Here is a 144179-nt window from a genome sequence, read left to right on the forward strand (position 1 = left end):
GTAGACAGTGTAGATAGCTGTTCCTACTGTAGACAGTGTAGATAGCTGTTCCCACTGTAGACGGTGTCGGTTGTTCCTACTGTAGACAGTGTAGATAGCTGTTCCCACTGTAGACGGTGTCGGTTGTTCCTACTGTAGACAGTGTAGATAGCTGTTCCCACTGTAGACCGTGTCGGTTGTTCCTACTGTAGACAGTGTAGATAGCTGTTCCTACTGTAGACAGTGTAGATAGCTGTTCCCACTGTAGACGGTGTCGGTTGTTCCTACTGTAGACAGTGTAGATAGCTGTTCCCACTGTAGACCGTGTCGGTTGTTCCTACTGTAGACAGTGTAGATAGCTGTTCCCACTGTAGACCGTGTCGGCTGTTCCTACTGTAGACAGTGTAGATAGCTGTTCCCACAGTAGACGGTATCGGTTGTTCCTACTGTAGACAGTGTAGATAGCTGTTCCTACTAGCACTGTAGTGTAGATAGCTATTCCTACTGTAGACAGAACAGTATAGATAGTTGTTCTAACCGTAGACAGTGTAGATCACTGTTCAGTCCGACGGAAAGCTATCGAAAGGTGAGTCATCGGGGCTGGGGCCCGTTTCTCGAAAGACCCGGGTAACTTCCGGGCCCGATAAGTATAATGTTTTTTCGCCGATTACTCAATGATTACAGACATGGTACTTCGCCAATGTTTTCATAGAATTATAAGATTATAAAATTTAGTATTCAAAGCTAACAAAAATTGACTTCTGTTGAGAAACATTTGTTACCAAATTACTTAACGGGCCCGGTAAGTTAGACCCCGTCCACACGTATCCGGATTTTTTGAATCCCCAACTTTTTCTTTCCGGATACGGCTATCTTCCACACGCATCCGGCGAATTCGCAAGCAAATCCGGAAATTTTTGACCGCGCTTTCAACTGCTGCATTCGATCGCTTGAGCTTTTCAAGCTTTGCTTTCCTGTCACTTCTCTCTGGGTCAGGGTCGTAAACTCTATCCCTGTAGTGAGGGATCGAGATAAAGGCTTTTACTCTGAAAGAACAACAACAACAACAACAACAAACAAAAAAAACATTGGAAACATAATATATTGCAACGTGCGGCGCCCGCTTGCAAAACTGAGTAAAATTACTGTACTACGGTGGCCCATATAGGACATCGATATAAATTTTTTCAAGTCAAATTTTAGATTTTTAATGTCTTTGCGAATTGTATGTATTTTGTATTTTTTTTAGATCCTTTTTGAAAACCATATTTTATATGAAAAAGTCATCTCAATAAAGATTATTATTATTATTATTATTATTATTATTATTATTATTATTATTATTATTATTATTATTATTATTATTAAATCTACAACTCCGAGCAAAAATCCGATTTGTAAAACTCGTGCAAGTTACAACCCGGATTTTCACTACAAAAATTCGAGTGGTATAATTTCAAATTTTACAACTTCGAGTTGTAAATTCCACGAGATTTACAACTCGGCCGAGTTGTAAATCGCACGAGGTTTCGTTTTTTTTTTTTGTTTTCCTCATCGCCGTCTGGGTCTTAAAACGCATGCGCAGGTAATCTTGTCGCTGCATGGGTTTGCATGGGTCGGCCATTTTTTAGTCGACGATTTTCGCGTCAGTTCCGAAGGAAAACACAACTTTTCGAAATGGTACATCGAAAGAAGAACTACTTAGGAATACTAACTAGGGAATACCCCCCCCCCCCCCACTCCAAAAGTGACCCTGGAACGAGTGGATACGTGGCTACGCAGATACAAAATGGTCAATACCCGCCTGAATACCATAGGGGCTACGTGGCTACGTGGCTACCCACAAAGAACGAGGCATAGTCGTACAGTCATGTACTTCTACGTGGCTACGTGGCTACGCAACTACGTGGTATCCCCCCCCCCCCCCCCCCCCGATAGCGGAAATCCGAGAAATAACGGCGAAGAAACTGTGCTTCAAATACAAATTGTTGTTTTATCCAAGCGACGAGTTAGCGGAGCGCGGACATCTCAAATCCTTATTCAGGCCACGGACTTTCTACAAAATTTTTTAGTACGTTCTGGGAATTCAACGGCTGAAAAATTACAGGTTTGATCGTGAATTTGTACTGAAATACTATTCGAATTGACCGTTTCTTTGTATTCTGAACAGTTTTAGCGAAAATTTGAAAAACGTGCCATGCTCGGGTTGATAAATTCGCTTCGAAATGGACTGATAGTTCCTTCAAATCGCTTTCGCGTCTCTCGTCTCGCTTTTAGAATTATAAGCGTTTCTTTCTTAGGCGTAAACAAAGACTTTTCTGAGTAAATGTTTCCTTTAGGAAAGCATTCTGTCTGTTTTTCTCTCTATTTTAATTGCCAAAACGTGACAACTGCGTAATCTTGCGTAAACAAACGCATGCACTAGAGACGGATCAAATTTCGCTCATGTGACGCGAGGACAAATTTCATCGATTAATGGGTTAAAGATACTGACATACAGAAATTTCCACGAAACACCAATCAGAATTCCCTTATTTCAAAAAACGAAAACTTTTGCGAGGGGGGATGAAACCAACACAAGATATCCCTGTCCACTTTGCTAAATCCTGTTGGCCAGATAGATGCACACATAGGTTGAAAGCTCGAATTTTACCGTCAGAACCTTTATTAGACCCTTATTAGATTTTAAAATTTATTACTTAATCGGTCAGTGTAAAACGCAGGCTACAGACCGGGCGTAAAAAACGGACAGAGGGTACAATTTAGACCAGGAATATACACTGCTTACAATATACTTGCTTGTACTATGCTGTAAAACAATCGACAAATGACAACTGAGATTTTATCATGTCAACTTTCTGGCGTTTACAGCTGGATATGCCAGGAAAGAAGCCCAAGTTCACGCACATATGCGTCTTGTTGTGATAAAAATCCGAGTTGTACAATTTGAAATTATAGAACTCGGATTTCTGCGGTAAAAATCTGAGTTGTGCAATTTGAAAATTATACAACTCGGATTTTTGTAGTGTAGATTTGAATTGAAAAAAGTTACATTGATGTCCCATATGGGCCACCGGTACAAAGCTTACTTTTCGACGCGGTCTTTCTTTAATCCTGGCTGGTTTAGCCTTCTACATTTGAGCCAGAATTTTAGCTGTGGTTTCGTCCATTTGCTGATATTATCCACATTTCCAACAGATGAACATGGGATGTCGTCTGGTGTAAGGTTTAAATCTATCTCTTGTAAAGCTCTTTCGTCCATGTTTGTTGATTTGAGATTCGCGCGTTCGACGGCCCTTAGGCCTCGCTCTCATGCAACTTCCGGTTTCAGTTCGTCTTTCCCGATCCCCCAGAGGCATATGAACGCCTTAATTTATACAGATCCTGTAGATCAAGATGGCAGGACATATAGCAAATGAAACCGATACAAAAAATGCTGCAGAGGAATACCAGAAAAGTGCGCTTTCCTTGGAAGGGGAAAGCGGAAAAAGATTCATCCAAACAGAGGTGAACCAGTCCTCAACCAGGGGACGCCATCTTGGATTTAGGCTGCGGTACAGGAGAGCTGTCTGCTTTCCTAGCTGGCCTGGTAGGGCCCGAGGGAAAGGTTATCGGTGTTGATTCTGATAAGGAGCGAATTAAAGTGGCCCGACAATCCTACAGTAAAATCAAGAATCTGTCATTTGTGGATGCGAACGCGTTTGATTTCCCAGGGATGGGCTGTGGGTCGTACGATCTCATTTTCAGTAATCATGTCATTCACTAGATCGATGGGAAGCCTTACAATTGGAGGGAAGATAGCCATTCAGTACGTGGATCATCTTGTACCGTTCGTATTAACCGCTTTCAAAGTACTGAATCCTGAGCATGCAGAATACATCAGTGAGACCATGTACCAGTGCGAGGAGAAGACAATGATCGAGCAGTACTGTTCACGCGCGGGTTTTAAAATCATCAATAGCTACGAAGCGATAAGCCCAGAGATGGTGTTTGAAAGTCTCGAAATCCTTCTCAAATGGCTTTGGTCAACTACACATGGTGTGTTTGATCCTAGCGTTGTTACTGAAGAGCGTTTGCAAAGGTACTACCCATACTCTAGCCGAAACGGTAAACCCCCTTTTGATTTTCGCAGTAGCAGAGAAGAATCAGTTGTTTGTCGACTGATAGCCGTGAAGCAAGCAAATGACTTGGCATAAACGTTTTACTCAAGTTAAAAATACAGTCAAACCTGTTTGAGCAGACACCCTCGGGACCCTTGCTAGTGTCTGCTTATTTAAAAAAATTTGAAGGGTCAAATACCATTCCCGATCCCGTGAGCGGAAAGGTGTTTGGCATACCGAAAACAAGATCGACTTATATGTAATTAGAAAAACAAATGTCATTAAAAAAAATAATAACAAATAATAATAATAATAATAATAATAATAATAATAATAATAATAATAATAATAATAATAATAATAATAATAATAATAATAATTTTTATTAAAAACTAATAATCTCTTCATTAATGTATTCTAAGCAAATTGCTATTGCTGGTTTCATATTGTAGTGCATGGGCTTCATACAGAAATGCTCACCTGTGCACAACAATGATACAATGCAATGCAATGATACAATTAATTGGAATTTTTTCAGTACCCTTAATCCCATAGTTCCAGAAAGCCTATAGTTTATAAGTCCCCAGCTTCTATATAGGCTTCCTTGCCTCTACCACATTTGCTCTGGTAAAAAATTTAGTAGGAGTATTGTATGTTATCTTTAATGTATTTCTGTATGCTGTTGTTGTATTTCTGGTTAATGGCAAATAAATGAATGAATGAATTGTGGAGCTCTACTTTTAGGCTAGCCTAAATATATATATTAACCTGAAACGCATGCCTTATTGCGAGGCCAAAAATTGCACACTTATTGTTTAGTATGATTTTTAATGCTGAAAACATTTTGCTATCTAAAGAAAACCCATCTTTGATTTATTATTTTCTTTCTTACTCTGTACCGCTACACTTTTCACTCAACTGAATGAGCATTATGACTCTCTCCTAAGACTACATGACACTACTCAAACAGAATTAATCTGAATAATATCACCCCGACTAGATCAGATTATCAGCCACTCAATCTTTTTTTCAATTTTATTTCATTTGTCACATAAAGAAAACAAAAATGACAATAACAGACACTAGGGTAATACAAATTAAGTTACCATGAAGAAAGACAATATGTATAAACACAATGTTAATAATGATAATAATAATAATAGTAATGGTGATGATGATGATGATGATGATGATGATGATGATGATGATGATGATGATGATGATGATGATGATGATGATGATGATGATGATGATGATGATAATAATAATAATAATAATACCTATCAGGCAAGATAATGTTATCGATTTGATGATGAAAATTACAGGTAGAATCATATTTAAGACAACGTTTCGGTGTCCCTATGACACCATCATCAGGTCAAAATATAATATTCAACAGATAAGGGACTAAGAACTTGAACTTGATCAACAAAATAAGCCTAATACTAGATTGATTAATTAATTACATAAAAATATTACCTTAGCAGCTAAAATTAGGCAAATAGAAACAAGTTTATTTGATTTTTTACATCTATTCATTCTTCTGATGAAACTTTGTATAACATTTTGGAACAGATCACTTAACAATTCCCGTTTACCTACAGACATAATAAATTTATAGCCATCTTCTCTGTCTGTAAACTGGTATTATCTGTCAGCAGTCTGGGGTAGCGTCATTAAAATTGAACTTTTGTCACTTCTGAGTGATGATTTACTAACGATCATACGTGATTATGTTGGGTGGTTGCTTACCGGAAGAATATGTGTAATTTCTGGCCTAAAAAGTGGGTGCGGTCCCTTAAGAAATTTAAGTGGTGGTCGCTTATGAGATATCCTGCGTTGCAGCCGGACTTGTCGCTCAAGACCTATAGAGAACTCGATATATACCAGGGATTGTATAGACTGTCTGCGACGCAGGCTATTATGAGAGAGCTCTTGAAACAGTATTTAACTGAGAAACAAAACGGTTGTTTACGAAGTGGTCACTTATGGGAGGTGGTCGCTTACGAGAAGTGGTCGCTATGAGAGAGTTGACTGTATTATTATTATTATTATTATTATTATTATTATTATTATTATTATTATTATTATTATAGCTTATGCATGATTACGCCTCCCCAATTAAGCTAAGTTACCTAGATTATATCATACTTATATTAGTAACATTATGGTGGAAAGTCAATAACAAAACAAAAGATGACCGCAAAGAACCTGCTACAAGATAGATTTTGTAACTCATGGTGTTAAATTTAAGGACATGCCACGCTCCTTGGATAGTCACGCAATGCATCTGTCCAGGTCGGTGGGGACGAGCGTTGTGTGATAACAGGATGAAGAAGAAGCGTGACAACAGACATAATAACAAATGTGAAGGAAATTTAATGTACTGTTCCTACGAAATAGATTCTTCATCCCATGGTGTTAATGTTTTGAGAAAAGACACACTCGTTGGACCTCTCAGAGCTACACTCCTTCGTGTCGCTGTTTGCGTTCTCTGCGTGTGTCAGTGGAGAAGAGCATTTAATGAAAAATATTGCGTGACAACCCACTTAACGACTGCGCAAGAGACTGTATTGCACAGATGCTACAAGATAGACTCTTCATCTCCTCTTGGTGTTAGTTTGTAGAACGTGTCACGCTGTCTGGGTCTCTGTAACGGATGAGCAAGTAACGCAGCCATGTGATCAAACAGACGAGTTGTGCTGCGTGACACCTCCAACATATAGCCTTCTTCCTCTTCATCCATGTCACAGAAGTTATCATAGATTTCCTACAAATCAAGAAAATTATGCGTCCTTAACTAAATAGCGGATGTCACGTTTTGGTTATACTTAATTCGCTTGGTCAAAACAAGTTGGCAAGGACGTAACAGAAACAGGTGACTTTCAAAGTTTAAAAAAAAATGTCACTATTATAAATATAAGAGGTTGCTAAAGTCAAACCTCCCATAAGCGACCACCCAAAATGTCAAGCCAAGGTGGTCTCTTACAGGAGGTGGTCGCTTATGAGAGGTCAGACCACAAGGGGTCTAAATTTTGAACTCATGAGCATAAGGTCACTCCAGGGCCCAGTTGCTCGAAGCATGGTTAGCGCTAACCCGGGTTAAATACCATGACAACCTATGGGTTTTAATACCTCTTACAGTCAACCCAGGTCACGCGTGAACGATATTTTTGAAATTTGAACGGAGTTTTGAAATTTACATGTCAGTTTTGAAAATCGCCAACGAGATTTCAGAGTTCCCGTATAAATTTTCCTAGCTTATTGACAGTATAAAGCTATGAATTTTTCTTTACATTGCAAAATTGAATATTTCAAGAATAATAATTGTTTCCCAAGTATTTTGAATCGTTTTTTCAGTTAATGTGTCTTTTTCGGAACGATTTCCAGAGAAATGTCCAACATTCCATTCACACGTCGGACATTACAAAGAGAAATTCGAATGTTCATTTCATTCTTGGAAATACTGTTCACGCGTGACCTGGGTTGACTGTAACCAATGGTTAGTGCTAACCATTGGTTAACCATCCTTCGAGCAACTCAGCCCAGAGGTTTAGTAGCCACAAAAACGTTTTTAAACTTATCAAAATTATATTCCCAAAGAATTTCAGTATCCAAGTTGATGGTTTGCCAATGATAAAATATCTAATAAGGCGAATGGGACAAGTATATTTCGGGACACCTGGTACCTCCGATTCTGACAATCATGTTACAAAGGCAAATTGTCCAACTTTCGATAGGGGATAGATATGAGAATGTAATATGTGACAAGTGGTCGCTTACGGGAGATTAAAGACAAAATAAAATTGCAAACTGTCATCCCTAAAAGTGGTTGCGGTCGCCTATGAGAGGTAGTCGCTTACGAGAGGTTTTAACTATAGTGACTTGACTAGGAAAATTTTGGTATTTTGGAAAACTGGTCGCTCAAGAGAGGTGGTCGCAAGGGGAGGCTCGACTGTATCTAGTTTTCGCCGCACATATCCGTTTTCATTTTTAAATGCAACTCTTTATTTGCGAACTGATCAATTGGCCCTCCGTCTGAACGTACAATTTATCTGGTGAAGACAGAACTTTGCAAAAACGAAAACGTTACGAGGTTGAATCCAAGGGCCATCGTTTTCAATTACCGTTTTCATCGGATACGAGTGGACGGCAGGCAAAAACCTTAAAAAATGTTTTGTGTTTTCAAAAGAGAACGGATACGTGCGGACGGGCAAATACGATTCAAAAACGCTACGTGTGAAGATAATTTTTTAAAAAACAAAAAACTTACGTTTGAAAGCAGATGCGTGTAGACGAACATGATTTAGTACTGAGTAGTGTAACCGTAAATAGTGTAAAAGATAGAGTATGACAAATCCTCACCGAGGTGGAACTTACTTTCTAGCAACTTTTATGCCAGTGTTAACAACACAGGTAAACCTTTGTAATTTAGTAATAGGGACTTTAACCAACCACAACGGCAACGCTAATACCCTGCTAGCAGAGAGTTACTTTCTGACAAGTCTTTTAGCATATACAAAGTCGTTTGCGTCTCCAGTATTTCGCGTAGTTGGCTTGTCTACTTCTTAGGGGCACGCTAAACAAGCCAAATCCGCTTAATACCAGAGATATGAAAATAAAATAATATGAAAACTTTATCAAGGACGGTGCCTACTTGTTACTTCGCATACGTTCTGCGCATCTCGAGATACTCGGGTTTCCTATAGGTAATGCCTACTAATACAGGGATATTTTTGGGTGGGTTGAAACTATGCGAAGAAAGCAGAACTTAGCAAGTGCTCTTGGTATCCAAAAAGAAAATTGGAGGTAGCCATGCATGCATTTTTCAGAGATAATAAAGCTTCAATTTGGGAAAAAATGCCATACATTGCTTTGTGTTTCAGCGCCTTTTAAAATTATTGCTGCTTATCTCCAAAAATGCGTGGTTACCCCCAATTTTCTTTTTCGATTCCAATAGCCTTTACTAAGATCTGCTTTTCCCGCATAGTCATAAACTGCACAAAAATACCTCTGTATTAGTACGCACCGTCCTTAATGTGTCGTAGCTTCTAGTGTACTAGAATGAACGCTAATTAGGGGACACCTAACTACTTTACATTATAAAATATACATACCACTATACAATGTGTTAAAAGGCACCTTACTAATTAAGTATACATCAATACTACTTATAAAACTTATAAAAACTTACAAGAAACACAACAACTTCGCACATGCTAAAAAATAATTCGCACATGATAAAAAAATCTTGCAAGAAAGAAACGCTCTGTTAGCTGAGGACAACGCCAACAAAACGTCGCTTAAAATATAAGTTCACATTTCTTGAACTGCTCCGCTATTATTCTAACTCGTTCAACTTGTACAATGAGGCTGAACTATTCGGGAATAGAATTGTTAGAAGGGCGTTCAAGTTAAGACAGAGAATAAAAATTCACCGTCGTGTGCGAACGTTCTCCACAAAATCTTGAATTTGTTTTTTTCATGGCGAACGGAGAAGAAATTAACCAAAATTTATAGCGCACGTGCAGGGCCGTTGTTTTTCCCACTAAATTCCATTGTTTTGACATTCTCATTGCCGTCGCCGTAGTAGCTGCTTTTAACCCTTTAATCCCTAACACTGATCAGCTTCAAATTTCTCCTTGTAACATCAATGGTTATTCAACCCCTGAGGTCACGAGAATTAAGGATATGATCACCCAAGGTGAATTTTCTTGATATTTTAATAACTTCTCCTCAGTACTTTTAGAAGAAAAGTAAAGGCACAAGATAGGAGAATTTGTTCTTTGATATTAGCGGGGGTAGAATTTCCCCCCTTGCGCTTTATCAAAACAGTGAAATTTGGAAATGTTACCACTCGGACCCTGTGCGGTGTACAAAGTCATTCCTCCCCAGAAATTGTCTCTAAAATCCATTTTACTTACTTTACAAAGATTCAGCTCCGACGGCAGCTCATGGGCATACAAGACATCGAGGAAGAAATATGGAGACTCTAGCAGTGAAGAGAGTATCTACAAACAACAGTAATCGAATTACCTTATTATAGGAAATTCAAAAATTCATTAATAATTCATAAGCCCATTGACCTATCAAATGGTCGATAAAACATCACGTGCAGTGGTTTCAAAACCCGAGAAAACCTCCTCCTTATTAGTATGCGGTGTTTAATGTTTTTCTCGTATGCTAATTTCCAACGTCACAAAAGCATCATTGTTAGGAACTCTCTTGACACACGCTTTTCCAGCAATGTTTTTGAAGCCGTTCAAAAAACTGGCAGCGCCTCGTGGTTTTAAATCCCAATAAAACATTGCTGCTCGTGTTTTAAACATTACTTACGTAATGATTGTGTTTATCTGAGGAGCCATCCACTCTAACGCGTTTTCAAAAGTATCCGTTATCATCGCGGCGAAAACGAAGCAAAATATTTTCATCCACACTTAGCGTTTTTGTATTTGTCTCCGTTTTTACCTGTCCACACTAGAAACGGATCGTTTTCAAAACGATTTCCTTTTTCAAAAGTCTCCACTTTTGAAACAGTTTTCGAAAGTCTCCGTTTTCATCGACGATTTCGAGAGTTTTAGTGTGGATGATGGGCAAAAACGCATCAAAAAGTATGCGTTTTGAAAAGAAAACGCATTAGCGTGGATGACACCTGAAATTAATGCGAATTGAGGGCAAATCTATTTCCAAATAAAGGAAATTAACGCGAAAAAGAGTGTAAAATTTTAAATTGAGGGAAACGAACTTGTTTAATTAACACAAGGTACCAAATTTACCGGAGAAGTTATTTCAGTGAAGCCGAAAAGATCCTCGCTAATTCAAGGAGGCTTTGAAATGTGAATGATTCAAGAAGTCTGGAAATTTTAAGAAGGTCTCGTTTTCAGTGGAGAATGGTTATGTTGACGACTCAATATCTAGGGAGCTTAAGCAACGACGACGGCGACGGCGACGACAACGACAACGACAACGCCGCAAAACAATAGGTTTAATGAGCAAACACAATCGCTCTGCACGTGCGTTTTTCATTTTGGTACATTTCTTTGTCGTCCTCTGCAAAACAACAACGTGAAATGACCACATTCAAGGTTTTGTCGAGAACGTGAACGCACGGCGGTGAATTTTTCATTTTCTTTCTTAACTTGTACGCCACTCCTACCAATTTGGTTCCTGGTTAGTTCGCCATTCTTGTAAAAGTTGAGCGAGTTGAAATAATCGCGAAGTAACACAAATGAAATGAAGTGATATTTCCAGGTGACGTTTTCAATGCCGTTGCCGTCGTCGCTGCTTAAGCTCCCTTCTATCTCGGCGGAAACTCATGAGGCAGATTTTGAGATTTCTACCTCTGAGAGTGACCATTCTAGGTGTTAAGAATGTCTGCGTTGGATACAGAATTTGAGATTAAAATGATGGAAATTAAAGGGGCTCTGTCACGGAGATTTAGCTGTATTTTGACCAAAGCTACTCAAATATTTAACACAGAGCCTTTAATTTTCTCTAACATAAAATTGTTTGTAGGACACCGGAAGGAAAAAAATTAACTCATTATTTCAACGAAGAACATTTACTATAAATCAATTTTTTTCAAATTTTCGAAAATACACAGGAAGAAGTTGAAAAAACTGGCCAAATTTTTCAATACTAGATTATGTATACTTGTATGGTAATTGTTGACAATACTGAACCAAAATTTTAATATTTCCATCAATACAAACATGTTTTTGCTACTCAAAGGCACAGCAAAAATCGATGAAACTCAATTAATATGAATACATGAAACATTATATATTGAACTGCGGATGAAAGATTAAGCAGTTGCGAAAAGAAAGCCTGAAAAAAACATTCAGGCTTGAACGGGATTCCAACCCATGACCTCTGCGATGCCGGTGAAGTGCTCTACCAGATGAGCTATCAAGCCAACTGGGAGCAGGTCATTTTGTGAATCCGTAATATACCCGCGAAGGATAAATAAATTAATATGAATATATGAAATATCATATATTGCTCCTCAATACATTTGAAAACAAAGTTTTGGTCTTGGAAGTACGTACAGAGAGTGAAAGAAAATAAACAAACCTGCTTGGCCTCTGGAGACATTTGAGGCATACATTGTGAGCGTCCATACACTAAAATAAGTCGGACAACAAACGGAGGAGGCAGCAAGATATCTTCAACTTCTGGTAATGTTATGTTTTCCTTTCTGCAACAAGTGAGAAAAAAAAAAAACTAAGGTTAAAATTGCCACAAATACAATCAGGTTCTGAATGTGAGCTATTGAGCTGCAGAGCTAAGTTTTGGGGAAGGTTTGGTTTTCTTGGCGGGATCCAAGCCTATGAAATTTCTGTTCAAAATTGGTTCAGCTCAAAACAGCCTTTTAAAAATAGTTAGCTAACACAATTCAGGTTTACATTCTGGAGGCTTTATTTTCAGAAGGGTGTTTGCTTCGGAGAGTTAAGGGCACTTGATCTTGGGAAAGGGGGGGGGGGGGGGGGGGGGCTTCCATTCAGAATTTTAAGGTAGTTAGCCAATGGATATTAATATCTTTTTTCATAAATTGCAGCCAATAAATTAATTTTATCCAGTTGAATTTCACGAAAATCAACCATATCAGTATGTGCAAAATTTTTAAATATAAAGGTTTCTAAATATATCAGCAATTAAAAATTAATGCAAAATTGAACGATGTTTCAGAATCGTCATTTTGAACGTGAAAATAGTGTCATGACAACTCCGAAACGTCGTTCAATTTTGTCATTAATTTTACTTGCTTACGTAAAATTGATTGCCATTTTTCAAGAAGGTCTATTATTTGACAATTCAAGAAGTTAACACTTACACTGCCTCAAAAAGGTCGCACATTTCTAAGATCAAAGTCAAGGTGTAATCAACATGTATCTTACATTTACTGACACCAATACCCTAAATTACAATATGATAACTTAACACCTACAGTAAACCATGTCTAGATCCATGTCTGGAACCATGCCTAGATCAGCCCCAGCAAGGCCTTTGTTCCAAACAATTTGACCAGGATTGTAAGATAAATAATTATTAATAGCCTGGCTTCTGTAAGAAGGCAGTTTACAAGTAGGAGAAATGAGATGAAAATTAAGTTCACAAATTTGCATAATATTAACATATTTTTGTATCAGAAGGAAGTGCAAAGGCAGCTCTAAGCTAACTAGGAAAGCAAGAAAATTAGGAAAAATTATGGGTAATGAATATCTCAAAGGATACGGAATTCATCTTGCGATAGAAGTTTTTCCTCAGGACTAAGGCGATTCAGAGTACTGCAGATAACTTCCACATCACTTGTAAAATGCTTGTACTAACAGAAGAATAATAATGATATAGATGTACCTGTGTGGAAATGCAGTGCAGAGATAGAGATACAGGGAGGGGTACCAGGGAGTTTGGACCTTCCTTTTCTCAAAGAATTAACTAAAGGCTTAGGGGGACAGAAAATCCCGAATTTTGTCTGCGATGTTTAATGTAGAACAGAAATCTCACTGATGTTTGAATCAGGACTTAAATAAAGGGGCACTGTCATGGAGATGTTGCCGTATTTTGATCAAAGCAAGTCAAATATTTAACATAGGATCTTTGGATCCCCTAACATGAAATTGTTTAGAGAGCACCGGAAGGAAAATATTAACTATTTCTCTCACAAAGAACAAACTATAAATCAGTTTTGAGCAATACCGTAATCATTTCAGATCTCCAAACAACATGTAAGAGCTTGAAAAAATTGGCAAAGTTTTTCAAGTTGTTACAAAGTTTCCATCCAAGCCATCCCCAGAAAAAAAAGGAACAATAAATTGCTTTAATACTAGCTTATGTATACTCATAGGGTAATAATAATTGCTAACATTTACTGAGCCATTATTTTAAAAGTGATTTTCATCGATACTGTATGTTTTTTTCGCTATTCAAAGGCACACAGAAAATTGGTGACACTGTCCCTTAAAGGCGGTCATATTCGCTTACCCATGATGCTTTGTCATCCAAAACCAAGATGGCAAACTGGTGATTGGGGTTCATTTTAGACTTGGTTTTTACAAAGATTTCTACTGATCTTTGAACAAGTTGAAATATTGTCCTGAAAAAAAAAAAGCCACAGAAAATTAATTTAAGTGCCTTAAGTATGCAGTATACGGAGGCACTTCAAATAGTATTCACCATTTTTTAGACCACTGCTATAAACGCAAGTATTTTTTATAGAAAGTAGATATCAGGGAACTTGAAAAAGAGGACATTGATTCAGATTTTTAGAAAGGCCTCTTAAAAGAACTCTCCGTTACAAGGAATTTTACTGAATGTGAAGCACACAAACTACAGCTGTACTCCTTGAGGAGAGATACTTTTATATACTTAGGGTAAACACAGGAAGCTTCAAACTATCATTTGTTAATAGAGTCGCGTGCGCATTTCAGTATGTCTTTGAGCACTCGTAAAAATAATAGATGAGGTAGATGGGCTTCGGATATTTATACATTTTATATATTTTGATCTATTTTTGTTGTTATTATTAAATTATTTTGTAACTTAAGATAAGTATTTTTATCTTTTGAAGATCATTAAAGACTTATTATTGTTATTATTTATTACAGGGCCTTTCAAAGGGAACAAGAATGGTATTTTCTTTAATTGTATATTTTTTCTCATTTTAGCGATATTCATGACAAGTTTTTGTTCAAAAATTGATGACGTCACAAATCGTCTCAGTGCAAAGATAAATCACAAAATCAAGAATATCTCCAGAAATACTGGTCAGGAGTCATTCTCATTCTCTTCGAAAGGCCTTTCAGAAAGGCATACTGGTGAATTATTGTTCACTTCACAGGCTGATACACTGTACACAGAAGCAACATTTTTGTGCAACTTATTGCTTAACAAAAGTTCCATAGATTGCAAGTTGCAATATTGTTTTTTGCCCATATTACCACCTCAAAGCACAAAACATTTTCCTTTGTGTCAATTTCCTTTGTGTGAATTAAAACCAAGAACTTATAGCAAAGGACACACAAAATGTTGAGTTGTGGGAGGCGGCGTGGCCTAGAGGTTACGGGCGCCGGACGTGTAATCTGAAGGCCCCAGGTTCAAGTTCCGCTCCAAGGCCACGCTTTGTAAATAGCCAACTGATTTGCCTCCCGCCAGCTGGGATCTTTAACAAAATGTTATTTTCAGTTTGCATATTTATTTCACTGGTTTATAGTGTCCCCAATTAGCACTACAGCGCTAAATACTTCATTAAATACTTTATTAAATGTTGTTGTTGATTTGCTACATGTGTGTACTTGCTATGGTAGGAGTAGGCAACGTGCAATGACAAGAGTTGGGTACAATTTTTTGTATGACACAAGCTGTGCGTGCTACAGAAAACTAAAAGTTTTGGCAACTAGTGTATTTTTTTCATAAGTAATTTTAACTATTTTAGACCAAAGGGGTGTTCCCTTTTTTTACCACGTAAGTTGTGTATTTTTACTGCACATGGGGTTGTTTATTACCACTTTGCAAATTCAGTGAATGTTTGGAAAACCTCTGGTAATGGTTGGTGATCAAAGGGTTTTAAGACAGTCATAAGTTAACATTGCATAGTCTAAATTGGACCTTACATTCTAATCCATTCAATACCATCACAATCAAACCTCACACGCTAAAACTATGATCCCAGCTTGAAGGTTATTAATTAAAAATTGTTTTGGCTCAGCATTATCTAGCAAATGGGAAAAGACACCAAAAATTTCCATACCTCTCTGGCACACTCTTGCACTGAAAGGACATGGCTTTCATTTCTGGGGATAAATCCAAACACATGATCTACAAAGAGGTGCAGAATATACATGTAATGTTAGCAGGTGAGTTTTTGCAAAATTGTCAATTATTCTACGAGCAACACATTGGGCATGTGCCTGTATGCTTCATGGTAAGGTAAGGTGACTATATGGAGCGTTAGGGTTAGGGTTATGTGGGTGACTATATGGTACCTTACCATGAATTACTTGCCACACATTGCATATGTGATGGAAGAAAGCCAAGGAGGCACGTACAGTGTAGCACCCAGTTGGTTAATTAATTACCTCATACACAACAAGCATGAGTAGAATAATTGTTTTTTTAAAGAAAAAAATCAAGAAATATATCATTATATATTTTTTAATCAACTTTATTTCACAACAACCATCTACACGCAATCCAACATTTACTTCTTGTTACATACATTTCTAATAATGGAATGCATGCGGAGTAGGACATGTTCAATAGATAAAAAGCATTCTTTAAGGTGAGTATTTAGGATCTGAAGTTTGTTAAAAAGCTTTCTATTTGCTATTTGAGAGTGATATCGTTTTTGAACCCTTTAAGAGTCATTGCTTGAGAATGTAGCTTATCAGTGTAAATATAATATTGCATGAATAAAAGGAAAGGAATATTGCTAGATCTCGCTGACTTCGCTATACAAAGAACAACCAGAAGACAATAATAGTGCTCACTGTCTTACTATTTCTTGGGCATGGTACAATGGCTCATACACCACGACTGCTTAGCCAATTAAATCCCTGGAATTGCATTATACAACGAATTCAACGAATTTAGAATTCTCTCCTTTGCTCAAACACTAAAATGTAACCATACCACCAAATACAGCACTAACTTTTTTACATTAACCAGCCACCATGCCAAATATAGAGCTTTCATGTATTTGAGCAATTTCCACTTTCAGGCAAAAAAGTCACTTACACACTTGATTTGTAAAACCCAGGTTCAATTAAACAAAATTATACAGGACTAAGTTACAACTTATCAAACATACATGTAATCTTATCACTAGCTACTTACAATATGTTCTGGACAGTTAACTCGTGGCACTCTGCTTCTCAAACGTTCATTCTCAGAACCGTCGGAGCTTAGTGATAAACTGTCTCCAACACCAGTTGGCTGCGTAGGCAAGCTGTTACCATCTTTTCTATCCTCACCGCCATCTGCACTACCACCACTACCGCCATCTTCAACATCAACGGTCATCAAACTGTCATTGTTGTCAAGTTTATCTCTGGTAGACTCATCATCATGTGGTACACTTTCCTTGTCGTCTTCCATTTAGAAAAAATGTCCAGTCTAGGCTCTAAAAAAATAAATAACGATGTGTAATGACCACATTAAAGGTTTTATGAAGAACATGAACATACAACAGTAAATACTCCTTTCTCTTTTCTATTTTGAGCTTGAATGCTACCCTATGTAACTATCAAAATATAACTTAGCTCTTTGAGCTCTATGTATAGTTTGTCTTATATCCAGTTTATGATGATAATAATAAAATTGTACATACAGGGTCTCCTAGCCTTAAGCCTATACTAAAAAAGCCAATTCAGACCTAGAGCATGCTTTCTCTTGGTTATATGCCAGTACAACAGTGACCTGTACTCATGACCTGTGGAATGTGACCTGTAAAAAAGACCTGACCATGCTCTACCACTGAGCTACATGTACAGGAGTCTCATGTGAGCTCAAGGCCATTAAATTTATAATAGTTTAAGAAAAAGCGAGGGGTTCACATTTCAGCGCATGCGTATGAATCTAAATGCCTTTTTAACTCATTCATTGCGGAGCTTGCGAAGCAATGGATGAGTTTTTGCAGAGATGGGCAAAACGGCGTTAGCAAAATCTGCGTAGACGGATGTGACGTCGTTAGCGAAAATAGCAGAAGTGACGTAAAACTTGGTTGGATTTGAGCAACCGCTGACCAATAAGTCAACTTGCCACGAATAGCAAACAAAACAAGTCTAATTAAAGATTGCAAAACACCGTGATTAAATGATTGCAAAACACCGTGAGGGAATTTATATTTTTAAGGTGGGTATTCAGTAAATAAAATTAGTCCAAGACATTCTTTTTACTCCGAAAATGAGCCCGCGTACGTACCGTCCCCTACAGGGGCTGTTTTTGTCCATTGGGTCTCATCGCCTCGTGTTCCGTGCCAGAGAAGGAAGCCATTTTTGGTAGGAATATTTGACTCTCTTTCACACGTCATTTCGGTAAGTAAATTCTCTCTGTTGACGATTATTTCATTTGCTTTAAAACTTACAACACATACATAAAAAGTGAAGCGACCTACAATCTGGCTAAATCTGTTTTTACAGCGCAAATTTCGATCAGGTTCCACGGTCGCGCGTACATGTGTTATACAGATTGCCGTACAAGGCCCTGCGATACAATTGCCGTACAGAGGCTGAGCTGGCCCAGTAACCGAGATCTCAGTTTTTGCAGCCCACATCACGGTAACCAGGATGAAAATTTTCCCATATGAACACTCCAGCCCAGTGACAATGATGAAAGTTTTTAAACAAAATAGCTTCGCTCTCAAAACATAGCGGCCAACAAAGTGGCATAGTTTTGATCTTGGAAGTATTTCCACTTTACAAGTATGTGAATTAGCTTTATTAGTAAAGTTACAAGGGTAGAGAAAACTTTGAAAGTTGCAAACAATACAAATTTATGTTCCACAATTTTGATTGTCTTTCTTGAATTCATCCCGGTAAACCGGGCTGAAAATTCCCATATGAACACACCCCAGAATTCGTCCCGGTTACCGAGCTAATATCAAGAGGCCCTTAGAATGTTACTATAGTTGCAAAGTTTCCCTATCAAAGCACATGTCACAAAACTAAATACAAGCAAGATATGTGCAACACTTCTACCCATAAAGAAGATAAAATTTGCCACAGAAAAATTAACACTTCCTTGATTGTTGTTAAGAAATGCTGTGTTCTTGTTACTTACAATTAAATAACAACCTCAATCTTGTAGTGGTAGGAACTGTATAGAGGTTGCATTTCCTTTTGTCGATTTCCACTATCTGTTGCAGATTACTGCTAGCATTTAGTTTCAGTTCTATGTAAGATTTGATCAGGTATATCTGAAAGTATGTATAATTGCATATTTTCCTATTTAAGAGAGAATGTCTGTGAAGACCGCGTGATATCAGTAAAATGTGGCACATGCTTCAAAAATTCAAAATCTTCATATTTCGCTCAGAGATACCCTATGATAAGCCAACAAACGTGATATATTTTTTTTGTTCAAAGCTGGCTGTATTTTCAAGAAAATTCTCAAAAACTGTGACGGGCGCCGACCGTCACAAAATGGCGGAAATTAGTGCGTCGAGTAACAACACAAGAACTTCGCTCGTGTAAAGGGCAGAAGGAAGCACGGTTTTTTCAAATTGGTATATTTGTGTAAGAGACATTGGCAAATGATTCAAGTCTAAAACCAGGATTGTTTACCTAACTGGGAATGCACGGCAAGAGTTTAAAAATCACCAATATTTCATTGTTTAAAAATCTCATTTTGGACCAGTTTTTCAATAAACGTTTTTCCCATGCGGTATAACTCAGAAGCGCTTGAAATTAAGGCTGTGATTAGTGGAAATAGTCTTCTTTTCAAGGATATAAAAATTAGTCTGGGGCTCTTAACTTCTGCACGGAAAAAACACGCTCTCGGGCGAGAAAAATCACAAACTCCACTTGTCAACAAACACAAATAATCGAATTAGAGTCTGTTATCGAAGCCAATATTCCAAGCAAATCTTAGTGCTTAGCACCGTATTTGATTTGAAAGTCAACATTACAAGTTTACCTTGAAAAACTTGTGGCTGTAGATTGCTTTTCATCGCCACTCTCCCTTCAAAATTGTTATCTTCCCTTCGACCATGTTTACCAAAGCACAAGTAATCAACAACCATACGTATGACTCCTGCATGAAACATTACAGTTCCTGACAGATTCAACCATATTTGAGTCTCCACACAGCTATGGCAAATAAGGTAACTCAATTGTACGATTAAGAACGATGATGCGATTATCTATAGTCGCAGAAGAAGAAATTTTGCAGCCCGAAGACGCACACAAGAGGAATCGTCTGTAGAATGAGACGATCATGTTTGTCACGCAATGAGACCGAGCGCGCAGGACACCCAACAAAATTAACAACCAGATTATAATTTTTCCGCGGCAGTTTGTCTGCGTCCGACTTCAAGCTTAAAATCCCCTACCTGACATGGTACTAAATCTGTTACCAGCTTTTTATCTTTTAGGATGGGATTTTTTAGTACAAATGTTTTACAAGCAGATGCTTTGTACATCGTGCACGTGCAGTGGACAGAATGGTACCACTGGGGGGGGGGGGGGGGGGTTGCCTAACTTTATCGACGAGCCTGACTTTATCGACGAGACTAAAACAACAAAAGAGAACCGCATCTAAAGGCAATTACAATTACTTCTTTACGATAAGAAAGTTCGCGCTTTATGTAAGCTACGCTCAAATAAATCAACCATTTATTAAAATCATCTTTTACATTATTCAGATGTACACTTCCCGCGTTTAGCGAAAGCTATTCAAGGCGGGTAGTGTAACACGGGCCGGTGGTGTAAGTGTCGCCTGAAGGTTAGCCTAACAGTGGTATAAATGCCACCAATGCTTTTAGCACTCAGCTTGTAAGGCCAATGAAGAACATACTTAAAGCAAAAAGCAGATAAGAGCCCGGAAAACGAATCTTATTGCTGGCAGATGCAGCCTAGACAAAGTGACTGAATCTTTTTCATGTAAGGCTGTTTGCGATGAACGGATGTGTCAGTGACATGCTAAAAGACAAACAAATGTCCTTTAGAAGGACAACATTTTCAATGCCCTTTGTAACATCAGCTAGGCTTAGCTTGAGCTACACAGTTCCATATGGCCGATGAATCCGGATTAATTGCAATTTACAGCCACGGCATATTCCTACCCAAAGCAACGATAATTATTAGGATAACTGTGCTCCTGAAAATAAAAAAAAAACAAAAACAAAAAGTTTCTAGAATAATATTAAGCACCGCAGGGTTCTAACCACGGCCGCACCCATACTCATGGTCAGAAATATTTAGAGGAGAAGGTTAGACCCTCAAATGGTTCGGATGGCCACGTTGAAATTTTTATGGCGGCCCCGTCTCCAACTTGGAGATGTAAAATAACCACTGTAATGAGCCCTGGATATGACCACTCTCAGTACCAGCGATTAGTCTGAAGGGCTTCTGAGGGAATATAATGAGACTACAAAATTGTGTAACTGTCAGAGTTCAGTTTATTTGAGAGAACTTAACGGAGTTCTTCACAGATTAGTAGCTACGGCTATAAAAAGTATCCATAATAATAATAATAATAATAATAATAATAATAATAATAATAATAATAATAATAATAATAATAATAATAATAATAGCATAAGCGTTGCATTTATAGTTGGGTTTCCAGGAAAATAAGCATGTTGGTTTCATTTACGGAAAAAAATTTAAGTTCGTGATAAACATTGTAATTAAATTATCGCACACCAAAAACAGGCTAGTTATTAAAAATGCGAGCTTCTTGTTGCAAGTATATGTTAATTTTTTTCCAACTTACGGCTTTTCGCTCAGTTTGAAAATAAGACACAACTTTTAAATTTCATATTGACCTTCCCCTAACATGAATTAGCAAAACTACGTTGCCTTACGGGAAAATTTGTACCTGTTGCCTCTGGTACGTCTTAGATAGTCTCCGAAAGCGCCTTCTTAATACCGCGGTCAGCCTTGCGCGATTTCCCTTTGGCGTAGCTCGATAAGGTATCGTTGGGAACCTCTCCACCAGGAGGGATGAACTGGACAGATGGTCATGCCCGAAATGTCACAAGGTGCAGTGAAAATTGAAGCCCGTGCTAAAATTAAGTTGATCTCCGACTCAACATCACTTACGCCGACAGACTGTGTGTGTGCTGAGATGCTTTTTCCGCATGAAAGCAACGGGAGGATAAGGGCACTTTTTTTCGTTTGCTCGTCTTCGTTTATCTTGGGAGCACTGTCCCCCAGCTAACCTCAGAAAAGAGCAATTGATATCCATTTCATGTGTTATCCGGAAGGACAACGTGGCTGCGCGATCATCTGTTTGTTTAAAAATTTTGAATGACGCGATGGTCATTATATCATTAGGATTGGTTCACCTTATTAAATTTGGTTTTCTTTAGTGTTGAGCGCTCCCGCTTTTCCCTTTCCATTATTTTATTACTACTTTCCTTCTTCTAAATTTTACATTTGTTTATTTCCTTCATTTCTTCCTTTGTTTGCTTACAAGTTCGTTTTTTTTCTTTCTTTTTTTCTTTCTATCGTTCGGGCTGCTTGTCTGTCGGTCGATCGGTGTTCTTTCTTCCTTAACCTATCTCGCTCTTTTTGGCGTTTTTTCCATTTGTTTTACGAATTTTAGATCACAGAGTGTCTTTTTTAACAAACCAAAATTATTTCCTTATCCGCAAAACTTGTGTAACACCTGAAGGAATATTGGTAACCAAGCCTTCCTTGTAAGGAGTGTGATATGTCATTGCGTGACATACAAATGATATGCATGGATTGAAGAAGTCAAAACGACAGTGTCGCTCAGTGAAAAAATCTCGCTCAATGGTCATTTTTTTACGATGAAACAAGCTCAGTTGTACGTTAGAGAAAGATAGCAGATATGGTGTATTGAAACTGCGAAGAAAAGCGCCCATGTTTGTACAAGAGCCACCCAGGTATCGTTCAGATAGTTGTTGATTTCGTAAACTCGCTGTCAGAGGGAAGATGGTAATTTTGAAGAGAAAGTAGGAATGAAAACCAATCTACAGCCACTGTTTTAGCAAGGTAAACTTGTAATGTTGACCTTCTAATCAAATAGGTGCTAAGCACTAAGATTTGCTTGGAATATTGGCTCCGATAACAGAGACTAATTCGATTATTTGTGTTTGTTGACAAGTGGAGTTTGTGATTTTCTCGACATAGAGCATGGTTTTTTCGTGCAGAAGTTAAGAGCCCCAGACTAATTTTTATATCCTTGAAAAGAAGACTATTTCCACTAATCACAGCCTTAATTTCAAGCGCTTCTGAGTTATACCGCATGGGAAAAATGTTTATTGAAAAACTGCTCCAAAATGAGATTTTTAAACAGTGAAATATTGGTAATTTTCAAACTCGTGCCGTGCATTCCCAGTTTAGTAAACAATCCTGGTTTTAGACTTGAATCGTTTGCCAATGACTCTTACACAAATATACCAATTTGAAAAAACCGTGCTTCCTTTTGCGCTTTACACGAGCGAAGTTCTTGTGTTGTTACTCGACGCACTAATTTCCGCCATTTTGTGACGGTCGGCGCCCGTTACAGTTATTGGTAATTTTCTGGAAAACAAAAGTAGAGCTGAACATAAGAAATACACCACGTTTATTGACTCATCATAGAGTATGTCTGAGCAAAATATGAGGGTAGTCAATTTTTGAACCCTGTGCCATCACTCACTCGGCCATGAAAAAAAGGCGCTCTTAATCACTGCATCTGAGTGTTAACTATGTTAATAAATAAAGTTAAAGAGCAACTTTCAAACATTTTGTAGATTAAGCTTGTTAACATTAAGTATTGTTCAATTTGAGGAAAATAAAGTTAGATGTTGTGTTAGGATATAGCATTCTACTTGCTTGAACAGGTTTTGCAGTGAATACTCTGTTTTGTGTCTCCTTCCTCAAACTCCCATTCATGGGACAAAAATAGCAAAACATTTTCTATCTCGTAAAACCCCAATATCAATTAATCAACCCAACAACAAACTTTTTTGTAATTACAGCTAGAGACCTTAATGTTAATCTCGATTTTGGTTGCATGGGATAAGAAGTGTAGCTTCAACATCTCCAACAACTGATCACATTTTCACCACAATTTTGGTTATATGGATGAATGAGTTAGCTCTTAGGAGCCTTTGATTCTCTTTCTTATCAACTTTATGGCCTTAAAAACCCCACTCACATGTACTTCAGTAATCACATTCTAATTATTAGTCCAAGCAAAATCACTGATGACCAAAATTCACAGAAAATGCTAGTGGATTGTACTCAATATTGTTGATATTGAATTTAGCATTGACCCATAGGATTTATTCCATGGTTGATGTGTTTACAGTTATTTGCATGCGAAATTATAATCGTATGAAAAAAATTACCACCCGAGTTACCTAATATTCCCTTCAAAAGGTTCATATTAAACAACAAATTAAATTAAACAGGCTTGGGTCATAGTGAGCAAAGGCGAAAAAGAATTTTGATTCATGGACATACACAGAACCGTGAACCTCTCCCTTTAAGTGGTGTTTTGCTGGCATTCCCATCCCCATTGCCTATTACTTCCCTAACAAGTGAAAAGAGGGAAGGAGACAAGGGCAATGGCTTAACCCTTTAAACCCTGATATCAACATACATTTTCTCCTTCAGGTGTTTTCTCTACATTTCTTATGGTAAAAGTTAGGAGAATTGTTTAAAAGTCAATATTAATTATTTACTCCTTGTTGATCACTTTCTCTATTCTTATAACCTTTGTGTTTGATCAAGCAGTGATATGGTAAGGAGAAATTGGTCTCTGGTCACTATTGGGGCTTAAAGGGTGAAAGTAGCTCAGTATCTGTCTAGTGGTGTGGTAACATAACTATAACATAGGTAATCTTTATTTATCCACAGTCAGATTCAATCAGGTTACAAAATATACAATCCAGGGTGCAAAGAAAGTCAGCTTTACAGCTTGCCCTTCGGGCAAGCTGTGGCTAGCATGTACTAGCCCGAAAGTCATTTTAACTAGCCTGGAAAAAAATCACAAGTAGTATTAATTTATTCACTACGTGTTTTAATTAGGTGATTATTAATTACATGACTAGTTAATTAGTTAGGTGCTTTATTAATAATTGATAATCCACCATAATTTATCGAAACCTTTAATCAACGGTAAAAGTGTGAACTATCAGTTGGACTGGTAAGAAACTTAACACATTGGTATTAACTGTTAATCTTTGGTAGTGAATGCCTTTGTCTTTCTTTTATTATACATGTAGATGTCAACTGGTAATAAAATGATGGAGTAAAGAATCAAGTTGAAACAAGCAGGAAGAAGTTTCAAAAAACTTGCAATTGTTTTTCCTGAACACAATAGTGATGACTAGTTAACTTCTTGTGAAAATTTCTACATGTACATTAACTAGCAGAAGCCGTAATTCCTACGTGTTCAAAGACTCATTACATTTTGTAATCATTAAAAAATACATGTACCAGATACTAAAAGTAAGGTCTCATGAAGAAACAAGTGATGTATATGTATGAATCTCAGCACGTGCAACTTGCGGATGACTAACATACATCTTGCAATTTGGAAATAATCTACGCACATCTTCTGAGAAAAACTAGTTTGAAATCTACGCACATCTTCTGAGAAAAACTAATTTGAAAAGTAAACAAATTCCCACTAGACACGCTAACGCAACAATGAGGAAAGCTGCCGGCAACAGCGCAGTCAGAACTTGATCGTGCATTTTGCTGCCAAAAATGTTTTCCCCCTGTCTTCAGCTGAAAGGAGCAATTTTATTAACTGAGAAGTTCACTGCTAATCATAAGTTTTTGCACACATGAAAACTTGGGTAAAAGTGAAGAACAGCTCACCTCCACCGACTGTCGGTCGACTGTTGGCCGACAGACTACCGACAGACTACCAACAGCTTACCGACAGGTTACCAACAGTCGGTAACCTGAAAAAAATTGACCAAAACACTAGATTACCAACAGTCGGCCTGCAGTCCGCAAAACGAGAAGCGAATTTAGCACGTTCACCTAAAATTTGAATCGCCCTATAATTCATTGCGAGCTAGCATTTTATAGTATGTCATGTATGTCGACACAATGTTGAACTTTACTAACGTTCTTTCTTTCTATTTCAGTAAGTAAGAAAAGAAAGATTCTCGTTTGATCAAGAGGCAATATTTATTTCGTGAAACAAAGGGAATAAACGTAAACTTTTTGAATCAATGTATTCGTTATGTTCCTTGATGAAATTCCTTGGCAGAAATCGAAAATTCCTATACAATGATAAGGGTCGAAATTTCAAGAAGTTTTCCCTAATCTTTCCTGGTTGGTTCATCTAAAAAATGCAGACCTCATAGGAAACATTCAGTTGCAGGAGGACTTTTCTCATTGGTGGATTTTGGTCCAAAATCTGCAGACACAAAATCTGGAACATTGATCCATCACAAACTTTCAAATCTTGCATTAAGATGAAAATATAATATTGGATGTATCATAAGAAAAAATTATCTTTTCGTCTGATAAGTAAGATGGTCTTTCATCTTATCATAAGATGAGAGTACTTAATCAACTTCTTTATTCGATAATTGATTTTTCCCTTGTTCTTGTATTCTTTACAAACTTTTTTACGTGATACTCGATTTTCTGCGTGTTCGTGTATTCTACGCGATAATTGATTTTTCCCTTGCTCTTGTATTCTTTACGAACTTTTTAAGGCGATACTCGATTTTGCGCTTGTTCGTGTATTCTACGCGATAATTGACTTTGCGCTTGCTTTTGTATTCTTAACGAACTTTTTGCACGTGCTCGAATAGAGTCATCACTAGACTCCTAAAACAAAACGGCTCCTTTAGGAGCCACCAAATTTGAAAAAGTTAATAACCAATAATAAAGATGAAATTGCACACTTTACGTTATAACAGTGGGATAATGAGAGAGGGGTTGGGGCACAGTTATACTCAAAAATGCAAAATGGCGGACGGGGAACGAGAGAAACGTCGCCGTGGAATTTATATTAAAGAAACTAGAAGGTGTCTGTGATTTGGATTTATTTATATGGAAAAATCCACAACAATTTCTACCGACAGTTCACCAACAACTTACCGACAGATTACCAACAGTCGGCCGACATATTACCGACAGTTGGCCGTCTGTCGGTTGACAGATCGTTACCGCTATGAAAATAACTGTAGGCCGACAGTCGGCCGACAGTTGGCCAACTGTCGGCCAACTGTCGCCTGACTGTTGGCCAACTGTCGGCCAACTGTCGCCCGACTGTCGGAACAGTCGGTGGAGGTGAGCTGTTCTTCACAATTACCAAAACTTGACATCTTTCATCATATTTTTGCTTCTCATACAAAAGCATTACATCAACTAGATTAGTTTTCTGAAAAAAAAGTCGTTTGGCTGTCAGTTTTCACGTGAAAGAGGAAAGTGCCATGTCACACATCAGTGCCATGGTAAACAAAATTATGTAAATTTCTGGTGAAACTTGCCAGCTTTCATAAAGGTTTCAAAGGAAAAAAAACTGTTTCATTTTTTCAATTTACATCTGATAATTTATGGAAAAGCAATAGGACTTGATCAATAAATTTTCATAAACTGTTAAATAATACATACCGTGTAGAATTTATTGAAACACACGTGCCAATGCAAAAGCCATGAACGCAACTGAATGAATTTCTTACCGAAGTACAGGATCAAAACCTTTTTCATTGGTACCTTCATTGAAGGATGAAGCATAATACAGATACACCCTGTAACTAGCTTTCTCTGAAATAATTCTTATTTAGCAATGGTTAGTCATATTTCAAAATATTTTTACTTTGAATTTGAATAGCGTGGACTAGACTATAAAGGAAAAATTTCACGCATTATGTCGGGCATGAAATGTACATGTAATGCGATATTTTTTTCAAAAGATTTCCCTTTGTGAGATCAGCTTAAAAGACGGCTTTTGGTTCACAGTCATTTTGTAATTTTAATTCCCCCCTAAAAAAACTTCACTTGCCCGTCGGGCAAGTGATGGTCAGTATCCACTAGCCCGATCGCAAAATTCACTAGCCCCGGGCTATCGGACACGACTTTCTTTGCACGCTGCAATCCAATGAAAAAATAACCTCAGGGTTGTCGTGTTTTAATAATTATTTGTAGCATGGGATGTGCCTCGCATGGGTCCTCACGTCCCTTTCGCACCTGCCCTTTTGAACTTATCACTTTACATCACTTTGCATGTATATTTCATTTCTTTCTGGCTGTTTAATTTGCTGTATGTAACATGTGTAATGGTCAATAAAGCTGTTAAAAAAAACCAAAAAAAAAAAGCGTTGGCAACCGGCGATATCGCCAGCTCCTTTCTTAGTTTCGCCGGGTATGATTTGCTGGTAAAAGGAGAAAAAAAAGGCAAATAATTGTGTTGTTACCCCCTGTTGCCCCCCGTCTACTTTCCTGGATTCTCGTTCTACTTAAAATCTTTTGGACAACCCTGATTCTAAAAATCTAATCGCTATTATAACATATCATGTCAATCACCAATAAAACACCTGATTTCCACGAATGCCATGCCTTTAGTTATTAACATTAACAGAAATTGTATAAAAGTCTCTTAAATAGACCCAGAGATCCTGCTTGCCTCACATTGTGAGGCAGACTATTCCACAGAGTAGCACCAACAAAGCAAAAACTATTACGAAGATAATTAGAATGTGGTAATGGAATACATATAGTTTATTTACAGAATCTTGTAAAGTGTATGGAGTAGTGTGAGATTGATTTAAATTTTAGAACTTAAATACTCAGGAGTGAGGCGATTTAGGGATTTACAAACCATTACGGCCTTTTGAATGTCATGCTGAGGTCTGAGATTTTTCCAGGTCATGTAATCATGAACTGAGATGAGGTGTTAATTATTGAACTTAAACAGTTAGGCTGCCCTCTGCTTAAGAATGAATGTTGTGCTGCTAGCACTAAGGACAAAAATGATGGACCAGAGAATTATATCAGTCTACAGTATGTATGAAAGTGCTAATTTTCCCACTGAGCGTTAGCCCTGGTAACAACATTTGAGAAAAAAAGCCAAGTTTAACTTTTTGGTGAATAAATAGAGGACAACAGTTGAGTTAAGTTTCGAGATTGATTTGATTACAGCTTGCGCAAATGACTCATACTGTCCAATTTATGTATCAGTCAATTCCAAGCGCGATCATTCCCCCCCCCGGGCAACCCCTGGGCATTTGACCCCTGTTCGGCTCCATATAGTGGGGCATTTGACGCGAATAGAAACCCGACCCATCGGGCATTTGACCCATCAAAAAAATGCTGGTCAGCGGTCGCATTTAAATGATTTGTACTACATGTAACATGTCACAACTCCTCGTGGTTTTCGACAAAATTTATGTTGATATATGCAAGCTCCAGCGTATTACAATATTCAGAAATATGCCATTATACAAGGTTTGGAATTTACAGAAGGATGTGAGGAAAGCTGTTTTAGCATCAACATTCGAAGAATTTGTATCAAAAGGTAAGCTGTGAAGCCTTTCTTTAGCTAATCTTTAGTAATCTAAAGCGTACTCTTAAAATTATTGCGGCGTATAATTATCGGGAGCAAGCACACTACACTAATGAAGCGTTCAGCACAAAAATGCATTAGCCATGCACTGAGAGTCTAGTCGAATCCTTCGAAACTATAAAATAGAAAAGCGAGTATCGGTACATATATCGTTAAACTCTCCGTTAGTTGAGTTTCATACGTGATGTTATGCATTATCTTTAATAATAAATTGTTTTAAATTTATGAATGTATCAATTTCGTTGATTTTTATATAAATAGAGCTGGCGAATACAAAACAAAAAAAAAACCAACACGATGACTTTTCAGCCCCAACCAGTGGAGCATTTGACCTAGAAAGCGGCCCATATAGCGGAGAAATTGATCAGGCATTTTTAAAAAAAGTCAAATGCCCGGGGGTTTGCCCGGGTGGGGGGGGGGGGGCGGGATGATCGCTTTTGGAATTGACCCAGACATAAATAAATACATCTAGCATGATGCATAAACTGTCCAATTAATGCTCAAATAGGGCCTGTTGATAACCAATCAGATTTGAGAGTTTTGTTTTAGTTATGATTATGACCACGGTAATCACCCAAGCATACGACTTGCTCCCGTCATGAAGAGTTAATTCTCTGATATCATTTGTACATGTACCCTCTGCTTATTTATAACTAATTAAGGACTGTTAAGAAGTTAAGAACATTCTCGGTAGCACTTGGGTCGAGATTTCCGTACAGCCCCATACATTAATGCATGTATAATTAAGGGCTGGGGCTGTGAGGAAATCTTTCCAAACACTTCATCACACAAGCTTACAAACTAAAACTGTTAAGCTTACTGGAAATTATGATGGCCGGATACCCCTTGAAAAATTTCACAGACATAAAATCAAACAAATTGTACCCCTTCTTACACATGAACGAGAAGCCCAAGACTCTGGAAGCTTCTGAGAGTGAAAGAGTTCGTATAAGCAGTAAACAACTTACCATATAATAGCGCGCAGCACCGTAATCTCACCGATCTCACCACTTTTCATCCGCCATATTGAATTCTTTTATGGAAACTGGAAACGAAGCACCAGAGAAAAATGGGGAGGAGCTGGGTACAAGAAGACGTCATCCTTGCGCACGTGCGCAGTGGAGTAGTTAGTCAGCAGTACAGAAGAGAAAGATTTTTTAGCCGGATTCAGTTCATTTCTATACCAAAAAGTCATGGCACATCAGTAAGTATTCATTTCTAGATTCCTTTTAATACTTTGTTTGTATTTTCTAAGGTATGTTGTTGCGTTTTTAAGGCAGCATTTCCTAGAATATGCCCTCGAAATCTTATATACCGCAGGTCGAGTTGACATGTAGATTTCATTGTGATGCGATGAATCACTAGAAGTTTAGGCTAGTATTGTCTCTTTCAGCTTGCGGTTTTTATCGCTGTAATAACATTTTTACTGCTGGAATGATGTCTAATGTATTACACTACGGATAAACATGGACTATTTCAAATTTTCATTCTTCCTTTTGTGTGCTTGATTTCATTTTCGTGCCGGTGAAAAACTGAATGGTAACGTGGACTTGTCCCAACTTCCTGTTAAACTCTTTTCCACAGAGACGAACTAGCGACGGCTATTTTGAAGAACAAGTCACGTCCAAACCGTTTGTTGGTTGAAGAGGCCATCAACGATGACAATTCAGTTGTTTCCATGTCGCAGGTTCGTATAGTACTCGTTTTAGTTTCTTTTGATGTTCTTTGAATTTTTGTCGTCAAATAATTTTTACCGGCTTGTCATTGTATTTTCACTTTCTGTTTCACATTGCGTTCACAGACCAAAATGGAAGAATTACAACTCTTCCGTGGCGATACAGTACTTATTAAGGGCAAAAAGAGACGGGATACTGTAAGTTGACAATGATTCAGCATATTAATCGCGAATTGAACAGTTGATCTAAATGCAAACAGTGTTAAAAACCAGAGAAGAAAATCTGCAGGGTTAAAACTTAGGCTTACGTAACCTACTAAATATAAAGCGATTATTGGAGGCTCCATTTCAAGGTCTTGCCATTTAATATCTACTATTCCTGAAGGTTGAAACACAGGACTCTGTTGTTTGTTGAGCTACAGAGAAAATTTCATTTGTTGTGGTCACTTGGAAAATTTTCTCTTCTCATTTGACAGTTATTATTTGGTGTCAAAGTCTGATTGGCTAAGCTCAAACATCAGTTACATTCATGAAAAAAAGTTGTTATCCCAATTTGAAAATTTCTGTCTTTGTTAGGAAAGAGAAGAAAATCTAGGTAGATTATTGAGCTAATCAAACCATTGAAAATATAAATTGTTGTCATTTTTTCTGAGCATAATTTACATCATTTTCGGCTGCCAAATGCTTATTTTTGTCTGTCTTTTTTAAATAGATTTTTCACTTTGTAATAGGAAGAGGTACCCCATGTTAAGAGCTGTACTAGCTATTTCAGAACTAGAAAATGGTGTTTGTGCTAACATATAATTTGAGACACTAGCTAGGTAGCTAGTTTGGGAGAAGGAAAACTTGATACAAACAAACAAGCTAAAGATTGAGTAGAAAATTTCTATGAATCTGAGCCTATACCAGAAGAGCCACTTGACCTTGCATATTGTTAATGTACCTGAAAAACAGTTATCTTACATGCTGATCACTAACTTTCACAAATTCATATTATTGTAAACATTCACAGAACCCATGATGTCTGTATTTTTGGCTTAGTTCATACCTCGCATTTCAGTCAAATATTATGCAGACGAAGTTAATACAAGAAATTAAATTCAATGGTAAAGCGATGTATGAAACCATTTGTGGAATTAAATTTGTCCAGATGTTTTTTCCATCTGGGGCAGGCGGATAAAATGTCTGAAATGCATGTGAGTTCAGACATCGTAGTTCAGATGCATTGAATTTAATGCATAAATTTGAAAATACACCAATTTGTGGTTTTCTTGAATCTGGAATTGCTGTAGGTTTTTCACACCAAGTCCCACCATCGTATGTTATTCAAGTCAACTGAATTTAATTCCTCGTCTACATCAAATCGTCTAATTTTCACTGAGTAAAATGGTCACAAAAAATCTTTCCCATTAACTGAAATTTTAAAATGGGTTAAATTGGGCGACTGCCTAATCTCTAAGGGGATCCTTTTCCAAAGAACAGATCCCCTATAGTATAGGCTCTCTTTTACAGACTCAGTTCTTGGTCTGGAGATATAACAGTTTGACTGGGAGTTCCTAAGATTGTAGGAATGTGTATTGTGTGGCCCTGTCATTGGTTTGTATTGAGGTTAATGCCTAAGTACTAATACAGAAGTACTTTTGCGCTGTTTATGACTATGCGGGAAAAGGAGATATTAGCAAGGGCTAGTGCAATCCAAAAAGGAAATTGGGAGTAACCATGCATTTTTTTAGAGGTTATTAAGCAACAATAATTTAAAAAGTGCTAAATTACAAAGCAATGTATGGCATTTTTTTCCTAAATTGAAACTTAATTATTTCTGAATAATGCATGGTTACCCCCAGTTTTTTTTTTTTTTTTTTTTTTTATACTAAGAACACTTGCAAAGTACTGCTTTCTACGCATAATTTTAAACTGCCAAAAATATCCCTGTGTTAGTAGGCACCACCCATAGGAAACCCGAGTATCTTGAGATGCCCAGAACGTATGTGCAGTAACAAAAGTAGGCACCCTCCTTAAGTCAGCAGTACATTCTATAAGAACAATAACAAGGTTCATTGCTATTAATTTTTTCAGGTCTGCATTGTGTTGTCTGATGATTCTATCACTGATGACAAAATACGTATGAACCGTGTGGTGAGGAGGAACCTGCGAGTGAGACTTGGTGACATTGTCAGGTATGTTGTATTTAAAGTATTTATACTGATTAATACTGACATTGTACGATTTTTAATCTTTTTGCATTGTTTGTTACTAGTACTTTGCATTAAACTTTCCAGATCTAGTTGAACGTTGAATCTTGTTAAATTTTTACTTTTCAGATAATAAAATTAATTACGTGGCTGTACAGGTGAAATTCTCAAGTGCAACCATTTGAATCAAAGCACAATCTCCTGCCAGTTAGAAATATGTTTGTGCAGGCTCACAGCTTTGGAAAATCAACTCGCGCATCTGCTCTAAATTTGAAAGGGAATTGCTATGTATTTTCTCTCAACTGATTGTGCATTTGCAAATAAGGTTATAAAATGTAAAGTTGCATTTCAAAGGTACAGTAGTATTAAGCCCCGTTTATATGGAGAAAAGCTGTCCTGGGAAAGAGGATCACCCTCCCAGCCAAGTCAACTGCAGCGAGCGTTTATATGAGAAAAAAGTTGACCCTTTTTCCCGAGCCAACAGCGCTTGCGCATGCTCTGATTGTCTTGCCTTGATGGAGTTGACCCAGCTGGGCGAGCCAAAGTGTTTATATGGAGAAAAGTTGGCCCCGCAAGGAGGGTGACCCTACCATCGAAAAAGGCTGACCCAGCTAGGTGGGTCACCCTTCAAGCCAAGCCAACGTTTTGTTTCTCATGTAAACGCTTTGCCAAGTTTTGTAAGAAAATGTAGGAAAAGTTGGCTCACCCAGAGTAGCTCGGGTAGGCGAGTGACCCCTCTACCTGGGACCACTTTTCTCCATATAAATGGGGCCTAAATGTAAGGTATTTGTGGATGATGTCCTTTAGTGATTACTGCAATGAAATCCTACTGAGCAGTACTTTCCTGTGTTACTGCTCATTGTGTTGTTCAAAGTGGTTCATACTTTGAACTCTGTGGAAGAAACCAAAAAGGTGTTCCTTGTCAAGTTAAAGCATTTCTAAGAAACGTTTGTCAACTACTCTCTGTTTACCAATCTGTCTGAAGCTGTACTTTTGATATCTACTTCACTTAAAAGTTATCTTGAGCTGTATACTTACTCTAGTCGATTTTGTTGCAGTGTGCAAGCATGTCCTGAGGTCAAGTATGGTAAAAGGATTCATGTCTTGCCAATTGATGACACTGTAGAAGGATTGACGGGGTTTGTATTAATTTCATTGCTTCATTATGTCACTTCACGGATACATCTGTAAATTAAAGTTAAATAGTTTCTTATTCTGTGCAAAACTAATGTTAAGGACGGTGCCCTCTAATTCCATGATATTTTTGCATGGTTTTTGAATCTGCAGGAAAAGGAGACCTTAGCAAGTATTTTTGAAATGTGAAGAGAAAATTGGGGGTGACCACGCATTTTTCAAAGAAAATTAATCAACATCTGAAAAATGCTATAATACATATTAACAATGTACATGTATGGAATTTTTCTCTGATTTTTAACATAATTATCCCTGAAAAATGCGTGGTTACCCCCAATTTTGATCTAAGATCTTCTTTTCCCACATATTCATAAACCGCACTAAAAATACCTTTCAATTAGTAGGCCCATCCTCAAGAAAACAGAGCCTCTCGGCCATCCTGAGATGCGCAGAATGTATGCGCAGTAGCAAAAGTTGGCACTGTCCTTAAGAATGTTGTCATTGCTAATGATTTCAATAATTTTATATGTCGACAGCAATCTGTTTGATGTGTTCTTGAAGCCATATTTCTTGGAGGCATACAGACCTATCAGGAAAGGTGAGATTTGCAGCCCCTTTTTTTGTGTGTGTGTTTTGTTGTTGTTGTTGTTGTTTTTTACCGTTACATGTAAGTCAGTATGTACATGTACTTCTTTGTCCCCAAGGTAGATCTCTGCTGGCTACCTAGATTTGACACTAGATACATGAAGGATGCTCTTGTATGTAGAGGTTCTTTCTTATGGAACACTGTTTGTTGTAATGAACATGGAGAACTAAACCATCAGTTAAGAATAAAAAATTATTTCAAAGATTTAAAATTTGACATTTTCTCTGCCTTAGATACATGTAGCAATTTTGTATATATTAATTTCGAACATATGTAGTAGGTGCAGTAGTACTTCTGCTTAAAATTCACGCTACAAACACAAGCCTGATGAAAAATAGATGTCATTCACATGTTTTCTTAAGGGATTGACGCCGGCCTTATAAACTTTCCCATGACCTGTTTTGTAAAGGGGTTTATTTTAAAGGGGAAGCATCACGCAAATGTACTGTCATTTCAAAACCCAGAAATGTTTGTCTGTCAGCAGAAACAATGAAATAATTGTCACGTGTGTTATAAATTATCACCCCAATGCAATAAAACTGTCGTTTTGTGCCTCTGGCCAGAGAAAGAGTAGGCTGGTATGGATTGAAACTTGAAAAATGTTAGGCTAATGTTTTTCAAGTTCTCGCATTTTTGTTTCCAAAATGTGCTAGAACAGATCACAAGTTGTTCCTTTCAAGAATTGAGTTGATTTCTTTCCTCTCATTCCGTTCAAAAGATATCAAAAGCCCCATAATACTTCCCCTTTAACCCATTGACTCCTACACCGGCCAAAACCGGCCGTCCCTCGCGCATGCTCCACGCGTGAAACTCGATACGTTCTCCCTCCCCTCCTGGGGTTTTTTTCGTCCTGAAAAGGTAACAATAGCTAGTAGAATGATAAACCAATCAGAGTCTGTCTTTTGCGCATATTTTAAGGCATTTTAGGGGGTAGGGGAAAGGATCCTTCTGAACCTACCGCATGGAGCTGAGCAAAATTACAAAATGGTGCTGCGCGTGAATCGGTCCTGAAGCTTCGAGACATGTTTTTTTTTCATCTTTTAAAGCAAGTACATCTTTTTTAAGCTCACAATGGAAAGGAATAACCGTGAACAATAATCTACCGTCAAAAAAGAGAACTTGGAGGCGTTAAAAAACGGCGAAAAACCGTTTCACGTTGTGATCTCTTCAATTTCCACGCCGCTATCGAAATATGCCTCAAAAGTTAAAACTGAACCGCGGGCTTCAAACGGAGTTTATAAGACCAGGACAATGGTGACAACACGGTAAATGATGTTTTCCGATGTTTATTTGCTTTTTACAAATAGTTTAAGTGATGATTTGAACCAGAATTCTGTAACTTCTGTAATTTTCATCGCAAACGTGCCCGAATTTACTGCGAGTGATCGTCTTGTACAAACAAATTTCTTCAAATTTTACATGTGTGTTTGCACGCACGCAAAAAAACTGAAAGTTTTTTGCCTCAAATAGCAAATATATTGTTTATTTAAATAAAAAGTTTCATTGGAAAAGCTTTTTGTTGATTTTTGTGTCTTTGTCAATTCATATATTCGTTTGAGAAGTGACAGATGCGTAATCAAGGACAATTTGCATAACCGGGTTGAAATTTGATATGCCAAAGGTCTTCATCAAGATGCCGTGAATTTTAGCAATTTTTGCGTTCAAGTGTGTTTTTCGGCAAATGATTAATCGGTAACCATATTATTTTACGTCGGAAAACATTTGTTTAATCATTCCAGTTTAATATGCAGTTAATTTTGGAAGCCAAGAATATTTATTTAGCTACTGGGCAATTAAAGAGTAAAAAACGCTCTAGGAAAAAGTTAATTTATGCGAAAACCATGGAAACACGACAGGAGTCAAAGGGTTAATGAAACTGTGGTGATGCTTTGGTGGCGGGGGGGGGGGGGGGGGGTGTAAACCAAAATTTGGTGTTGTCAGCCGAATAGATAAGGTAAGGTGGCCACCGTCACGACTTCGTTCTCTTAGTACTGTATATTCTACTCCCTTATTTCTTTAAGTGTCTCTTAAATATATCGTATATCTTCTTCTTGTCTTACTCTGCCCGCTTTGATTAGCCTCGCTACCCGCGGTCCTGTGTATTTAGTAAAAGAAGTTGGATTTCTCTGTATTTATACATTTAATTTATTTATAAATGTGATGTACACTTAATGATGAAATAAAGTATTATTAAGCAAGAGATTTGAGAGCTGTTGTTTTGAGCGTTAGGAACTATGATTCAAACATCAGCCCTTGGATCCATTTTTGGTAGCATTCTTTTGGGGCTATTCTAGCTATTCTTATTCTGGTTTAGGAATAACAGAATACATGGAATTTCAATTTCGAAAAAGAACGTTCCTAAAATCTGGAAAGGGAATACCCATGAGGGAGATGACCTAAGAACAACTATGTCTGCGCGAGTGAGTGGCCGCGTAGGATTTCCCGCCAAAAATTTCCCAAAAAAACGTGTATTCTGTCTATTCTGAGTAAACCTTATTCCTTCCATTCTGTTCATTCTGCTATCGGGAGCAGAATGATCAGAATCGTGATATTCCGTTCATTCCAAAAACAGAATAGCTCCCAAAAGAATATAAATACCATCTATTCCAAGTATTCCTATTCCAGAATAGTCCCAAAAGAACGTGCCCTAAGGGTGTGTTTTCATCATTTTCGTTACAGGTGACATGTTCCTTGTTCGTGGAGGCATGAGAGCTGTGGAGTTCAAAGTCATCGAGACTGATCCAACACCATACTGCATAGTGGCACCTGACACAGTAATTCACTGTGAAGGAGAGCCTGTTAAGAGAGAGGCTAGTTTGTTTTCCAGCTTATCATTGTTGAATGTGTAGGAAGTCTTCTTTGGTCAAATTTTCCCCAAACTGTTGCCATTTTGAAGTGTCAGCCCTTTTAAGGCCAATTTAGACGGTACAACTTTTGCTAACGACTGACGCATGTGATTTCTGAAGCATGCGCTGCTTGCGTCATGCAAAAATCGCACACAACTCTCTTCATTCAACATTGCCTGTAACTACGATTGTCGCAGCATTTTAAAATCCTACGACACTTTTTGTGACGTAGACGACAGTCGTAAGCGAGTTGTAGGTTTGATTTACACGAAACAATTCGTGTCGTAGGTCCGTCGTAAGCTTGTCGCATGCAACAAAGTTGTACTGTGTAAATCGCCCTTTACATCACTTTCAAAATGAGGGTTCCGTACTGAATCTTTTCTATCAAAGTGTTTTTCAAAGTTAATTTTAAAATTGGCACTTGTAAAAATCAAAATGTATTTTTTTTCATCAAGGCAGGTTCTTTACACTGACTAACATGTTTTCAAAATATAAATGTCACTTAGTTTCACTGAACTGTGAAGGAGAGCCTGTCAAGAGAGAACCTAGTTTGTTTTTCAGCTTGTTGTTGGATGTGTAGCTGTCTAGAAACTTTCTTTGGTCACATCTTCACCAAAAAACCATCCTCTTAGAATATTGCTGTTTAATGTCCTTTTACGCCAATTTCAAAATGAGGCTTACTTACTAAATCTTTCACATCAAAGTATTTTTCAAATTTTCAAGTTGGCACTTATAAAAATCAAAATGTCTTTTTTTTAATTGAGGCAGGTGCTTAATTCCCTAACTAACAGATGTTCAAGATATAAATGTCACTTAGTTTCACTTCAGTGCCATGTTTAGCTATGTATATTTCCAAACACATGTTTTAAGTATTGTTAATTTTACATTTCATCTCTGTTACAGGAAGAAGAGGAATCTCTAAATGAAGTGGGTTATGATGACATTGGAGGCTGCAGGAAACAGCTGGCCCAGATCAAAGAGGTTTGTTCATAATTATGTTATTTTAAATACAAATCAATTGATTGATCAGTCAATCAACTTACACTTAACAGTCTTTACGACTGACAAACCTGTGGCCCTCAGATTCCAGATTGAATTGGAATTTGAAAATGTTGGTTTTTGAGGAGAGGGGCAAACTTGAGAAACCAGTGAAAAACCATTTGGATGAAGGACGAGAGCCAGCAACAAACTCAACCCACATATGATGCGGTGTCCGGGAATCAAACCCGGGTCACATTGGTGAGAGACGAGTGTTCCGACCACTGCCAGACTTTAACTCTTTAAGCTCCAGTATCAACATATAGATTCTCCTTTCTGTTCTCCTTTTTTCCCTTATGGAACTAGTTTGGAGAATTTGTTCAAACATCAAGACCTTTGTATTTGGCGATCATTTCCTTTTTTCTCATAAGCTGAATGCTTGATCAGGATGTGGTATGGTGAGGAGAACTTGCGTGCTTATCTCTATTGGGGCTGAAGGTGGCTTACTACAGTTTTCTGGAGTGAAAGAAGGCCTTATATCAAACTTAAGAAAAACGCCAAGAGGAATTTCCTTGGACATTTTTTCTAGTACAGTAAATACAATAGAGATAATTTTGAGTCAGAAATTAAATTTCGAATGCTCAAAAAGAGTTAAATACAAAAGAATAAGTCGTAGTGGGGGCCTGGAAACTACACCTTTTAGAGTTGTCTGGCTTTAAATCTAGCCGTACGACCCCACTTCAAAATTTCAGGATTTGTAAAGTGCGCAAAAATGAGTATTCACAGGGAAGAACACGAAATTTTGTCAGGGAGAAATTTGGCAAATGACAAAATTGGGAAAATTTGCCTTATTTGAAAATTCCTAAAAACTATTCTGACAGATTTTCTTTAAAAAATGTTCACGTTTCCGTTTTAGTGTTTTCTGTCAACAGCAAAAATTTGAACATAGGTTGTACGGCTAGATTTGGAGAAATTAAGCGAGAAAAAATAATTATTGCGACCTACGGTGAGAAGACCATTGCGCATGCTTGCTCTGGAAAAACCCAGGTTCCAGCGCGTGCGCGCGCGCTCCAACTGGTGGGTGCATGCTGCCGTAGTGTTCAAACATTTGGCACAAAATCACAACTCTGCAAAAGCTTTAAGGCTGTTGAGGAATGGCAACCATTAGACAACACGTTTTTTCAGTTATCAAGCCCAAACACGATCTAGCTACTGTAAACACACCTCTGAAACCGACCTGGAATACCAGGAAATTTTTCCCAGAGCCGCCATTTTGTTTTTGTGCTCGTGCGATTTCCTCAGCAAGCTCGCGTGATTTTCCTCACGCGTGATGCTTTCGCGTGCTTTGGGCAGCGCGCGCGCATATCAAAGAATCGCACAGTACAAAAACTGTAGTAAACCACCTTAAAGGGTTAAGTTTCTGACAGGAACTTAACCAATTGCTGGGAGCAAGGGCATTTCCGTGAGTTACATGTATCTGTTTTTGATCCTCAGCCACTTTAATATAAACACAGTGAAAAAGCATTGATGCAACACTAGAAAAAAAATTCCAAACTACTATTTTCACTTATCGCCAACTTGGTGCTGGTGATTACATCTACTATACCATTGAATGAGTACATTTGAAAGTGTGGTTGCAACTGCAGTTTGGGGGGAACGTAGGAGTTCAAAGTCAGTGAAATCCCTGGGAATCAACAACTCGCTTAATCCCTGTGGGGGGGGGGGGGGGTGTACTCCCATAATATTTAGCTGGGGTTGTGCCCTGGGACCCTGAGAACCTTAACCTACACTGCACGAAAAAACGCCTTTGCGCACATCAAAGACTGTCAAAGGCCGCCTTTGATTACCTTTGATTCGAATCACAGGTGACAAAGGCCGCATTTGATTCACGGTGGAGTCAAATTTGTTTCGAATCAAAGATATCATATATTTGATCCACCTTTGATGCGCGTCATAGGCGGAGTCAAAGTTATTTGATTTCAATTTGACGCGCGTCAAAGGTAGGATCAAAGTTGTTAATACATTTGAACTCACTTTTGATTCGAGTCAAAGGTATATGCAAAGGCGTCACATATTTGATGCGCATCAAATGTGTTGTCAAAAATGTTATTATATTTGACCTCATCTTTGATACGGATCAAAAAAAGAGCAAATCCAATTTTTTGTGCGGTGCTATACTAGACCATGTTAAGGTATTCCTGGAGGCTAAATCGAATCTTTTGGATCATGACCTTTTTTTAACATATGCGAGATTACTTAAAATGAGACCTATCCACCAAGTTTCAGAGATTAGGACTGAAGCGTTCGCGAGTAATAAGCAAGAGAAGTTTCGTTTCTACGGGGTCTTTCGCGGGGAAAACACGGACTGGCTACTGCGAAAATCCTTGCGTCTTCTTCGTGTACAATTCCCCAAAGAGCATGATGTTGACAGATCTGTCAATAGTGCTCTCTTTTACGTGAAAGATGAGACTGTTCTGGAGTTCTGTCAGTTCTATATGGATGAAATAAAGTTATTGTCTTCACTAAAGACATCATCTTTTGCGATCAACTCGGATGCTCTTGACGCGAAATTTCCGCAAAACCTGTAATTTGAACTTCTCAGCATTACTTTTTTTGGTCTGTTGCATCATTAATATTGTTTGTAGTAATACCGCAATTCACGTCTTAGCGCGATTATTTTACGAATAAACGCTATTTCCTCTTTTCACCTCTTATAGTCAACTACCTAACAGCACACTCTATTCCAATATCTCCCCTTCAGGTTTGCTGGAGCGCCGAACATATAACGGTCGCGCGAAATCCAAGGAACGATTATCTAGACTGTGAGCTGTCGTACTTCTTCCCTTCATGTCATGCACGAAAAGCGACGGTAAAATTATGCGGTTTCGCCGATCGCTAGATCTATCGCGCGCTAGATTCGTTCTACAAACATTAGGAGAAGACAGTCTCTTGAATCTTGAAGCCAGGAGAGAACAGGAGAGAAATGCCGACGACGAAGTAATGATTCAAATTGTTCTAAACACGTTCTCGAACCACTTCCAGAGCTTTGGGCATCGTGAAGGCTTTTCGACCAGCCTTTCGGATTGCTCACTGCCATAAATAAATCTCTTTTTGCGATAAATAAACCTCTCTTTACAATAAAAAAATCTGTAATATATTTCTCTATGAACCGTGAATTTGATTGTTTTCCAAGCATCGCATCAAAAATCGGATGTGTCAACACACGCTGTGAGGAGACGACCGAGGTGTCGTTGCTAGGTGAAGGTGATAAGCTAAACACTGATTGGTTTCGCGGGAAAAATAGATGCTATGTATGGGCCTTTCAGCCATATTTGGGGGCCTTATTTTGCGTTTTACCGCTGGAAATAATAATTGTGGATACTGAAATCATGGCCCCCATTGAAATAAACCGAAATCCATCGAACGTGAGCAATTTTGGGCAATTTATGGCCGATTTACGCACAGAAAAGGCTTACGATGTGTGAGATTAGGGAATATTTATTATGTTTTCTTCAAGACAATATGGCGTAGATGTTTGAAACTTGGCAGTTTTAAACTGCATGAGAAAAGGAAACTTTACACCGCAGTGCGAAACAGAGAGTGCCTTAGAACGCGAGTGAGTGGACCTTACTTTCCATGAAGGTAAACTTTGTGAAATTTTGCTCTTAAAACAGTTCAAAACAAAACTACAATGCGCACTGCGGTGAAAAGATGTGTTTTTGTGCATTTTAATCGTGTCCCAAATTTTAAATGAAAATAATAAATTCCCGTTTGCATTTGATTGATTTCAGAAAATTTCTTGTGAATGACAGCACTCTTAAATTCTTAAAATTCCAGACATTCCATTAAATATTTCTTTTTAAAAAATATTTTTTTGGAATCTACATGAATTGATGAATTAGTGGTATTAAAATGATGTCTGTATCTTAAATACTGGCTCAGAAACAATGCTTTTAATTGGTGTCAAAATTGAGCAAATTAGCCTCCAGGAATACCTTAACCCTTTATTTTGCAACCCTATTTTAGAGTAAACACTGAAAATCCCTACCCTATCCTAGACGTTATACTGCCCGCTGTAGCAATTTTTAAATGTCATTTACTGGAAAAATTCTCAAACTAAATTCTTTAGGCAACTGATTAGTTTCACTGGAAATGGTACCCTATTCTAGACCAAAACTCTCTGATTTCTATGCCCTATTCGAGAGTAAACTCGCTGAAAACCATACCCTTCACAGCGGCACATACCTATATACAGTAGCTCATTTATGGGAGTACCCCCCCCCCCCCCCCACTTCCTCCTCCGGGGCTTAATCCAAGAATTGAATTCAGTGTGGGATTTGAATGTGCATTATTTTATACGAGGATGAGTGCTCTTGCATCTGCCATGACAGTTAATGCCCAAGCTGCTTCCTATGGACCACTAACTCAGCATACTCCTAATTAAACAGACAGTGCATTATTTAACTCCTCATACAATAAAGAGCCGGCTCTTCTTTATAACTTGACTATATGGACTTTTACAGAATGTTTAACCTTTTCTGCTCTTTTACACTGCACAACTCATTGTTTGTTTTGGTCTTTTTTAGATGGTAGAGTTACCCCTCAGGCATCCCCAGTTGTTTAGGGCTATTGGTGTGAAGGTGAGGGATACATGAGTAGTATAAGTAGTAACAATAACAATATATTCTTACAGAGTGGTTTTCAATTGAGGGTCGAAAGTAATTTCGTGTTTCCTTTGGTTTTGCATTGCTACACTCTGTGATTCGTTAACAAAACTTGCACCACTTTCTCAAACAATGGGAATCCAAACCTAAACCAGTTGTGTCTTTGCCGCACACGTTTTCCACGCTTGGCACCAGTTACATGGATCTGCTCTGAATTCTGATTGGCTTGTGTTGTTTACATCTGTTGTGATTGGCCAGAGTGATTACTTTGGTTTTGGTTTTACGACACTCATGATCAAATTAGAAACCTCTCTACAGCGCCAAATCAGTACTTGCTTATGGTGCTTTACAATGAATAATGCTAAAAAGAAGGATTGGAATATCAAGTAAACAACTAAAGTTATCATTCTATAAAAAAAGAACCCAGGTTGAAAGGATGCGTCCCTTTCTTGTCAGTAAAGTGCTATTCCATCCTAGTGTGGCACAGACAAATGGATTCAGTGTGTGAGAACACATTGTAGATCTGTTTTGACTACTGGTACCTTACGTTGTATCTATAAAACTCTAACCAAGCTGTACTCCTGTAGCCTCCCCGAGGTATTCTTCTGTATGGACCCCCAGGAACAGGAAAAACGCTCATGGCACGGTATGTTTCACTTGATGTTTCTGTGTTTTTTGTTTGTAAAACAGCACCAAGGGGTGAGTTGAAATCATTTGCTGGTTTGAAAATTATTCCTGGAATGTTACGTGCGGCAAAGGTCAAGCCTGAATTTTTTTCAGGCTTTCTTTTAACAACAGCATGGTTATTCAGTTATTCATTCTTTCACCTGCAGTTCAAATGTTCAAATTTCATATATCTCACTTTCAATGGAAGTGAAGCCAACACATATGAGAGCAATAGACCACAATGTAGCACCAGAATAGTTTGAATCATTATGGTTCAATTTATTATTTGTTTACAAGTTTGTTGACTTGTGGTACCGTTAACAAGCCAAGTTAAAGTGCTCATGCTTAATTTCAATATAAAACTTCTGTTTTTTACTGCAATAATTCCAGTAAAAAATATTTAGAAGTTTCAATGAGAACATGCATAATTGATACATGTACATCTTTGCCATGTTTGTTAAATTAAATTAAATGTTTGTTAACCATGTTTTCTTGTCAAACTTATTCCAGAGCTGTTGCCAATGAGACGGGTGCATTTTTCTTCCTAATCAATGGTAAGAGTTTCCCATTGCTTTATTATTTTCTTGCTTACTAGTCTTTTGCATTTGCACCTCATGCTACTGTATGTCCTTAGAAAATGCACTGTTAAGTGAACTTCCCTGGGGAGGCATGTGATGCAGTAGTTGAAGTCCTGCTGTGTTGATCCTCATTCAAGACTCTTTGCTTGGTAGTCTCTCTAGCATTCCATCCAGGGAGGGGTGAGAGGGAATCCAGGGGGGGTGAGAGGGAGTAACAATACCCTTTGTTGCTTCATGTCATAAAACCAGGTTAAGCTCCAGATGTGTACGGCACCTGTAACCTGAGCTGTGTCCCGCTTGACATTTTCTTTATATCCTTAGGCATCAGTTAGTTCCAGCAGAACCCATCCCTGCCCCCCCCCCCCCCCCCTTCCCCACCTTCCGGGCATTAGCGGGGCATTTTTCAACATTGTCTGTCTCAGGGGTTGGGCATTAAACTACCCCCAGGCATTTGACAGCTTAATAATTTTTATCTAACCAACCTGTCACCTCGTTTCAATGATAAGGTCATCAGCTAAGACAATAAATTTCTGTTTAAGTACGTCTGGGGAGGATATACATGTAAATGAGATGGCAGATCCAGAGAACGAACGGTCTCTGCTACAGTACTGAGAAATAGGACTTATCCGATACTTAGTTTGGCGTGAATTAGCTTTTATTTAGAATAAAGGTAAGCACGGCAGTGATGCAATCAAAGATAATATTAGGGCAAACACTGTAGTGGACCAACATCTCATTTAATTTGGGGAGGGGGGTGGATGTAGGAGCAGTGTTACTTCTAGATCTTTCATGCTATAGAATCTAGACTTGGCTCCGGCTGTTGTAGGTCACTTGGCTCTGGTTACAGTTCAAAGGGCGAATAACTTTATATGGTGGATAAGTGTAAATGTACTCCAAACAACACTTCTGGCAATTTTCCACACAATACCATACTTAAATGAAACAGACGCTTCTACTCTATACCTAAACTCAGTTCAGTTCAGTTTATTGTTTTGCCAGAAGTTGTACAAAAGCAAGAAAAAAACTAATTATTTAAACACTAATGGCGAGGAAGCCCAAGGGAAGCCACCGGGCTTATGAGGAATGGGCTCCCTCAGTTAAGTAATTAAAACAAAGTATTATCATAGTTACACATGGGACCAAAATCAATAGCAGAGCTACAGTAAATCTTAAAATATATTACATAGTCATATTAATCATAGTTAGGCAAAAAAAGAAAAAAAAATTTAACAATTATAGGGCTTTCAGGAAATTCTTGCACACATTAATTTTATTTGCCGCACATCGACCTATCCAGTGGAAAAAAATTATTGTCTGCTCTTTGAACAACCGGGTCCAGGTGTATACTGTACAAGTAATTCACTTTGACAACCACCTGAGTGCTGTTTATTGTTCTTTTAGGTCCAGAGATCATGAGCAAACTTGCTGGAGAATCTGAAAGTAACCTTAGAAAAGGTAATGCAGAAACTTGCTTTTTCGTTTTTATGTTTTGAAAATTCAAGGCAAATTCATACAGTTGAGCCTGTATTAAGCGGCACCGTATTAACAGTCACCCTTTATTAAGCAGTCAGTTGTCAAAGTCCCCAAAATTACTTCCCTTATTTACTGTAATCCTGACCTGTATTAAAAGGTCACCTATATTAAGCAGTCGTGGTCACCCTATACTAAGTCCCAGCGAGCTGTTTCTATTGTCTTGACCTGTTTTAAACGGTCACCTTGTAACGGGAAACCACTTAAATATGGTAACAAATAGTGTGCCAGGCAATTGAGTTTCTAATGAGATGCACAATCGTGGCATTAATGTTTTACCAGTCTGTTTCAATACCATGCTCTCCTTTGTCATACCATTTTACCGCCAAACTTTCTTAACCAAGTAAGTGATGTATTCTGTGCAGCCTGTATTAAGCGGTCACTTAGCCATTCCCCGAGGGTGACCGCTTAATACAGGTTCGACTGTAGTTGTGTGATTCTGAATGTTTGCTTCTTGTTTTCATTGCTCTCAACAGCTTTTGAGGAGGCAGAAAAAAATTCACCAGCCATTATTTTCATTGATGAAATTGATGCAATTGCCCCCAAGAGAGATAAGGTGAGTAACTGGTACTTCTTGACCTCATGAATTAACATTTCATTAAGGTAAAGTGCTCAAAGGAAAACGCTATAACTGTGAAGGAGGTGTAGATCTTTACAATTGTCATAAAAGTTTTGCTTTGGATTTCTTCAAAAATAATGAGCACTTTAAGTACTAACAGTTTGAGAAGCTATATCAACCACTCGAAAGAGAGTTTCATTCATTTTCTGAACACGTTGAGGTTGGATAAAAAGAACTCAGCTGTGCCTCATTTTTTCAACCTTACTTCCTCGGTGAAATCTTATGAAACACTCTTCCATTTGTTTGTTATAAATTTAACAAACAAATGAAGAAATCTTCTGGCAGAGCTGTATGTCATGATGATTATAGTACATTGTACAACTGTCAAATTGTCAGGTCAAAACAATCATTCTTAAAAGATGCCGGCATTTGTCTCAATTGGACACTGACATATTATTATTCTCAACCAATCTGTTAGCAGGGAATTCCACAATCCCAAGAATGTCATTTTACTAGTATTGTACCTTTTAAGAACACATGTAGTGCTCTGAACTTGAAACTCCTAGCTTCATATTAAGTGAAGGGGTGCTAACGAAACAAAGCCCTTGGTGACTTCTGATAAATTGCCAGATCCTCCTTTCAAATTGCCTTGTATTCGCTTGTAAAACGAAAGGAGAATTTGACTTTACATCATGCACACACCCGTTCAAGTCTTCTACTGCATTCAATGATTTTTACACCAACAGTCAATGGAAGAAAAAAAAAACCAGAAACCTTCCAGTTAATTTCTAGATGGTGGGGGGTATCCCTTTCTGAGGGTCTCTATATTAGGCATTTTATGGTGCGTTACAGAGTTTGATTTCCAACCATTACAGACACACGGTGAAGTAGAAAGGCGAATTGTGTCACAACTTTTGACTCTTATGGATGGTTTGAAGCAAAGGTCTCATGTCATTGTTATGGCGGCAACCAACAGGCCCAACAGTGTAGATCCAGCCCTCCGCAGATTTGGTAAGAGTCAACTCAGATCTCAGTCATGTAAAGTAAAGGCGAGGTTGCACATACACTGTACAGTGTCTTTTCCAAGTGTCTTTTCCAAGCAAAAGCTCACGAAGAAGAAAACTTCTTGAGTCCAAGTATTGCTTGTGTGAATTAAGGAGGCTCATAAGGGTTTTTCATTTCTTTAGTGTTTGTGAAATGATGAAAGATAACAAAAAAAGGTATCGTAGAAACAAAATGTCCTGCAGCTTTTATTTTGGGCTAATGCGATTTTACGCTGCGTTTCCACTTCCGGTGTTCTGTGCGTGTGACTTATGATATGCATTTTCCTTTATTCTGCTGACACATACATCTTGGTCATGGTGAGGGTGGGTGGCGTGCATGCACGCAGCTGAAAATCCTTTTGAGCCTCCTTATGCCTGGATAACACAAGTGTTAATGCAAGTGTGTCTGCCAATTCTCACTCACTTCATGCACAGTTTAACATAGTTGAAACAGCATTTTTGTTTAATATATATACATTACATGTATATTTACCTTGTGCTTGTACTTATGAACTGATGCAAACTACTGTAGCTAACTTATGCTTTGGCTTGATTAAGTTATGCTCAGTCTTCCGCTCATGTTTGTCATACAGTGTCATGTAAACTGCCTGTTTAACAGTTCCTATAGTAAAAAATCTTCATCTCAATCATTGGCCAAATAAGACCTCATTCTCCTTTGTCTTGGTAATTATAAATTTTCATGCAGGGTACTTAACGAAAATCCATTGAAGCGGCTGGAAAGAGCACCTTCAAATTAGCAGAATGGCCAATTTTGAGAGTCTTGTTTTTAAAAATAGTGAAGATGTATTTCTTTTATTTTGTATCTCTAATGTAGATGGACAAAAATTGCCTGTCACCTTACATACATCTTTGAAATTTTCTAAATTGTGGAGCTATAATTTATCGTCATGTTACAAAGCAAGGCTCTTGAGCAAACTTGACCAGTTTCTTAATTTTAAGGTTGGTTGTATGACTTCACAATACATAACATATGCATTTCTTGTCTCCAGGACGTTTTGACAGGGAGGTAGACATTGGCATACCTGATGCCACAGGCCGTCTAGAGATCTTGCGAATCCACACAAAGAACATGAAACTAGCAGATGATGTTGATCTTGAGCAGGTATTATACATCTGTTTCAGCTCTGTATCGTTGGTGTTGAATTAAAAAAAATTATTAATGTGTACTTGCAGGGCTGGCAGTTGCCAGGAACTGACTGTTATAACCAGCAACTATTGTTTTTGTTCGTTTTTTCAAAGTTAAAGCCAGCTTCTGCTAAACTTAATGACAGCCCATTGGACTGTTACTGGAAGTGTATAAACAAAAAAGGGTACAAAAAAAATTTTTTCTTTTAACTACCCTTACATTTTCCATTGAATACTTTTTAAAAAGACTTTTATTTCTTTCTTTCATGAAATCTCTCTCTCTCTCTTTCTTTTACCCAATTTATAGCCTATTTTAATCAGCAGAGCTAGTTAAGACTATTTTTCTCTGCATCATGTTTAAATTGTAATCAGTACATTTTATTTTATTTTATTTTAAAAATAACATAATTATGTATGTTTGTAGATCGCAGCTGAAACTCATGGTTATGTTGGTTCAGATGTTGCTTCACTCTGTTCAGAAGCTGCTCTTCAACAGGTACAGTTCCCATGTTCTACTTCTCACCCAATTTACTTGTCTTGTAATGTAGTTTAACCCTTTTAAACTTTTGTTTCATTTGCATGTTTTTGAGTTCGCCTTGTTCTGGGTTGCTTTTGTAACATGATAGCGACAGGAACTGTCAACAACAACACATCGTTTTCAAGAACAGCGAGAGACCTTTGTATTTCTTTCTGTATTTGCATTGATAGTTGACCCCCCGTGGAGTTACAAGGTCAAACATTCCAATTTTTTGGTCCTTGAACTAGGGAAAATGCATTATGTCGTCAGGCTGTAGCTTGAGAATTTAAGCTGGGAACCTTTTATTGCCCTCCACATCTATGGCCTATATTTCACTATAATTGGCAAAATGTGGATTGCATACAATGAATGATTTGTTTCACAGGCAGATATGAACACAATGCATTTTTAACCTATTTTTTCTTGCATTAAACTTCCTGGAGAGTACAAAGTTTACTTGAAATTGTCAGAGAATATTAAAAGTACTCCTTTTGACCTGCCGATGCCAGAAACCTCTTCTATCAAATGTTGTATCTGGTATTGTTTGTTTTCCGACATAGGCTATTCTCTTCTTGTACCGAGCGACTAAAATTGTCGTTCGCCGGCGAACAATAAATTGAACAAAAAAGGTTAAAGGGTTAATGAATATTGGTAACTTGTCTCCACAGATTCGTGAAAAAATGGATTTAATTGACTTGGAAGATGAACAAATTGATGCAGAGGTCCTGGACTCGTTAGCTGTTTCAATGGATAACTTTAGGGTGAGTTTTAGCTTTCTCCTTAAAGGGACTACAGTAAAAACCCACATATAAGAACCTAGAATTTTTGGGTTCAGGCTGAATGGGTTCTTATATTTTGGGGTAGTTTTTCCGAAGTCAGGCTGATTAGGTTCTTAGTAGGTTCTTATTTGTAGGATTTGTCATAGTGATACAAAAAGTCAGGGCACTATACAGATTCAAGTCCCAAGACTGCACCAGTATAATAATATACAGTACTACTTATTCTATACTCTGTATTTAAAAGATTTTCAATTTTGAAGTTTCTTCATCGTACTACATACTGTATTAAGCAAATAATTTTCATGGTATATTTCTCAGAAATTTCTCAATTTCTAACAAAATCCAGTATTTTGGCCTTGCAATAAGTGTGTTTTTTTTTTGTATAAGAACCTATTTTTCTTTGCCATGCGAAATAGGTTCTTATATTTTTGGGTATTAAAATGCCCAATTTCAGCCTGTAGGTTCTTAAGAGCGGCTGCCTGTAAGAATCGAGAACTGCATTTCAGCGACCACTTGGTCGAATTTCTGATATTTCGCCTGAAGATACCCTTGAATTAACTATTTTCGAAAATCATATTTTAAAGTTCCAAGGTATTTTATTTTTTGAGAAAATTGCGAGAGTTTGAAATGCGGCCTAGGTGCGGTCACGGGCCGATGAAAACCGCGAAAATTTAGGTCAAAGAACGAAGCACCGTTCACGGTGTAAAATAAGCCAATGAACTTGAAACTTTACACAAACCTAGACCAACCATCTCACAAGAAAATTAATACAATAAACATTCCAAACTCGCCGGCTGCTTTCTAAAGCATGCAGATTTGTGTACGCTACTCAAAATGGCCTCGAAACTAATGCCTATTTTCATTGAAATAAAAGTGTTTCTGGTATGTCATTTTCTCTAAATTAAATCTCATATCTCGAAAGACGAAGAAAAGAACTTTATTTGTTCCAAGTTTCAAGCTCTGATTCAAACTCTTTACCACTCAAAGAAGATCGAATATGCGTGCGATACTTGCGGCTCGCAATTCACGTCACGAATTATGAGATAAGAACCGATTCACAAACACTTGACATCTGGAGCCCGTGAATGTTTCCAAACATCACATATTAGGCCCTAAAAGTAATCAGATTGACTGAAGACAGCCATTCAATGTTTTTCGATCCCAAATTTCTTTCCTATTCTGCTCTAAAATAATATAGTTATTCCGGTCAATTAGCCTACGAAACATGTGCAACAAATTTGCATACCATTTCGATGTCGCAGGAAAAAGTAGCGCAAATCAAACTTTACAGCTCCTTTATCTTCTTAAATGAAGCAGTCAATCAGTAAAATGGAGAAAAACGTGTGACTTTGTTCCTTCCGTGTTATTTTGAGTGTTCGTTTTTAGCAGGGACGGCTCAAATCAATAAGCCAGTGTGACACTGAACAACTGTAACTCGATATTCACTTCGTTGATGTGGGTAACGCGCACGTGATCCTGGCCAGGCACTTTGCGCGTTAAGGGCGCTTTCAGAAAAGTACTGCTTGATGGCCAAGCTATGACTACCCTGGTGATGATAACCTTGTCAAGCTTAAAGACTGTACAAGAGATCTGAGAGCCCACCTTTCCAGCTTTGTTTTTTTTCCGCGAAAAAACTCGACGTAAAGTATTAGTGTCAGTTTTGTTTTTTTGACTCACAGTAATGCAGATCCTGGAACGTCGATTTTTCGCAAAAAAAAAATCTATCCATAACCACCATCCCCACAATTAAAAATATAAAATTTTTAACTTTGAGGGTATCCGAGTAGTGAATTCCTCACCGACCAACCCGACCTCCCCCACCCTCGTCCCTATCCCCCCTTGCGATAAGCGTCAATTGTGGTTATTGTTTACTTTCCTAAACCGGTTTTCTCGTTGTTCCTGCCAGTTTCTTTCAATTTCCGAGAAGATAGGAATCTTGCCAACCTTGGTCTGTCTGCTATTGGCCACGAAAACTAACTTATTAGCGCAAGCGGGTGAGGGCCGTAACTACCTTATCACTAGCACGTGCGGGTGAGGGCCGTATTTCGCCTATACATTTTCCAATTTCAGATTTCCTGTTATTATTTTTTTTCACGGAGTTGAAAAAAACTGGCAGGAGCAGCGAGAAAACGGTCATTAGGAAAGTAAACAATAACCACAGCATTATTGACGCTTATTGCTAGGGGGGAGGGAGAGGTCGGGTTGGTGGCCGGTGGGAAATTCACTACTATGCTCTCAAATATACAGATTTTATATTTTTAATTGTGAGGAAGGTGGTTATGGGTGTTTTTTTTTTTTTTCACGAACAAATTGACGTTCCAGGGTCTGTATAATTGTAAGTTAAAAAACGAAATGACACTGATACTTGAATTTTTTTTGCAAAAAAAAAAAAAAAAACAAACAACAACAACCAAAGCTGGCAAGATGGGCTAGGGCGGCTCGCATCTCTTGTACAGTCTTTTAGCTTGACAAGGTTTTCATCACCAGGGTAGTCGTAGCTTGGCCCACAAGCAGTAATTTTCACTATTTACAGTTTCTAAAAGCGCCCTGTACGCGCAGGATTCCATACCGAAATGCCTGGCCAAGATCACGTGGGCGTTACCCACATCAGCGAAGTGAATATCGAGTTACAGTTGTTCAGTTATTGATTTGAGCCGTCGCTGCTTAAAACGAACACTCAAAATAACACGGAAGGAACAAAGTCACACGTTTTTCTCCATTTTACTGATCGACTGCTTCATTTAAGAAGATAAAGGAGCTGTAAAGTTTGATTTGCACTACTTTTTCCTGCGACATCGAAATGGTATGCAAATTTGTTGTGCATGTTTCATATGCTAATTGACCGGAATAACTATATTATTTTAGAGCAGAATAGGAAAGAAATTTGGGATCGAAAAACATTGAATGGCTGTCTTCAGTCAATCTGATTAGTTTTAGGGCCTAATATGTGATGTTTGGAAACATTCACGGGCTCTAGATGTCAAGTGTTTGTGAATCGGTTCTTATCTCATAATTCGTGACGTGAATTGCGAGCCGCAAGTATTGCACGCATATTCGATCTTCCTTGAGTGGGAAAGAGTTTGAATCAGAGCTTGAAACTTGGAACAAATAAAGTTCTTTTCTTCGTCTTTCGAGATATGAGATTTAATTTAGAGAAAATGACATACCAGAAACACTTTTATTTCAATGAAAATAGGCATTAGTTTCGAGGCCATTTTGAGTAGCGTACACAAATCTGCATGCTTTAGAAAGCAGCCGGCGAGTTTGGAATGTTTATTGTATTAATTTTCTTGTGAGATGGTTGGTCTAGGTTTGTGTAAAGTTTCAAGTTCATTGGCTTATTTTACACCGTGAACGGTGCTTCGTTCTTTGACCTAAATTTTCGCGGTTTTCATCGGCCCGTGACCGCACCTAGGCCGCATTTCAAACTCTCGCAATTTTCTCAAAAAATAAAATACCTTGGAACTTTAAAATATGATTTTCGAAAATAGTTAATTCAAGGGTATCTTCAGGCGAAATATCAGAAATTCGACCAAGTGGTCGCTGAAATGCAGTTCTCGATTCTTACAGGCAGCCGCTCTTAAATCACTAGGTTCTTCAGTATACGTGGTTTTTTACTGTACGTCACGCCAGGCACATGTGTGCGTTGAGGGGAAGCACTTTAAAATTGTTGGCCCAACTTTTTCAAATCCTATCTGAACGTTCAGGAAGCTGTTTTCGTCTGTTTGAATGGCATTCATTGGAAAGTTAATTGGATCTGTTGTTTACAAAATAATGTTCTTTGGTATAACAGAAGCTGTTTGTTTTGATATTTTTGAAAGCTCTTCCAAAGGCATAAAAGCAACAATCCCACGACAAGTTGTATGCAAATTAGTCTCAACCGGACTCAATTGTACATGTTCCCTAGCTGACATAGTCCCTTATATGAGTCTTAAAGCTAATTTTTAGAGATGGTGATTTGTTGTACAGAAGCACCTCCCCAAAGCACAATCTCCTGCCAGTTATGTACATAATTATTGTGCAGGCTCACAGCTTTGGAAAATCAACTTGCATATCTACAGTACTTTGACTTGGAGAGTTAAATTCATCTTTTTCTTCCAATTGATTGTAGATTTGCATATATTTGAATGTAGTCATGTTTTAACCCTTTAATAAGCCCTAACAGTGATCAGCATCAAATTTCTCCTTGTAATATCAATGTTTTTTTCAACCCCTGAGGTCATGAGAATTAAGGATATGATCACCCAAGGTGACGTTCCTTGACATTTTAATAACTTCTCCACAATACTTTCATAAGAAAGGTATGGGGACAAGATAGGAGAATTTGTTCTTTTTCTTTCATTTCTTCTGGATTCGAAATGAGAAAAATCAGAAAAAAACAAGAAAATAAGCCACATTGATTTTGAGCATTGCGCATTTAACATCACATCCAAGGCTTTTCAGCTAGATCCAACCATTTTCCTTGCTCCCAGTCATTTGCAAATCAAGTAATGGCAGAGAGCAAAAACTAAAAAACTCTATTTAAATAGCCAGACTTCTTGTATGAATTTTGAGATAAAAATTGGCATGGTACCTATTTAGTACGTCTATTTTTGAAATCTGAAGAGAAAAGGTCATGCAAGATTTCCATTGTAGTAGTGCTTAAGGCCCAGGGGGGATACTCGGGTATAAACGTGACGGGGGGTATTGTTTTTGGTCTAAAATTTTCAACTCCTGTATTTTTTTGGGTTGAAGATTTAACCATGTATTTTTTTGGGTCTAAAAAATCTGCGCGTATTTTTTTGGGTTTGAATTTCCGCTGGGCTAATTAACAATTATTCCACGAGCGCGCGTTGGATATGAGATGATAGATAGCCAACGAGGCGCGAAGCGCCGAGTTGGCTATAATCATCTCATATCCAACAAGCGCAAGTGGAATAATTGTTTTATTAAAAACAATCAAGAAATATTGCTAGATCTTACTGATTTCGCTGTGCAAGAACAACCAGAAGACAATTTAATGGTCGCCATTTCTCGGCCATGGTATAATTGCTCATATACCATGGCTGCTAAGCCAATCAAATCCCTCGAATTGCATTGTACAATGATTCAGTTTTTAATAATAGTTCTTACGCAATTCAAGCCAAAGTTCCCGCAAGATCCGAAAGCATGATTCGAATAATCTCCAGTCTTGTATTTTTTTGGTGTGCACAATATAAGGTCCATGTATTTTTTTGGGTTCAAAATGTTAGTCTCCGTCGGACCCCCCCCCCCCCCCCCGTCACGTTTATACCCAAGTCCCCCCCCTGGGGCTTAAAGGGTTAGAGGATCATAGGTTACCAAGTAACTTATAACAACACCTCTTTTCCATGTTTCGTTTGGTAACAGTATGCCATGGGAGTATCCAATCCTTCAGCGCTGCGCGAGACTGTGGTTGAGGTACCAACGACTACATGGGATGACATTGGTGGTTTGGAGAATGTCAAGCGTGAACTGCAGGAGTTGGTGCAATACCCAGTGGAGCACCCTGACAAGTTCCTCAAGTTTGGAATGACGCCATCCAAAGGTGTGCTGTTTTATGGTCCACCTGGCTGTGGTAAGACACTCCTAGCTAAGGCCATTGCAAACGAGTGCCAGGCAAATTTCATTTCCATCAAAGGTCCAGAGCTTCTTACCATGTGGTTTGGTGAGTCCGAGGCGAACGTGAGAGACGTTTTTGACAAGGTTAGTTTATTATTTGTTGTTTTGATTTCTACAGTGTCAGGAGGACAAAACATCCAACTTTCAGGTCGCATTCAATTGGCTGTATCCCAGAATAAGGGAATTGTTCATAACAAGTTTGTTCGAAGAGGACCCACCTTGTCTGGGGTGGGGAAGTTATCAAAGACACCACCTATCTTGCGAGCATTACAGAAAAAATTTTATTGGCTTTAAATTTGAATTGACACAGCAAGAGTCAGCATTGCTAGATAAAAAAGAAAAGTGAGGTTTGAATCTCATTGTCATTTTTTACTGCTGGATAGAGGGGTGGCTATGCAATAAAGACACCATCTTTTGAGGTTGAGAAAGGGGGGTGCACCATCTATTTTGGGGTTTGGTGTGTCGTGTTTGAGTGTAGTAGTTTTGAACACTCCCCAAAGAGTAACAGGAATTTTAGCTGTTAGATTTTCTCCCTGTTAGTTAAATTTGGGGCAATGAATCTACAACCTTTAAGTGATGCACGATAAGTTTAGAGCCATTCTGTACTCCAGTAGCTCCAAAAATCTCTTATGAGAGATTTCTAATGTCATCATTGCATGTATTCCTCTTCTGGAATAGGTTCAATCGAACGCACCCTCAGTTAACTTAATTATCTGGCCAAACGAAATTGTACCTGCTTGGAATAATGCTTCAAAGTTAACCAAAACAAGACAATAGTTTGAAGATTCATTCAGATATAGTGTGGAAGTTAATTACATACAAATCCAAGCTGACATGACTAATATTGTGCCTTTGTCACTTTTGGTGGTTATTTTGTTTCGTTTCATGATGTGAAAGCAAACTCATTCTTGATGGATAAATTAAAAGCAAGTCAAATTCAATTTTTGAACTTGGAGTTAAATAACATGTTATTGAAAGGGTTCCAAGTAATGAATGATGAATTCATATACATCTACAGGACGAATTCCATTATCCCTGTGCAATTTATAAAATTCTTGCACAAAATAGGCACATGTACTTTATACAGATGTTAAGCTGTTTAAAGGGCGATTTAGACAGTACGATTTAGCCTACGATTTGTCGCATGCGACACGCTTACGCCATGCCTACAACACGAATCGCGTCTTGTAAATCAACCTACAACGTCCTTACGACAGACGCACACAACACGAAAAATGTCGTAGGATTTTAAAACAAGTTTTAAAATTCTACGACAATCGTAGGTAAAGGCAATGTTGAGTGGCAAGAGTTGTGTACGATTTTTACATGACGCAAGCAGCGCGCGCTCTAGAAATCGCGTGCGACAGTCGTAAGAGAAAATCGTGCCGTCTAAATCGCCCTTAATGCTACAAGTTTTTGGGTCTAAAAAATTCATTCAAAATTGTCCCATGCCTCAGTCTAATCCTGATATTAAGCTGAGGCACAGTGTGTTTCATTGTTTGATTTACTATTTGCTTTTTCTGTAGGCTCGCAGTGCTGCTCCTTGTGTGCTATTCTTTGATGAATTGGACTCCATTGCTAAAGCTAGAGGAGGCAATGTTGGAGATGGAGGTAAGTGAGAACATTGTATTATTATAACATAGCGCGCGCATCCTAATCTAATTCCTATCGGCGTCATCATGGTACATTTCTCAACATACGCACGGCCGTGCGTCCATCCGATGACGTGTGCGAGTCAGGTGAAGGAAGCATGCGCGCCCTATGTTATAAAAAACTTTTTACAGAGAGACAACACCATAAAAAATGTATATTTATAAGAGCTTGTCGAAGTTAATGAAACGTTTTACATTAAACCGATATGAGAAACCACTTTCACCTTTTTTTTTTCAGAGAATTTTGTAATTTATCACTGAACAAAACCTGTTTTCCAGGAATCGTTTACTTTATTTTCACTATGTTATAAAAGAATTGGTCCATGCTTTTAGCTGTGCGTATATCGAGTTATGGATGTACTTGGGAAGTTTGGAGAGCACTCAAGAAGCTAGAGTTGCTCTCGGCTACGCCTCAAGCAACTCTTACGCTTCTCTCATGCTCTCCAAACTTCCCGCGTGCATCCATAACTCGATATACATGCATGAACCAATTATTAACTGAAACAATAACTTTTTTTGAAGAAAGATCAATAACAGTGGAACTAGTTATTGTGATCAGCTGAACAGGAGAATGAACAAACGAACCTGGGGTTGATTCAATAAAACAAAGAAGTAGTTTACATTGTACCAGCTGGGCAGTTAATTTGGCAAGCATACACAAAAGAAACTCAATGATTGGTACAAAAACAAAGTCAAAAATCGTTGTTTAAGACTTCTTACAATGTTAAACAGACTCATGTTGTGCATGAGTGCGTGATAACAATGGTCCAGATTGTAAGTTACAAGTGTCAACATTTTGTTAAATTGACCCCTGAATTCAAGTGACATACAAACTTGCGGAAATTTTTAGCTCTGAATCAGTGCTAATTGGGGACACTACTAGAATGCATTAATAACAAGAACACTAAGATAGTTATAAGGTTGTACAGATTTAAATAACTGGGATTACTCCTCTTCATATTTACAGCTTGAAATCACCACAAAGACAGTTGCATCACTAATCAAATAATAAGTTAAGAGTACATGCAGGTTTATGTACAGCTAAAAGGAAATAAAGACTGCATCACACCAGTTGTTATACAGATAACAGGCGGCAAAACGTAGCCATCAAAGACTATTCCATTTTTAAAAGTTCTGTGTAATTATTAGTTTAGCTTCTCTGACTTGCATAGCATTTGGAAAAATCTGCCTGACTTCATCAGAAAGTTACAAGAATTCATAATTACCCTTCATTTATGCTCATACTGTAAAGGTTGTCTTTGATTTTGAATTACAGACATGCAATGCAGTGAAAGCAAATGCCCTTCACTCACTTACTGCTTAGTTATCTACAGTGCAATAAATCTTTAAAGAGATTTTAATTACTTTGTTTTTGTCACCATGTTTTTAGGTGGGGCAGCAGATCGTGTGATCAACCAAGTGCTCACTGAAATGGACGGCATGAATGTCAAGAAGAATGTATTTATCATTGGAGCTACAAACAGGTTTGACATTTTGTGGTGTTTACTTGTTGCCATTGACAGACATTTGGTGACTCCTACCAGTTCAACGATCAAGGGAAGCCAAATGTTGTTACTGTGTATTTAATTCCATGAAGGAATGTTGTTATACTCCTTGTCAGTTCACATTGTAGGAGACATTAATCCTTTACCAGCAACACTGTTTTTCATGCGTGTGCGAAAACAAGTCATTTTCATGACAGGCTTCCCGTTCAGAGTTGGAAAACACATCATTCTTGCCAGAATCGTCCCATATTCTGTCCAGAATGTCAACTCAAGACTATGCTGTTCACATGGTTATCAGAAGAAAATGCACCTTCAATACATTCAATATGGCAGCTCATACAAGGAAAACAAAGCTGGTTTCACCATTACGTAGAGCTCACAAATTGTCTTGCTCTTTACCAGCCCATCTGGATTTCCCAAAAGTTAAATTATGTCTGTTTTCAGGTTACAATACAGCTGCGCTGTATTGTATCGGCATACAGAGTACATCTTTTAGCAGTGAAGGGGTTCACAGCCTGTCCTGTGAGCAAAAGCTTTCTTGTGAGCTTGCAGTCTGCTGTCAGATGAACCATTATGTTTGCTTGCTGTTACTTGTTTAAGTGTGAAGCTTTTTCAATATCATGTTATGTACTGTTTGGTCTTTTGGATATGTATGTATATATATGTTATTATTTTTGTCTGCTTTTGCCCTTCAGGCCAGACATCATTGATCCAGCCATTTTGCGGCCAGGTCGTCTGGATCAACTGATTTACATTCCCCTTCCAGATGAGCCAGTAAGTTAGTTTATAACTCAAAATTTCCGCTAGTTTCGTTGTGGATCAGTTTGTACAAGAGGCTTAGTAGGCAAGGTCACCAGCATAGAACCATGTACTATATAATCTAGAATGGCGCCATAAGTCATTCTCATTTCTAGCCGCAAAACTTTGGAATTCGTGAAACTCGAGTAACTGTGTTACATTTTCTATCTTAAATTTATAGAATTCGTTACCTACGTATGTGAGAAATGCCAAGGATATTTCTACTTTTAAATGTCTTTTTGAAGAAGCAGGTTTTTAGATAGATTTAAGATTTAAGTAATTTAAGTAATTTTTAAATTTTTTCTTTTCTTTGTGATGCTTTTCGTTTCACGCACATGTTTTAATGAGTTTTTATCACTCCTAGATGTAGCGTGGGTAAATAAAGTATGTATTTGTATTGTACTCAAACTATTCATATTGTTCTGTTTCAGTCTCGTGTGTCCATTCTCACAGCATGCTTAAGGAAATCTCCAATAGCAAAGGTTTGTTCAGTTTGCTCTTTTGATTAGTACTGTAACAGTTGTTCTGCATGTTAGGTGGAGCTTGGCCAGTTTAAGATGTTTAATATTGGCCATTTTTAAACTAGAGGACGCATTATCTTTCGTTGTACTGTACATCGCACAAAGGAAGATAGTTTGTCCAGACAGATCTTGTGTGTGGGTCTTGTGGCGGTCTTTATACTAGAGACGCATAACCAGACGAACAACGAATGTTTGCCCAAGTTTGTCCAGACGGATAATACGACCTCTAGTATAAAAACCACAGCTTGTCATTCAATGTTCACACTATAAATGGCTGAAAACGTTACCATCCTACCCTTTTAGTTTTAAATTTGGCAGAATCCAATTTTCATTTCACCGCTTTTCTTACAATCTTTGTCACTTAGATCCCGTAGAAGTATTTACAGAAAAAAAATCTGCTAAAATTTACTCTGGTTGACTGCAAGCACTGTTATTATAGTGTTCTTCACAACTTTGGATAAAGGGAAAAGTTTGTAAAGAAACTGCAATGCTGCATCACTGGGGAGTGAAAGCAAATGTTTGGTTTTAAGGATGGTGCCTACTAATGCCGAAGTATTTTTGTGCAGTTTATTACTATGTGGGAAAACAGATCTTAGCAAGGCCTCTTGGAATCCAAAAAGAAAATTGGGGGTAACCACGCATTTTTCAGAGATAATTAAGCAATAATATCTCTAAAAAGCGCCAAAATATAAAGCAATGTATGGGATTTTTTCCTAAATTGAAGCTTAATTATCTCTGAAAAATGCATGGTTACCCCTAATTTTCTTTTGAGATATCAAAAGCACTTGCTAAGTTCTGCTTTCTCTGTATAGTTTTAAACCGAGCAAAATTATCTCTGTATTAGTAGGCACCACCCATAGGAACTGAGTATCTCGAGATGCGCAGTAACAATAGTAGGCACCGTCCTTAAGTAATGTTTAAAACATGAGCAGCAGTGTTTTGTTGGGATTTAAAACAACAGGGCACAGCCGAGTGGTTTAAGACCTGATAAAGCACGTGCTGCAAGTTTTTTGAACGGCTTCAAAAAGCGTGTGTCAAGAGAGTTCATAACAACGATGCTTTCGTGAATGTTGGAAATTAGCATACGAGAAAAACATTAAACACCGCATACTGATAAGGAGGAGTTTTTATCGGGTTTGCATGTGATGTTTTATCGACCATTTGATAGGTCAATGGGCTTATGAATCATTAATGAGTTTGTGAAAAACATGTTATTTGGCCTCAGTCCAAAAAGAGATTTGAGTGCTGGCATTTTCAGTGTTACCTCTTGGTGAGATTCTCTCTGACAAATATGGGCCAATGCTTGAAATGTCAGCACTCAAATCTCTTTACAGCAGCCAGATTACCTTATCAACTTTGTTAATAAAGCCAACATTGTTTACAACTCAGTGTAGCATAGTGAACAGCTCCTGCAATCTCTGGGTGGTTTGATAACAAATCTAAAAATGGAGACCATCTCTTGCCAAAGAGAGGTGCAAAACAACGGACCTTCCGTGGGAGAGTATGGACATTTTTTGGAACTGCAAATTTCCCCCACCAACAAAGCCCCAGAGTTTTTTAAGAGACTAACACAGCACAGCATGACTGCTAATGTCTTTGAGTTAACTAATGTTGAGCTATCATACAAAACGAATAAAAAACAATAGACTAGAAATACATAAACATTCTTTTTCTTTGATTTGGTGTAAGACGGTGGTAATGAGATACCGCATCGTATAAGAGATTTACCTAAGAAACAATTCAAAGGAGAAATTCTTCGGCTTCTCCTCAACATTTTAGTAAATGAAAATGACTATATTGAAATGCCTATTATAGTACAGAAAATAGGTTTCGTTAATTAGTTGCAACTTGTAATTGTTGTCTTTCGTTCATTTTTCGACTTTTTTTTCTTTTTTGTGTGTGTTGTTCGTGATTTCTCTACCTCCCATAAATTCTATTTGTTGTGTCTTTGATTGTAATAACTGTAATAATATTAATTTTATCCTTAAACAGTTAGAAGTCTGGCCTGCCTATATTAGCTCTCGCTACCTGCAGGCCAATCTCTCTTTTTTGCTAAATTTTTGAATAAACTTGAAACTTGAACTTCAACTTACAATAATTATTGGTAAAGGTTCATGCAATATAACCCCTTCCTCTACCTGAGCTGCATACCACCCCCGGAACTTTTCTCTGTTAATTCAATGGTGATGAAATTACATTGACCAGGTCTAACACACTTTATGTTTGCATTACAACAGGATGTAGACTTGGATTATGTTGCCAAGGTTACCCATGGGTTCAGTGGTGCTGATCTTACAGAGATCTGCCAAAGGGTAAGATTAATTACTATCAGCTAACTAATGCATTTTGTTTGGAGGCTGGTTGAAATCGTAGAGAGAAATTTAATGTTTTAAGCCCCAATAGAACACTTACATGTATGTCCAGAAATGCACCTAACCCTGAATTTGGGTACTTCATATAAAACAGACCTTTTTGTTGTTTTCATATGACTTCATGTCAGGGTCGGAAATTAACTTTTTTAGGCAAGCGCCAAGTGGCAACTGAAATTTTTTTTTCAGTCGCCATATGGAAAAATGTGGTCGCCAAAAAGCAGTTCCTTCACACCAAAACACAAACCAAAATTTTTGGTTGCCAGATGGAAAATTCTGGTCGCCAATTTTTCTTTTAAGAATCAGAACGAAGAGAACGCGTTTGGGGCCGCAATGGCGATTTATACACCTACCACTGAAAAACCACGACGAATGAATCGAATGCCGGCTATATACGCAGTTTCATAAGCCAATCTTTTAAGAAGTATTTTTATAGTTTGTACCTTAGTTTATTTTATTCACACGGTAATGTATTTTCGTTTTCTTTTAAACATATGATTGTAAAGCGCTATTGATCAGCACGTGTAAATACGCGTTATATAAATTGGTAAATTATTATTATTATAAGACTGCTAAATGTTTCAAGTCAACTTATTACCTTCTCTTGTCTCTACCTTTTAGAGAAGAAATGTACCCGATTGAAAAACTGCCGGTTGGTTCTTTGCTCTATGTTCAAAACCGTAAACGATCTTTCCTTTCGCGTTCTGTCAAGACAATCGACGGATCGCCATGTTGTTTGTACCAGGCCACAACCGTGCAGCATTTCTCGTTCAAAAAACATGGCGGCGAAGCTTCGCACTGCTCGAGCTGTGAAGCATTGTGATAGATTTATAATAACAGGAAAATCGGTTTTATACTTCAAAAGCAGTGGAAAGGTAAAAAATAAGTGACCAATTGGCGGGCAGCTTTGAATTTTATTTTTATCGATTTGGCTGAAAATCAAAGTTACTGTTTGTATAATGCCCGGGGGGGGGGGGGGGTACTCCCTTATATGGGCTATATAGGTATGTGCGGCGCCAAAGGGTATGGTTTCTCGGCTGTTTTGGTCATAAATAGGGTATCGCTTTTAGCCACTTTGCCGCCATTTTGGTAATAAATAGAATATAGATTTTTGCACTGTAGTCCTGGGTTCGTTTTTTTTTTTAGAAGAAGCTACTTCAGGTCATAAATAGGGTAGGGAAAATCGCAGATTTTGATCATAAATAGGGTAAGGGTTTTGGGAAGCGGGCCGCACACCCCTACCCAATTTTTTTTGGAGTACCCCCCTCCCCCCCCCCGGGGTATAATGATCATGGCATGAAATAGTTCATCGCCCGCTGGCTACTAGTTATGAAATTCTGGTTGCCAGTGCAAAATTTTTAGTCGCATTGGCGACCAGGAAAGCGCAATTTCGGACCCTGCATGTTTGACAGTATTATTTGTGTTTCAGTGAGAATTAAGGTTAGGGGACACCTTGTGATGTCTATCATACAGTTCATGAATCTCATTAGCGTGCATTTCTGAACATATCTCAATAGAGTGTGTTTGCAGCAACCATATTAGAGGAGCAAAACAATACCTCATTGGTACTTAATTTCACGATTTTGGCAAGACAGTATTTGGCGGGGTTTTATTTTCACAATTTCAATAGGCAAATATGAAAAAGGGTATTAAATTTCGCAATTCAAGCGTTCTTAACTTCATTTTATTTTCAAAAAGTCCGAACTTTTTAAAATTTCTAGATGAACTTTAACAAGCAAAACGCATATTTGAAAATTAACTTTTAGATGTATTACAACTTGTATGTACGTATTGTCTCAGTATGTAGTTTGCTTCAATGTTTCTAAACATCATCTGAATTTTCTATATGTGTATTAAATTTCGAGAGGATTTTCATTCGCAGGTCTAAAAGTACAAAATTAAAGACCCTCAAAATTAAGTACCAATAAGGTAGAATGATTTTCCTATGGGAAATATATTCTATTTTGAGGCAAAATAATTTTTTTTGTTTTTTTTGTTTTATTGTCCTGTTCCTCCAATATGGCTGCCGTGAACACTGCTATAGTGACAAGCATTTAATTTCTCCTTCAGTATCACTTAAGGCCACTGCCTCTTTTTGTTATGACTCACATACATTGATACTGCATATCTCAAGAGCATCCAAGAAACTCAGGTTTTTTTTTTAAAGTGAAGGGTTCACGGTTCTGCGCATGTCCATGAATCAAAGTACTTTTTCGCCTTTGCTCGCTATCGCCCAAGCCTGTTTAATTTAATTTGTTGTTTATGAACTATTCGGAAGGGAATAGGTAACTCGGGTGGTATTTTTTTCATATGATTGCGTTATTTTGCATGCAAATAAGTGTAAACACATCAACCATGGAATAAATCCTACGGAAGACGCTAAATTCAATATCAACAATATGAGTACAATCCACTAGAGTTTTCTGTGAATTTTGGTCATCAGTCATTTTGCTTGGACTAATTATAGAATGTGATTACTGAAGTACATGTGAGTGAGATTTTTAAGGCCATAAAGTTGATAAGAAAGAGTAAAAAGCATTTGGATTCATGCACATGTGCTAAAATGTGAACCCCTCCCTTTAACAACAGTGCCTACTAATGATAAGGTATTGTTGCACGGCGTATGACTATATGAAAATCAGATCTTAGCAAGGGCTGTTTGAATCCAAAGAGAAAATTGGGGATCATCGTGCAGTTTTCAGAGATAATTGAGCTTGAATTTTTAGAGACTGCCATCCATTGTTATATCTGAAAACTGTGTTGTTACCCCCCCCCCCCCCCCCCCAATTTCAATTGCTTTTTTGTAACGTGTGTGGTGAAATAAACAATAAACAAAGAAGAGTAACTTTAGCCACATGGTACAACGAAGGCCTTCCTTTCAATTTTCATACAATAATGTATTAGTTAGCTGTAAGCTGTCCTGGTTTTGCTGAAGAGCTTTCCTTCTGTTAGTTGCATTTTGAAGTTCCAGAAAATATGCACACTTCTCCATGGAAGGTTTTTTTTTTTTTTTGGTTTTTTTTTTTTTTTTTTTTTTTGTGGTTTTCCACCCTCCTCCCCCTAGGAATTTCCAATGACCTTCTATGGGGTGTATATGGATTTTTTCTGGAACTTCACATTAGTTGCTGTATTTTTCATTATTTATCAACATGTTATCTGCAGGCATGTAAGCTGGCCATCAGAGAGTCAATTGAGAAAGAAATCCGCAGAGACAAAGAAAGGGCTGAAAATCCAGATTCAGACATGGTAAGTGGACGGATGTAATGTTGGTGGGTATACCGCACTTATCACAGCCTCATGGCAGCTTACAATTCGTCTGTGGGGTGAGATCGGACGTCAGCATGTAAAAGGCGCCACTGGTAGCCGCTATCAGTCCATATTTTGATCTCACCCACCCATACATGAATGTGAAAAACAGATGAAATCAGAGATGGAGATAGATCACCGCACCAGGGACAACGTCCCCTACACTTTTTGAACAATATGTGTGGTTAACAGTTACACATTATGCTTCTGAGATGGAGCATAGCAACCGTCCTTCACTGTTGTAATACAAACAAAACTTGACCGCATCTTCTCACAGAAGGACAAGGTTTATCACCAATAGGCCATTCCCGAGTTGCTTTGTATCTCGTTTGGAAAGCGAGGTTAAGTGTACAGCTTTTCATGAGAAAATTAGCTTTGTTTGCATGTGAATGAAAACTTATTTTCATAATAAAAACTATGCACAAAGTCTCGCTTTCGTAACGAGGTTCAAAGCAACTCGGAAAAGGCCTATTATGCTAGTGTGGGTGGAGAAATTAGCTCTTCATCCCACAGCACTTCTCCTAAACAAATGCTATCCAAATCCAGACCAACTGGTGTCTGCTTCACAGTAATCCTCATCTCCCTGATAACCCTCTTCCATCTTCAACATCTCTCAAAAGGCCTGGCCCCATGCCCCACCTGTATCAAAGGGTTAGCCCTTTAGAGAAACCTTTTAAAAAATAATGCCGGGCCTGGTTGTTTGAAAGCTGATTAACGCTAATCCACGATTAAAAGTAAACCAATGTTTTCAGCAGGCTTGTTAAGAAGGTTCTTAAACGCTAATTGTGCGCTAATGGTAAAGAAAAGTCGACGTCAAAACTGAGGGACAAAAATCTTTTGGCAAAACTTTATTCATTAGTCATTAAACTCGAATCAAAGTTTATGTTAACCCAGGATTAGCTTTATCGGGCTTTGAACAACTGGGCCCTGGAGGTAACCCTGTGAGGGGCACATCTCCTTTGGGGTGGGTTGGGAGGGGGCTTAATGCTCCTAGATGTTTTATGTTGAAATGAATCTGAGAAACCAGACATTGTGGTCAGCCAGCAAGCACTTAACCACCCTTGCAGGTGTTCTTTTGGCTCGTCACGCAATCTTTCATATTGGAAAGGTTAGAATGCATGACGAGCCAAAAGAGCATCTGCGAGGGATGCTAGCAAGCACTTGGGTTATGCTAAGCTTGCTAAGCTCTCTTGACTTCTAATAAACATTTACTTGTTCCACTTGTAGGAAGTGGAGGATGAAGATCCTGTTCCAGAGATCAGACGAGACCACTTTGAGGAAGCCATGAGATTTGCTCGCAGATCTGTCAGTGATAATGATATCCGCAAATATGAGATGTTTGCACAGACTCTTCAGCAGAGCCGTGGATTTGGTGGAAACTTCAGGTGAGTAACAATGATCAGCATCAAATTTCTCCTTGTGGTATCAATTATGCTTATTCAACCCCTGAGGTCATGGGAATTAAGGATACGATCACCCAAGGTGAATTTTCTTGATAATTTAATAACTTCTCCTCAGTACTTTCATAAGAAAAGTATGGGGACAAGATAGGAGAATTTGCTATTTGATATTAGGGGTTAAAGGGTGAACAACCAAGAATGCCAAGTTGTAAAATTAACCCTTGAATAGAAATTGATAATTAAAGTGCACTACACTATAGGGAAGAGTATTAGAGCCACTTTGAACTTGACAATGTGTGAGTGTGTGTGCTCTGATAAAAGCGATCTTCAGATTTGAGTAGGAGTACAAAACAGAATGACTTGTCAAGTCTAGTTTGCGTGCAACTGCATCATTGTATAATGCAATTCGAGGGATTTGATTGGCTTAGCGGCCATTGTATATGAGCCATTATACCATGGCCGAGAAATGGCGACCATTAAATTGCCTTCTGGTCGTTCTTGCACAGCGAAATCAGTAAGATCTAGCAATATTTCTCGATTGTTTTTAATAAAACAATTATTCCACTTGCGCTCGTTGGATATGAGATGATAGATAGCCAAGTTGGCGCTACGCGCCTCGCTGGCTATCTATCATCTCATATCCAACGCGCCCTCGTGGAATAATTATTAACTATCATCAACTACTATCAATTATCAAGCGGGTGGTCAAACGGCTCAAAGAAACTCGTGATAACTGACGATAGTTTGCCGTGAGCTTCTAGTGTAGGCACCTGCCCAGTGTAAGCATTGCGAACAAAACTTCATATGCATGAATTTTTCGCGGCGAAAGTGAGCAGCAGCCTGCTTTGTTTTCCTTTGGTTGTTGGAGGAACTAACGGAAAATGAATCTAGTGAGCGCTCGTGGAGAAAACGGCTGACCGAAGAACTATTATGAACTATCTTTCGCGTGGTCAAACGGGAAAAACTATCATCAACTATCATGAAGAATTTGAACACGCTCAAAGTAAATGATAGTTGATGATAGTCGATGATAGTGCATGATAGTTGGTGGTCAAACGAGCGCGCGAGTTTCAACTACCATTGACTATCATTCGCTGTTTGACCAGGGCTTTAGATAACCGCCTTTCACACCAGTCCTGTTTCTAGGGTCTCCTTAGAATGCTGCTAAACCGCAAGAAGAAGTGAGAGTTTTGGGGATATGGCTGATTTGAAATTTGAAAGTCTTGTACTCATACTCTAAAGGTCCGTTTACATTCAACGTTGCTTCAGCATTTCCTTCGTTCTTGAAAATGTTGAATGGTGTTTTGAACCGTTTGAACACTCCGTTCATCTAAAATTTGTCCAACATCCGTTCAACCGTTGTTGAATAAATGTTGAAACCGTTTCAACAAGCCTTAATCTGAAGATCCCTAGTGCAAGATGATGTGAAAATGTCAGAGAGATAATCACTGCTCACTAGTTTTCATTTAAATAGTTATTGATAAGGAACAAACTCTTTTCCAGGTTCCCAAGTCAATCTGGTGGCGGTGGATCCCAAGGAGGACAGGGGGGATCTGGTGCCGACAATTCTAACTTATATGATGACGGAGATGACGATCTGTACAGTTAGGACACAATCAGTGCATAATTATTCAGTTTATTTTTTGTGAGTTTTTGAAGCTTAAGAGTTGACTCAATAAAACAAAAATACCCCCATCAGGTGGCCTGTTTCTTAGATGGTGGTATTTCACTTGGTACGCTATTTCAAATGTGGTTAACTTGCTGGAAACAAACCTGTATTGAAAGATAATCTAGAGCGTAGCTTCCAAATGTCAAAAATGTGATGTATTAGACACTATTGATATTTAATAAAATACATTTAGAATCTGATCTTCGGGTGTATCCGTTTATTGGAACAAGGGCGCTAAATCCAATCATTACGGCAATGGCGAAGATCGATCCATTGCTGCCCTCTTAACCAGAAAATTTTGAGAGGTCCCTTTTACTTTAATCTTCCCATTCTTTTTCTTTTTACGGCTTCGTTCGACTTTCTTCTAGTCATTCACGTCTCTTTTCCATCTAGGAGTTCCCCCCCCCCCCCCCCACCCCACCCCGAAGAAAACCAGCAAGCCTGAGCTTAACTTTTAGACTCCCTTTGGAGGTGAACTGTTTTGTGCTCACTTGTTACTCGGGTCGTAAGGCGGACCAAGTTAAGGTTTCGGTAGCATCATTCTCGTGAAAAATGCTACGCTTCTGCGCATTTGTCTTTACTTCTTAATACTGAGGAGTACTGAGCAAGCGCAATGGTAATTTATCATACTGAGCGTGCGCTACCGGATGTCGTGAATTTCACGACATCCGGTAACGGCTGTTACCAGGGCCTACGATCCAACCGCTGACCAAAAGATCGTAGGCTCTAGGAACGAGGATGCGGTAGCATTATCAAATTCTTTTTTTCTTTTTGGGGTCGCGATGGGCCGAGAGATAAGACTTGGGCCACGAGTTATTGTTCTCGGTCTCGTTTTTTGTACTCGGCTGGTACGAGTTACGTTTTCTGTCGTGTTATCAAATTCTTTAAATTCTCGGTCGTATTCTTTGTTTTCGGGCCGTGAGGAGTGTTTACCATATGCGAGCCAGACGTGCAGAGTATGAACAAAACATGCGAGGCATGAACAACCCCAACATAAACTGCTAACCGTTAATTATAAGCTAACCGGGGAGCTATTTAAGCTAACCTAAGTGCTATTTAGGCTAACTGGAGTGCTCTTTAGGTTAACCGGAGTGTTTTTTAGACTAACCTGAGTGCCTCAAGGTTAGTTTTGTTTAGCCGAAAAGTCGGCAACTAAATCAGTCTATGACCTCGCGGGCCAAGATAGATAAAGATGTCTCACGTTTACTATAGAAAAACAATCAATTTAGAAACGGTTTTTGTCTTCAAATGAAAGGTGAATAACAATTGCTTTCCCTTGAATTTCATTTAAAATATAAACAGCGAAACATTGAGAAACGTACAATACTACATGGATGTAAACGTACGCGTGATGCGTAACGTTACTCTAGGTTCAAACCCTGACCCTGTTTAAGACACAATTCTCCGATTTCCCTATCCCGTTTAAGACAGAATTCAAAATTTTCAGGCCCTTTCTAAGACATTTAACCCAAAATCACACCCTGTTTAAGACTAGAATGAAATAAGAATACACTAGTTTCGTACTGTATTTTAAGGTGATTCCGCTGAAAAAGAAGGAGTATTTAAAATGGTCTAAGACTTGGTCCAGTTCATGACTATGTTACGAGCATTACAAAAATGCAATAAAAAATGGGGGTCACCGTGCTCGTTTTTGTGCAACCTGGATGACTATTACCGTCGATTGCATCTACCCGTGAACGCACGCGCCCAAAACATGTTTTCACGTGATGTCAAACGTCTGAGTTTCAGGTGTCAAACTTTGAAGTTTTCCCGCCCAAATGTGTGGTTCACTCTGTTCTCTTGACCGTTCACTGTCAGCGTGGTCAAGAAATCAGCAAAAATGTCTTCACTGATAAGGAGAGCCGAAAAAGTATCGAGGACCTTCTCAGAGACGTGGATGAAGACTTATTGATATATGCTGGTGAATTACGAAGCAATGGTTTTACGTCAACAGCGAGCGCAATTTCCACACCGCCACCGAAAATTATACGGCTCAAAATTAAAACCGAACCTCGGGCTTCAAACGGACTTTACAAGACCAGGGCAATGGCGACAACACGGTAAATGATGTTTTCCGATGTTGATTTGCTTTCTACAAATAGTTTAAGTGATGATTTGAACCAGAATTCTGTACCTTCTGTTATTTTTGCAAACGTGCCCGAATTTACTGCGAGTGATCGCTTTGTACAAACACGAAGCGTCTTCAAATTTTACATGCGTGTTTGCACGCACGCAAAAAAACTTTCAGTTTTTTTGCCTCCAATCGCAAATGTATTGTTTATTTCAATAAAATGTTTTGTTGGAAAGCTTTTTGTTGATTTTTGTGTCTTTGTCAATTCATATATGCGTTTGAGAAGCGACAGATGCGTAATCGAGGACAAGTTGCATAAGCGGGTTGAAGTTGATATGCCAAAGGTCTTCATCAACATGCCGTGAATTTTAGCAATTTTTGCGTTCAACTGTGTTTTTCGGCAATTAATAGGTAACCATATTATTTTACGTCGGAAAACATTTGTTCAATCATTCCAGTTTAATATGCAGTTAATTTTGGAAGCCACCACTCATTTATCTACTGCGCATTTTGGTGAATTTTAACGGTCTTGGAAGAATTCAATTTCTGCAAAACCTATGGAAACACGACAGGAGGCAAAGGGTTATTTAAGAGAGGACGAACCACTTGCTTGCACCATGGTCTCCAACAGAATAGAGTCTTGGAAAGTACACCTAGGAACTGTTCGAACGTGATTCGACTGTTTGGGAGCCGTGCTTCCAGTCAAGATATACTGCTTAACGATTTTTGAAACTGCACCCTTGCTGATGCATAATCGCCTCCCAACTTCGAATTCTGAAAAAGAATAATCCTGCGCAAGTTCTTTCACTTGATTACGTAAATCGCTTGAAAGTGGGACGCCTTTCTGATAATTTCGTCCTTTCTTGTTGATTGAAAACATCTTCCCTTTGAGCAGTGGCACTGATCAGTGCCGAGAAGTAAAACTTCACATTTGGGCGGGAAAACTTCAAAGTTTGACACCTGAAACTCAGACGTTTGACGTCACGTGAAAACATGTTTTGGGCGCCTGCAATCTCGTACCCAGAGTCTTCAGGCTTTTTGGTCAGCGGGGCAACGCCGGGAAGACTCTGGGGACATCGAATTTTATTACCGCAGGATTTCTGCGGTAAAACAATGGAAACCGTTGCGGAACAGCCAATCAAAAAAATTGAATTTTTTCGATGTCCCCAGAGTCTTCCCGGCGTTGCCCCGCTGACCAAAAAGCCTGAAGACTCTGGGTACGAGATTGGGGCGCCTGCGTTCACGGGTAGATGCAATCGACGGTATTGTAAGTAGATGACCCACGAGGTTTATATTAGGAACGCTAGTAATCAGAAAAGGGAACTATCATTTCTAGAAAATTAATTTCTTGCATTAAAATATCGAAGCAGTTCAACAAAATTTACTTTAATCTTGCACAACAAACTATTTTCATTGAACTGGAATTAAGATTATGAAAGAAATTAAAGATTTTGCTGCTTGTGCACGTAAGCAGCACTACCTAAATACGTGCTTTTTAAAGCATTCAAATAAAAATATCTCAAAGTAGAGTATTAAACTTTTCTTTAAATCGCGATATATAGTGGTCAGCCGTATGACATTTAAATTGATGCATTAAAAAATGGGGGTCACCGTGCTCGTTTAGAAGAAAAGGACCATTTATTTTCCTGCCGAGCTTAACCTCATGGAAATCCCGTAATGTTGTGCGCGCGCGCGCGCTCGTGCGCGCGCTAAATGACGCAAAAAATTATGCGCAGCAAGGATGCGCAATGCAATTCAACGGAATCACCTTAATGCATTGGCAATCACAATCTGTTTAAGCCATTAGGTCATGTGGGGATACCCTGTTTAAGACAGAAAGTTTTTATGAAAAGATATGACTCAACAAGTCTGGGAAAATATAATAAAATAATGGACCTGCGTTTTTCAAATTGTTGTTGGCCATATGCCAACAAGTGGGGCAATTAAAAGAAAACAGAAAAGCAGGGGTTTCGTTTCATACCGGGCGCCGGACGCAACGCCCGGTTGTTTGACACATAACGTCCTTTGTTGCTCACTTACGTAATGCAAACAATTGGAAAAAAGAAATATATAACAAAATAGTAATTCATCATTCCCCATCCCCTCCCCCCCTCCCCTGTCATCTGTAAAATATCTGTCATATCCGGGATTATCCCACACTCTTTCCGATTGGAATCCGTTTTGGAATCTACTGAAAAAAAAATGAACAAACGGACAACTGCACGCAAACTGTTAATTATAATTGCAAAATCAAATATTTTATTTTTGTGAGCATATTTAATGCCTTTAAAGACCTTCCCAGTTAACCAATTCCGGTCCTAGGAATGCAGGAAATTGCATTTTAGCGAGACCAATTTTAAAAATTTCCCGGGGGAGCATGACCCCCGACCCCCCTAGAAGTTTGTGCCTCTAGCACTCAACATTCGCGCCTTTTGCGCTCAAGTCGGAAGTCCCCCTGAATCCGGTACTTTAAAATGCTACCGAAAACCCTGGTAAAGCTAAAAATACTGAATTTTTGACTTTTTTACAATTTTTCTTGCCCTCAATTTTGGCATGTGGACTTTGAGAAATTCACGTCCACCCCAAGGAGGAAGATTAAACACACAAACAAAAAAGTTGTTGGCATCAACAATAATCCTTTATTGTGCACAACAAACAAAGTCATGGCATTTCTCTTCCATAAACAACTGTGTAGCTGTTGGAAGCAAAGAATATCACACGCCTGATCAATAATTTATACTGTTCACAGCACCATCCCTTGCAAGACAATTATAATATTATAAAATCTGGCAAACAGCTAGTGCTTCAATGTTATGTACTTCCTCTAAATACCAGCATTTCTGTCCATTAAATGGTTGAACTTCAAGAGTTTTTAACACTTGATTTTTATGTTAGGTTTTACTAACATGAAAATGTTAGTAATTTATCCTGTCAATCTTCCAAATTGTTATGTTTAACAAGTAAAAATTAACAGTCACATAAAAATTAATCAAGGATTATTTTAACAATTCATAGATTTGCCTTCTAAGTGCAACTGGCAAGGCACCAATCAAAGACAAAGTCATCTCATTATTAACAGTAGTTAACATTTGGCAGTTCAACATACTGTAACTTCAAACTCTGACCAACCATGGCTCCAACAGAAGCTTTATATGAACCACAGGCAATGATCGTTTGGTGACACCAAATTACTATTCTTTGTCAGATCAGCTGACTAGTGCAGCTTAAGGAACTGATGAGTCACTTCATATATTCCAACAGCTTGAGTGGCTTTCTCATCATAATCAGACCAGTCCTATTTGCAAAAAAACATCACAACTATGAGGTCAGGACACACATTCAGGTGTGAGTTGGGTTAGACTTGCTTACAAGTCAAGCCCAGAAAGCGCGGATCGTGATCGGCACCTTGCTTGAGCAGTGCGAAGTGTGATTGTCAGAGCTCTCGCTAGCGAGCATCAGGTCCATTCAATGAGAAGGGAGCGAGCAACTGAGAGAAAGTCTAGAGTTGGGTGGGTGGGTGAGATCCAAACATGGCCTGATAGTGGCTACCAGTGGCAGCTTTACATGCTGACGTCCAATCTCACCCCACAGAAAAATTATTGTAAACTGCCATGAGAGTGTAATATGTGCAGTATACAAAAATTTATTTAATACATTACCATTACCTTACAGTACCTTTCGATAAGAACTTGACAGAGTGTTTCATTAAACAATGTGTATCCAGTTTTATGATAACTTTCTCATGGCTTCTTTGTGGACTGGCATATCAAATTGCAAGAACCGTTTATTAAAGCTTGTTGAGAGGGAGACAAAGTTGTGAACATAAACAAAAAGTTTGACAACTCTAAAGCTACCTCACACTAGCTGTTTCACAGTTTCTATAATTCTTGAATTCAAATTGAATGGACATTTCAAAGGCAATTAAGCCACCAATATTATTAGCCTGTTAAGTAAACGTGTTGTAGGTTAAAATGAATCCCAGGTTAAAATGATTTCAACCTAGGTTGACTTGTATTTTCCTTTGTTTCAGATGTAAATTACCCAAACTTAACAAAGGAAAACACAAATCAACCTAGGTTGAAGTAATTTTAACCTGGATTCATTTTAACCTACAACAAACGTTCTTTGGTTTGTCACGTTATGCACCGATCCTTGTGGGGCATGAGCTAGCAGCCTCCCTGGAGGCTAGCCACTGGGGAGTTTCAAAACGAATTCTCAAACTCATTAATAATATAACAAGAAAAAAAGGAAATCACTACTGTATAGGAGGTTAAAAAATGTGATCTTTTTACAATGTTGCACCCAATCCCCAGACTTTTTTTTTTTTTTTAGCAGTAATTTTTTTTTTTTAATACTTTCCTTCTTTATTTTCACCACACACGTTACAAAAAAAGCAAAACAAGAGTACGAAAGATATATATTACAATACATTTGAAAATACTAATGACTAAATGTTGCAGTTTTTGCAGTTTACAACGCGAAAAGAAAAAAAATGATCTAGTAAATGCATTTCTAATAATGTAATGTACGCGGAATGGGACATTTTTAATAGGTAAGAGCATCCTTTAAAGCGAGTATTTAGGATATAAGTTATGAAAAGCTTTCTATTTGATAGAGTGATATCATCTTTGAAACCTTCCAGAGTTATTGCTTGAGAATGTAGCTTACGAGGAAAAATATAATATATATATATATATAAGTAAGAGATAAATACCGAGAACGGAGATATTAATCCAAGGCCCGAGGGATGTATATGGATTAATACCGACGTTCGAGGTATTTATCTGACTTATTTCATGAAAGTATTCCTTTGTTCAAGGGGACAAACGCCGGCTAATTAGTACCGTCACACTTAGGTGAGAAACGGAGAACAATAGAAGCAACCTGATGTGTGCGTTTCTCGCAGTACTGCTAATGTAAATAAGGGATTTATACAGTAAATGAGGGATTTATCTGTATAAATCCCTCGTTTCAGTTAGTTTAATATTCATGAAGTATGTTAGTTAAATAAAGGATGTTGAATAACAAAAGAAAATGTGTGATTCATGAAATAATAAATATAAAACACCTGGATGCTGACTCAGGTACTATCAGAAAATGATTACCTTTTCCGTTAAATTGACTTCTGAGAACTGAGTTCCTGAATCCACACCTTGAGCCACAAATCCACCCTGAAGACAGGTTAATGACAAACAATGAATTCATAATAAATAAAATTTCCATACAAATTATGTTTTAATAATAACGAGACTGAAACATTGAACAAGGGATCTGTTGTCCATTTGGTTGAATAAAAAAAAACATTTGAGGCTGGTACATTATATTCATAAACTGATAGTTCCAGGAATTACATGTAATATTGGTCCTCAAGAACAAGCCCCTGTAGTGATTAATATACTGGAGACCAATACAATTTATTCCAAAATGGCTAGCCTTTTACTCTTTTGTTTGCATTCAATTTAGTCCTTCTTACCTTGTTGTTAAGTTCAAAAATCAAATTAAAGAATATTTCACCTTAAACGAGGCAAGAAGGGCTAATTTGAATGCAAACAAGAGAATATTATAATGGAAGCCATTTTGGCATATGTTTTATGTTGGAACACTACAGTACTGTTCCATGGACATCGGAATCCTGAGCTCAGACACTGTCTGGCTTATGGAGGCCTTTGTAAGGTACAGGAAGATGTGATGAAGACTGACTTCATTTGGTCACAGGGAATTGTCTAAAGAACAGCACCACACATGATATGTGTTACATTGCATTTTTTTTTTAGCAAGCTGGGTTTTTTTTTTATCATTTTGGAAAAATGGGCAAACATGCTTGGTAAGGAAAGGGTTAAATTTAATAAAATACTTGTAACCAGATTGAATCATGGAGAACCTGATAGCTGACAGTCAGTGAAGGAGAGTTGATCTTCACAGTAACTGTGCAAAATCTTGGTCACTGCAATGTGATGTTTTGAATGAGTTTTCGTTCACAGAACAGAACCGTATACCCGCCAACTATCACACATTATGCGTGAACTTGTCTCACGCCTGCCGACTAAAGACATCAATCTCACGCATTGAGGACAATTTCTCACACCTGACTAACAAATCTGGAAGAGTTGTTCTTTAACACATGATTAATAACAAAAATTCAATTCAATTTCCCCCAAAAAGGCGCTTTATCTTGGCTTTGTGTCCTAACTGTATCACAACATGTTAAAAATTTGTTTGAATCAGAAGTATTCAGAGGTCATCGGAACATCTTTGGGAATGTTCGGAAGTCTTGGTAAAATCTAGAAAATAGGAAATCTTCGGAAGTAGCAAGGATGTTTTTGGAAATCACTATTATGACGAAAATCTCACGCATTTGTCTCAGAAAAAGTTGGCAGGTATAGAACTGTGGTACTAAAAAAAATTGGTATCCACACTTCAAACAAGTATATGTGATTTAGTGTAACTGAGGTGCTTTTGAAAGACTGGCATAAAATATCTCACAAAGTGACATGTCTGCCTTCGAGGGGTGGGATGGTATCTTGAGAGTCAAATGTCGGGTGCAAATATTTCAAGACGACGAGACTTAGTAATTTTTGTAGCGGATTTATATAAGTAATTAAGGGCAACCTCGTTCCCAGGGTCTCTCCTCTTCTTGTTCCCTGGGAACAAGGTTGAACTAAGGGCTCACTGGGCATGTGTAATCTTTGAGGCGAGATGAATCATGAATAAAATTGATATTTCAGGCCTGGATTTAAAAGGGTAAATATTTTACTGTTCTTGGCAAAAATATGGGCTGTATGATGATAAAATTAAGTAACACACCCTTGGTGAGAAGTCAACAGGCTCTAGTCCCCTGCAGTCAAATGCGACCATTGTCTTGAACTGATTGCTATCGTCTGCCTGTCAAAAATAATTTTTAAAAAGTTATAAACCAAAATTGTGTAAACTGGTGAAGCAAGAGGGCAGATAAATCACAACCTGAAAAAAAAACTTTAATTATTTAATTTTCAAGAATTAACCATTTTAGTCATATTTACCGTGTATTCCTTTATGCTGTCTTTAATTATGTCTGTTGATTAGAAAAAAAAAGGAAGATGGCAGAATTGTCACTGTAGCTTTTGGTGGAGACAAATCCAACTGCCAGGCGAGTTATAAAATCCTTCTATGAATCAGCGGTAAAATCCTTGTTTTTGACCCCAAGGGAAGGTTTTTAGTCAATAACCTACAGGCACGTCATATAAGATGAGAACCAGGAAATAGCATTGTGAAATTCTGTAATTATTAATGACCAAAACAACATATTAACAAAACTACTTAAAATAATCAATTACAAGTACATCATGATGCACTGCAAATGCATCTCAAAATGCCATCCATTCCACTTGGCTCCATATTAAATTGAAGGAGACATTAGGAAAGTGTGATTTGACTATGTAATTTTATATAAGATTTTATATAAGTATGTAATTTTATATAAGAGGCATGAGATTTTAACTCACTTGTAGGTGATAAAAAAGTTTGTATGCAAGTACAATTAATTTAACATACATGTGTGTAATTAATTATAGGAACTTTCCAAAGCTGATAAATTATTAGGTATATTTGTTTAATAATAAATAAGAAAATTTCACCTCGAAGAAAGTGTTGAGAGCCTTGCGTCATTCCAAAAGGACCTAACTGGGCCATTATTTCAAGTGATAGAACTTCAACAGCTCCAAACAGCTGCTAAAGTCTGTATTTCAGTGTAAATGCTTCTTGACACATCACCAGTATTTTCTATACTATTGTCCCAGGTAATTGCTGTAAAGAATGGTCTTTTTATACCCCATCACAAACAAGTGCCTAAACTCCACTACTTTGTTGGAGGTTTAGAACCAATATAAAATATTTTTATTTCATATGCTGATTTCACTGTACAGGTTAAACTGGTGGTTGAATTTGTCTGTGGAGCAAGCTTTTGTCAAGAGAATTTAAATGATAAAGATGCTTAGTAACTTAATTCTTAATGCGTTTAACTATCTTTCTTACCCATCGAATTCTCTCGACCACACAGTTTACATTTTGACACAAAGTTAGCACTTCCTCTACTTCCTTTTATTGCTTGGCTTTCCTGAATTGAAAAAAAAGCAAACAAAAACATCAATTGAAACAGTATAATCACAATTTTATCATACAATACTGCAAATTAGCTATGGGCTTATGGGTGGTCCGCATTGCCACCATGTTGGTGGACAAAACCCAAAAAAATTTGGTCATAGACAAATAAATTTCATAAAAAATGGCAGTTAACTCACTCCCAGAGGAGAAAAATCTTATTTTTTCTTTCCACCAACATGGCCACCATGACATCACATGCAAACTATCAATAATCATTCAACCATTCTCTCCCCCTCCCCCTTGGAAGTGAAGTAAGTCACTGACTGGTGTACCCCCCTCCCCCCACTGGAGCAAGCCACTGACTGGTGTATTGTAGGCAAGTCACTAAAACTATTTTCAATATTGGCTAAATATATTGCTGTGGAAATCAACTTTATTCTGAGATAATTTTGAATAAAAGATTATTATTACTTTGATACAAATCAGCCAAGACCAACACTCAGGGTCTAAAATAACCAAGGAGAAAGTGCTGTCTTTGCTCTGACATCTGCAAATGGTTAGACTTTCTGATCTTCTCAGATAAGGACAAAAAAACATAGGTCCTGTCTCCTGGTTCTTTCACATAATCTGACTCTGTGGGACATAAAAGAACCACTAGGGACGTACGTAACAAATCTCTGGCCGTGACCACCCCTGGCATCTATCTCTACATAAATGTAGCTCATTAATTCACTTTATCCTGTTTTGCAATCAGAAAAAAGGCATGTCAGGACCAACAAATAGACTGATAGTGGCAGCCATTGATGCTGTTATAAGTTGATGCCTGATCCTTTTTCCCAGCAAAATAATGTAAAAATAATTTATAATAAGTAATTTAAATAAGTAATTTTTAAATTTATTTATTTCTTTTCTTTTTGATGCTTTTCGTTTCACGCACATGTTTAAACAAGTTTTAAATATCACTCCTCTAGATGTAGCATGGGTAAATAAAGTATTGTATTATAAAACATACTTGGTTGCCTGAGTTCAACCAGTCCAACATCATCAAATACATGAACATTGGCCGAACAAAGCACCAGTAAATCTTATTACGCATCTGTTGAAAGATTATAGCCAGCAATCGTTGCCCATGCCAAAGAGCAACATTTTCGGGAAGCACAGCTTTCAATTAACAATATAATAATTTATTATATTGTAAGTGTAAGCTATTGGTGATACCCCCACAGTCACTGATGCATGCAGCTTCTGTCTTAGGGATAAGCTTTCAACAGATGCATCATAAGATCTCATGACGCTTGGTTCAGTTATGTTCATGTATTAATTTTATAATACCAACAAACTCAAATTACACTGCAATTTAATTCCCAGTAAATTTAGCCGGGGATTCTGGTCAAATTTGACTCCTCTACACCCCATGCAGCCATTTCTGCTGGCATCATGGATGGTCACTTATAGCGAGTTCAGTTATATAATAATTTAAAAATCACCCTGAACATACTGTGAGACACATGTAAACCCAATCCTTGGTGCCTTCCCCACAATTCTGACATTGCAGCTGAAAAGGAGATTAAAAAAATCTGATCTAAGTACCAGGCCTGTATGAACATTTACAATGAATGTTGTGCAGCTTGCACTGATGACAGAAATAATGAATCAGACACTAATGACGCAGGAGGGAACATAGTACACTGCAGAGTTAACTCTCTGATCCCAACATCAAGTCTGCATGGCAGCTGCACATGCAAGTTTCAGAAAAAGCTACTTAATATTTCTTTCAGAAAATACCTCAGTCTGCACATTAGTCCATTGATGTGTCAAAATCTTTTCATGTATACTTAGAGATTTGTGATAAGCATATTCATAAGATAAAATTCAATTATTAGACTTGGCAGATGTATGAGGTTGGTCTGTACAGTAGGCCGTATAATATATATTATCTAATGGTTATTTACCAGCAGGAAGTCTATATCGACAAAAAACTGTGGCCAGTCTGTCTGGTGTAAGGCCCTCGACTGCTTAATGCCAAACTAATAAAAGGTGCAATTTTTCCCTAAATGGACCATGGTATCCCGATAAAACACCTATTTCTCTTTTTATTTCAAAACCATCCTGGTCCTAAATGACATTTTGTACATCAATCCTGGTCAAGCTTGGCAAGATTTTTTTACATTTTTGTTTTTCATTGTCTCATTTGGGAAAAAAATTTCACTTTCACTTTGGTAGCTAACTAGCTTTCAACAGAATCTATTGCTTTTAGCGAGAAAATTATTTCAATAATACCACTCGCTGTAAACAACACTTAAATACTTAAGACAAATGGCAACTTCGCTCAGTCCTTCGCTCACTAATTAGCATCCTTGTTGCCATGACTGTAGTCAAGAGATGAGAAAATTCTAGCCACTCTCGAAAACATCAGATTGAGGGATTTTTCAGGATACCACCCGCTCACAAACAGAGAAAAAAAAATAATGTTTCCTTAAACAAGGAATTTTAATACTGAACATTGAAGACTTTGCTGGACTGCAAGACCCTTGTTTAAAAATCCGAGACCAGCAAAGACTGTGTAAACTTCAGCCTAGCACATTTGCTGTATATATCACATGTTATTCAATTAACTTCCTACCTTCGGAGAAGCGGCCCAACCCCCCCCCCCGCATAGAAAAACATTTCTGTACTAGCGCAGCCACAGGGCACCCACACAAACTATGTGACCGTTTGCGTTTTGAATTTATAGAGGCAATGTATGGGAATATCGAAAATCCTCGTATTATCGTACTAGATTGCGATAGATATTCTTGTTTAACATCAAAATAAACGTTGTTTTACCTTAAATGTTGTGTGTTGTCATTCCTGAGGTTGAAGACGGTGATTTTAGCCATTTCGAAGGGTTCGGCGTTGAACGTTCACTCGAGCGTAATAGAAGAGTGAGAAGGGAGGAAAACTTGTTTTGAAAGGGTTCCAGCACCGGAGCGATTTTTCCCCCAAAAAAACGCATCGCTCCGATTTCAAACTTCACAGCATAAAGGTCAAAAGATTTCCGATTCTTCTCGTACCTTCCAATCGAAAATCCATCCAAACGGCCCGGAGCTAGTCCTCGAAGAAAATCAAAATCCCACAGTATTCGAGCGAGCGGAATGCGTAGCAAAAGTCATACGTGCCATTGTCTAACATCATCCAATCAGAAAGGGGCAATCAGCGGGACGGTTTGTGGCTGGCACGTATGAATTTTGCTACGCATTTCACTCGCTCGAATAATGTGGGATTTTGATTTTCTTCGAGGACTAGCTCCGGGCTGTTTGGATGGATTTTCGATTGGAAGGTACGAGAAGAATCGAAAATCTTTGGACCTGTGAAGTTTGAAATCGGAGCGATGTGTTTTTTCAAAACGGACTCTATACGTGCGAAACTTTTTGTTTAACCGGTAGCATTCTTCAATGCTACTATTTTAATTAATATCTATTGTCCATTTTTGTATTTATAGCCGCAATCTTGCATTTTTAATTTCACTTGATAATGATGTAATGTACATCGAAACGTCGTGTTTTTTAACCTTTTTATAATGTTTTTACGAAATGTTTTATCGCAATTTTTTATAGTCAGATGTGTTTTTTGGGGGAAAAATCGCTCCGGCGCTGGAACCCTTTCAAAACAAGTTTTCCTCCCTTCTCACTCTTCTATTACGCTCGAGTGAACGTTCAACGCCGAACCCTTCGGAATGGCTAAAATCGCCGTCTTCAACCTCAGGAATGACAACACACAACATTTAAGGTAAAACTACGTTTATTTTGATGTTAAATGAGAATATCTATTGCAATCTAGTACGATAATACGAGGATTTTCGATATTCCCATACATTGCCTCTATAAATTCAAAATACAAACGGTTACATAGTTTGTGTGGGCTCCCTGTGGCGCAGCGTGAAGTAAGAGGAGCATCAGTTGTTCCAAAATTGATTTTAGATACTGTAGTCAATGAACTTTTGTATTGATTATGGCTTGTTCATGTTAGATTTATGCAGTAATATCATGGGTGACAAATTACTCCCTAATTTTGGTGCGAAATTTCAGCCTTAATTTACAATTTCACACGTGAAATTACAAAATTGACGTCTCCTATATCTCAGTGCCAAGATGGCGTCCAGGTTTAAAGATCTTACGGATGAAAGAAGTTACGGCATTAAAAGACGCTGCAGAAAACCTAAATACGCGGAAGAGAACAATTAACTGGGTGAAGGTTTTTGAGAACTGGTGTGAAAAAAATGGCCTTGAGAAAAACCCTGAGGCGGTTCGTCCTCAGCAGTTGGATAGTACTCGAGTGGTTTTTTGCCTGCGTGTGTAAATTTAAACAAGACGGAACCGACCACGATTGTGAGCGTGATTTGTCACCAATGATATTGAAAAGGTAATCAAAAGGTATACTCCTTAAATTAGGAAATAATTTCACTCCTCACCGTTTGATTACATATACTAATTCAATCTACATTCCTCTCATCTCGATTGCATTTAGCAACATACGTTGTAAAGAAGTACGCGTGATGTCAAAGTCAAAGTTCAAGCTTTCATATCATCTAACTATTGTAACTCACCTTTAAGTACCAACGAAAGTCGTCCTCATCAGGCCTTACATTCGTTAGATTTTCAAGATTTGCTTTGAACTGTAAGGCTATACGCTAGATATGACAAAATGTAAACAATTAAGCTTACCTTGAATTGCTTAGCGATATTCGGGGACTGAAACATTTTGACGAGGCGATGATTAACAAATAGAAAACTAGTGTCATTACAGAGTGTCAAACATTACATGGCTTTCGTAAAAGACAGCAAAATATACGAAAAAAAGCCTATTGATTTTGTAAATAAAACGAAAACAACTTACCACCATCTTGCCACGACAGTCCTGCGCCTGCATGATCACGATGTCAGCAGAGTCAAAATTATAACAACATGCGCAGTTGCGACCTTGCACGTTTTCAAGATGGCGCAACACAGGTTTCTTGCTCGCACTGTTATGGTTGGAGAAGGTGGCTTAACTCAAGCTTTAAGAGCTCTGCAGGGTGTGCTTAAAGAAGAAAAAGTCATGAAGGATGTCCAGTTAAAGCGTTTCTACGAGAAACCAACTACAAAGAGACGACGGTTAAAATACGAAAGCTCACTAAAATTGTACAATTCCGAGATGAAGAAGAAAGTGGATTTTATTATGTCAAAGCAAAGAAAAGTGACTCCTTGGACTTAACAGCTATCTAGTACTCGACTGAAAGAACTGGCTGCTCTGATTTGTTATGATTTTAATACTTGGTAAAGAAGACTGGAAGAATATATAAATCACAAACTTGTGATATTTTGTTGGTCTTGGTTCCAGCTGGTTCCAGTCCTTCCCTCGCTCTGGCAACTAATGGCACGTGCTGTTCGATTGAAGCTGAGTGGGAGAGAGTTTTCAATGTTTGGTTAAACTAATACAATAAGCCTGGATTGTCACTTGGTTTCATCCTATTGAATAACAATGGTGCTTCTTGTGAAATGCCTTCTTCCTCACAAGGATGTATTCCATAGGATTCCAAAGTTGGGGCACATCATCTAGATTTTATGCCAAGCAAAAAAGGTTCCAAGACCTTAACTTTCAAACAACTTAGTCCAATTGTAAGGGAGACATTTAATATGTCAAGCACATTTGAGACCCGCACCAAACTTCTTTAGCTTAGTTTAATGCGACCTGGGTTGCACAAAGCATTGCGACATATGTCATGAGGTGGACTGAAGTGGCCCAGAAAACTGGTAATTGGTGGACACATTTGTCCTTTTATTTACTTGGTTTCATCCACTGTGTTATACTTAAAGCGCCTGCGAGTATGTTGGAAGAATTACTGTATCAGGTATGACCTGTTTCAGAGCTTGCGCTGAAGTTAAGGCTTGTTCAAGGTGATGATTGGTATCATAAGGAGTAACAGAGCTTTGAAGCAGCACTCAATACCTTACAGTGGATGCCTCTGTAAAGCACTGAATTTGTGGACATAGTTGCCCGCTACTATTTTACTTTTTCCCAGACACTTCTCTATAGCTGGCACCTTTATCCTCCCTCTATCGTTCATGGGGCTTACGTTATGGTAGAAAAATGTATACAGTACAGTACCTGTCATTCAACATTGTGTGAAAAACAAAATGTTTCAAAATCCTTAAACATCTTATGTCATGCACAGCAATAATTTTGGGTTTCATTTACATGACACAAATTGTGAAACATGCATGTAGTTGCTGTCAGAATACAACATTCAATATTTGGAAGTTGTAGCATCTAAATCAGTCTTTATGGAGAGTAGCTTCTGGTGTAGGATCTCTCTGGTCAGAGCAAGTTCATTGTTTGTAAGGGAACCTGTTGTGTGTTGTTTCTGTAGTTGTGTTGCCTCTGAGCATGAAGTATTCAAACTCACAAGCAAGTGTCCACACTTGTAAGCAAGTTGTAGGTTTTGTTAATATAAAGCAACTCATATGGTGAATCTGTTGTCAGCAGAGGTTGTTCAAGTACTGTCAAACTCAGCTGAGAGGGCAGATACTGCGACCAATGGTCAGAACAAAATGTTCATTGACTTTTTGGAAAAGCAACTGTTTTGTTTTGATTGTCAGTAATCAGCTGTTAAGGGACTCTGCATAAATAAAGAATCTAATTCTATTCTATATTTTGTCAGTCTATTTTGTTTTACATCTTTGAAACTTTTGCACAGTTAACCCAACCAAATACAATTGAACCTACAATCTTGGACAGATTAAAATGAAAAATCTAAACCCCCCCCCCCTCTCCCCCCAAATTCAATGATGAATTCGCGCGCAAAGCAAAACGCGCCATTTTTCCATCATTGAAATGGGGGGGGAGGGGTGGTCTTAATTTTTCATTTAATCTGTCCAAGATTGTAGCCCGAGTATCAGGCTTTTGCTTTGGGGTGGGGGAGAAGGGGGACATCCCCTCCCTCCTCCCCTTAGGAAGGCCTCGAACTAAGGTTAAATGGAACCCCACCATACAGCAGCCTCATTATCACGGCCATTTTCAGTTTGTACCACCAAAGTGGCCATATATTTTCTTATGTAGACAAAAAGACCACTGTATCTAAACTGCACACTCTTGTGTAATAATCACATTTTATTCACAAAATATATGTATAAATATCTCACTATGATCTCAAGTATGATGAAGCAACTTTACTTTTTTTGTGGCATCGCCCTGAAATTGTTGAACGTAATAATACATACACCCTGTACAAATGCCGAAGAAAAATGACTTGTACACTTGGTCAATAGATATAATTAAACTGTCTTCTTGGATATCTTTCACCAAACAACTGAGTTGTTGGTTACGTTAAAGACTTTGCCTTGCTCATGCGATTTCTGCTCAGGAAAATCTTTCTTTATGAGTCTGATTATTTTATTTATTTAATTTTTTGGAGAACTGGGTTCAGTTGTCCAAAGCCAGATTAACCTATTCCAGGATTAGTAGTAACTTCAGATCCTGTTTTGCAAGTTTTTGGTGAGACTCGTATTGATGCAAACTTCCTGGAAGAGAAGGGGGGGACTCACATATAATAGTGGTGGTGGTGATGGTCAGAAATTTTGAAAAGCATCCCTAAAAAAAGGTACCAGAATTCTGTTTTGTGGGCGTGGTCCGCACAATTTTGTACCCCTAAGAGGGAGACATGAATGAGACAAAAATTAAAATCAGTTAACTGACAGTTTCTTCCTCTCGTATTTTTTGGCTAGGACCCTAGAAGGTACCACCATACCTCTGTCGGAAGTCATTTTAGATTTGAGCACCATAAAGGTTACCAACCACTTATTTTAAACTGTAAAAAGTATGACAATCACCCCTTCGCTATTATATGGGAGTCCCCCCCCCCCCCTCCCTTCCTTCCCTGGGGCAAAACTGCTAGTTTCACTTAGTAATAAGTGACCAAAAATTATTCGCTCAGTCGAGACAAAAATACAGTGTACATGTGCCTTTGTTATTTCAAATCACTTCCTTTCTCAAATAGAAACTTATTTTGCCTTGGACACTGTACGTTAATTTACTCAATAATGGCTATCTTAGACTTCCCCTTTCTTAAAAAAAATATCTTTGTTTCCTTGGAATGTTTAAAATTTTGGGAGTTCTAAGTCCTATTTTGAAGTTTATCAGTTTTTGAATAACTTAACCCTGGATAAATAAGGTTTTATTTGTTTGTTTCCTTCCATTTCCATAAGGTAACTAAAAAAATAAAAAATATATATTATGCTTGTGCAGTTTGTTTGGCTGAGAACCCCGCAGATATAGAGGGGAAATCGTAGAGAGAGGCCTAGAGGATGAGTGCAAAATCATCAAATTTATTTTTCTTGAATTGTTGCAGTAAAATTCAAAACAGCTCACAATAAACCTGTCGACCGACTGCTGGTAAACAGTCGGACGACAAAAGACCGACATTTGGCCGATAAACGACCGACAGCTGGCCGATAGACGACCGACAGTTGGCCGATAAACGACCGACAATTGGCCGATAAACGACCGCCAATTGGCCTATAAACGACCAATAGTTCGCCGAAAGACGACCGACATTTGGTCGATGAACGACCGACAATTGACCGATAAATAACCGGAAGATGGCCGATAAACGACCGACAGATAAAACTTTTTTAATGCACCCTTGAATTCAACCGGAAAATCTGGTTACAATAATAACTGCTCGGGTTTGGCTTCTGCTTTGGAAAAAATGTCCTTGTTTCCGCACATGATGACAGGGAAAAGTGTAATGATTACAAAAGGCATTTCAACAACAAATGCGTGTGCATGTCATTAACATGAATCAAACACAATCAGTTTCTTTCTCATCAGTTTAAATTGCTTAAAGGTTAGGAAAAACCGAGATATATATATATGTAATTTGAAGTTCAAATGGAGCTGAATATGTTTCTTTTAATTTTAATCTAATTGTTCTCTGCTTGTCATATATATATTAATCGCTGTCCATGCCATTTGTGGTATGTAGAACTTTGTATACGCATTTGTTCCCATTAATGGCCGCTGTTTCACTCAGACACTTCGTCCTTATATCTTGCAAGGATGTTTAATTCCACTACGAGTCTGAATGGACTTGAAGCCTTTTTACGTCACAATGTATAGCGCTAAGGCGGAGATCTTTCGTTGCTCTTATATGACGTCCCTTATTAAACACCAAAGCAAAAGACAAAGTAGTGTTGCCGTATGTAAGACTTGTCTGCAGTGGATTCTCACAGCTGATGAGGACTGCATGACAGGCAATACATCTTTTCTAAGATGGTCTTCATTACTATTAGTAGAGTTCTCCCTGCAAAAAAAGGGGGAAAACTTGAAGGTATGAAATTCTGAAAGTCACTATATTGGGGTTTCACTCCCAGAAGTGACAAACAACTAAAATTCTCCTTACAATTTTCATATGTCAAGCAGTTAGGTGATGAGAATTTCGAAAATCGTCAAGTAGGGGATAGTGTCTTGATAACCAAATTCTCAGTGAAAGCCAATAAAGGTTTGTATGATCACTGGTTAGGAGAATTAGCTCTCAGATCTTGGGAGTGAAAGGGTAAAACATAGTCTAACTTAGGCCCCAACAGTGGGCCTCCAAATCTGTTTATAAGTGGTTTGTTTTAAGTAGCCAAAATAAACCTAATGGTCTTTTTCACGTTTGTGTTCTGCGTAGTGGAGCTGAAATGTGAAAAATAATTTGCTTGCCAGTTTCGTGACAACTCCGTGAATATGATCGCCAGGTTGAACGAGGATCTCGCGGGAATATTGATTTACCTTCGCTACATCTTCGTAAGAGCGTTCGTTGCTCGACATGCCTTCGTAACTGGTAATCACGTGTGTCTTCGTAAAAACGATTGGTGGAAGCGAACATTTCAGTCAACTTCGGAGTGCAGTTCTAGCCTCGAAGGTTGTAATTTTCTCAGTTTTGCCTTTTTAACATATTTTTTAAGATGATTGAAGAGCTCGAACATTTTATTTTCGGATGGCAGTTTAACTAGTATCACTCGGCAATAAGCCATTGCCTACGGAGCATCTTCAGTAAGATAAATAGTGAAACCGAACCGTTTCACCCTCGGACGGCAATTCAACTTACGTCACTCGGTGATTTTCGTTTGCCCTCGTAACATCTTCGGATAAATGCTGAAACCGGCTTGAAACCGAATGTTTTAACATGAGACAAGTTCAGCGAGAAAGGCAATATCCGTAACAATTTCGTACGGATAACTGGTGTATGAAACTAAATGTTTCAGCCTGGGATTTCGGCTCAACGAGAACCAGTCGGTAAAACTTGTAAACCTTCGTATATTGTGTTCGGTCGACGAATCTTAATCTATCATCGTTAACCACTCACCTCTTCTCTGTCGGAGTTTTCGCAACTTTAAGAACCAGCTTTACGCGACTAAAATCTGGTCTCTTTCTTTTCTTTTCCCAACACCTCCTTCTCTGTCTCCTGCGACATTTTCTGCGTCTGTTTTTAGTTCTTCTCGTCTTTAGATACGGATAAGGGGTTCTGACTGTTTTGAAGCTAAAACAAAAAAGGAAAAGGTTTATTAGGGCGGTTTTCAATCGAGTGTCGTAAAACCAAAACCAAAGTAATAACTCTGGCCAATCACAACTGGTGCAAACAGCGCAATGGACCAATCAGAGTTCAAAACAAATACATGTAACCGGCGCCAAGCGCGGGAAACACGTTCGCAGCGAGACACGATTGGTTTTGGTTTCACATCTTATTGGCTGAGAAAGTGGCGCGCGTTTCATCAGCCAATCAGGGCGTAGTACTGCAAAATCAAAGCAAAAACGCAATTACGTACGACACTCAATTGAAAACCGCTCTATCAGTTTTAAAGCCTATTCGCCACTCAGGAGCCTGACCAGCCATCGAAGTTATTTATTTGATAATTAAGTTAGTCAGTTGACAGAGTACTGCAGCGGCGTCGCAAAGGTCATGTGTTCGAATCCCGTTCAAGTCCGAAGTTTTTCAGGCTTTCTTTTAGCATCTGCTTAAGTTGCGTACTAACTGCGAGGATCTTTCTTCTATTTCATTTATTTTCCTTTTGTTTGGTAAACCATTCCAACGAAAAACAAATACACGTGACTAACGCCGAGCGCGGGAAAATGCGGGCGAGAGTTTTGATTTTGCTTCTCATTGGTTGAGAAAGAGGCGCGAGTTTTGTTAACCAATCATAGAGCGTTGTAAAGCAAAACCAAAGCAAACGCAAAATAACTTTGGACACTCAATTGAAAAACCGCTTCTTTAAGCAAGTCTTACTTACTTGGGCAATTGCTGATTTGGACCAAGATGATCTACCGTAAATCCTTCCCGTTTCATGATATCTATAATACTGTGATTTCCAAGAAAATGACCTGCAAAGAGATTAAATCTTATCAGCAATGGGTGGGAAGAAGGAGACGGGTAGACGGGATAAAAATAGGCCATTTCCGAGTTGCTTTGAACCTCATTATGAAAGCAAGGCTAAGTGCAAAGTTTTTGTTATGAAAATTAGTTTTCATTCATATGGAAACAAAACTAATTTTCATATGAAACGTTTTGCACTTAGACTCGCTTTCATAGTGAGGTTCACAACAACCCGGAAGTGGCCTATTCAACGTACGTTTCACGGGTTCAATGACTTGCTATTAGTAAACTGAACAAGGAGAATTGCATTGGAGGAAAACAGTCTACTGCTACCACCAACAACACCACTAACAGCTACCTCTAATGTATCTCATTAGATCTTTTAATTTCGATGTAAATTTTGGAGTAAAAATATGGAGCGAAACTATACACACCAAAACATCTAATAACAGATTTATTAGCTTTCCTGACTGGTAGCGAAGCAAAGTACTACCAAAAGCAGGATAACCGGTTTTTTGCTCTAACAAAAACCGCCAAATCGGTTTTTCACCGTACAAATTACTAACTGTCGTGTCTTATCATTAGATGCATTTTTTCTTCCTTTTCATTAGCCGAGAGCAAACCACGTGACCTGCAAATAACTACCTACAGATAACGGTCTGCTCTTGCGCATTACTGTCCGACTGTGTTTGCTGCAAATAAGATTCTGCTCATGCGTAATTGAAACCGCGCTCCTGTGTGAAAATGGCCGATCGCTTCCCTGAGCTGTCAGGGAGTGATTTGACATATTTCGTTGATCAAAATAATGAAAAACAAACTCGGTGATCGAATGACAAAACAATTATTGAACTAGGTTATCGTAAAATACCGTGATTTGTCAGTGTATCGAATGATCTGCTCGCCACTGACAAATCACGCTATTTTACTCAACCTCGTCCAATTATTGTTAATTATTATGCAGCTCAACTTAGTATATTAAAATAAAGCGGGAAACGATTTCAAATGATACGAAATTTGGAAAGTTAGTTATTTACCTGTATTAAAAACACCAGTTTGGTGGTTTCTCTTGAGTAAAAAAAAATCGGTTTTCTAACGCGTGCTTCAGTGTTTCCTTGTAGATTTCTTTGTTAACGATCAGCCGGAAAATCTTTAGTTGGATAATACTCTCATTAGATGTTTTGGTATGTAATATCGCTGTATGTATATATTTTTGCTCAGTCTTTGCTTATATTATGACTCGTCAAAATAAAATACGGCACAACTCGTAGAAATATACAGCGATACTACACTCCGAAACATCTAACAAGATGTATTTATTTAGATGACGCAGTTCCAGAGTTTTGGTTGGTTTAGCGTTCATGGTTTAATTGTGAGCGATAAAACCATGCCTGAAAAATATAGACCATTTAATGGTTTTCTGGTTGGTCTTACAAGGGAAAACCAGCATGATCTAGCAAGATTTCTTGATTGTTTTTGGTAAAACAATTATTCTACTTAGGCTTGTTGGATATGAGATGATTATAGCCGACTTGGCGTATCATCTCATATTAAAAACGCGCTCGTGGAATAATCGTTAAACATTCGTACTCGTTTCGCGCATTATTCAAACAGTGCAAAGTGCAGTTGGAAAATAATACTACAAATACCACATCACATCACCTTTATTTACCCTCGGATTTTAAGAGTAGCTTATGCAGCTAATATCTCAGAGCATTTACCTACCCAACCATGAGAGTATACACAGGGTATACACACAAAGACCAGACCACAACACCAGGAACTACGTCCCCTACTCTTTTCGAACAGTGAGTGGGTTCTTTAACGTCCCACAGAGTTAGTACAAACAAGGGTTGTGAGACGGGGCCTACGGTTTATCGTCCTTATCCAAGAAGACTAGAAAGTCTAACCATTTGCAGATGTCAGAGCAAAGGTAGCACTTTCTCCTCAGTTATTTAAAGACACTGAGTGGTGGTCCAGCCGGGGTTTGAACCCGCGACCTCCCGCACCAGTAGTGGTGGTGGTGGTGGTGGTGGTGGTGGTGGTGGTAGTAGTAGTAGTAGTAGTAGTAGTAGTAGTAGTAGTAGTAGTTTTGTTTTCGTCATTTAACGGCATAATGGCGAAAACAGGTTCTCGAGACGTAGGTGATCTCATCTATTTGGAATCACTGAAGGGCTTATCTATCTTCATTCAAAACAATTGCGTGAAGTTCGTGGAACAGAACTTTAGAGTGAAACTACTACTACTAATGCTGCTGCTGCTGCTGCTACTACTACTACTACTACCACTACCACGACCACTACCACTACCACTACCACTACCACTACCACTACCACTACCACTACCACTACCACTACCACTACCACTACCACTACCACTACCACTACCACTACCACTACCACTACCACTACCACTACCACTACCACTACCACTACCACTACCACTACCACTACCACTACCACTACCACTACCACTACCACTACCACTACCACTACCACTACCACTACCACTACCACTACCACTACCACTACCACTACCACTACCACTACCACTACCACTACCACTACCACTACCACTACCACTACCACTACCACTACCACTACTACTACTACTACTACTACTACTACTACTACTACTACTACTACTACTACTACTACTACTACTACTACTACTACTACTACTACTACTGCTACTGGCAATTTAAAATTATTCTCAAAAACATTGCAATAGTTACACACTTACCAGCACCAAATGCAAAAAAGAAATTCCGCTCGGGGTATTTCTTTAAAAGTTCAATGACTCTTTTTGCCATGCGCTCATTTCTCTTGAAGATAAGCTCTGTTCTAAAATATTTATCAATCTCGCGAGCCTTTTGTATTTCCAGTTGTCTTAGAGTCGAGTTACTGTTCATACTTGACAGACGTGTTGTCTGCGTGGAGAAGAGCACCGTATTGAGATCTCCACAGTTGTAATGTTCTATGAGATCATCTGTCGTATAAGCTAACGTCGCTTGTCCCACCCGCAACTTTTCTTGGAAGTTTAGCGTTTGGTTTAAAGCAAAAATCACCTGCAATGACAAACAACAGTGTTTCCTCTTTTCAGTGAAGAATCGCAAGTGGTTGTGAGTAAATACTTTGACCAAGAGAAAAAAAAGGGGACAGAGAGGGATTTTAGGGGCCTGGGTGGGATATGTGAATTTCACTTAATTATTTTTAGTAATCTTCCAAACGGAAGTTGGTTTCCCGAGAGGTCCGCAAACAGTCAATGTGACGTCACAGAAAGTCAACTAAGCATACCAACGTCGCGCTGTGTAATGGCGTCTGTTGAATAAAGCTATTTCGACAAAGGTTGTCCAAAAAAGGCGTAAAAGCCTACGCGACAATGCCGAAAGGTATTCTGGGAAATACCCAATAAATTGAATTTATTTGGTATTTCGCAGACTATCTTTTGGCATTTTCGCGTACGCTTTTACGCTTTTTTTGGACAACCTTTGTCGAAATAGCTTTATTCAGTATGGTTTTCATAAGTGGCATCTACAAGCTTCTAGATACGTTTGCGGACGTCTCGGGAAACAGATTTCAGTTTCCAAGACTTCTAAAAGGAGCTTAAGGGAAATAAAATACAAACAGCAATGATAAACATAATAAACTTGAAATTCACATATCCCAAGGCCTATACTGGGGGTCTCCCTCTTTGTCCCATTATTTTTTTTTCTGGCTTTTACTGAATCCGCTATACCGGCGGAAAAGATGGCGCCCTTACATTTTACCACAATACCTTACAAACTTAACAAGGCCAAAAGGCACAAAGAAAGCCATATATTTTTTTGGAAATTTCGTCCCTGCGCTAACAGCATTATGTATGCTAGATTTTAAGTTTTTAAAACCTTTCTCTCCGTTTTTATGAGCGTTTTCAGAGTTTTCATAAGCTAAGAAAAATGGGTAAACTTCGGTAAGGTGGATTCTTGCACGCGACAGCGTACAAAGCCTCGTGAAGAAGACACGCACTGATGATCCCGCATTATTATGAGACTCAAAATATTTTTGTTGGTCTATGTGGCTCGAGAAGGGAGTAAACTGCGAGCAGGCGACTTTTTCAGTGTTACGATCGAGAGATGTTCACTCAACAATAACGCGCCGCGCGATTTCTTGATTGCGCAAAACAAAAAACTATCGAGACGTTATTGTGGGATAAAAATCATACATTTAGCACTCACGCACAGGCAACGCAATAGATAAAAAGTCAAAGAAGACAAAAGCAAGAAATTCAACGAGTACTTGATTGTCGCATCGACTATGAAAGGATGGCTGCATGTTAATTTTCACGGCGCGTTGACGACACGACTTTTTATAACTTGGGCATTCCGTGCAACCAAAAACATCGTTCGTATGGTCTCAATTTTTAACTTTTGGGCCAGAATTACAGGTTTGGTGGCATAAAAAGGTGGGGTTTTAAAGGCAGGAAACTATACAATGATGAGAACGTATGTGCTATATTTTGCAGGCTAAACAACGGAAAGCATTGATTGATTATTAATAGCTTAGGCGTGGCTTGATAACACACGAATTTTTCATCTTTTCAATATTTATATTTAATTCAAAACCTTTTTTTCGTTCCTAAGAAGCAAGATTTGCTTCCAAAACACACACCTCTTAGAAGCGCAGGTTAATAGGGACCTTGACATTCAATTTCCGCAGCAATTGTGCTTATTAATCTTTCTGGATATCGTTCAGGACTTGAATGTGCGTTTCCGCCTGGCAGAAATTTCCACCCGCGCACAAGAAAGACGCTTCACGAACAAACAATCACGTTCTTATCATAAACAGGCATCACGGCATTTTCTGAACCGTTTTAACATTTTTAACTGACGTTTTACTTGAGTGATTCCTTACTACCTATACAGGCTCTCTTCTATAACTTTTCCCCGTATTAACAGAAACACAGAAGCTACGAACACGCTCTGCGGAACAATGTTATTCACACTTGTAGAATTTCATATTAATTTAGCGGACTCAAAACTCGAGAAGCACGTAGGGTAGAGCAGGGAAAGCAACACAGGAAAGTACTGTTCAGTAGCTTTGATTCGAGTGGCCAATCCGCATGGGATTTCATCGACACACTGATTCACAAGTTAGAACCGTTTTGTAAAGAAAGGTAAAAACAAGAGCGCAGGAAGGTACCGGCCAATAGCTTTTTTAAACAGAGTGGTCAAATTTAAGATTTCATTCATAGACTAAAAAGTTAGAACCTAAAAAAATCACCAAAGGAAAGAACTACTCAGTAACCTAGATTTGAGCGGTCATTCTTCAAGATTTCTTGCAGACAGTAAAAAGGTTAACCACGATCGGGAACGATGCAAATTCACGAATTGGCTCGGATCAGTGAAGAAAAGTTTACAGGCCATTTACAGTTAGGGCTCTTGAAAACACAAAATGAAACATTTCCGTTTAACGCGTTGACCTCTGCACCTACGCACTACGATCGAACTTTCTACGTCTCTTTGCGGTTTATAAATCATGATACCAGAATCTATTCATGAAGTGGAACAAGGGCGGGGTGTGATTAAAACTTACCGGTATAATGATTGAAAAGGTTAATCATGTGTACTCGTATACACTCCATCTTTTAGCACAAAAATGTGTTGTCGTTGTTGTCCTAGAAAGCCAGAGGACACTCGGCAACATTTTGTAGATATTAAACCATACCTAAACTTTAAGTCGGAAACAAACGAGATCACAGAAAGGTTTTGGGAGTTCGCCCAAGCAATCACACGCAATTAAATACGATTTTATTCGAAGGTCAACGTGAAAAACTAAAGTTCGAATTCAACGAAGACCTTATCGAAAGCCGCAAACGAATTAAGACAAGGATTAGACTTGGCAAGGCTTCCGCACCGACAGCCCTAAACTTTTTTTTTTTTGAAGAGTATTAGTACTAATTTAATAACCAAGAACTCGAAAATTGCCTACCGTTCGATTCTCTTCGATTCCCGAATATTTGTGAGTTGAGGTAAATTTACTGGGTTTTTGCTAAGTATTTGATCAGGAGGACTAAAATTTATCTTAAAGGGAACCACATTGTAGATTTGCTCTCACACCCTTTTGTATGCAAATATGTAAAAAAAATCTGTAACAAAAAAATTCAGATTTGGTCCAGTTACAGAGAGTGAAAGAGTTTGTTTTGAAGCTAATCAAATGTTATTAAATTTCTGAGAGCGTGCAAGAATCGACGCATGCATATTGAATCGAAAAGTCAATGAATTCTCGAGAGCGCCCGGGCAAAGTTCAAACTAACGGGCACTTTCGTCGACATTTTTTTGTGCTTTCACTCTGGCCAACGCTTTCACCCCGGTGTTGTAATTTATGTGTTTGAAAAACCCTTAGCTATTGATTAATGCTTTTCTGTACATTCTTATACCAAAGTGTATGTCAAAAACTGCACCCCGATCTTACTAAGGAATGTGAATGAAGCAAATATTCAACCAAGCCATTATGGAAAGAAAACACAAATGAGTTTATGTCAACTGAGCACGTGCAAAGACGGAAAGCGATCCTTGTATTGATGTCATAAGAGCTTTGCCGACAATAAAGTAAAGCAGCCATAAATTAGAGCAGTTTTAGATGTAGAAATCACGCTTTTTTTTAAGGTAGTGACGTCTTTGTCTAAAGGCAGCAGCACATACGTGCAAGCTATCTCGGATACTGTTTATCTGCGTTTTCCAGCTGTAATTCTTGATTCGATAAAACATTTTATCTTCCGCGTAATTCATGCCCCGGGGTTCCATGCACAAATAAGAGCGAGTTAGCTGTTTGTTGACATCTTCTAGAATATGTCCCGTTTAATAAATGCCTGATGCTTCGACCGATCCATCAGTGCTGCGCTTTGAGAATACTGAATGTCGATAATTAATAACCTTCCTTGTAAACAACATTTGATAGTTCAGACCCCTACAGCTCAAATCCACTGGTGATTCTCGAAGTTTTAAGCCTGTGGGTGAAATCTTTTAGTGTGACCATTCAAATGAAAGCTCTTTATCAACGCTTTGCAGTGGTGCAGTTTGTTTTAAATGATTTCGCAAAGCGAATTTTAGGAATTTCCTTCTAGTTTTCTGGTCGGTATATCAGGATCATAGCCCCCTATTGGGAGTGACTGGTTTTAGTTAGTGCGGTAGTTAAAAAGATGTTCTGCTGTTGCCAAGTGGCTTTGGCTCTTTATCTTATCATGCCTGCGGCCTTTTTGTAAAATATAGAAAAAGTTTACTTTTTCGAGCTCCCACTGTGAATAAAGCGTACGTTTATCAGCAGTAGATATTTTTAAAGAGAACTTAAGGTAGCGCTACACAGTGGTAACCAAGGGAAACAAGGTATAGAAGGAGACACGAGCGATACAGCGATACAGTAGATCGTAGAGTACGTTTGAGAGCCAACTATTTGTTTTTACACAAATGAAAACTTGAAAGCATTGTTTTACCAAAACAAAGCCATGAAAAGAAAAGCAATAGATAAGAAGAATTTAAACATAAGCTTGAACCTCGGGTTATTAAAACAGTATTAAGAAAAACTCTTCTTGAGCTTGTCTCCCGAAGGCAAGCATGTGGTTAGCAAGTTTCACGCACGATTACTCCTTTTAATTTCGGACATCAAAAAGTACCGCCCTTTATCATTAAAGTCAACGAACTTTGAGCTAATGGAATAAACAACAGATTTTCGCAAACAGAAAACGTGAGTGCATTGTGTAATTTTATCGTATGCTCTTTGAGGTTCGTGCCCTACAATGAATATCCCCCGTTTTTTGGCCGACAGAAGGAGAAGTGTTTGGCAAGGGGCGAAAGGCTGTTTGCATACTTAATTGATGTCAATCCAATTTGCTTTAAGTTTACAACTCCCTTTAATAAGTCGCCTACACGATTACAAGGTGGAAGGAAGTGATTTTTTAATTAGCATAGCTGCTCGTTCGATCACTCGTGAAGTTTCAATTTTGTGGTAAGGTGAACCTTGCGCTCAATTTCTTGCGATCAAAATGCAACCTTCGCTGTCTTTATTTCGAATTCGAGCGACATGTTCTTGATTTAATTAGCACCATTGTCTATAAAATAGTTTGTTGACATAAGGACTACGATGCCGCTCATTGTAAAAGCAACGAGCATTTCATCGTCATGGGTCCGAAATTGCACTTCGAAGAGTTCTCAGTAACAACTCTCCCAGGAACAAAGGGACAAGAGACGGGAGCTCGGAGCGCGGCTTGGACAGAGAAGGCGTGAAGTTAATGAAATTTTAATGACATCCACGCTGTGCCGTTGTTTTCATATCAAACCCGATAAAAGCTGCACAAAACAACCATGTAACAGATACTGCAGTCGGAGCAAACAGAAGACACCGAAAGGCAAGCCGCCGCGAAGAATTTCTAAGTGATGACGTAGCGACATCACGAACATTTGAAGCATGTGCACTGCTCCATTGAGTGACACAAATCGAAGAAAGGTTTGCTCACTTTTTCAGGCGCAAGATCAAGTGTTTTGATTATGGGGTAATAACTTAATAGGGCTGTGACACAATAACCTTCAAAAATCATAAAAACCCTGGATGATTTTAGAATCCGAACGAGTGCACGTTGTTTAAAATTATCGAATTCAGCGAGCATTGGGGCGCGAGGGAGAGAGCAGCTCGAGAATTTAAAATTAGCTCTCGCGCATAAAGGAAAACGATCGGTTTACACAATTGATAAAACATCATCTCCGCGGTAAACATGCTTTTCTTTCGCTATCAAACCCATGACAACACAAATGAGAAATTCACTTTAAAGCCGCTATGAAAAGCCCTATTAACAAAACATGATTAAAGAGCTGTAACCTGTGTTTATGACAGGGCCACTGTGTACACATCAATGCTCAATATAAACACAAATCGCCTTTTTACGCGACCAAAGATAATCTCACCACTGCGCTCTGACGTGCGATGCTAGTAAACGACTTTCAAATCGGTACCTTTGCCCTTACAACGCGCTTGTACCCGACTTAGAGTTACCTGACTCACAGGGCATCACGCATTAATACAATTATTCTGCACAGCCAACTCACGCAAATGAAATATCAAGGAAACGGCGTCAAAAAGCTGCTCGACCGAAATCACGCTTCAGTGACGCGCTTAAAAATCTCGACCGCTAAGTGCTTCATTTGTCGCAAGCCCGCGTTTCAGCCTACGAAACATACAAACTATTAATTGTCGCGTGCAATTTAACTTAAATATTTAATGTTGTCAGTTTCAGTTAATCCATTTTTGGCGGCAGTAAGCTGGATTTCGTTTGAAAAACATTTGACGTTGAGAAGATTTCAAGGATTATGTAATTTTCACTCCACTAAATCATACCTGTGTGTCGTTCAGGGAATTAAGCGGACGACATTGCTCGTCAACTTCTTCGACCGCTCCGGTGAATTGCTCGTTCCTCGAGGCTTCCGAGGCGAGGTACTGATCAAGAACAGGGATGCCGCGGTTCTTAATGTCGCTTTCGGTCAACGAATTAACCATGAGCATAATCCATATTGGCCTCTTTTGCTGCCAGTCTTTAGTCAAAAGCTGAAATATCTTGTCGGCGTAAGGCGCCATGCCTTGACGGTAACTACCATCATTGTCGCTCAGCCAAATAGGTATCATTTTTTTGATGTATCGAAGGTGGCGATAAAGGCGTCGGTACATCCGCCGCGGTATCACGTCCTTAAGAAGTCCTCCCTTGGGTAGCATCTGGCATTTCCAAAGTGCAGTTACCGTGGGCTTACTAGTCAAATCCAGCTCAAAATAGACGTATTGACTTGTCCTGAATGCCGTTTTGCTGTTCGTAGGAATGTAATCCCAAACTCGCGTATACGGCACATGGATCGTTCCGAAGAAATACGCTGGCGGGTTTCTCTTCACCAACCACAGGAAAGAGTTGAGGTTCTCCTGGAGCTGTAAACACGAGTACAAATGGAATATGCACAACGTAATTATTTTTGAAAGCACAATAGAACAGTGATATATAAGAATTTAAGTGCACATTGATTAACTAACGCACACTAGAAAGAGATCTTGTAAAGCTGTTACCGCGTAATCCGTGCCGCAAAGTCTTGTGACCGGAGAGACGTCCGGGGAAGCATTCTGCCCTTTGAGAGGTGACTCAGTTAACTGCAGGTACAAGCAAAGCATGTTATGATTTTGTAAGTTATCAACTACTGCTTCAGCCTACCGTGATCCATCTACAATTGTCAACTCACAACAAGCAAGAAGACCCATAGAAGGTTCGACGGAGAATCCATCGGCTCATCCTACTGGGGTATTTCAACTCTTCTGTTGCTGCAGGCTTGTTCAGTTTGTCAGAGCCGTTTTCGCTCATCTGGTCCTCATAGCTAACTAACAGACAATCTTTAAATCTTGTCAGCTACAACTCTGAGCTTTGCGGTCTTTGCTCGGGTTAGCGGCTTAATTCCTGATTGGCTTATCTCGGCCCGTAATTGGCGCACTGTTAATCTGGAGGGGCGGGCCATCACATAACACAATGGCCATGTCATTAAGCTTGACAGCAAGCATCCAGCCTGACAGTTAAATGTTTAATTGAGGTACTCACCTCCAAGGCGAGTATGACAAAACGTGGTCTAATAAGCTATCTTCTGCATGAGTGCCACAAATGCGTATAAACTATGCCATCCAAAAGCATAAGAAGTGTTGAAGGAAACAGTTCAATATAAAAGATGAATATTGGTTTAGTTGCAACTATAATATCAGACTGGCGCTCTGTTTGGTAAATCGATTCAGAGGCCAAAAGTGTGTTTTTAGAACTCGAGCATTGAAAGGCTGCACTTGAAAAAATATGTAGACTGGCAGGCGTTTCAATGACTGCGATTAACCTCTTTGGTTCCAACCCTGTCTGACGGAAAGCCGAGAAAACCTTTTTTTAAAGATCCTATTTGAGACAGACTAAAAAAACTAGTGAAAAGTACAGTTCAACAACATTTATTTTAATCGGGTCACACGTTGAGATTTCATCCAAGGACTTAAGACTTACAAACATGTCCTAGGTAGCAAGGTGTGGCTGTTGGAGAGATCAGAAAAGGATTTAATAAGTAGTACCCCCAATGTTTCATCTGAATAAGCGTTAACTGTTAAGGAGGTTTCGCGTTCCCGAATGATATACAGTAGTCTTCTTTCAATTCAAAAGCCACCTGCGGCTACCTCAATGTGGAGCCGTGTGTTATCATCAGTTCCGTAAACAGTTTTTCCAACTGTGGGATCATGATCACAGCACGCTGTCAATTATGGAAGAACCATGCTGGGTTGCCTGGAGCTTGCACTAATCGACTCAATTGTTAATTGTTACTTAATTACGTAGCCTCCTACCGTGCTTGAAAAGTGCCGAAACTTTACACATTTTGTAATAAAATTCACACTTACGGAAAATTGAGAAATTAACAACACTACGGGGAAGCAATGCTCAACTGAACAGCTTGTGTCAGTCACACTATAGAACATGATCCGCAGACATTGCAGCACAGTTCAAATTTTTTATAAGGTTCAGAGTCTAAAGTTAGAAACACCTTCCACCACTTTGCACAGCACATAGTTGCACAGCGTAATAAACGGAAGTACCCTAAGAAAGTACTGCTTATTACCTTTCATTCTAAATGCGTACACCGGCTGGATTAGAGTAGTCAACATTCCAGCCGTGTACAGCATCATTGCAGGTCATTGACTTATATATGTACCTATTGACAGTGCGGAAGGACCACAGGAAAGATAAAACTACTCAATAGCTTTCGTTTGAATGCTTACACTTTAGGATTTAATCCACAAGCTTAGTGGTAGAAATCACCCATCACATGATCAAAGACTTCAATTGGGTCATAAAAGAAGTTAATAGACAGCACATGCCGCTCTGCTGCTAGAAAATGAGATTTATTTGAATGCATACCGGAGATCAAGACTGTTTTGAAAAGCTGAGGTTTATAGCTCTGCTCGCCTAATAGTCATGAATTGTGGCTCATGAATGTTTGAATCAACAGCTAAAAACTATTAGTGTAACGTTTCAACTGAAGTTCAATGTTAAGTAGCGCTTCTTTGCCTGCTTCACAAGACCAATGACAAGGCGCACGATTTCCTAAATTTTTAAGTCTGTAGAATTCGATGAAATCCTAAAGCGTGACTATTGTATTGAAAGTCAATGAGCAGTTATTTTCTTCGTTACTGTATACAGCTGTTTCAAACCCTTTCATGAAATCTCTCAGTAAAGTGTGACCATTCAAATTAGTGAAAGCTAGCAGCACTTTGCGGGTTGCCGTAAAGTGAGGATTCCAACTTTGAGTCTGTGAATAAACACCGATGACCTCGTGTTTAGCTTCCAAATGAAAGCTTCTTAAAAGTAATATTCCGTCACGCTTTCGTTTTTGTGCTGTGCAAACTGAGGTGATTTAAGTTAAGTCAGTTGTTTGTCAGTATAAAATCTTAACCCTTTGGCAATGGGGGTGATTTATTACAAACAGAGACGAACATATTCACAAAGGTGCTTTTGTGCTTTTTTTTTTTGCGACAGAATCTCCAAATCCATATGTATTCGATAGTGCATAGAATGTACTTTCATATAGCATATGGAAATTATCATGATGTCAAAATTGTGACGTTATGAACAGTAAAATTATCTTCGCAAGCGAGACAGTAAAACGTTTTTTTTTTTAATCTACTGCAGAATATTGGAATATTTCAAACGAAAGCTAATAAACAGTTTTTCCATTGGTTCATCAGTTACATGATTTCAAGACGGTTAACAACATTTTTTCAATTCAGATCGTATTCAATTGCGTAGCCGATACGATATCTGACCATATCTACGATATAGTATTAAATCAAAACTTCTGATACAATGTAAAATGCTCTTCTGTTTAACTTTTCGATCCCACAGGCTACCTAACATTGAGCAACGAGGTCTTCTCTTACAGAGATTAGGTTTTAGTTGATTGCTCTACACAGGAAGTCCAGGCCAGGATTCCTTTCTTTTGCAGGAATGTGACGTGGATTCTACACGCTTCATGTAAATAAACAATTATCGGGGGATTGTGTACGCCTGATTAGTTTAGGTCAGAAAAGGGAGCTTATATGACGTATATGAGGGCATGCAATTGTTTGCAACAGACTCTTTGAAAACTTGAGTTTCTTTTAGCACTGAAATCAGGTGGAACCTACTATAGAAAGTCAATTATGAGAGTTTGAAAGGGCAACTTATCGAGACATGATTAATATAAGCTGATAGCAGTCAGTTATTATTCGCCCACCCTGTCTATTCTTCAAGACAAAAAGCCGATTAGTAAAGTAACCCCTTCGGAAATAGGTTAAGAGAAATTCACAACTTAAAATAACTTGGATTTCATCAGATAATTAGCCCCCCAGGGAGGGAAAAGGTGGATAAAGAAACGAAAACAGAGGATTATTTTCGGATTTTCTCTATTTAGACTGCGGATGTTATCACGTTATTTTTGCTTACCGCAATGCCTGGGAGGGGGAGGGGTGCTCCACGGAATCTTAGGTTATTGGGGTGGGGGGGGGGGGGGGTGCGACTCGGTTCACCAAACCTTGACCCTATCTTAGACCAAAATATGTAATTCTCCGGTACTTTTTCCAGAACTGGCTCTAAAATTTCTACCCTTTTTCAAACCTGGTTTCGACTGAATCCGTGGGGCAATTTCTGTAAAATCCATGCCCGTTTTCAGAAAGAATGATTAAAACCTAGACTGAGCGGGTTCGATTCCTTATCGGCGAACAATATTTTCACATCATTATCATCATCATCGTCATCTTTATTTAAAAACACGGTAAATACATCAGGCATTAACAATTTAATATAAAAGCTACAACTTATCACGAGAGACTATGTATAGAGATTAATCTTCTATAATTTAAATTATTGCTAACTATTAAAGAAACGTAAACTAAATTAAGCCTGTTTTACATGAATGTCGTGTCGGAATTAATTAGCAATCGTCGGAAATTAGTCAGAGACGTTGCTTTCCTAGCAGCTGAGGGTAGAGTGTCCCAGAGGACTGCACCACTATAGCCAAAGCTATTTTTGTAATAATATACGTTGTAATACATTATACGTTATACTGTATTTTGCTTTTATATGTCTACTTACTTAAAGCTTATACCCATTTTCAGATCAAAATAGCTGAAAAACCAATATCTTTGGGACCGCACATACCTATATATAGCTTTTTATTAAAAAGTGGATCATTTTATAATGCAATTCCAGGGATTTGATTGGCTTAGCGGCCATGGTATATGAGCCATTATATCACGCCCAAGAAATAGCGGCCATTAAATTGTCTTCTGGTTGTTCTTGCAAAGCGAAGTCAGTAAGAGTCTAGTAATATATCTTGATTGTTTTTAATAAAACAGTTACAATAAAACCTCGCTTTACGAATACTTCGTTAATAGGACCACCTGTTATTACGACCATTTTTTTGTGCCCCAAACGAATTGAAAGTCCAATCATTTCCTTAGTTTTACAACCCCGTTAATCCGACCACCCCATTATTACGACCACGTTTTTACGGTCCGAAAGTGGTCGTATTAACCGGGTTCCTCTGTATTCCACTCGCACTTGGTGGATATGAGATGATTATAGCCAACTTGGCGCTACGCGCCTCGCTGGCTATCTATCATCTCATATCCAACGCGCGCTCGTGGAATAATTGTTAAATATGTAGTGGAGTTAGCCTCCTCCCGGGGCCGCAGCGGTTGCCGGTGTTAGATGCCATTCAAAACTTTATTGTCCAGAATGCAAGACAGTCGACGGGAGGGGAAGGGGAAGGGGGGATCGGAGGGGGGGGGGGGGGGTCGATAAAAGTTTTCAGGTCTCCGAGGATGCAATATTGTAACTAAAGGCCGGCGGCATAACGACGGTTACAACAGCACTGGAGAAAAGTACCTTCATTTGAGAGCTTTTACTTGAGTGATAGATTTAAAAAGATATCAATATTATTATATTTTACTACGCGCGATAATTCCTTGCGCATTGCTCTGATGAAGGGCTAACGCTTAAAACGTCAGCGTGACAACAACAACTTTATTCGCTTATTTACAATTTGCATTAAGGGGCAAAATTTCGAGGACCCGCAGGTTGCTTTTGAGCTACTCAAGGAGGACTCAAAGAAGAAGGGAGCATCTAAACGAAAGAACGAAAAAAAATTCAGGTATACTCTGAATCAGTTTAATTGATGCGATCTCATTTTGTGATGTACAAGATAACGGCGCAGCACAAAGAACCAAACAGAAGAAAAAAACACATTGCTTCTTTGAGTTAGACTTCAAAGCTCGTACGTGACTCAACGTGGGAGACCACAGTGTAGTTTTTTTCAGTCTCGAGTTTAAATTGAAAGTGGAGGACTATTCCAGATTTGAACACCGGATATTGAGAAAGATCTTCGTATATTTCCGGTTCTCGGATTCTTGTCAGCACTCGAAACTTTTAACGGTGATTAAATTACCTTATCAACCCTGACAAAACCAAACATTCAATTCCTGGGGCAGACACTTACATGATGCTTGCTTGACGTCGCACGGCCGAAGTTGCCCCAGGACTTCAATTGGACTACGAAGGGCAAGCCCAAACTAAACGTTTGGTAGGCAGGCCAATTGTCTCCCTTTTCAGAATCTTTTACACATGACAAACTAACATTGGCAAATATGTTGTAACAACAGTTGGAAAATAAGCCTTGTACTCAACTGGTGACCGCAAGTAGGACTATAGTCTAATCCCGCCAACTTCCTTAACAGCTCTTTGGTGTTGGCAACCACCGCGCGTTTGCAGTTTGATCTACACGCGCGTGAACATTTGTTAAATATTTACAACTCTCATTAACCCTGTCAGAGTCAGATTATAGAAGGAATTGGCGTCAAATTCGGATTTGAGCAATATCTAAAAGCTTTCAAATTAAGAGATTCGTCATTTGAAAGCGCGATTTTGCCAACTTTTTAGGATTTACCTCGAGTCAGTGTTTTAATTCCCCTGTGATTCCCCTTAGGAATGGGCGGACACCTGAAAGTACCTTCGCTCCTTAAAGCTCAAGTCATATATTGAATGCGTTTGTTTAAGTGGAGGAAATCCTTTTCCCGCTGATCGTCTATGGTCTTAAGAATTACTGACACACTCCATGCCCAGCTTTTCAGTCCTTTCACTCAGTGAATGGTACTTATTTCATCCGATCTTCAATATTTAACCCTCCTCTCAAAGGCGACGGTAGGGTCGTTCTACGAAACTTAACCTGTGATCATCCAAATAAAAAGCTCCTGAACAATACTTTCCTTCCAAATCCTTAGAGAGGCCTGTAGATCAAATCGCCGGAGATGCTTCGCTATATAAACTGTATAGACGTGAAAACTGCAAAGGACCGCGAACGATAATCACCTGAATTGCAGTTTGTGTAAACTGTATAGGCATTTTTATCCCAAAGGGTATGATTTTTGAACTAGTTTGGTGTGCAATTTTATCAGTAGGTCTTACTCAGTTTTGGTTTGAAATTAGGTATATGGATTTAATGATATATAGGGAATCTTAGTTCGGAAAGGATGCAAATGTCAGTTAGTCTCCTTTTGCCCCTTCGAACGAAAAAGATCGAGACGGACGAAGAGAAGTGGTCAAAATATATTACGATTTCATACTAGTTTGAAGTGCAGTACGTGGAAGTGTATGGTATAAAAGACCCATTTTGTTGTGAAATATAGTAAGGAGTTTAATTTGGAGCCTGACGGCGGAGCGACACACCCTCATTGTGAACTCTCACGTGTGAGTTTTCAAATGGAAACTTCTAACAGAAAAGAGACGTATTTTTCTGTGGGACTGTGACGATTTAGCAAGAGCAAAAACTGTTTGGGTACCAGTAGTCCGGCGCGGTTCTTAGTGCTTGGTTTTTTAAAACTGCAGAATCGCTTCCAAAAGTAGGAATTTTAGAAAAATTGGTCATGACTAGATCCTGTTGTTGCAAGGCATAAAATAAATCCATTGTATCATTTTCACGAGCCAATTCCTTGCCGGTTGAACGATAATCCAGTGCATGTATTTATTTCATGGAGTGAGCCGTTGAGTGGCTTTATAACTCTGTTGGTGGCCGAGCAGAACGATCAGTTTCTGGTGGGTGAATAATGTCAAGTAAGGATGTCTGCAGCAGAAACCATATCGAATATAGGTTAACCAATCTATATTAATTCGAAGTCTCATGCCAAAGAAACGACAACAGCCGAATTGTGCTTCTCAGTAGCTTTAATTTAAATGGTGATATTTCAGGGTTTCATCCATGGATTCAGAAGTTCAACTTCAATTTTCAACAGTAATATAGGAAGGCACCCTAAACCCCCCCCCCCCCCCCCCCCTTTGGCACCATGCATACCTAAAAGCCCATACAGTTTCCCCCTAGCTTCGGGCTTTGACCATCCTTACACTGAGACACTATAATATTGACGAGCCAAATGCAAAGGTTTTTCAGGTTAAGCGTTTTATGTACAAACAGAAGACCTGAATACGCTATGGTTTTTAAGTCAATTGGTAGCCACGTCACGTCATTCGGAGCAAGGCTGATAGCACGTAACTTGGACATTGTTACATAACTGTTTGCGACTATCGTTCAGTTACTCCAAGTTAACCCGTTTATTTGCGAGGTGAGATAAGATGAAATAACATCTTGGGGCCAGTGTACAATAACGCATTTATCTCCCTAATATGTGTCTTTATTTAAGCTTAGCACAGGCTTAACTTCCTAATCCCTTTTATAGGAGACACTGTGGATGAAAAATAAACCCTTATCAGTCGATACGGCTAGAATTGGTCGCCCCGTATTGACTGTGAGGGCAACGTCATGATATGTACAAAAAGGATATTGCTTTGACTTTGAGGTTTTCTGCCTAAAGAAGTTATCGCTTAAACTGTATCTTGGTTTTCGACCGGATGGATTGTCTAGGCCTGCGTCAGTGCTTTGGTAGGTTGCATCACTCTGCTCGCCCTGACAAGAAATGACTGAAAAATGTTTTAACTGCTGGCAAGAAAACTCACGGAAGTCTTGATTACTTTCTGTGCTGGCAAAATGGTACTTTTTTTGCATAAAAACATAAAAAATATAGGAACAAGTATAATCGAGAAAGCCACACGTGTTCATTTATCAGTGTGCTGCGTTTATTCAGTGTACAATCCAAGATTGTACACGTTGGTAATAGTAATATTATAATTTGTGAGTCAGCATTTAAAGTTAACGTTGTTACATTTGAATGTAAACTGTTGCGTGATTATATATGAATCACAGTTGTAACTTATTGCGTTAAGAAGATAAATAAATGCGGATTTATGAAGGGAATAAAAAGGAAAGAAAAGTGTTTTATGCTAAACTATGTCCGGCTTATTACGTAAAACCATAAACTCGTAAAGTGACAGTTTACAAAATTTGGTTGAAGTTCCGAACGATATTCATGCCAGGAGCGCGTAGAAAACGCTTGAGACGATGGCCTTAACTCGTCTCCTCAAGGACTTACCACCAATTTGAAATAAATGGTTGAAACTGACTTCTCAAATAAAATTTAAGTTTATGTAAAAAAAAAAAGGGGTCTTAATTTGCAAAGTCGCCCACTCTGGTTGCCGTGAACATGCGAGTGAAAAATGAGTAATCCTGTCTCATGGCTCTCTGCCGAATGCCACAACTCATAATGCCATGACTCAAAAATACGATAGAAAGGATTTATCTCAGCCTTGAAACCGTCTAATTGACATATATTAAATGTCACTTACATGTAGACTGCATGCTATTATAAAATGGCGTTTCTGTTAACCCCTTTTCCAGACGAGTTTCCTTAAAGTCAAGCTATACCTTGAGTGATGTCAAGTGATTGAAGTTCTGCCGATGATAGGAATCTTTGGATTATAAAATAGCTCTTTGACCTATAAAATCACTCTTGGACCATTTGTAAACAGCAAGCAACAGAGAAGTGTCTCATAATGTTTTGCTGCACAAATTAAAGTGGTTCTAGGTTTTGATTCTGTAAACGAAATCCTAATGCATGTGTGAGCATTTCAGTGGAAACGTATATGACGGCATCCCTTTCTTGCATGTTATTCTGTTTGTTATGCGGTCAAGGTATATTCACTTTTCAAGCTTCAGTGTCGCGTCGATCTGTAGGTGGATTCTACCTATTCCTGAGACCACCGCCTTCGCTTTTGTGACTGGAAATTTCCTCGTAGACATGGAAGGCGCCCCATTGCACCGGTATATAAATCTTCAATCTGAAGTTAAGGAAATTTCAAATTTCACTCCCATTTAATGGGAATTTCTTGTAGGCATTTCTAACGTCTTGAGACTCAGACATGATGAAATCCTATAGCTTAAGTGTGACCATCCAAATGAAAGCTACCGGAGCAGCACTTTCCTGTGTTGCAGTTTATTATGCTGTACAAGATGGTTCTAACTTTTGAGTCTGTGGATGAAATCTTAAAGTGCGCCATTCAAATGAAAGCTCCTGAGAAATACTTTCCTGTAGTGCTGTTTATTGTGCTGTAAAAGGTTTTCGTGTCTGTTGGTGGATGAAATCTTAAATTATTGCTGCCGGTTTCAGGGGCCGTCGGAGCCGTTCTTTCGAGTGGGATAGGAGTTGGGGGGGGGGGGGGGCTATGCCAACTATGGGGCTCCGGGGCCATGGTCCTCCGGAAAATTTTTAAACTTCAGTTTTCTGCTAAAGTTTTAATTCTATCAGCTGAAATGTGTTTTCTTTTCTTTTGAAGTAACGAGTCAATCTGCTTCACGTCTGGCCCTTACATTTGACCAACGCAACAGGACGATTTAGCTAAACCCAACACTAGGTCTTCTTTTATAGACTTTACCTAACAGTAAACTGATAGTCACTCGGACATTTTAAGTCTGAAGGTACCGGAATTTCGTTTACGATAATAATTATCGAATCGTTACAAGCTACAAATTCATTGGAAACTTATCTGAAGCAAAGTTTGTCTTTCTCTGTTTTGGAGGTAAAGTACTGTCAGATTGCTAAAATAAAATAAAATAAAATAAAATAAAATAAAATAAAATAAAATAAAATAAAATAAAATAAAATAATAAAATAAAATAAAGTCTCGCATGCATGTTTTCAGTTTTTAACTGTACTCCATCGGGGCTGCGCTTTTCAAGTAAGTTGTCGGATTTTCACCGATGACAACTTCCTTTAGCCTAATCTCCTTCGTATCAAAAACTTTTGTTACAGTTTTCAGTTCAATCGGAAGGCACTTTTAAAAAAGGTAGGACACAAATTACTACTTGTCAAAAACAACAGAACCAGAAATTGCATTCCTGAAATTCTTGGAATTGTTTTGGTTGGTACCTGCGTCACAACGTGGCTCCTTGGTCAGCGGACTCTTCGTGAGAGACAGCTGGCAAGATGGCGTCCAAGTCGGCAGTATTCAAATTTGCTTCTGAATCAGTGTAAATATTACTGGAAACGATTATTTACAACTGCGATTTGTCAATTAAGTTTTTCAGAGACTGTCTCTGTACGGACATGAGATTTTTGTATGGTTTGGCTGGAGGGAGCCCACCTACTGGGCGTTGACTTCTCGTGACAATGGGAACGTGGAAACTTCTTTGTTCCTGAATACATTTGCTGTCTAAAACGGAATATGACGACTTTGTCCTCGTATTGATGCAGTTTGTTGTCTTCCGTCTGTTTGCGCATTACAGCGTCATTTTTCAGTGAGATAAAGCTGAGAGTCTGAAGAGGTTCCTCGGAAGAAGAAAATTTTCATATCTTTGTGATAAATATTTGTAAGCTCAAAGTTCAGCGTTACAATTATGGACGATTGGGTCCATCGGTTTTGCACCGAACTGGGAAATGATTTTTTCTGCGAGGTGGACAAGGACTTCATCAGAGATTTCTCGAACCTTGTAGGACTCGAAGAAGTGATTTCACACTTTGAAGAGGCCTTGGACATAATTCTGGATAAACGAGAAAGTACTAGGGTTGAAACCATAACGAGTAAAATTTCTAATGGTTCTAATGGTTTATGCCAAACCACTTTTGATAAATCGTTAAGCAAGACAGCAGAGAAGCTATACAGTCTTATACATGCAAGGTTCATTTTGACTGATAGAGGATGTAAAAAGATGCTTTACAAGTATTTACAAGGTGATTTTGGTCATTGTCCTCGAGTCCTGTGTGGTAATTCAAATGTTCTTCCTGTTGGTATGTCTGACAGACCAGGAGAAGAGAGCGTCAAGGTTTACTGTCCACAGTGTAACGAGGTTTACTTTCCGCGGCTTCTGAAGCACGGCTATGTAGACGGAGCAGCGTTTGGCAGGAGCTTTCCTCATATGTTTTTTATGGTATTTCCTGAATACAGACCCATGAAAACTACGGAGAGATACACGCCACGATTGCATGGCTTCAAAATCCATCCTTCGGCATACACCCTGCCATTGCAAGCTAAAAGAAGCAAAGTGAGCATGTATCCAGTGAGACTCAATGGAGTTGCATACAAGAAAGTCAGTGAGAGCCTTCTGTAGCAAGACATACCACCTGGGAAAGGGGGGGGGGGGGTACTCTGTGTTAAAAGTGACAGGGTTAGGGAGGTATGAAAGATTATTTGGGGTTTGAAATTTACAATTTTGGGATTTTTTGGGGTAGAAACTTTTGGCTAGTATTTTTTGGGAGGGGTAGTTTCATTTTACCAGTGGTTTTTTGGGGAAGATTCGTGGTAAAAATTGTTATGATACGTTAAGTGGACATTAATATTTTCTGAGTGTGTATATGGCTGAAAATTCAGCATGGAATTTTTTTTTTTTTTTTTTTGGGGGGGGGGGGGTTAATTTAGCTCAGGTTTTTTTTTTTGGGGTGTTAATTTCTGACCCCATTTGCACCTCCCCGTCACTTTTAATCCAACCCCCCCCCCCTACCCTTCCTGGGCATACCGCATGTCCTCATTAATGAGGCTTTGATATTTTGCTGACTTTCAATATGTCATTGCAGTTTTTGGAGGTATTTTGTGGCATCATAGTTTTGGACACTTCTCAGTGTCTCCCTTCTTGACTAAAGTGCCCTTTCTCTTAAATAAGCACCCTTTAGGTTTCAATAATCCCCGGGGCCTACTCAAATAAAAATAATCAATTTTAGACAAAAGATGTATGAGGTACATGTAAGAGAGGGTCCAATTGACATGATTCCTGGCAAGGAACGTATGGAATGTTTGACAACTCAAGCCAGTTTGTTGTTAAAATTGCAAAAGTGTCAAATAGTAAATTAATACTAGGGGTATAGAATGGTAAATCTGAGACTTTGCAAGACTATGAGACCCTTGTTTTAAAATCCAAGACGGATACTTCATTTTTTCCATAATTTTAGAGCCTGAGACTTAACCGTAGGCTCAAAAAAAAAAAAGGTGCGAGCCCAAGACACAGAGAGCATCTGAGTGCTGGACAGTACAGACAGTATCAAAAAGAAGATTGTCATACCCATACATGTGTTCGTTGTCTAATTGGTGACTAACAGAAATAGACAGTCAAGAACCTTTCTTTTGTTGCTTGACAATTTGTGAGACTCAAATATTCAAAAGTTGAATATGATCCAAATTCCAGCAAGTACGAGATTCTGAGATGCTAGCTTTAAATTGAGAGAATTTGAGACTCAGTAAATATTTTTCGAGACTCATCATTTTTGATAGACCACTCTATACCCCTAATACAGTAAGCACCAAGGGCACTTGTTCAAGGAAACAATGGTAATTACAAAGAGTGATGCAATGATAACCATTAGAGCATTTATAAGGCCATTTTGAAGTTTGATCTGGAGTTGACTGGAATCTTGTGAAAATATGATAACCATTTTGTTGACGACTCAGTAAAAGGGAGCTTCATAAGCAACAATGATGGCGACGGCAACGACAACGCCACAAAACAATAGGTTTAATGAGCAAAAACAATTTCTCTGCACATGCGTTTTTACTACATTTTGATATGTGAAACAACAAGTTGACGTGAAATTACCACATTTAAGGTTTTGTGGAGAATGTGAATACAGGGCGGTGAATTTTTAATTTTCTTTCTTAACTTGTATGCCACTCCTACTTATTTGGTTCCTGGATAGTTCACCATAATTTTTCGTAAAAGTTGAGTAAGTTGAAATAATAGTGAAGTAGCACAAATGAAATACTAGATATATTTTCAGGTGACGTTTCCGTTGCTGTTTGCCATTGTCGTTGCTTAAGCTTCCTAAAGTTGAGCTTTTAACAACAAATTTTTAACTTGCAGCATTTCAGTGTGAGCTGAAGTGTAATTTTCTGTCCTCAGGCACATTTCTGTACTGATAGCAGGTTATAGAATTTTGAATCAACCAAGTGCAGTTTTACTGATTGTATTTGTATAGTCCAGTGGTTCACCTGACAAGAATCCAGTCCTTTAAAAACCTTTAAAACTCCAGCATCTAATCATCTAAGCATCTAATTTCTACACAGTCAGACTTACAGGTTATGAGAACATAGGAAATTATCACTGAGGCTACTGTCATATCTTAATCACACAGACCAGTAAAATTGGGGCTTTGGAATTTTCAAGTCAGTTTTGAACATCAGAGTTCCTGTAGAAACTTTTGGCCAAATGCCCGGCTGGGGAAGGGCGCGGTGGAGGGGGGAGGGGGGCGAGGGGATGTTGACAGTTCTAATTGATTGTCACAATGATAAGATGGTATCAAAAAAAAAATCCCACAAAGTGAGAAAAACCTGGGAAAAAAGTATGGATGCAAGATTTCCATTGTGGCTGGGGACCACTGTATTTTGAGTGGCCCTCAATCAACCAGGATTTGGTGTCTTAATCATTATTTATAAGTTAACCCAGCTAAAAGTCTTGCTACATCCTGGGTAAATATTTGGGCTCATTACATTTATTTAATAAGTTTTTATGCTGAAATTATATAAAATAAATATTTATGAGAGTGTTTAAATCCTAATTGTAATGCAGGAGGAGGATGTGCAGTTTCGGAAAAAAATCCATACCCTCCCCATGGAAGATCATCAGAAATTCCTAGGGGGAAGGGGAGTCTTAACAAGTCCAAATTTTAGAAGCAAAGTATGAAGCTGGAGTTTCCTGAGGGGACTGGGGGTGCCAAACAAAAACCTTCTGTGGGGGAGTATGGATGTTTTCTGGAACTGCACATGAGAACTTTTAAAATGGTTCTTGAAGCTGTTGGAATATTAATTAACTTATTATTTATGTTAACCTAAGGTATTTATTAAATATTTATCCATCTTATAGTTTATACTTGCTGTATTAAATTAATTTTAACAGTGTTGAGTTTGTTTTATGTTATGTTGAAAACAAGAGCAGCAGTGTTTTATCAGGATTTAAAACCATGAGGTGCAGCCGAGTGGTTTTAGACCCTTATAAAACACGTGCTGCGAGTTTTTTAAACAGCTTCAAAAACATTCCTTGAAAAGCATGTGTCAAGAGAGTTCCAGTGATGCTTTTGTGAATGTTGGAAATTAGCATACAAGAAAAACACTGCGTACTAATAAGGAGGAGGTTTCATTGGGGTTTATAACCACTGCACGTGACATTTTATCGACCATTTGATAGGTCATGATCAATGGAATTATGAATTATTAATGAGTTTTTGAACGTGTTACAAAATATAGCGTTTACTACCAACCACCACACTCTTCTTTGCCCTAAAAAGTTCTTATCATATTAAAGGGGCAGTGTCACCAGTTTTTAGCATGCCTTTGAATAGTGTAAAAACATATTTGTATCGATGGAAATGTTAAAATAATGGTTCAGTATTGTTAGCAAATGCCCAACAATTTACCCTGCGAGCAGAGTCTCCTTCGATCTTCCTAGATAAGTCTCCTTCCTCTTCCCGACTTATCTAGGAAGATCGAAGGTGAGTCTGCTCGCAGGGTACCAACAAGTATACATAAACTAGTATTTATCTTTTGCTGTGGATGGCTTGGATGGAAATGGATTACAACTTGAAAAAATTGGCCAATTTTTTTCAATTTCTTCCTGTGTATTTTGGAGAAATTGCTGAAAGCAGGTTTATAGTTTGTTCTTCATTGAAGAAATCAGTTGATATTTTCCTCCCGGTGCTTAACAATCAATTTCATGTTAGAGAAAATGTTCCATGTAAAAGATTTGAGTAGTTTAATACAGCAAAATCTCTGTGACAGTGCCTCTTTTAAAATGTTAGTCGCCTGGAGAAACCCAGTGGTACCAGAATTGTTTCACCACAAGATTTCTGTGTTAAAGCATAAAGTGAAAGGCAAAGCTGTGATGGGGCAGCCAACAAAATAAATCATTTTCCATTTCCTCAGTCTCTTCTGGGAACCAACCACTAACCTGCGATCAGACGTTCTTTCTGCTTTTTCCTTCTCCCGACCGCCGACTCTCACGCTGCCACATTTTTGTGCTCCCCCGAAAAAAAGAACGCCTGATCGTAGGTTAATCAACCACTGAGTCTGGAGTCCGGTCGTTTCGCTACAAGTCGTTTCGCGGCAAATAGAAGCCGATTCGCTGCACATGTAAAGTCGTTTCGCTTCAGTGAAGTTGTTTCGCTACAGAATTAAACTCGAGTTTTCCCAAAGGTCTTGATCGATGTAATCATTTGTATTACCCAGTTTTCCCAAAGGTCAATAATGTTAGTTTTCGTATGTAACATGTAATATCTTCGGTGAAAATTTGGAGTATTCTTTTTGAACAAATTATCTCAAGCGGACTCGATCGCTGGAATTGTGTTACCCAGTATGAGAGATTGCTGTCAGTAACATCTGAACTAACTTGGGCTATAAGTGAATTATTCCCTTTACCCTTGGAATAGATGGGGAGGTTTCTGATTCCCAATGTGATGCTTTAGGACACAATTTGCTACAAATGAAATGTGTATCTTATTTATTAAAACAACAATAAAGGCAAACGATTGAGGCTAACATATCTTTACATACTATACTGGCAGAGAAAGGATTATAACAACCTTGACCCGACACGGTGAGTGTGAAATGTAACTACACAAGATGAAAGTCATACTGATCTGAGAAAAATTTAAGGACAGTGCCTACTGATAAAGAAGTATTTTTGTGTGGTTTTTGATTATGCGGGAAAAGCAGATCTTAGCAAGGGTATCAAGGGTATGTAAATCCAAAAAGAAAATTGGTGGTAACCACGCATTTTTTAGAGATAATTAAGCAACAATTATTCTAAAAAGCAGTAAAATGCAAAGCAATGTAAGGTGTTTCTTTCCAAATTAAAGCTTTATTATCTCTACAAAAAGCATGGTTACCCCAAATTTTCTTTTTGTACACCAAGGGCACTTGCTAAGCTCTGCTTTCTCTGCATAGATTCAAACTGCGCAAAAATATCCCTACATTAGTAAGCACCACCCATAGAAAACTCGAGTATCTCGAGATGCGCAGAACGTATGCAAAGTAACAAAAGTAGGCACCGTTCTTAAGGCTTACATATCTTTACATACTATGTTGGCAGAGAAAGGATCATAACAACCTTGAACCAACACGGTGAGTGAGAAATGTAACTACACAAGATGAAAGCCACATTGATCTGAGGAAAATTTAAACAATGCAAAAAGAGATGGACAAGTGTTCATTGCTTCTTATAAACTAGGAAAATTAATTTTACTGCCAGTTCCAGAAAAAAATCCATACCCACCCCATGGAAGGCCATATTACATGGAAATTCCTAGGGGGAGGGAAGTCTGAGAAGTCAAAATTTTAGAAGCAAAATGTGAAGCTAAACTGGGATTTCCTGGGGGGAGGGGGACTTCTAAACAAAAAGCCTTCCATGGGGGGAGTATGGATATTTTCTAGAACTGCACAATATCCAACAATCTTCAGATGATTGCCAATGATCGTACTTAAATTAACATTACATCAAATTAGAACAAATTGTGAAATGACAAGTTTAATGACCTAAAACTATAGCTTAGCTTGCATAGCTTGTAATGAGGAACTGTTCACGTGATGGCAAAGTGTTGGTGGTGAAGATATGAGGAAAATGAGGAGAAAACTTTGCTTTTCATGCAATGCTGCCACCAGCTACAGTCTAAACAACAACTTACTAACCTGCACACAAGTTACCTTCAAATACTATACAAAAATGTCATTATGTTCTTAAGGACTTTGTGGAAGAAGTCCTTGAATATGACTTCAAATTAATGAAAACTGTCTACCAGGAAATGAGCCCACGCTCACTTGGCGAGGAAAGCAGGACCTGGGTGGAGTGGAGATCCACGGAAATGACAGCTGTATGTGAGGTGGATCTACTGTTTAAATCAGTGGATGACAAGCTAAAGTGTGAAAATTCAAATAAAAGCTACTGAGAAGCACTATGTTATGATGTGTACCACAATGCAAAATTTTGATCTAACTGATAGGTCTGTTTAAATCCTAAAGTGAGACCATTCAAATAAAAGCTAATGAGTGTTCAGTACTTTCCTGTGGTGCTGTTTATTACACTGTATGAGGTGGATCTAAATTTAAGTCTGTGGATGAAATCCTAACATGTGACCATTCAAATGAAAGCTACTGAGCAGCACTTTCCTGTGGTGTTCTTTATTTTGCTCTGCAACACGGTTCTAACTTTTGAGTCTGTGGACAAAATACTAAAATGTGACCTTTCAAATCAAGGCTACCAAGCAATACTTTCCATTTGCATCGTTTGTTTTTCCACATCCCACTGGATTTTTCCAAGGTTCAATCTTGAGTGTTCTTAAGTAAAGGTAAACTGATCAAGCTCCAAAGTTCCTCATAAAGCACTAGTCACTGTCACTATCATAATCCCCTGCACTAACAGGCTTCTTCTTGTAGCTACGTGATTTTTTCTTAGATCTTCTATCATCTCTGTCCTCCCTGCTTCTTTCATCTCGATCACCTCTATCTTCGCGGTGTCTTTCGTCTCGATCACCTCTTTCTTCTCTATGCCTATCATCTCTGCCGCTTTTTTCTTCTCTCCCTCTGTCTTCTCGTTCATCTCTTCTCTTCTCGCCATCAGACATATCTTCATCCATGTCTTCCTCCTCTTCATATTTTTTCTTCTTCCTCTTACTCCTTTCGTAATCTGAACCTTCGCTGTCTTGGACATCTGCACTGCCATGTCTCTTACTTCTCTTAGTCTTCTCCTTTTCGTCATCACTCTCTGTTGAGACAATAATCAAAACAAATTGCCTCAAAATCAATGTCGTTAATGTTTGGTCAATTTGATGATCACCTTGCAATATATATTGATTATGAAATTTTATGATTTTTGCTCAGATTATTTTGTCTAATATTTTGCATGCTGCCTACTGTTTCCAAGCGGTTGTGCAAAACTCTTCTAAAAAGAAGGCACAGTAATGGGCCAAAAAAAAAAAAAAAACCCTCAAAAACGGTAGCCCGGTTGGTACTAGACTTTACCAAAATAATAACCCAAAAACCATCTCGACCAAAAACATCTCGCACACGCGACAACAGTACGCGTAACTTACTTATGAAACTCTAAATGCTTACGCTAATTCAAATGTCTCCATGTGTGCACGCGCTCTATCTGCGCGCATGCCAGTTCATGTTCTGTCTTCTTAACACCTACAATCTGTCCCCAGACCATAGTACCATATTTTTTTGCCGCATCCAACTGTCACTTAAGCAAAAATTTGGTGCATAAGTGTTAGTTTTTTCATGGACAACTCATGATGCTTTGCTTCACCCCCTTATCTGTTTCCATTTAATTGTCAAAAAAAAGTTGTAACAGTTCTATTTTTTCTTTTCTCACTCGTTTTCCTTTCTTTCTCTGTTTTACTTGACAGCACCTACTAAAACATGGAAAAGCAGACCTTAGCAAGGGCTGCTGGAATCCAAAATGTACATTAGGGCTAACCACATATTTTTCAGAGACATTAAGCTTCAATTTGGACAAAATATGGTCAGAGATTCTTATTATTTTACAGCTTTTTCAAATAATTGTTGCTTATTAACAATTGTCTCTCAAAATGCATGGTTATCCCAAATTTTCTTTTTCAATTCCAATAGCCGTTACTGAGGTGTACTTTCCCTGCATAGTCACAAATGATATAAAAAACCCCCCCTCTGTATCAGAAGGCACTGTCCTGTGTTTAAAGAGAGTTGATACATTTGGTGATCAGATATTACAAATGATTATTGTACCTGGAAAGTTCCTTTCTTTATCACTTTCTTCATCAGCACTTTGTGAGCTGCTGTACTTCTTTTCTCGTGTTTTTCTCTCTTTCTTCTTCTTGTGATGCCTACAGAATGAAATGGGTAAATTTCATTTAATATTAACAGATGTTGGTTATTTTGATTTTAGTTGACCAGCAAATTGTGTACTATCTATATAAAGAGTTATGAACATTACACAAGCTAATTTTACAGTTGATCCATGTCATGCATGACCAGTATTTCCGAGAATGAAATGAACATTTGAAATCCTCTTTGTAATGTCCAGTATTTTAATGGAATCAAAATGTTAAACATTTCTCTGGAAATCTTTCCAAACAAGACGCATTAATGGGAAAAAAAGATTAAAAATACTCAAGGGAAACAATTGTTATTCTTGAAATACTTAATGCTGTAATGTTAAGAAAAAGTCATAGCTTTATACAGTCAATAAACTAGGAAAATTTCTATGGAAACTCTGAAATCTCATTGGCGATGTTCGAAACTGACATGTAAATTTCAAATTATCTCTGTCCAAATTTAAAAAATACCGGTCTTACGTGACGTGGATTGACTGTGAAGGGTAAATTGTTTTCAGCTACAGGCATCGCTCTTTATGTGTCCAGACTAACCTCTTGGGAGATGGCGACAACGACATGCTCCTTGACCTCCCTCTGTCTCTTTCCTTTTCACGTTCCCGTTCTCTTTCCCGTCTTTTCTCTCGTTCTTCCTCCCTTTGCTTCTCCTTCTCCCTTTCCCATTCTCTTTCTCGTTTTTCTCGTTCCCTCTCCCTCTCTCTCTCCTTTTCCCTCTGTCTCTCTTTCTCCTTTCTTCGTTCCCGTTCTTTTTCTTTCTCAAGTTCTTTTTCTCTGGCTCTTTCCTTGTCCTTGGATCTCCTCTTTTCTGTTTCAGTCCTTTCTTCAGATTTATCTCTGCTCTTTTCTTCCTTTTCTTCGTCTTTATCAACCTCCTCAGATTTCTCCTTGGTTGGCTTTCTCTCTTTTGATGGTGATCGTTCAGGCGATGCTGTCCTTTTCCTTTCCCTTGACTTGTCACGTGAATGTGACCTGGATTTTCGGTCCTTAGATCTGGAACGCCGACCTCTCCTTCTTTCCCTGCCAAACAAGAGAACATTCAGGGTTTACTCCAGAGATGTGGCACCACCAAACTATCCAGACAAAAATGTGTCACTTGGTGCATGAAATTTTCACCGGTCAGCATGTTAATAGGGTCCTTTCTATACATTAAACTTCAACTTGATATCAAGGTCCAAAGGACACAAACAGAATTTAATAAATAAACATAATATATTATTCAATTTCCATTGTTTGTGCCCTCTTGACCTTTGCACTGGTCGACATGTTAATAGGGTCCTTCCCATATAATTATTAAACTTCAACTCTAGATTAACCTCCAGAGGACACAAACAACTGAAATCAATAAACACAATAAATTATTAAATTTCCTTTGTCTGTATCCTCTTGACCTGTGATCAAGGTGAATTTTAATATATCAAAAGGAGCCTATTGAGACACAGAGATTTTGCCTGGGAAGCCTATCTTCCAACAGTCAAAAAGATATTTAACAGCTGCTTTTCTAGCTTCTTTCTTCATTTCACTATGAAAACCTGACAAAGATACACTAAAATTCAAGCGGCATATACCACTGGGGCAGCTTCTTCTCAAACACAATAATAACCAGCAATATACCGTTAACTGTTTTACATATGTAAAATATTATCCCGGACAGGGAGATAATTGAACCATTAAAAATTAATTGAAATACCAGTAATTTTTTAGGTTTTCCTTAAAAACCATAGGCCTGTATTGATGCCTTTTTGGGCAGATTTCCCCCTCCTTAACATACCTGCTGCGAGAGCGTCGATAACTCTTATGTCTTGACGATGAACGAGAACGACGACGCCTGTCCCTGTATCTATCTCTAAAAAAAATAAACAATATAATCATGCCAAGTTGTCTTTATCAAGATAAGCCATGAAAATCATTTAACAGCAAGTTGCAAGGACTCTTTAACAAACTGACCTGGAAGGTGAGCGGGTGCGTGACCGTCTTCTTCTATGTGAATGTGATCTGGAACGAGATTTGCGTCTCCTTGACCTACGTACAAGAAGAAAGACAATTTTAAAAATCTCATTCTTCTAGAAAGTCATGTTTTTGACCCAAAGATTAGTCCCTTTGTTACGAAAAATTGTTGCGTGACCGTATTCTAATTTAGTCTAGAATATTCTTGCATATTTAATTAGTTTTGCATCAAAGTGACTCAGCAGTTTCTGAAGCCGTTTACGTATGATCCTGTAAATAGATTTATATTGTAATGTTGCTTTATTTAGTTGCGCCGGAAAGTTCTAGAATCTTACGCTCATTAGTATATAAGCAAATCGGTTTAGCTTTTAGAGAAGTTGTTGTTTATGAGAAGAGAGTACGTGTTTATTGTAGTGTGACAAAGGTCACGTGTAAAGTTTGGCAGAGGCCGTGTTTATTGAAGTGTGACAGAGGTCGCGTGTATATTTGGCAGAGGCCGTGTTTAATCAAGTGTGACAGAGGTCGAACTGTAATTTACAAGCCTAGCGTGTGCTTGTTGTGAAGTTTCGCGTGGAATTTACTACGCACATTTGGAATAAATAACCTTGTTGTTGTTCCGACAACCCTGCGTTCTGTTTAGACTTCGAACTATTCGCCACTCACAAAACGAACTCGTAACATTGGGGGCCTGTCCGGGAGAGTGGAATTCAAGGAACTGTTTGTTGTCTACCGATAACCAGGAAAGGATCACAAATTGGAAGGAAGTAACTGTGCTGTGGAAACAAGTGGTAGCAAGTGAAAGAGCCTTGGAATTTTAACGCTGTGAAATGGAGAAACTTATGCAACTTGGTAAGGAGTTTGGACTGAAAGGTGAAAAGCTACTCGAATTTGTGCGTGAACAACAGAAGTTGGAAGAAGAGAAAGAAGAAAAACAAAGGCAGTTAGTAAAGGAGCAGAAGCTTGAGGAAGAAGAGAGGGAAGAGAGACGCCGACGCCAGGATGAAGAAAGGGAAGCGAGACGTCAGGAAAGAGAAATTAGGAAATTACAACATGAAGCTGACCTCATGAGACAGAAGGAGGTTGCTGAGGCTGCCAAGAGAGAACATGAGTTAGAACTTGCTAGGCTAGCAGCAACGAATGGTGATGGTCGCACCGCAGAGAGAGATGATAGAGCTAAAGCGCCGAAACTTCCAGCGTTCGTGGATGGTAAAGATGATTTGGACGCATATTTGCAGAGGTTCGAGAGATTTGCAGATACAGCCAAGTGGCATAGAACTGGATGGGCATCAAAGTTTAGTGCTCTGTTGTCTGGACAAGCACTCGAAGTGTACTCACGCCTATCTGAAGAAGCAGCTAGAGATTACGGTAAAGTCAAGATCGCGTTGATGAAGAGATATGATCTCACAGAAGACGGCTATCGTCGTAAATTTAGAGCGTCTAAGCCGGAAGTTGACGAAAGTCCGGACCAGTTTATCGTGCGACTGGACAGGTACCTGTTACGGTGGCTAGAGCTTTCAGATACTGAACGAACCTTTGACGGTCTAAAGGACTTGATAGTGAAAGAACAGTTTATTGACTCCTGCCCTAAGGATTTGGCCATTCACCTACGAGAAAGGGCACCTGAAACCCTAGCACAGATTGCGAAGATCGCTGACCAGTACTTAGAGGCCCATGGTAAGCATTTGTTTAGCCCAGTGAGCAGAAAGCCGGTATTACCGCCTGAGAGGGAGGAAGCCAAGAACACACAGTCTAATTCAACAGCCCTCCAGTGCTTTAGGTGTAACGGTCGTGGTCATAGAGCCACCAACTGCCCAACCATAGGAAAAAGGTGTTTTCTGTGTGGTAAGCAAGGACACGAAGCTAGAAACTGTCGATCAGGTGGACGGAGATCAGGAGGACAAAGTAAGGATTGTAACCCTGTGCAACGTGGTCAAGTGAGCGCCAGTTGCCTAGTTCAGCAGACTGAGAGTAAACCCACAGCGGAAGAAGTTAAGTCCTGTATTAAAGATGAGAAGCTGCTGTTAGCCTGTGGTAAGAAGATTCCATTATTGAGTAGCGCCTGTGTTGAACCTTTGTCTGGAGTGAGAAGTAAAATGCCTGTGGTGAAAGGTAGAGTTGGAGAGAAGTTTGTTGATGTCCTGAGAGACACTGGCTGTAGCGGAATAGTAGTAAAGAAGGATCTTGTGTCTGAGGATCAGTTCACTGGCGACTTTAATGTTATGCTGCTCATCGACAACACGGCAAGGAAAGTGCCCATTGCAAAGATTGACGTTGATACACCTTATCTCAAGGGCCAAGTGGAAGCGCAGTGTCTTCCCGATGCTGTTTATGACTTAATTGTTGGTAATGTACCAGGCGCGAGAGCTGCTGACGACCCAGATCAGAGCTGGCAAGATCATGTGCAAGAGGCGTGTGCTGTAACCACGAGAGGTCAAGCAAAGAAGGCCGGAGAACGTATCCCATTGAAGGTACCGAGTACTAAAGCAAGTCCTGTAGTTAATAGAGAAAAGCTCAAACAAATGCAAAATGATGACGAGAGCTTACAGAAATATTGGGAGCGAAATGATGTAGTTGTGAGAGGCCAGGCTGAGATTTCATTTGAAGTGAAAGGTGGAGTTTTGTACCTCGTCTACAAACACCCTTACGTGAATAGTGGTAAACCCCTGAAGCAAGTCATGGTTCCTGTGCAGCTGAGAAGTCGGATAATGGAACTAGCTCACGGATCGCTCATGAGAGGTCACATGGGAATAAAGAAGACGGCTGATAAGATTCAAAGCGCATTCTATTGGCCAGGTATTCAAGGGGACGTGACTCGTTACTGCAAGTCATGTGATGTATGTCAGAAGACGGTTAACAAGGGTTCTGTACCGAAGGTTCCCCTGGAGAAGATGCCATTAATTGACAAGCCGTTCAAGAGAGTAGCAATCGATCTGGTTGGGCCTATTAGCCCCCCGAGTGAAGACGGTCATAGATATATATTGACATTGATCGACTTTGCAACGCGTTATCCTGAAGCTGTCCCGCTCAAAAACATTGATACGGAGACTGTGGCGGAAGCGTTGGTGGATATCTTTAGTCGTTTGGGAGTGCCTGAAGAGATCTTGAGTGACCTCGGCACGCAATTTGTATCTAAGTGTATGAAGGAAGTGACACGATTGTTGAGCATTAAACAGCTCACTACGACTCCTTATCACCCTATGTGTAATGGCCTGACGGAGAAGTTTAATGGAACCATGAAGAGTATGTTAAAGAGATTGTGCAGCGAGCAGCCAAGACAGTGGAATCGTTATATCAATGCTTTATTGTTTGCGTATCGTGACGTTCCTCAGGAGTCTACTGGTTTTTCGCCGTTTGAGTTGCTGTATGGAAGAGCTGTCAGAGGGCCGATGTTTATTCTTAAAGAGCTCTGGACGAAAGAGTTGGAGGAACCTGAAGTAAAGAACAGCTACCAGTATGTGTTTGAGCTACGTGAGAAGCTGGAAGATACCCTCAAGCTTGCGCATACCGAACTTCAGAAAGCCCAGCACAAAGGCAAGCATTACTATGATCGTAAGGCTAAAGTCAGAAGGTTTGCACAAGGAGATAAAGTATTAATACTGCTACCGACCGACTATAACAAGCTTCTAATGCAGTGGAAAGGTCCATTTGAGGTCAGTGCAGTAGTGGGTCTCAACGATTATAAAGTGTGTGTCAAAGGAAAGGAGAGAGTTTACCATGCCAACCTGCTAAAGAAGTATTTTGAATGAGAGGATTCTGTACCCGTTGGAGCAGTGGCTGTCAAAGTGAATGCTGACATTAGTAAGAGCGGACATGCTGTAAGTGAAGCAGAAGAAGTTGATCCTGTGGATGGTGTTGATTTTTTAGAAATTGGTGGATATGTTGCTCAAGAGTCAATCAAAGATGTGGCTACTGGAGACAACCTTACTGATGAGCAAAGAGCAGAGTTCATAGACCTTGCAAGTCAGTTTCAAAGCTTGTTTACAGAAGCTCCAGGTACTACAAGTTTGGCTCAGCATCATATAAAACTTACATCCGATCAACCAGTCAGATCAAGACCTTACCCAGTACCGTATAGCCTGAGAGAATCGCTGAAGAAGGATATTACAGACATGATGAAGATGGGAGTCATAAGAGAGTCAAGTTCACCATATGCCTCACCTGTCGTGGTTGTTAAGAAAAAAGACAACACAAATAGGATATGCGTGGACTACCGGAAGTTGAACAAATTAACTGTGTTTGACCCTGAACCTATGCCGACTGCCGAGCATTTGTTCCAGAAGTTGAATGGTGACAAGTATTTCACAAGAATTGATTTGAGTAAGGGCTACTGGCAAATTTCTATCCCTGAGGAAGACATACCGAAGACCGCTTTTGTGACGCCTGACGGATCATACGAATTCCTGAAGATGCCGTTTGGTATGATCAACTCTGCAGCGACCTTAAAGAGAGCCATGAAGAAGCTATTGCATGGAATGGATGACGTTGAGTTTTACTGGGATGATATTTTGGTTCACACCCGTACGTGGGAAGAACACATCAAGATACTACAAGAGTTGTTTACACGATTATTAGCAGCTGGAATGACCATAAGACCGACTAAATGTCTTTTTGGAGTTAACGCTGTTGACTTTCTCGGTCACCGTTTGGAGGGAGGTTTAATTGGTCTTCATCAAGACAACGTGGCAAAGATTAGAGATGCTCCAAGACCTACTACAAAGAAGCAGATAAGATCGTTCATGGGTTTAGCCGGATATTATCGAGATTTTATTCCCAACTTCGCAGCCTTAGCTGCCCCGCTGACAGACCTCACGCGCAAAGGTCAACCAAACAAAGTCGAATGGGGCGAGGCACAAGAGAAAGCCTATCAGAGTATTAAGGCCCTCCTCACAAAAGAACCAATCCTGCGGCTGCCAGATCCAGAGAAAACCTACTTTCTGCGGACTGACGCTTCCGACAGTGGTATTGGTGCTGTGCTAATGCAGGAGCATGATGGCAAGCTGTTCCCCGTTTGCTACGGTAGCAAGAAATTATCAAGTGCGGAGCGTAATTACTCAACCATTGAGAAAGAGTGTTTAGCCATTGTGTGGGGATTCAAAAGGTTTCACCTGTATTTATACGGAGTTCCCTTTGTACTACAAACTGATCACGAACCACTGAAGTATATCAACAGTGCGAAGTTTGCTAATGGACGGCTCATGCGTTGGGCTATGTTTCTTCAGAGCTACAACTTAAGAGTTGAGGCTATTAAGGGATCCGAGAATGTAGGAGCAGATTATCTGAGCAGAGTAGAGGAATAACTTTAAAGACATTGGACTACCTCCTCTCTTTGCACTGCTTAATTAATTTTTCGTTGTTAGTAGAAATTTAAGAAATTTCTTCTCAAGAGGGGGTTATGTTACGAAAAATTGTTGCGTGACTGTATTCTAATTTAGTCTAGAATATTCTTGCATATTTCATTAGTTTTGCATCAAAGTGACTCAGCAGTTTCTGAAGCCGTTTACGTATGATCCTGTAAATAGATTCATATTGTAATGTTACTTTATTTAGTTGCGCCGGAAAGTTCTAGAATCTTACGCTCATTAGTATATAAGCAAATCGGTTTAGCTTTTAGAGAAGTTGTTGTTTATGAGAAGAGAGTACGTGTTTATTGTAGTGTGACAAAGGTCACGTGTAAAGTTTGGCAGAGGCCGTGTTTATTGAAGTGTGACAGAGGTCGCGTGTATATTTGGCAGAGGCCGTGTTTAATCAAGTGTGACAGAGGTCGAACTGTAATTTACAAGCCTAGCGTGTGCTTGTTGTGAAGTTTCGCGTGGAATTTACTACGCACATTTGGAATAAATAACTTTGTTGTTGTTCCGACAACCCTGCGTTCTGTTTAGACTTCGAACTATTCGCCACTCACAAAACGAACTTGTAACACCCTTCAGTGCCAATGAAAATGACGTACTGATTACATCACACTTTTGTAATCTAAAATGCAATAATCACATGCTCTGCATATCAAGAAAACAGAAGTCTCAGTCAAAACCCTGGTACACCAGAAATGAAAGCCATTGGCACTTCTGACATGGGAGACTTTAAGAAGACTGGTTACAGGTCTTCTGTCTTCAAAACCACACTAGTCTACTCAATGTTCATCTCAGTTTTTGTATACAGTTGCGTACCATGTTGGATTTCCTTCGATGTGGCTTTGTATTGTTTCTCAATTATCTCTTAAAAATATGTGGTTACCCCCAATTTTCTTTTTGGAACTCCAATAGCCCTTGCTTAGATCTGCTTTTCCCACAGTCATAAACCGCGCAAAAATACCTCTGTATATATTAGTAGGCACCGTTCTTTATGATATTTAGAGCATTTCAGTGGTTTAGGATACTCTACCTTGAACTAGACCTTCGTCTGGATTTTGACCTGGAGCGAGACCTTGATCTGTCGGCTAAAAATAAATAAACTTAATAACATTTATGACCATAAAAACACGTAACAAATACTGTGTTCAATGCTGCATTTTTCGAAACAGAAAACACTTCATTGACATACATGTATTCATTGAGAGAGCTTGAGAGAGCTGAAACATATTTAAATAAATACTTTTTGAGCCCTGGAGGGCACGTCTGCAGGTGACAAAAACCACTGTACTCACTTGCATAAAAGAACAATCAAACATTTGAGGAATGCCAACGTCACAAAAAGTGGTTTACAGAAGTCATGCCTCCCCCTTAGTGCAACTGTTACTTTTTTTAATAGTTTTATTTCACCTCTATTTGATTATGGGGATATAATGTTAAAATAATTAATAACTATTATATCAATATTTACAGTCAACTCTCACCTTGCAGACACCTCGCTATTACGGACACCCCGATAATACAGATGGCAGCTAAATCCCCGGCAAAAATAAAGTGCAGAGATTTGACTGAAATAAATTCCCACTACTACGGACTCTCGCTATTAAGGACACTAACTCATGGTCCCGAGGGTGTCTGCAATAAAGGGAGTTGACTGTAATTACTTATTGTTTAATTAATAAACATAAAATAACTATTACTAGACAAAAAAAGATGAGACTACCTGGATCTATTTCATCCTCAATGATAGAAGACGCTTCTTTAACACGTCGCATGGCCTTGTCAATATCTTTCCGATCCTTATCTGAGGATTTGGAAGGTGGCTTTACAATCGCATTTTTGGAGTGGTTTACCCTAAAAATAATAAATAGTTTTTATTTTTAACAAACGACATAAACAGACATTGTTACAGAACATTAATTTTTTTTTTTTTTTTAAATAAGACTTATAATGAAGACAACAAAAATTATACAAATAACAGGCTTTTTCCCTGCATTCCCTTTTGGAGTTCTGAAGGACTCTTTTTACTGCTGGTTGGAGGTCCCCAAGGAATGCATGGTGTGCCAAGGTTTAACATCATTTAATTTCTAGAAGAACATTAAGCCCCCCCAATAAATTCTATTTTAGCTTCATACTTTGCTTCTTAAATTTAGACTTTTAAGACCCCCCTCGCCCTAGGAATTTCCGATTACCTTCCATGGGGTGGTATGGATTTTCTCCATCCATGTCAAATTTTTCCCCTGTTTCAAATCCTCGTTCACAATTTGTTAAAAGGCAACTGCTACGCCTCTTTGCCAGTTGGGATTTTTTAAGATGTTTGTGTTTAATTTACATTATATCTTTGTGTTTTTTTATTATTATTATGTTCAGTGTCCCCAATAACAGTTAACTCTCGCCCTGCGGACACCTCACTATTACGGACACCCAGATATGTGGACAGCAGCTAAATCCCTGGCAAAAATGGAGTAAAGATGCTTGACTGAGATAAATTCCCGCTAATGCGGGACTCTCGCTATGATTGAGTGTGTCCGCAATAAAGGGAGTTGACTGTACAATGCACTGCAGTACATAAATTATATTGACTCTTAATTAAATACAGTGTAAAGTCATAATACTTTTTTTGTTATAATTTAGATATTATTATTATGTAAGCCTTCAGTTTATTTGCTTGTTTTAAAGCAGCAGTTTCCTCAGTTCCTTGTTTTTGTCCTCACTAATAACATAGGAGATGGATTGAACACATCATTGGAATACTACTGCTTTAAAATGAAGGTTTTCTTCTCAAACAAAGTCTCAAAACATATATTTTCTGAGCAACAACCCCTAAGATGAAAAATAATTCATTTGAAGTTTACACCTTCACAGAAAAGACCTCAGTCCTGAATGTGGCTAAGAGAAACCTCAGAAGGCTCATTAATGATCCCAGCCAGCTCTTTTGGATTGTGCATTGGAATTTCAGACAGTGAAATTCGCTGGTAGCCAGCTCTTAGTGATATCCCTGAGACCTGCTGAAACATTTTTACTTGCATGGACAAAACTTGGGATATCAACTGGACAAACTGTTCTCTGTTTGAGCATTGAAAATGAAGGATTACTAACAGTATGTTCTTACTTGAGAGGTCTGCCACCAAAAATTGCTCCATTGTACTGCAATGCTGTGTTCACAGCACTGGGCTCAGAGAACTCAACAAAGGCAAACCTAGTAAAAAAATCACAGCAAAATTTAGTAAACATGTAATCTTATGACAACTACAGTGTTAGTCACATTAGATGGGAAAGATCTCACCACCCTGCCCTCTGAATGTTAGTTCACAAGATTGGCTAGAAAAATTCCGAAAAACTACATTGAGAGGGGGCAGGGGAGCAGGAGAGGGACATTTCTTGGTTGTGAAGTGTCACAACTAAACTTGACTAGGACTGTAGCTACAGCTAAAGAGAATACATGTTCAGCCTAACAAGCCACAAGGGCACAAGTCAAATCAAGAGCATGTATTACATGATGCTCAGTTTCATTTTTAGTACATTTAATTGTATCTAGTCTCTTTTTAATGCATTGTTGGACATAATTTTAATTAAAATTGTTAACAATTTTGTTAATTATCGCAAACAAAATTAGCTTTATATGGTAAAGAATTGAAAAATAATTGAAAACACTTGTGAAATGTTTTGACTTGTGAAATGTTGGTGGCTTGTGGTCAAAATGTTCTTGAATTTGAAAACGGGACTTTGGGCGTGATGCTTAAAGAGTTTGCCTATAAATTCTGAAGGTCTCTGAAGAGTCTCTTGGCCGAAACGAAATGCCGCATCAGACTAGCCACGAACATTTCACAAGTATTTGAAAATTAGCTTTCAGGATTTAAAAAATTCGCTGAATCTTTTTCAGTAACATATACGTGTTTGCGCAATGGGAAACCTTTGCAAATTATGATATATAATTAATGAATAAAAGTGAAATGTTAATTTTTAGATCCTGAAAGCTAATTTTGTTCTCCAACTTAATTACAGGATCAGGAAACAATATATTTTCTCAAATTTTGTTAATTAGTTCTGAAAAACACTTCATGGGTCGGAGCAACTAATAAGTTGTGTTAATAACATGTACAGCTAAGTGCATCAACATGTGCTAAAAAAGATACAGTCGAACCTGTATATAACGGCCACCCTCGAGACTTGAGGAACTGGCCGCTTAATACAGGATCACTAAAAATACTCAATGGGCGTTGTCTAATGTCAATATTAATGGCGTATCATACAAAAACAGTTCACGCAAGGAAACAATAGGACAATCAACACTCTTTCAAGGGACCAATACTTTAAACAAAGTTCAGTGCCAACTTGCAACTTAACGGTATAATATACGTAACATTGTGTAAAAGTACTATGCAATAAATGGTCCTCTACTCTTCTACGGTATACAGTGCTCTATTTCTAAGACTTACAGTTCACAACAGAATATCTCATTCAGTCATTTCATAGTTGTTACGCTCAATGTTCAATGTCACATGGCTGAAGAACAAGCTAATTAAAGAGGAATTTCTTGCTAAAGAGTGAACCATGTTCAAAACAAATTTCTTTTAGCGTTCGTGATATGGTACTGTACTTCAGCACATTGTGGACATCTGAAAAGCGCTAACGATATTAAATACGGCCGAGTATCAGCTTACAGTAGCTTTGTACATGTTATTTCTCTATAGTGATGCTGGATCGCATTTTAAACACAATAAAATACTGCATAAAATAACATATGGCTTAGTTTTTATTCAACGGTGGCCGCTTAATACAGGTAAAAATAACAAAGAAAGACAAACATAAGACTGCTACAGGGTGGCCGCAGCCGCTAAATAGAGGTGACCGCCTCATACAGGTAACAAATGCAGCGTTTATAAGAGAGAACAATCGGGACTTTGAAAACTGGCCGCTTAATAGAGGGTGGCCGCTTAATACAGGGCCGTTATATACCGGTTTGACTGTATTCCTTGCAACTGTTGGCATTATCAGTGATACGGAAAAAAAGCACCTCAAATAACAGTTTTTTAGAGGAAGAAAACCTCTGTCCTGTATTTTCCCATCCAGCATGATTTTGTTAACTCGATAAATCAGCCTGAGAATAACTTTCAGTATGGGACAACAGAAATCATGGACCCTTTAGCCAAAACACATTCACTGGGATACTTGTTATAACAACATCATAGACCTTTATTACGGTAGTTTAAATTTTTACGCAGGCCAGGTAACAAATAAAACCATTGACAGTGCTGGAAAGAGCACCTAAAAATTAGTAAAAAAGAAAATAATAAAAGCTTGTCTTTTTAAAATTGCAAAGAGATATTTCTATACATTCAGGAATTTTTACATACCTCTACATGTATATGAAGATAGATAAAACTTGCCTGTTTCCCCGGGGGGTACTCCCATATATGGGCTATATAGGTATGTGCTGCGGAATAGGGTATGGTTTTTGAGGTTCTCGGGCCTTACATAGGGTATCTTGTTTTACCCTTTTGATACGGTATTCCTGGTGTGGTCCTTAAATAGGGTAGCTAAATTGTATTATCTAATAATGAGTGTGAAAACGCCCGCCTAATAGGGTGTCATTTTCTGGGTTTGGGCCTTAAAAAGGGTATCAGTTTTTGCCTTCGCAGTCCTTAAATAGGGTTAGGGTTCAAGAAAATCCGTGGCACACCCCTATCCAAAATTCGCGGGAGTACCCCTCGTGGGAGTACACTCACTCCCCCCCCCCCCCCCCCGGCCTGTTTCCAAACAATCATCTACACGTTCAAAAGTTTCAGACTTAACGAAACTATATCTTCGCTAATTTAAAAATCAATACTCTCAAACTTGGCCTTTTCACTAATAATTAAAATTATTTTAAGGTGTTCTTTAAGCAGTGTTAACATTTTTTTCTTATCAGGCCCACATCTATCAAAATTTTGAATTTCCACGATAAAAGAAAATTGCAACGCTTCTGTAGGCAACTTTAAATTACATGGCCTTTAATGAATGTTTACTGTACTTAAAAGTACAACAATAAAAGAGATCAACTATTTAGTATTACCTGGTGGGTTGGGTGTCATCTCCAGACATTCTCACATATCTGATCTCCCCACAGCCTGAGAAGAAAGCCATGAGTTGTTCTGCTGAGAGCTGCAGAGAAATAACACAAGTTAGGAATAGATGATGCTCTTGTACAAAAGTACACTTTGAAATTAAAATCCTCAAGGCTTCCCAGGAGTTATGTACAACTTCTTGGGTAGAGATTGAAAACAAAAAAATTGTTGACAAAGATAAATTAACCCATATTCACTTCTGAAAATCCAAAGTGTTCCATAATTTTATTCACTTCGAGGAAAACTAACTCAAGACCAGTAAATGGAGAACGCAAACAATTCTACTGGATCTGGAGTCACTTTAACATGTATTAATTCACCCGAAATGTAAAGTCCTTTTTGCGTTCTCGAAGGATGATTTCTCTGCTTTAAACTCCCTGAATTCGGCCATTTCTCTTGATGTCTCAGGGGTGTAAAATGACAAGTAAAAAACTATCTCCGCCTTACGACCGGGTAATAATGCAGTCTTATAGTTTGGACTCGCAATTTGTATACATTTATTAATCAATTACTCCCTGAGAGTGCTACGTCATCATTACCCATTCCGTTTGGGTCTCTACTTTGTTGCTAAATCAGCATTAACTATTTATTCCTTTTGTGCCTCGTTGAGGCAAAGTTGAGATTCCATCCGGAAAATGAACTGTATATTTCAACTGTAAGTACCCTTGTACGGAGACTCCAATGAACATCTCCTTGGGCAATAAAAGCTCTCTTAGATGATTAAGACCTTCCATCATGTAGGTACTGAGATTAACACTCTGGTTGAATGAGCAACATTTACCCTTGAAATGAGTTTTCTCAAACTGTGGTTTTCAACCCAACAAATTTTTACAACTAAATCACAAAGATTATATATTACCAAAGTACTGTAATAAACTTCTGATGAAAAACGATTTGGAGAAACATTTCAACAAGAAAATTAACGATAATAAAACAACATGACGTTTCAACGACTTCATATCATCATTGTCAAATGAGTAAAAATGGAAATAACGGAAAGGCATATTTATAGGTATTGAAAGTGAGAAAATAAATTAGCATGAAAGTATTCAGGTAAAGAGTTTCGCCCGAATGGAATCCGCTTGGGTGTTCAGTTTCGGTCTTTTGTTCTTGATCCACAGCATTTCGTAGACCAAACATTCAAATTTGTCACGGCATTTCTTTATGACTTTAAAGTTCCTAATTAAGTTGTTAGGTGTTAAACCATGCGCGTCCCTGAGATGTTTTCCGATCACAGAATGTTTATGGCGGCAAGTGTACCCAATATAATTTGTATCACACAAATCACATGTGAATTCGTATACTACACTTTGCTGATTGATCAGGGGAGGCTTTTCTTCTGTGACTCTCAGATGATCAGCAATCTTTTTGCTCGTGAACACCGGTTGTAGTTCTTGATTAATTTTAGTTCCGAGGTCGCCAAGTTGCCTGCGAACCACATCCGCCGATTTCTGATCTTTAAATGGCAACGTAATCCGAACAGGGCGGTCAGAAGGTGTTTGAACTGGGTCTGTAGGATACTGGAGGCGATTGATAGCTGAGTTGATGAATTTTTCGGGATATTTCAATTTCAAAAATATCTCTTTTAAGGTCTTGCATTCTTGCAAAAGGAAGTCTTGTGTAGACGATAAGCGTTTTGCGCGGTCTAGCATTGTTCTTAGAAGTGACCGTTTGTACCGACTGTCAACATGGCTTTGGTAATGTAGAAGGAGTCCTTTATTTGTTTGCTTTCTGTAAATGCAGGTTTCAAGGCTGCCGTCGGTTTTGATGATTTCCATGCCAATGAATGGTAATCGATCGTTGGTTGCTACTTCCATCGTAAATTGAATGGAGGGATGGGCTTCGTTAAGACATGTAAGCAAATCGGTGGCATCGGAGAGGTTGCGTACCAGAGCCAGCGTGTCGTCCACGTATCTCTTGTAGAAGCTCGGAAGCTTGTTCTCACCCGCCAGTTTCTCTTCAACTGAACACATGAACGCGTTTGCCATAAGTGGACCTAATGGTGATCCCATCGCGACCCCATCGACCTGTTCGTACAAGTTTCCATTGAATTGAAATAGTTGGTTTTTTGTGGCAACACTTAGCAGCTCGATCAGGTCGTCTTTGCTGATGTTCATGTTGTAGGTCTTGTTGAACCAATTATCTTTGAAGGCTTTATCGGCTGGAATATGGATGGTTTCGTCCAGAGGAACATTTGTGAAGAGAGCGGTGACATCATAGGAGACAAGAAAAACATTTCCGTCGAGTTTGAGGTGTTTGATTTCTTCGGCAAAATTGAAAACATCAGAGATTGTATACTCGTTATTCGACAAAGGTTTCAGCTTTTCATCTAGCCATTTCGCGAGCGCATAGTTGTACGTTCCAGTTGGTGAGAGGATCGGCCGCATTGTGAGTGTTGTTTTGTGCGTTTTGGGAAGGCCATATAAGTGGGCCAATCGAGATCCCTTCTTACAGACAGAGTCTGCGATCTCTTTTGGCAGAATTTTACGCACAACTGATTCAAGATGTTTTTCTTTTGCCAGAAGCGGATGATAATATTTTGGTGGTCTTCCTCTTGTGGTTGGCTTTTGTTGGCTAACGGGTCGGAATTTTGTCAGGTCGTTGATAGATGCCTCATTCAACAATCGAATGTACTCCAACTTGTCCATAACGCAACGCCTGAGCCCTTATCTGACTTGGTAATCACTATGTCATCTTGTTTCTTCAGCTTTTGGATTGATCGTACAAGAGGCTTCGGTGGTTTAGGGCCTTTTCTCTTGATGTAATTCAGAGCGATTGAACGCAGGGTCGCTGCGGCCAGCTCTTTTTTGTCCTCGGAAAGCATGGGTTCAAGTCTCCAAAAAGCTTTCTCAAATGTTGCCTGGATATCGATGGCAGAAATGCGAGGTTCAGGAATGGAAAATTGCAGACCGCGACAGAGAACAAGTTTGTCAAAGAAAGAAAGATTGTAAGAAGAAATGTTCTGAATGTGTTCACCTACATCCACATCCCTGTAGAGTAGCTGGGCAATATTTGATGAGTGGTCGTCTGCCATTTTCTGATAGGCTTGCTTGCGTACATTGTAGCATCGCGATCGTTTTCAGAATACACAAGAAGCGGAAAGTGGAACATCTCTGACGAATTTCGCTGTAGATTTCACTGATCTCTTTCTTAAGGATGTTGTTCTGCTGTGATTTGTGACGAAGCTCTAGCCTGCGTAGCTGGCGGTTTTGGTGGGCGGGAAAGCCGGGACAAAACGAGTGGTGCAGCTGCGCGTGAAATGGGGAGAGAACCGCGACAGTCGCGGCGAAGCCGCGTCAACGAGCGGCTTCGCCGCGAGGAACCGCCTGCCCGGATTCCAGTTATTTTCGTTTGCTGCCCACAAAATTTACATATTTGACAGCCTGTCGATATCCAATTAACCCAACCAATCAGATGGCAGATGGTAAAATGAAACCTTCTCGGCTGGCTATCAAAACATATCCTGGAAATTCGATGTGTTTTTTTCGATGGCGCAAAGGCCGACACTCCGAAAAAGCCTGTCAAGGGAGAAAAGCTTTCCAGTTCTACAACAAGTGTCAATGATAACTTTAGATTGTGCTCTCGCCAGCGGTGACAGTATGCCCTCTCATTTTATAATTGTAGGGATAGGATTTTAACCGTGTAGTTATCATTTATATCTTGCAACCTTTGTATTGCCGGGCCCGGCTATTGTGGCAAGATGTTGTGTTTCTTAATTGTCACGGTTGTTTTTCTCTTGATCCTTTCTCTAGCAAAGTAGCTTCTTTGAAAGCTATGCAATGCGTTAAATTGAAGGCTGAAGGCCGCTGTAGTCACGGCTGTGTTTTTATTATCGCTCCACTCTGCTCTGTAACTGTGAGGTTTGTGTTGCGGGTGGGGGAATTTAGTATTTTCCTTCTGTGCTTTGATTACGCTATAGAATTATTAAGCAATTCTTCTGTGTTGCTATGGCCAGCGGCTGCTACGAGTCCTTTGGCTGTTCGTTGATTCTGTGGCATTTTAGGCTATGGTCAGGCAAGACCGCGGTTTCGATCCAAATCTTGTGGATTGATCTCTTCAGTTGCCGATTCTTTAGAAATCATGAATAGAGATCTCGGTATCCTTTCAGAATACGCGCTCTTTTTTCGAAAGTTATACCCACGTTTCGGATCAAATATTCTGCTCAATGTAGTTCGCTGTCTTCTTTCAATGCTGCGAGAATGAGGGTTTGTCGTCGAATATTAAGGTTCAATAAAGCTTAAATAATGCTTCTTCTGTCATTTGCTTTTCGTGATAAAATCCTTAGAGCCGTATAAACAGAACTTTCCCATGGGAGATTAATAAAAAATTTGATTGACGTTTGTAGAATCTCATCCAATGAAAATGGTCCGTACGCCAGCGTACGGACTACTCAAAAATGCCCCGAATCCGGGCAGGCGGTTTCTCGTTGCCCTCGCCCCATTTCCCCGCGGCTTCGCCATTCGTTTTGGCCCTCGTGCCCGGCTTTCCAGTGAGCCCACTCATAAAAACCGCCAGCTACGCAGGCTAACGAAGCTCTTCCACGATGACATTACTGGCAAATTGTTCGGAGGATTGTGTCCACTTTTTAGACTTCGTCTCGTCGATCTTGGCAAACGTAGGTGTGAGACCGAAACTTTGGCACAGTCGGAGGAATTCAATGGCTCCATCGCACTTGATTTGTTTAATGCTTAACTTTTCAAGTCGCCTGAACAAGTCAAGCTCGTTGCATCGTTTTAAACTTCTGATGAAAAACGATTTGGAGAAACATTTCAACAAGAAAATTAACGATAATAAAACAGCATGACGTTTCGACGACTTCATATCGTCATTGTCAAGTGAGTAAAAAGAACAAAAGACCGAAACTGAACACCCAAGCGGATTCCATTCGCGCGAAACTCTTTACCTGAATACTTTCATGCTAATTTATTTTCTCACTTTCAATACCTATAAATATGCCTTTCCGTTATTTCCATTTTTACTCATTTGACAATGACAATATGAAGTCGTCGAAACGTCATGCTGTTTTATTATCGTCAATTTTCTTGTTGAAACTGTAATAAACACTAAATAAAATTAATGTTATTAATAGGTAACATCACGAAAGGTGCTGCACGTTAACTACAAACTTGTTTTACTAACAGTCCAGTCATACCATATATTCAGTTCTGAATACTCCTCAAGTCATGGGAAATACATGTAGTTTACTTTAATGTAAACACTGCCCTTACCGTAGTATCCAAGTTACCAACGTAAACAGTTCTTCTTATTTCATCAATTTTGCTGGGGTCCACATTGGTCAGAGGTGGTGGAGCTGGTAATGGGGCCGGCATAGTCAAAGTTGTGGCCAACTAGAACAAAATATTAATACTAACAGTTAGTTTTAAGACATACTGTACATTGTAAGTGAAATGGATGAATGCACTGAAGATTGGAATTACTGAACAGAAAATTATGGAATACGAGGGGTGTGACCTGTTCATTAATACCATCAGCCTATCACAAGAGCATCAACAGGTGACAAGACCATTGTTAGTGGTGATACAGTAACATAAATTTTGTTTAACATTTGCACTATCCTAACCCCTCTTAGAATTGAATGGCTCCATGGAAAAAGGGCATAAGTGGTGGTTTTGTTAAAAAAAAAGTGTTCAAAAATCGCTGAAATCTAGCACGTGGACTTCATTTCAGTTAATGAACATTGCTCTATATTTTTTCCCGCTGGTTTCTGCTTCATTTTTGAGAAATAATGTATTATTAGAAACTTATAAGATAATAAAAAAAATTATATCTTTTTTAAGGCTGTGCAATATAATTTTTGGGTTATGGAGGCATTTCTGGATCAAAGGATGACGTGTCAACAACATGACACATTTGAGGAGGGTCTGGACAGTGCCCTGGAATCTTGCATTATTTTTATTTTGTTGTCAGTGGTAATATTAATTTTACGTTTCAAGGGGATTTCGAAGTATTTCTGTTGTAACACTGTAACTATTCCAATTGCAAAAAGTGAGAAGCAACAACAAGCCAAAAATATTCCTCACCCCAGGAATAACTGTAGAAACCACTCCAGGAACAATAGGAACCTTGAAGGTAAAAACAAAATAAATAAATAAATAAATAAATGGAAGATGCAGACAGATTATTCTTTACTACAAAGAGACTTTATGTCTATAATAATCTATATGTTTGCGGGAGTGTTAACACTTAATCCTAATTACAGCCAAATTAGGGAAAAAGAAACCAATTTTGCTAAAGATTTTGGCCATTTGGCAAGCACTTTGGAAAAAAAAAAAACAAAAAAAACAGGCTAACCAATGAAAATAAAAGATTAATCTTAATGAAAATAACAACAATAATTTTAATCTAATTTTAAAGTGTGCATATTTCTGACTATTCTGGTGTGTGAGAATTCATGTGGTGCTTCTTACTTGACTATCTTTGAGAGAGGAAAGAAGGGTTAATTAAAGAATCTCACAGCACTAGCCTGAATCTCAGACCATTAGTTGAAGGGAAACAGTTTGTGATCGATATGTACCTGTGCTGGTATGGGAGGGGTGGGTAAAAGCCCTCCTGATGATCCAGTAAAGGCTCCAGCAACAGCGCTTGCAGGTGCTGCTAACTGAACTGCTTTAGACTCATCTGGTATAGTTCCTGTTAAACATAATCACATCTTACTGATAGAAAACAATCTCCACCTACAGTGACATTTGTGAAGCCTTTTTATGACAAACAGCACAAGGAAAAGCACAAGAAGAGAGTTCTCATGGTACAATATTAATACAAGTTTTGTGCAGAACATGTACTAAAGTACACACAAAAACAGCGATAAAAATGTTAAGCATCTAATTACAGCTATATTTTCTTGATTTTATTTCATTTAAAGACTCTTGTACTCTATGATATGGTTGTGCTATTTTTGCAAAGTGTACTGTCTTACACAACTCAAACGATAAAAAAGTTATTTGTATTTGTAGTACAGTGTAATTTACACAAAAATAATCATATGCTTTTTACAGTGTATTTGAATTCAAATACTTACAATTTATAAACTCTTAGACTACAAAAATTTCGAACACAGAAAATGGCGTGAACTGAAAGCATGATGATACAGCAATCTTAAAATTATAATTCAAAGACTGTCATCATATTGCAAAGATTATCTTTGATATTTCAGATTGATGACGCAAAATAATTGTTAGCAACAAACCAAGAGCTACATGTTAGTTCTCAGATTTCTTGCCCTGCGCCATAAACTACTCACGTTCGTACTTACTTCCTACAAACTCAATGTACGCGGCCAGCCTGAGATTTCCTCGGCTGCTCAAATAGTGGAAAACAAAGAAACAGGAGACAAAAACACAACATGAACAAATTTAACAACCTTACTTTCTGTTCAATCCTTAGCAAAGACTCAGGTCATCATTTAAGCTTACCACAACGCATATGGGTTATGGTAAAGAAATCATATTGGTTTATTGTATAAAGAAATTGAGAATGGGTACATGAAAAATGAGAGCCTGTCAGTTATGTATTCAACTTAAGCAGTTGTGAAAAGAAATTAAGTCTGAAAAAATTAAGGCTAAATATATTGTATTTCATAATTATATTTAGCTTCCAAAGAAACTGAGAAGAAGGAATATTGAGCAAAATATAAAGGAAAACTGACAAATCAAGATGACCACTGGTAAAATGAGATTTTACAGTATAGGTTGATTTGTTGCCGCCAAGTTGGGGCCAAAACAAAAGAAAATTTGCTCACATCGTTTGCATAAATATGGAAGTTTACTCCCAGAGGAGAAAAATCTTATTGTTTCTATCCACTAACATGGCCGCCATGACGTAATGTGCAATCATTGTTAATTAAAGACAATGGTTAGGAAACCTGACAAACTTCTTTGTTATATGTTTTTGTTTGCCTTTTTGGCCTTGACCCTGCACAAACAACAATAGAATTTGGAATGTGTTGGAGCAACTGACCAATTGAAACGTTTTTTGTTAAGATATTCAACTGTGGTGTGAATGTTAAAATAAAGGATTGTGCGGGTCATGGCTCCTCCAACATAAATTGCAGCACCATTGTTTTCATGGCAAGGTTTCCTAACCAGTCCCTCAATTAACTATGGTGCAATCAACTTATTGGAAGGAAGTAGTGAAAATGGATTTTCTCGTATTCATTACTTGTCTTAGACATCTTGTCTAAAATTTGTACCAACCTATAATTTATTGTAGTTGGATGTAATTTTGGTCCAACCAAATTGGGCAATTCCAGAAAATATCCATACCCAACAACGGACGGCTTCCATGTTTTAACCCCCCCTTGCCTTCGGAAATTCCAAAATGCGTGACCCCCCCAATGCCCTCAGAATTCCATAATCGTGAACCCCCCCTCCCCGTCAGAATTTCCGGTTTTTCTGGGAAGTACATTTTCGACTTTAGCAACGCCTATATGAACAAACGATCATGAATTTATGCCTCCTCAGGGCTGTGATCTAGCGGCGCTAGGCGACAATCTTTACTCTTTAGCGACAAGAAAAACCTACCGCTAGAGGCCAGGCTGTGAAAACTTCTTTTTAAGTCCGAATTTGGCTATAATAATAAACACCATTTACAGCAGTTTTACTCCTCTTTGTTTTCTTGTGCTGTTTTGACGTTTACAAAGCAGAATAACTCAAATTCAGACAGTTAAAATCTTTCAGCGGTCAAATATACCGTCAAGTGACCATCGAGTCTTGTTGCGTCCCTTTATACGTCATGTAGTGTGCACGAAAAGTGTTCTCAACCCATATGTTTCATGTAGTGTACATGAAATGTATCATGATCTATCGATGCTTGTCTTCTGCTTCCGCGGTCATACGTTCGTGGATAATTTTATTTACGAACTACAAAAGTCCACTACAATAGTGTTTTCAAGGAACTCACTCTACACTTTCTACTCCAGAAATCCCACCTGTGGAATTCACCAGTGCCTTCGGATATCCAATCGTAAATACCCCCCCATGCCCTCAGAATTCCATAATCGTGAACCCCCCCTCCCCTTCGGAAATCCTAAAAGCCGTCCATGGTATGGTATGGATATTTTCTGGAATCGCCCATTTCCGTTCAGAAGAAAGCAGTCAGCTGTCACAGTTGGGTGTAATTTTGGCAAAGAAATTTCAAGGCAAAAGTAATTGTTAAGAACCATAATAGTGTGAGTCATAAAAAAGCAGCAAGAAAGAAAGTCACTTGGTGACACTGTACTAACAAGCTCAGTAACAACAACAGAAAAAAACTGGATCCCTCCTCTCCCCTTCCCTCCACCCCACCCCTCCAAAGAAACTTTCCCAACTCTAAATTAAACTCACCATCTGAAACTGGGACAACTATAAGGGCTCTGTCTATGAAAACTGTGTTTGTCAGATGTTGAGCAACATGAACACTGGAAGGATCCTTAAACTTGACAAAGCATACACGGGTGGCTGTACCCAGGTGAATCATTGGATCTCTGAAAAAAAAAGATAAACATTGTATTATTAATAGTGTCCTCCCATAAAACATGGCTCCAATATAACGAAAAAACCTATAAATCATCAAGTTTAACGCTGGCAAAAAGTAAACCTTACTCAGGAAAGAGGTGCATTTCATCGATTTCTCCAAGAAAACCAAACAAGGTTTTCATTTGATCTACCGTCGCATTTTGTGCGATGTTTGTCACTTGAACAACCGTTGTACTGGGTCTCTCCATGTCTGCAGTCATGCTAACTGGTCAGTGACTACAACTGGATTAAAATAGAAGCAAAATTTCCCCTCTAAACTCGACCTCTGAATAACATGGCAGCATGCGACAAGAAACGTACAATGTGCTTTCTTTCAATCTGAAGGCCTGGTTACATCTGACAAAATAGCTCGGTTACTAAGTCAAACGCAAGCGCACAATGATATGACCGCTGACAACAAACCTCGTCACCAGGTCTTTCTCCGTTTTCAATATGGCGGTTCGAAGAGGCACAGTGATGTAACAAAACAGTTTGTGTCAGCAATGTTTTATAAAATAGCTTTATTCCATCATGATGTTGATTCCAAGAAGTGCACTGCTATGGACTCAAGTGAGAAACGTCATACGATCGACGGCTCTTTTGAGACTGAAAGCCGCTCCAAAGAGACTCAATTTTCACACACGTGCAGGTTACTGCTCAAATTGAAACCAATACTTTATTTATGTTGTAACAGTTGTTTTTATGAGTATATGTGATTTTGCTATTATTGTGCGTTTTAACTTTAATCTTGGAAAGTGTTTTGCCCAATCTAAATTTCTGCATTATTTCAGTGTAGGCGAAAAGGAATTTTATGCATGTCAAAATGATTGCAAACTCAATTCAATTCAATTCAATTCAATTTATTAAAGCACATTTTTCACGAAGGTAAGGCAAGAATGCACTAGCCCGCAAATACCATAGGCTAATCTAGGCGGGTAGTGCAGTTGATTAGTATATATTTACAGAATATAATTTAAAGATATACCAATAATTAATGTGTAATAAGTTAAGTAAAAAGTAATGACTGTCTAAATTAAAATTAAGAAAGTTTCATATTAGCTAATCATACCACTGATATTTGAAGTTTTTAATCAGAGTGTTGACGTCAACATAAATATCCTCTTGATCAAGAAGTTTTAGTAATCTGGTCTGAAGGCATTTCTTAAAGGAGGCTTTAGTTTTTGCACGGAAAGATTCCGGTAATTCATTCCAGATTTTACAACCTAATCTCGAAAATGAGTGGCTCAGCCATAGTATAACGTATAGTTTTTTCCAGAATGATTAACATACTTTTAGGAAAATTAAACTACTTTGGTTTAAATAAATATTATTGAATAGATATTATGTTTTGTTGTGTTATATAATGTTTTTTATTTTGACTTAAGATG

The 144179-nt window shown here is 38.6% G+C and overlaps 9 protein-coding genes across 10 annotated transcripts in view; 4 read left to right on the plus strand and 5 right to left on the minus strand.

The window, feature by feature from the left end:
• Window positions 1-5100: 5100 nt before the first annotated feature.
• Window positions 5101-30336, minus strand: LOC146458783 (BRISC and BRCA1-A complex member 1-like). Of its 2 annotated transcripts, none has more exons than XM_085090278.1 (9): window positions 30260-30336; window positions 16914-17199; window positions 15829-15896; window positions 14064-14175; window positions 13314-13404; window positions 12913-12937; window positions 12153-12276; window positions 10004-10090; window positions 5101-6849 (listed from the first exon to the last, which is right to left on the minus strand). In XM_085090278.1, the coding sequence occupies exons 2-9, from the start codon at window positions 17172-17174 to the stop codon at window positions 6664-6666; spliced, it is 954 nt and encodes a 317-aa protein (XP_084946404.1). In that variant the 5' UTR covers window positions 17175-17199; window positions 30260-30336; the 3' UTR covers window positions 5101-6663. The 2 variants fall into 2 exon arrangements, with proteins under 2 accessions (XP_084946404.1, XP_084946405.1); XM_085090279.1 differs by having other exon boundaries at window positions 30189-30323.
• A 10-nt stretch (window positions 30337-30346) lies between these two features.
• LOC146458784 (transitional endoplasmic reticulum ATPase-like) lies at window positions 30347-69283 on the plus strand. The gene is made up of 26 exons (XM_085090262.1): window positions 30347-30495; window positions 30876-30978; window positions 31093-31164; window positions 33043-33143; window positions 34217-34297; window positions 34829-34890; window positions 37618-37752; window positions 38692-38765; window positions 43349-43402; window positions 44014-44072; window positions 44603-44646; window positions 46072-46125; window positions 46677-46756; window positions 47635-47770; window positions 48813-48925; window positions 49373-49444; window positions 50134-50226; window positions 55612-55947; window positions 57390-57474; window positions 58906-58999; window positions 59716-59794; window positions 60250-60300; window positions 62577-62651; window positions 65871-65954; window positions 67242-67399; window positions 68918-69283. Exons 1-26 carry the CDS (start codon window positions 30485-30487, stop codon window positions 69021-69023), a joined length of 2412 nt encoding a protein of 803 aa, XP_084946388.1. The 5' UTR covers window positions 30347-30484; the 3' UTR covers window positions 69024-69283.
• Window positions 69284-73770: 4487 nt separating this feature from the next.
• LOC146458785 (CXXC motif containing zinc binding protein-like) lies at window positions 73771-84161 on the minus strand. The gene is made up of 8 exons (XM_085090292.1): window positions 84109-84161; window positions 83819-83902; window positions 80732-80788; window positions 79165-79246; window positions 78174-78205; window positions 77959-78036; window positions 76260-76325; window positions 73771-74449 (listed from the first exon to the last, which is right to left on the minus strand). The coding sequence occupies exons 1-8, from the start codon at window positions 84139-84141 to the stop codon at window positions 74369-74371; spliced, it is 513 nt and encodes a 170-aa protein (XP_084946418.1). The 5' UTR covers window positions 84142-84161; the 3' UTR covers window positions 73771-74368.
• Window positions 84162-86329: 2168 nt separating this feature from the next.
• Window positions 86330-102082, minus strand: LOC146458786 (metalloprotease TIKI homolog). Its single transcript, XM_085090271.1, has 7 exons — window positions 100848-102082; window positions 100678-100758; window positions 99967-100542; window positions 93344-93668; window positions 90522-90612; window positions 89600-89773; window positions 86330-88552 (listed from the first exon to the last, which is right to left on the minus strand). Exons 1-7 carry the CDS (start codon window positions 100887-100889, stop codon window positions 88396-88398), a joined length of 1446 nt encoding a protein of 481 aa, XP_084946397.1. The 5' UTR covers window positions 100890-102082; the 3' UTR covers window positions 86330-88395.
• Window positions 102083-110983: 8901 nt separating this feature from the next.
• Window positions 110984-114268, plus strand: LOC146458787 (casein kinase II subunit beta-like). Its single transcript, XM_085090290.1, has one exon. It carries the CDS (start codon window positions 111435-111437, stop codon window positions 112143-112145), a length of 711 nt encoding a protein of 236 aa, XP_084946416.1. The 5' UTR covers window positions 110984-111434; the 3' UTR covers window positions 112146-114268.
• Window positions 114269-116889: 2621 nt separating this feature from the next.
• Window positions 116890-143140, minus strand: LOC146458788 (uncharacterized). The gene is made up of 14 exons (XM_085090264.1): window positions 142879-143140; window positions 142621-142760; window positions 139815-139930; window positions 139321-139362; window positions 138508-138627; window positions 133228-133316; window positions 130285-130371; window positions 128896-129026; window positions 128206-128260; window positions 121828-121902; window positions 121652-121726; window positions 120418-120900; window positions 119777-119874; window positions 116890-118772 (listed from the first exon to the last, which is right to left on the minus strand). The coding sequence occupies exons 1-14, from the start codon at window positions 143010-143012 to the stop codon at window positions 118393-118395; spliced, it is 2025 nt and encodes a 674-aa protein (XP_084946390.1). The 5' UTR covers window positions 143013-143140; the 3' UTR covers window positions 116890-118392.
• Window positions 122008-127124, plus strand: LOC146458789 (uncharacterized). The gene is made up of 2 exons (XM_085090296.1): window positions 122008-125477; window positions 125577-127124. The coding sequence occupies exons 1-2, from the start codon at window positions 122655-122657 to the stop codon at window positions 127122-127124; spliced, it is 4371 nt and encodes a 1456-aa protein (XP_084946422.1). The 5' UTR covers window positions 122008-122654.
• Window positions 133807-135687, minus strand: LOC146458790 (uncharacterized). The gene has a single exon (XM_085090276.1). The coding sequence runs from the start codon at window positions 135664-135666 to the stop codon at window positions 134329-134331; it is 1338 nt and encodes a 445-aa protein (XP_084946402.1). The 5' UTR covers window positions 135667-135687; the 3' UTR covers window positions 133807-134328.
• Window positions 143141-143227: 87 nt separating the features above from the next.
• The window catches only part of LOC146458791 (adrenodoxin-like protein 1, mitochondrial), a 6252-nt gene continuing 5300 nt past the window's right edge, over window positions 143228-144179 (plus strand). The window contains exon 1 of the mRNA XM_085090291.1: window positions 143228-143440. Within this exon, the coding sequence (XP_084946417.1) occupies window positions 143323-143440 (118 nt within the window). The 5' untranslated portion in view covers window positions 143228-143322. The remainder of the gene's footprint in view (window positions 143441-144179) is intronic.

Source organism: Pavona decussata, unplaced genomic scaffold (assembly GCF_977016875.1).
Source record: "Pavona decussata unplaced genomic scaffold, jaPavDecu1.1 SCAFFOLD_228, whole genome shotgun sequence".
NCBI classification, from domain to species: domain Eukaryota; kingdom Metazoa; phylum Cnidaria; class Anthozoa; order Scleractinia; family Agariciidae; genus Pavona; species Pavona decussata.

Excerpts from the sequence above, each read along its gene's own strand:
- LOC146458783 (XM_085090278.1), bottom strand. The coding sequence starts at position 17,174 with ATGGAAGACGACAAGGAAAGTGTACCACATGATGATGAGTCTACCAGA. Across the intron at positions 15,897-16,913 it reads TTAACTGTCCAGAACATATT|ATCATGTGTTTGGATTTATC; the intron begins GTAAGTAGCTAG and ends ACCTCTTTGTAG. Across the intron at positions 6,850-10,003 it reads CGGAGCTGAATCTTTGTAAA|GAAATCTATGATAACTTCTG; the intron begins GTAAGTAAAATG and ends CTTGATTTGTAG.
- LOC146458784 (XM_085090262.1), top strand. Across the intron at positions 46,757-47,634 it reads TTGCCCCCAAGAGAGATAAG|ACACACGGTGAAGTAGAAAG; the intron begins GTGAGTAACTGG and ends CAACCATTACAG. Across the intron at positions 50,227-55,611 it reads TTTCAATGGATAACTTTAGG|TATGCCATGGGAGTATCCAA; the intron begins GTGAGTTTTAGC and ends GTTTGGTAACAG.
- LOC146458785 (XM_085090292.1), bottom strand. The coding sequence starts at position 84,141 with ATGCAGGCGCAGGACTGTCGTGGCAAGATGGTG. Across the intron at positions 79,247-80,731 it reads GGGTTTACATGTGTCTCACA|GAAAGCCAAGCAATAAAAGG; the intron begins GTATGTTCAGGG and ends TTTTCAATTCAG. Across the intron at positions 78,206-79,164 it reads TGGTCGAGAGAATTCGATGG|ACATAATTAAAGACAGCATA; the intron begins GTAAGAAAGATA and ends TCTAATCAACAG.
- LOC146458786 (XM_085090271.1), bottom strand. The coding sequence starts at position 100,889 with ATGGATTCTCCGTCGAACCTTCTATGGGTCTTCTTGCTTGTT. Across the intron at positions 93,669-99,966 it reads ATTCCCTGAACGACACACAG|GTGATTTTTGCTTTAAACCA; the intron begins GTATGATTTAGT and ends TTGTCATTGCAG. Across the intron at positions 89,774-90,521 it reads CCAAATCAGCAATTGCCCAA|CTTCAAAACAGTCAGAACCC; the intron begins GTAAGTAAGACT and ends TTTTTGTTTTAG.
- LOC146458787 (XM_085090290.1), top strand. The coding sequence starts at position 111,435 with ATGGACGATTGGGTCCATCGGTTTTGCACCGAACTGGGAAATGATTTT.
- LOC146458789 (XM_085090296.1), top strand. The coding sequence starts at position 122,655 with ATGGAGAAACTTATGCAACTTGGTAAGGAGTTTGGACTGAAAGGTGAA. Across the intron at positions 125,478-125,576 it reads AGTGGAAAGGTCCATTTGAG|GATTCTGTACCCGTTGGAGC; the intron begins GTCAGTGCAGTA and ends TTTGAATGAGAG.
- LOC146458790 (XM_085090276.1), bottom strand. The coding sequence starts at position 135,666 with ATGCGGCCGATCCTCTCACCAACTGGAACGTACAACTATGCGCTCGCG.
- LOC146458788 (XM_085090264.1), bottom strand. The coding sequence starts at position 143,012 with ATGACTGCAGACATGGAGAGACCCAGTACAACGGTTGTTCAAGTGACA. Across the intron at positions 121,903-128,205 it reads AGACGAAGGTCTAGTTCAAG|GTCAAGGAGACGCAAATCTC; the intron begins GTAGAGTATCCT and ends TCTTGTACGTAG. Across the intron at positions 120,901-121,651 it reads TATCGACGCTCTCGCAGCAG|GGAAAGAAGGAGAGGTCGGC; the intron begins GTATGTTAAGGA and ends CTTGTTTGGCAG.